The sequence below is a fragment of the Poecile atricapillus genome, chromosome 2 (assembly GCF_030490865.1).
Source record: "Poecile atricapillus isolate bPoeAtr1 chromosome 2, bPoeAtr1.hap1, whole genome shotgun sequence".
NCBI classification, from domain to species: domain Eukaryota; kingdom Metazoa; phylum Chordata; class Aves; order Passeriformes; family Paridae; genus Poecile; species Poecile atricapillus.
Genome location: NC_081250.1, coordinates 41622842 through 41756533, shown reverse-complemented (window position 1 = coordinate 41756533; position 133692 = coordinate 41622842). Strand labels below are relative to the sequence as shown.

The 133692-nt window shown below is 38.3% G+C and overlaps 1 protein-coding gene across 1 annotated transcript; it reads left to right on the top strand.

Moving 5' to 3' along the window:
- Nucleotides 1–19432: 19432 nt before the first annotated feature.
- Nucleotides 19433–131911, top strand: OSBPL10 (oxysterol binding protein like 10). Its single transcript, XM_058830692.1, has 12 exons — nt 19433–19859; nt 50032–50213; nt 52001–52080; nt 62431–62622; nt 82722–82932; nt 91390–91544; nt 108964–109110; nt 115640–116123; nt 124726–124912; nt 126336–126518; nt 128306–128459; nt 129168–131911. Exons 1-12 carry the CDS (start codon nt 19570–19572, stop codon nt 129210–129212), a joined length of 2310 nt encoding a protein of 769 aa, XP_058686675.1. The 5' UTR covers nt 19433–19569; the 3' UTR covers nt 129213–131911.
- The last annotated feature ends 1781 nt before the right edge of the window (nt 131912–133692 follow it).

Below are 133692 nucleotides of genomic sequence, written 5' to 3'. Positions count from 1 at the left end.
AATGTATTATAAAAAAACCCTTTTCTTAGGATATAATTAAATGCATTAAATAGCAGTTTTCTTTTAGTTTATTCTTAGTGTTCTGCACAAAAGATAAGAATCTGAGTTATATGTAATTAGATAATTATTTCACGAGAACATATTAACATCTTGAAACACATTTTGAGTCATTCTAAATTCTGGTGATTTTCTAGGAATTTCTTTTATGTACATGCTGTTCTGAGACTGTGGGACTTATAAAATTCTGTGACTCCTTTAGTACAGTAAACTCCTGTCTATGGACATGGATTAGGCAGCATAGCTCAGCTTCTCTGAGTAGGTGACCTCAAGGGGAAGCAGATTAAGATATAATAATTAATACTTTCTTAAGACACCTCAGTTTCTAAAGCATCTCAAATACAGACTTGAGGATGAGGTCCTGCCTAAATTAAACATAGGCATAACTGAATAATAGAATTAACAAATGTCCCAGTCTTTGACTCTTTTGAAGGTGTACAGGATGAGAAGGAGTTAGGTTTGACTTTTTGGGATTTTATTCCCATTGCCTGCTGGGTAACTTTGAAATCCTGTGAAAAGAAATGTACATGAAGGCCAGGAAATGCTAAGAAGCACAAACATTTTACCTTCCCTCCCCTTCACATCCACTCCCTATTCATCCTTTCTTCACATAACCTGTTTTCCCACTTCTTATCTATGCTTACTTTGTCAGGTCTCCACAACTTCATTAAAAAGTTTCTCTTTCCAGTCCTGTTCTATTTTGACTGATAAATCTGCATATTTGAAGATAAAAAGTTAATAAGAAAAGAAAGGTGTTTTGTGGGTTAAAAGCCATTTTGCTTTTCCTTACATTGAGGGAAAGGTGCTTTATGTTTAGATAACTATCCAACTCCTGCAAGCACCTTCAAAATAAGTCTTCCAAACAGATTACACCTCTATTCTCAAAGAAGAAAGAATATCTGCAGCTCTATCATACTGCATTTTGTCAGACCTTACAAGATAAATACAATTTTAATCTAGCTGTCAACCTAGGTCAAGCACAGATTATAAAGCTTAATAAATAAGGAAAAATCTGGAAAAGAAATATCTGATTTTAGCTTCATAAAGACCTTCTGTCTCTGTCTTACATGTCTTACATGTCCTACATGTACTGGTACTGGTACTGTTTTTTCCTCTGTCTGCACAACTTCTTTCAGGTAATTTATTTCAAGTTATTCCATTAAACTTCTGTGTAACATCTTTATTAATTAAGGTCATAGCATGATAAATATTTTGTGTCAGTAAAAAGGCCATCCTCCCTCGATTGCCCATTCCCCTTTCTGCTCTTTTTTCCCCCACCTTGTGATAATACAAAAATTATAATTTGTGCTGTTCATGCAGAAAATCAGAAAGGAGAATCAGCTGTGTTTACCTGTTTTTCTAACTTAAACTGTTGAACGACCATCTCAGCCTATAGTAAGAAGTCAAATATCTGACTAAGCAATTTAGTGCTATTAGGTTTGTATTCTGGAATACAGAGTCTAAATATAAAATGGAGACAGAATTATGTGGGCTGAGGGCAATAAACAAAAATGATCTTTGCAAATGCAGGTGTCTGCCAGGAAAGTGTTTCTTGCCTATAATCATTGGGCGGTGGAGAACTATTTTTAGATTTGCTTGTCATTGCTCTGTACTATATATAAACAGCATTAAAGTCTATTCCTTACAAAACAAAAAATAAAGGCAAGTTTTGCTTCAGAGATGTGGATTTTTCCCTTGTTCTTTGAAGTGCAGATGACCTCAAATCATTCCTTTCTTTTCTGTCTTCCATTCCTCTTGAAATTGAACTAGCCCTCATCTTACCTTTCTCACTGAACCACTCGATGGCATGCAGAGAATGCTTTCTTTCTAACCTTTCTTCAGCAAAGCACACAATAACAAGCTTTGTCTTTGGAAGCTAGAAAAATGGTGTAAGAATGATGATGTAGGAATGTAGGTCTTGTTCCCTGCTGTTTAACTGTCAGCTTTAATAAATCCTTAAATTTGCAATGCATAGATCAGCATCTCTGATGTGACCCTTACAGCTGCTAGAGATTAACTAGTGCCACTACTCTGGTGCTTATTCCAGCTATGTCCTGCTCTCATCATCGGGTTCTGCTTTGTGGATAAGTCTTTCTCAGTAGTTTCACAGTCTTCCAGATAGTGCAGTGAGAGGATCTCTTAAAAAACTCTAAAATGAAAACTCTAGAACTCCCACTACTCTGCAGCCTCAGTCCATGCACAGAGCCATTATCAGGCACGTGTAGTATATATATATGAGGTTTAATATGAGTGAATTAAAATTATTTACTCTTTATCACTTTTATTAGTCAAAAAGCTTTTAATCATGAGGCTCTTTCCCCCCCCCCGTGTTGTCTGCTGACTGCAAAGGGATTACTGAGGGAGGAAAAAAGCCAAATTAATTAAAATCTGGTTCTTTAGGTAAACTGCACTGGCTAATGTCCATGTAGTATAATTGTTCTCATCTGTCTTCATGTGTCATTATCCATACAATGATGCAAATAGGGAAACTCTGCTTTAACTTGAGTGGAAGTTCTGTACTTCTTTGTTTATGACTATGATGCCACAGATGGCTGCAGATCTGCTGCACATTCACTGGCATCGCCTCCACATTTTAATGTAAGAGTTCTAAGTTGGCTTGCAAGCTCCTACAAGCAGTAGTCAAGATTAACTGCTACTTATTTCTTGGCTTGCTAAGTACAGTGCTGTGCCCTGTCATCATGCTGACTCTGGGCAGCTCTGGAGGGGCACTTGGCACCCGCATGTTGTTGCAATGAAGAATCTGAGAGTAAAGAAGTATCTGGACTTGAAGCAAAAACTGCTTCTAGATGGTCAAGATGTAAAGTGTCTGACTGGTCAATTGAATTATGGAGTCATAAGTTCAAATGTCAGCGACATTTGCAAGATGGGAAGCACAGCTAAATGACTGCACAGTTCTGTCAGCTGTAATGGAATCTGATGTGCTGTCCAATGATCTGGAATCAGAACAGACCACTTAGAATCTCCCTCTACTGCACTCCAGTGACTATTAATACATCTAGGATGAATTTTAACTGGTATGCAGCTAGACTTCCAGGTTTCTGAAAAGACAGTACCAGTTCTTCCCAATTTTTTAGCAAGTTTGGAACTTCCAGGATAAGTACTGAGACAGCAAAGGCATTTCCAATAACATAGGGAATGCTGACTTATATATGTATGTCCTCATTTTTCTTCGTATAGAAGATAGTCAGCCTTATGCAGCCTGAAGAAAACATTCAGATAAAGTTATTGTAGGAGGATGTATTGACTGATTTTTTAGAAGTAATTGTGCCCAGCAGTCCCTGCTAGTCAGTAATATGCTTAGCTGATGCTCTCAATAGCTGTCTCTAAAAGTCAGTTTGTTACTGCTTAACAGCTTTTATTGACATAGACTATGTGAAATTGTCTGCAGTTCCAAAATTGATTTTTTTTTTGTTGCATTCAAATTTGGTTACATACTATTGCCATTTTTTTTAGCAAATTAGTGAACTGTCATGTCTATCAAGAGAAACTGAACTGAGAACCACGGAATGTGTTTTTCATTATGTAAACACTATGCAACAATAAATAATAGGAATTCACTATGAAACAGTCAATGTAAAGTACTAAAATCAGAAAGTAACTTGGTTCATTTTAAGCAAAATGACAGCCTCAGTGTGCATTGACTGGTGAATATAGCAAGGAGAAAAATGTATTAGAGAGTACTCCATTTTTAAATGGAAATGAACAGCTAGAAAAGTCTTTACAGAACATTTCAACTCAACTGCTGTGGGGCAACTCTGCTGCCCTCAGTGGGCCCACAGGTTCTAGTAATCTTGACTAATCTGTAACCATCATTTTCCATGAGTCTTTTCTGGAACTTCTTCCCCATCTCCCAGGCTTTGGCTGCCTCTCTTCTCAGGTAACTATGGTGTGGCACAGCTGTGTAATGTTGGATCAGGCTGCTCTGTAAATAGCTAGGTCAGGAGAAACCTGTGAGAAGCCTCAGATGGGACTAGGATGCACATTTCCATCCATGCACATTCCACCCGTTGTCTCAGGGGCTGCATTTCAGCTCAGCCCTCACTGTTATGTGGATGCACCTGTGCTGATCCTGCATCGCTGAGAGTAGGAGACTAAAAACAGGACAAAGATCAACTGCACAGAAAAGCAGTTTATTTGTATTCCTAACTGACTTTGTTTAAGCAACCACAGAGCCGGTTTATTAAAGTAAAATTATGCAGGATTAGGGACTAGGGGCCATATGAAGTAATGAGTACATGACATTCATGCAAGGAAGGTACGTGAAAATCACAAATTATTCCTAATTACAAAACTATTTAAGCCTGGAAGGGAAAATACCTTCATATTCCCTTGTACTATAATTATGTGAGATTAAATTGAAAATAAATCAGGTAGAATAAACAAAATCTGTATCTATATTGTTATATATAGTATTTAGTAAAAAGCAGCTTACTAACTATTCGTGTAAAATGTAACATCTCCAGCTAGTGTACCAGCCAGTGTTTTGTTAGCCACAAAATACCTAATAGATATTGATATCTATTTTCAATAGCCTTAAGAGATTCTTGGGAGGATCTTAAGAGGATCTTGGGTGATCTTAAGAGGATCACCTTATCTCATGGCTCCACCTGGGCAGTCAGGCTGGTTACTTTGGTTAATTGGTTAAATCTCATTTCACCTTCTCATATATATATATATATATATATATATATATATATATATATTTCTTTAATGGCAGGAAAGAAGTTTGTGAGTCTTTGAGCTGACTACCAAGCCAAGATGTTTGATGAACATCAGATTGTGGACTATCAGTTGTGTAAACCCAAACAGTCTGCAGTAGTTCTACTATGTGGGACTCACAAGGTGTCAGTGATATCAGGGTAAAAAAAAAAGGCTGCAGGAGTAAGAAAGCCACATTGCACTCGGTACTTGCACTGGGATAGACATGTAATTTCTTGGCCCCATTGTCTGCATCCCTTCTATTTGCTCTGTATAGATCCTAATGCTCTGAATACTGGCTTTGTGCTATTTTAGCTGGTTCATTATACAGAACTCTGCCACACTGAAGCATACAAATACAGACCTTGCTGCTCTTGAGCTGTGCAGGGCATGGATATTTCCCTGTGCTTCTCTGTTTTGTAAGTGGCCACCACATACACTACAGGAGGGACAGCTTGTACCTCAGCTTCTGACCCAAAGACAGCTGGGAAACTTCTTGTTTCCTGGGTTCATCTTTTTCTGTATAGCAGATCAAAGTGATCCTGTAAAGGTTTTAAACTGCATCTTTTTGGACATTGGGTCATTATCTAATTTTGGACCATTGTAATGGGAGTTTCTAATGAGACCTTCTCTATAAACCCCATGTCCTATTCTTTTCCACCCATACAACTTAGCAAAGGATGGAGGACAGATCTTGCATTGCAGGCTAGTCCCCCCTCTGTGACGGAGACAGGACCTCTTCCCTGCTGCCTCTGGTCACCTTTAACAAGGTGTAACCTTATTTCTTCCCAGCACTGTGCTGGTTTTTTGCCTTTACCACTGAATTTTGAGCTGTCCCATTGCTGTGCATCAGAAAACAAAGCAAGCTGTGCAATCCTAATGTGCACAAAGCTTCTCTGCATTGAGTGTGACATCTCCAGTAACCTTTGTATCCAGGATGTGTGTTCTAACAGTACCAGCAGCATCCAAACCCACTTATCAGCACACCAAGCCAGCATGGGATGCCTGAGTGGAACTGATCTGCAGCAGCTAGCTTATAACTCAAGGGCATAGGACTTATATTTATCTTATCTTCAGAGGATAAAAACTCCCACAAGACCTGCAACTTTCTGCTTTATTATTCTGTGGTAGATTCTATGCATATTAACCTGCTGAGTATCAACACCTAGGACAAATTTAGCATCCAGAGTAACTGTGACTGATTTCAATGTTGTTGTTTGCTTGGAAATCAAACATTTGCCATAAATTGTAAAAGCCATGGGGTTCTGAAACAGTTTTCAAAGATGGCATAGAGCCAGATTTTAGTGCCAGTCTGATGGGGTTCGAGTATGTAACACCAAAGCTTCTCAGTGTGCTTAACATCATGTGTTTCAAGAAAAAAATCATCAATGTCTAAGTGTGTCCTAATTTGCAGACATAGAATTTGTTTTTGTTTCTATTAAATTTAGTTCCCCTTAACACTTGTGTTGGCAGATACCACAAAACACACTAACAGGAAAAAGACTCTTGAATGCTACTTTATAACAAGATCACAACATTAATTAGCAATGAATGACTTTCACAGGAGATTAATTTAGTGTGCTGTAAGGGAGGAAGCGCCTTTGGCACTAGAGGGAGTTGCTGTTTTCTGGCAGTAAACCTGTCCCATGCAGCTGAAGTTCAAACATATGGTGACTTATTGGTTTACAGAGTTTGTATGCAAACTGACAGAGCAAAAGACAAGATAGAGACAAAAGAAGCATTAGACCAAATGTTTCTGAACATGATGTGCTACAAAGGGAAGTTTACAACTAGTAAATATGTCACCTTTTATTGAGATTCTTAAAGTTAATGAATGAGTTGAATTAATATCCCACTTTGGACTCAATTTGAGTCTCCAAATTTTATGTCTAAGAAAGACTGCGGCGTTCTTCATTAGCAAAATCTAAAATCTAAAAATCTGTAGTTTATGGGTAGCTTTACAGGTTTTAGCAGCCAACTTAGGTCGCTGCTCAACAGAGATGTTTCCAAAAGAACTCTGAATTCCAAATTCCTAAGTGATGTCTTAGTTGGCCACTTGTGTGTGGAAGAAACAACAGAAAAAAATACCTAAAAGTGTTTAGAAAAACAACAATAAACTATGATGATGTTAACAATTTCATCACTAGTTTTGATTTTTGTAGAATCATAGAATCATTTAGGTTGGAAAAAACCTCTAAGATCACCAAGTCCAACCATTAACTCAGTACTGCCAAGACCATTACTTAACCATGTTCCTAAGCACCACATCTATATGCTTTTTATGTAACTGCAGGGAAGGTGGCTCAGCCACTCACCTGGGCAGCCTGCTCTTTAATTTTGGATAGGAAAACTTCATTATTTGTAATGTTTATGTGTACTAATGTGATTTTCAGATTAAAATAATGTTCTTGAACTTGAAGTATTGATCTCCAAAACTTGTGCAGGCATAAATGATGGGCTTATAAGATACAATCATGTTGATTAATAAATAGGGTGAGGAAGGGCTGAGTTTTGGCACTACTGATGGGAAATAAAGCCAGTAAATATCAGTAGATAGATATCAATAGGTAACACCAGATATCAAAAAATATCAGTGGATGTCTTCAGTAGAAGATAAAGGATAAATCCACTTTAATTTACATAAATCCACTTTGTGAATCAATAGCATGCCAGGAAGTAATGTCTAAAAGAATACAGCTATGATTTTATGTAGAGGAGAGGCTTTAGCACTGTTTGATAGACTAATTTGTATCCATTTGTTTAAAATGGAAAATTCTTTTCAGTTATTAGCACAAAGCAATTATCCTCACTATAGTTATCCTCATCTCTGAAAACTTGTCTCCTCTGCTTTGATATTGTAGTTTATACCTAATACGTTAGAATGGAAAGCAGGGTGGTGTAGAAAACATTTGTATTGAAAAATAACTCACGAGATAATGAAACCTCTTGTTATTTCTATTTATTTTCTTAACAGCCATATAACTTGCTGCATCTTTTAGAAGAAATGTTACCAGTCCTAGACATTCAGATCCTTGTATTTGCTGCTAGTAGAGATGATGCATTGTCATTTTTTTTTTGTTTGTGCACCCATAAACTCCATGGTATGACTAATTAATCTGCTGTAATAACAGTAAACTTAGTATATGGCTTAGCTTTCAAGTTTGCAAGAGTATTTGAATGTTTTAAACTGTTTAGTATGTTGGCCTTGAGGGCAGTAAAATATGCACAACACACACAAGCTTTGACCATTCAACATTTATCATCAGTAACACTATTAGAACTCTTCTGAAGTGTGTGAGCTGTCCAAATTACAATGTAATGGAAAGCTGGCTTTTTAGTCATTAATTACCACATTAACTAGGCATTTTCTTTTACCTTTAAACCTTGGAAATTTAATTAGAATATTGGATTAAAGAAATATATGATTTAGCCTCTACTCACAGGTAAAAGTGAAATATATTAGCTTTGTAGGATAGGCTATTGCAGGTGTATATGGGCAATTTTGAGAATGCATTCAGTGAAGAAAAATCTTTGGTATCATTCCCTGAGTATTCTTCCCTTCTGAAGAAATGGAACATGTTTCTTTTTAAAATATTTGCTGAATTCTTTAGAATCCATGCCTAAGTGGAATATTTTTTTTCTATGATGCTGAAATGTTTTTGGTTCTTCTGTTTGCTCTGTGGCTCCCAAAATAAAGCATTCAGGTTCTTTTCTCATGCTGTGGTAGGTCAATGGGAACTTTTCTGGAGGGATGAAATCTGAAGTTCTTGAACTTGTTTACAGTGCTCTGTGAGGACTTTTATACTTGTGCAGGAAGAAGTCTTCATAATAATCTGAATTATTTTGCTTTCCCTTTTGTATCTGAGTGTGGCCTCCTTAGTAAGACCAAGCCTATTAATTACTTTAAATCCAAAAGTTGTGGCTTTTCTTTCCTTTTATAATTTATAGAAATTTATAATTTTATAATTTATAGAAATTAGATGCTTTTATAATTTATAGAAATATAACCTAATTAATGTGTTATGTCTGTGGGGAAAGCTAACCACCTATTGCTTAACTTCTATGACTAGTGGCTTTTTATTAAAAGCTCTCACAGTTCTGGCAATACATTTGTTTTAAGCTGGACACTAGTGCACAATTTCCCATTTGCTTTCTAGCTGGCAGTCCATTCATCTCCTGGTAAAATTCCTGTGAGGAATTAATTAGATTTAATGAGGCCCTCATTGTCTTCTTTTTGATGTTATGCACTCTGCTGGAAGACCCTTGCAAAATGACAAAATGTATTAGATGTTTTGCTTCTTCCTACATACATTTTGTGACACGTTTTCCTAGATTGTGCTGGCTATCACAGAATGTAAGGCTTCATGTGGTATTTTGCTTGACTTTGATTTTGAGCTTTGTAAGCATATTTCTTAGTTCCCTGTGGAGTTGAGCTTCACACCTGACTCATCCTTTTTACTGACATCTTGAATTTTCAGTCATGTCTGCTGAGTTAGATTGCCATCCATCTGCCAGAAGCTTTGCTCTGGACTGAGTAGATCTTGAGCTCTGTCTAAATAATGTGCCCAAATTTAATTTTAAATCTGCCAGTCTTTTAAGCCCTTTCTGAAGCTTTTTAGTTGTGCCCTGCATTTCAATATTCTTTTCCTTCATGAAAAAACAAATTTGATTCTCCTGTTTTCATTCAGCCACAGATAATGTAATGTACCTTGGACCATAGATAAAACTACAGTTTTGCTTCTTACATTTCTATGCTGCAATTTCACTGCCTCCTTTGATCTGTATTAACAAGAGATGCCTAAATGTACCATGTATTTCAGCACCAGCCACCCTTAAAAGATGACCTTCTCAATGTCATTTTTACTTTCAACAATACCTATTGCTTTTGTGTAAACTGTGTAACAGTGTTTGAACTTCCTGCCATTGTCTGCTGGATTTCTGGAGAGTAAGAGCTGTGATTAAACCTTTAAAATACGTACTTTGAATTTATTTCTGATGCTACGTGACTTTAGGTAGACTCTGGGAAACAGGATGCATAGCAGAGATCAACTACATTAAGTACTTTGATTCTGGTTGGATTTGAATTTCTTCATCTTTTACATTATGTAACACAATTTTTTCAGAGGCCCAGCTCTTCCCAAAGGGTGCCACTAACAGTACAGGGAATGCACAGGAAGTTCAGTAACCAGTAAAACAGGAAGCTGTGTTCTTCCTGATCAGTCCCTCCATGAGTGTATTCCTGGATAGCTAAGGACAGAGGAAAAAAACCCCTTTATTCTATTTATTTCTAGGGAGAAACATTAATTGCAGTGTGTTACAGATTGTAAATGAAAAATGTAGTGCCTTGGTTCTATGTTACAAGTGGAGATTCATCCCTTTTCTGTAAACTTGAACTGTTTTTGAGTCTTGTTTGAAGCAAACTGCTCTTGGCCAAATAAGAAGTTGGTAACCTTGACTTGAACAAAAGTGGAGAATTTTCTTGAGAAAGAGGCTGATACAAGAATATTTTTCTACCTTTCCTTAATTTTTATTTTTTTCTTTTATCAAGATGCAAGCCTGAAGGACATGTACTGCATTTAATCAGCTTCATAGAGTTATGCCTGTTTTATGCTAGGGACATGCTAGGAAAAAGAAAGTGGAAAGAAATTGTTTCATAGATTTTTTCCAATATTTATTAATTTATAAGGCCATAGTACTTCTGAATGCACAAATACTCTTCCTATCCTCTGTGAAGAAAATTTACTTGGGAACAAGGAATGTGTCAGAATTGTTACACATAAAATTTGTGTTGATAGGTGTGTTATTTTCCTTCAAAACTACTAAACTGAAGAAAAATAATCTTAAAACCTGTGGCATCAGCTCATCAGTTTACTTTCATGCAGAGAATACACTTTTTTCCCTTAAAACCTTCTCTTTCTTGTGTGATGGCTTATGTTGGCTTGCTTACGTATGTTTCCCTTTGTAATATTTTCCTAAGATTCAAATTACCCTGAAACTCTTGCCCGTGGGTGATGGCCTCTGACTTATTTCTGATGCACTGCATCATCAAACAACATCAGTTTATCTTCTGAAACTCTATGAAAGTGAGAAAATGCTGTGGTTATGTCAGGAGACTTGTCTTCTCTCTCCCCCGGGTTATAAACTTCCTGGCAGTTAACTGCCAGGATTTTGACACATTTGGTTTGTGTGTAGCCTCTGAAGACTTCATCTAACCTAGCCTTTTTTGGCAAACTCCCCATTACACTCTTAGGCTGACACTGGAGCAGCTCCATCTCCACTGGGATTTCTAAAGCAGACCAGCCGCTTTTGTTGCTGTCTGAAGTGTTGTCTAAACTTGGTTAGAACAGAACTTGCTGGCAAAAATAAGGCAATAGCAACTGCCAAAGACCTTGCTGGTAGTCTGAATGTGGTGTGGCAGACCTCAGTGCTGTTAGCAAAAGTATATGAATATCTAAACCTCTTCCAAACGGACTGATTCTTGTCTTTGTTTCTGCCCATAAAACCCATTTTTCCTGGTCAGAAATACAAATCTATGCCCTTCCCTACTAAAAGCAGTACGATTTTTATTTCTGACATGAAGGAATCTGGGAACAGATTAAATTAGTATGGGCTGTTTTTTCCCATAATAAGACCCTATTCTAGTTTATGAAGCACATGCTGTGTATGAGCTTATTTATAGCTTTTAGATGATGATTTTGTTCAAGAAGTTTTCTTTAAAACAAAACAAAACAAAAAAAAAAACCCACTGCATGATCTTTTGAAGACCTTTCCTGTTCCATTTGATATTTATACTAAAACCTCAGATCCTTTCTACTTGTTTTTCATTAAGCATTTTGAATTGAAAAGTCTATGGAGAGCATATTTAGACAGGGAAAGTTTTTTTGAGACCATTAAAAGCTTCGTTCTACGGTTTGTTTAAATTTTTATTTCTGATGACAGTTTCAAATATTTGTGAGATTATTTTTGAGATCCAATGCCCATCTTGTCAGTTAGGAGTTGACCTCTCCTGATCAGGATTTCAAGGTCCCCCAGAATTGTTTCCTATTTTCCCCAACAGGATAGTGAGATTAAATAATTGTCCTTTATTTCATACAAATGGGATGTCAGAAAAATAAAACAAATTTCTCCAGCCTCCTGTGTAGCTTATAAAGTAAAAAAAAGGGAGAAAATTGTGTGTACAAACCCTTAGATTCTTCCTCTCATTGTCATTTCAGATTGCTAGCATCTGGAATCTGTTTTACCAACTTTCATAGCTTTAATGCTGCCTCATTTTCTGAAAGTATAGCCCTATTTTCAGGCTGTAGCACAGTATAGTAGGAAGAAGTTTATGATTGATTGAAGCTGGCAGAGCTCAGAGTTTAGAATGTCTGGATTTGTGGAACTGCAGCTAAGGAGTGCATGTTCCAGGAATCCTCTATGGAAAAGGCCAAGGTCAGGAAAAGTTAAACTGAAAAATGGCTGCTTCCTGAACTTATACTGTGCTTATTCTAAAAATTTAGCATTTGTTTCTACCTTTGAAATCATGGCAAATAGTCTTATATCAAGCCATATATGAATGCATGTTCTATTTTGCAGAACAGGCTCTCAAAAGTCAAAGATCAAAGCTGACAGCTGAGTTTTAGAAACCAGAGGGACAGAATTATAATTCAGTTCTTTGCATATATGAGTTATCTCCACTGGATACTTCTGTCAAGGCTGAGTATGATATCAGAGAGTAAGCATTACAAACAAATTCACCAGAGAAGAGGGAGAAAAAAATATGCCTGTCTTTTTCTGTCCAGTAACCAGGAAAGGATTTTCCAATCCTTTTGGAGGGAAGATTACAGTGTGTGCTGTGGGACCCTGTTGAACATAATGTTGCTTATCTGTTATATCAGCTTTAAACCTAAAGACTACATTTGCATGAGGTGGGCAATATGCAGCACATCCCTTTTTTGTTTTGTTTTGTATTTTTAAAACTAATCTTGGTTATTGTAATATGTAAGAAAATTTTAGTTCATGTGTTTTTTACAAGCTATTATAATTTGTCTGTCATCAGCCAAACTTAAAATCACTCAGTGATGAACCCTGGCAAAAAAATGTCATCCACAGTTTGGAATAATTACACACCTCACATATTCTAGAGTTTTATTAAAGTATGACCTACAAAACTATAAACCCCCAAACTGTAACAAAACCCCAAGCTTTACTGCCTTTTACTCCCTTTTACATGCTCATTGACTGGTTTTTATTGGTCAGAGCTAAAATTTAGAACTGAGTGGTAAAATTTATTTCCGTAATTTATTGAATTTACAAAAGATTTATTTTGATAGTAAAAAGCAGATAAAATATAGGTCTCATGACTTGCTCTAAAGGTCTTGCTTTTTTTGTGTACTTACAATACTCATAAAGTACTAGGAAATCTGTATAGTCTGTGCAGCTTCCAAAACATTGTTATGAAAAATGAAGTGAACATTATGCATGTTTTAATATGAGGTTCTGCAGCTTCAGGAAGTGTTTCAAACAGACTCTGCATTTGTCATGTCTATATATTTTAATCCCACATATTAAAATATCTACGAGTGCTCTTAATGCAGATTTGTAGGTAAAAAAAGGAGGCAGTCATGTTGCATTAGAAACTTGTATTTGTTTCAATTAGGTTTAGGTAGATGAATCTGCTTGCAGAATGTAGACTGAAATTAGTAATCAAAAGCAGTTTCTGCATAAGTAGTTGGAAAATTTTATTGACTGAATTTTTCCTCCTTTTCTCAGTGCCAAAAAATTTTAAATATTTGTGTTTTGATTTTGATTTCTAGTGCATAGTTCTTTCCTTTTATTTTTTTTAAACTGTCATCCTATTATGTGGTAGATTCTAACATTACCTAAAAAGTATTTTTAAAGATGATGTGAGTAAAATAGAGCTCTGTTGTAGGTGAATAACTGGCTTAGAGACCAGTACAATTTGAAAGAGTCTTGTTTTTAATCTGTAAGATGCTGCTTGCTGATATCAAACAACTACACAAATTGCTGTTGGTGGAGTGTGAGACCAGAGACCAATGGCATAAACTAGCATTATTTTATCAATAAATATACACTTGGCAGCATAAATGCTCTATAGAAATACTTTTTAGATGTGCAAATGGTTTTGCAGTTTAGGCATAAGATTACAGGTGCATAGATGTCTCATTGAGAAAGCTGGGTGTTATTATACTAATCTATGGCCTCATGCCTTATGAATAATAAATTTGAAATATGGCATATTCCACTGGAACCACTCAGCTCTCCAAAAAAGTGGGATAAAAGAGAGCTTTAGCACTGGTTTGAGATATGAGAGCAACACTGAGTAACCTCAGTTTGGTCTTGGATCTGAATTTGAGCTTTAGTGGGCTAGTATACTTTCCAAATCCCTAAATGTTTAACCACAGAGCTAGAAAAACAGGCAGTAAAAATGCCTGCAGACTGTTAAGATTTGGTATATCGATATTTACCTGTAATTCCACATCAAACCAAAAAGAGTTTCTGTTATCCATCTGGTTATGCTGGATAATCACAGTGTTTTCTTCTGGGCTTAGTGTATGAATGAATTTATTTTGAAGAACTGTATTTGTGACTGCCTATAAAAACTGTTCAAAGATGAGCTGGCACAGAATAAAGCTGTTCTCACTAGCTAAAATACACAATAGATAGTGTAAGTCATATTTTTGCTCACTTAGTTTTTTATGCTCACTTAGTTTCTTTATGTACTAGCTTCCTATTTGTTTCCCCTAGCAGTTCAAAGGGTTGATTCTCGCCATGCAGAAAATAGCTTTTGTCATGGTTGTCATACACATCACTTCCTCATGCACATCTAATGACATCCAATGCAAATATATACATAACGTGCACAATATAAACTAGTATTTTCTCCGGCTAACCATCCCAAAGTTTGTATTCCAGAGGATCAGCCGTTTTGATCAAGTTTTGTTTCAACTGGTCTAACCTGCAAATTACAGAGCAGTGCACTGTAGCTGAGTAAACAAGCTGTGAGAGTCTAGCTGTGACAGCAGAAGCCTCAGCCCACGTGCAGTGCCTTGTGGTTGAGTATATAAACCTGCAGGCAAGTGCCTGTCTCCTGGGCTCAATTGTTCCTGGGGTAAAGGTAGGTTGGGTGCTCCTTGCCATATGCCAAGTCTCTCTTGGCTGGTTCCAAAGGTGTCACCAGCTTTGAGTTAAGTGAGGTTTGGATGGGCAGTTATGCTGGTGGATGAAAAGCTGCTGACAGCAGGATGAAGTGTGGCAAAGCAGCATGTTTGGCACACATTGCAGGCTTACGTGCACCACGGAGGGAGGATAAGATGGATACTGGCTCAGCAAAGCTAATGCTAAAGTAGGTAGATTGCAGAGTTAGTGGCTGTTTCTCTGTGTTCTTGAAATCCTCGGGTCAGAAGCCTGCTACTCATGGATGATGTGCTGCTTAATTCTAAGTAAAACAATTATATAAGAGAGAATATTACAACTCTTGTACTGTGTTATTTAAAAGGCCAGATTAGAGAGTCCCTGCTTCCTTTAAACCTTTAAGCCTAGGAACCTATGACACTGAGTCTAAGGAAAGACTGGAGTCCAACAGGCTGCTCACTGTTTGTTCTACCTGCTGCACTCACTCTGTTCCAGTTGCTGTGGAGCAGTGGGAAGCCTTAGTGACAGTAGGCTTGGTGCAGGTGTTACCATGTCATGAGATGAACTTTAGGGTTCATGTCCCAGTCATTCTGGTGCTGACACCTATAGACAGTGGGGAAAGAAGTACACAGGGGTATGTTTTTGCCATAAGTATTGCCTACAGTTTGGCGACAGATGGACTTAGGCTCCAAAGCTCATGGGAAATGAGCAGTGTCTCAGAAGGACTCTGTAGGGCAAGAAGGAAGAGATAGCAAAGCTGAGCAAGCCGTGGGGCAATTCCATGGAATATGTTCAATATTTGAATGTAGGCTGGGCAGAAATAGTTTCTGTAGACCATATAGCTAAATTCCTCCGTACAATTATGATGGTGAGAAGTTGTGTGGAAATCTGGTGGTGGAAGGAGATAAAAAGAAATTGGAAAGTAATTTGAGAAAACTGTTTACTAGAAGAGTGTTAAAAGGGTAGAGAAACCCAAACCAACATGTCCAGGAAGCATAAGTTTGCAAATGGATTATGAGCTGACCTTGTTCAAGAAGCTAGAACTGTGTAGTTTAGCAAAGGACAGAGAAAGGTCTCTGTTTCCTGATAAGAGCAAGGAGTATTGAATTTGTTATCTTACCAGATGTTTTGCTTTCTAAGAGGTGGGGTAAGTAATGAGTTTTTTAGATGCTTTTGGATTCTTAATAAAAGAAGCAACATTTTGGTTTGGTCAGAGAGGGAAAGTAACATTCTAAATGAAGACTGTAACATAGCAGCTGTGTTACCGTGGAAACACTGTGAACCTTCATCATGCAGGTTGCATTAATACAGAGGTAATTAAGAATACTTGTAACAAAGCATACATCATGTGGTATTGCATTAGACTAGGGCAATGTGTATTACCCTGAACTCTAGCTATACTGGGACAAACCATTAGCTAGTAAAGTAAATAGACGTTCAGTCATTTTAAAGAACATTAATAACTTAAAACAAATGATGTTAGGAGATCACTCATATCAAGATTGCTATGTTGTCCAGCTCTGCTAGGCTGCAATATGCACAAACTAGGGAGGGAAAGGGGATGAGAAGAATGACACATTCCTTCCACAAGTAGGTCTTTAGGGAAAGATTAAAAACAGGGCAGGGATTAATTAATGAATGAAGTAAAAATAGTCTTTGAGGAGTCAGAACTCCAGAGCCTTCCTGAACTTCAAATACACCCAAAATACTTTGGTCAACTTTGTTTAAAGGTTCTTCAAGAATAATTACTTTTTAAATCCTTCTAGATATCTAGAATCCAAAACCTTCTCCATAAGAATGAGTTTCAGGAGTGCAAATCATGTGAGAATTTAGTTTCTTGTGCTTGTTTTAAACCAGTTGCCCCATAGTTCTTGTTTCATGAGAAACAGTGAAGAATATCTCCTATTCACCTGAATATCATTTTATACATTGGTTGTTTCTTTTTCAACTGAAAACTCTACTCAGTGAGTTCTCTTCATATAAAAGCCAGGATTTACACTTTTTCTACTCTGTCCTTTTTGAAGGAATATAATAAATGCAAGGTTGTATAGATACTGGCTGTACCATGGACTTATATAGCAGCAAGCTGTTATTTCCGTTTTTCCTAATGAGTTTATCACAGCTGTTTGTTTGATTACCCTTGAACACTGACTGAGATGGAGTTTTCAGAGGACTATATAAAATGTCTCCAAGATCTCTTGCCTGAGAGGCTATAGCTAATTTATAGATCATCATGCCTGCATAATAAAAGGTATTTTCTCCCCATGTGCTTTACTTTGGTTTTTAGCAAGATTAAATTTCAGGTGCCATTTTATCAGTGATTTAGTCACTACTGTGATATCCTTCTGCTATTTTTTTCACATTTTATTCTAGTTTTAACTATAAGCAAATGAAAAGATTCTGATTTAAGAAGGTACTGAACAACACAGAACCCAACTCATAGTGTTTTTCCTCTAGTGGAGAATTGTCCATTTATTCCAGTGCTTCATTTCCCATCTATTAACTAGTTTATAACCTACAAGAGGACTTTTTATGTTACCACATCACAGAAATCTTCTAGCAGCAATGAAGCATGTTTTATCATTTGCAAAATTCTCCGGGGGCACAATATACTTATAGCCTGTTATACCTTTTATTTCAGAAACTTCCTGATAAGTGGACCACTGTTACTTGAGTTTTCTTGTACAGAAATGTATGGAGAGGTTTTCCTATTCTTGTGTAAGGTCACTTCTTTTCCTGACAAATTCCTGAAGAATTATCTTTCAGTGAGTTCTGTGGAAGGCAGAAAATATTATATTCATTAACTATAACGTAGAACATACACATGTAATGTGTTGAAGTGGCTGATGTGGTGACACAGTTCATTAAAAAATATTGTTCCACAATTTTGGCCTGTCATTGTAATGTTATGAAGACAGATGAAAGGGTCTCATCTCCACCAAGTAGGATCTGAGCTTCCCAAAGGAGCATTCCTTGTTCATTCAAATGTTTCCTGAAAACTGTGGTCATCAAAAGTAGAGTTGAGCCTAAGAATGAGAATTTTCAGGTTGTGGTAAAGGAATTTCTTTCCATAGTAAACAATGATTTGGGAATTTTACATGAGCATCTCAAATAACAGACGTGGAAAAATAGTTACTTTAAAATATTTTATTTTTAAAAATAATCGTGTCCTTAATCTTTGTCTGTACCACAAGAGTTGAGTGTTATATGTCCCACCCATGAAATATTAAAATTCAGGTTTCCAGACTGCAGTGCCTTAGTATTTAACTACAACATGAGAAGTTAACCACCCAAAATTCAGGATCGGGTTGCCCAACATTTCAGCTACTCAACCACAACACATATGGTAAGATTTTCCCGAGAGAAAACTGGGAGAATCTAAGTTAGGATCCCTCCTCTCTGTGCTGATTTATATGGGGAATGTACATATCTAACTTTGTGTGGATTTGGATAGTTTGAGTATCTTCTGAGGTGCAGAACAGAAAGCACATGTGACAGTCTACACTCAAAAAATCTCTAGTACAAAGGCTTGTTAAAACTTTCCACAGGGTTAAATCACAAAAGTTAAGGCTCAGTTTATACTTTTTCAAAGACTCTTGAGTCTCCTCTGCATTTCAGAGGATTGTAGACCTCTGCATTTCAGGTCTACAATTATAAAATGACAAGAAGAATAGTTACATCTCTGGTATGTTGGGAAGATACACATTGTATGACATAGCTGAGGCACTTGTCTAAGGATGGCCATAGAAGTGATTCGTGGATCTGGGCAGACTGTACAGGATCTGCTTAGCTTGCTATGGTGATCTTGAGGTTACATCCTCTCCTCTGAGGAGGTGTGGACTTACAGAAGTTTTTGGTAAATTCTGGATAAACGACATGACTGATGTGGTATGTAGATACCACCTGCTGCGGGTTGAGCAAAAATATTGTGTTCCTGAGTGCTGGGCACACCACCCAGCTCACGAGTGCGGATACAGCTGTGCTGCCGGTGTAGCGTACCACGGACAGTCACCTCCTCGGTGGCGACGGGGCACAGCTTGTCACGCACACGCGTCATGCACAGGCTTTGCGGCTCGGGCAGCCCGCTGTCCGCCGCTGTCCCGCCGCTGCCCGGGCGAGTGCCTGCCTGTCATGTGGCGGGCGCGTCACGGGGGGCGCGGTGCGGCCGCCGGGGCCGGAGGCGGTCCCGGTGTGCGCTCTGCCCCCGCCACACGCGTGGGTCTGCACGCCCGCCCCACGCCCGGCCACCGTGGCCTTTGGGGTCGCTCCCCGCGTCGCACGGCGTGTGCGCCGGCCGCGGGCACCATGCAGTCCGCCTGCGTGCTGTGCCTCTCCCCGTTCGCCCTCTGCCTCCGCGTGTGTGTGTGCGGCCCCCGCCCCTGCGCGGCCCCCGCCGCGGCAGCGCCCTGCCCCTGGCTGGGGCGGGCGGGGCGCCCGGGGGGACGGCGGGCGGGACCCCGCCAAACCGCGGGGCACCGACCGCCGCCCAACTCCCCGCAACGCCTGGCTCGGAGGAGGCGGTGCGGTGCTTCCCGCCGCGGCCCGGCCCCTTCTCCCCCGGGCGCCGCCCCTCTCCGCGCCGCCTGTGAGTCAGGGCTTTGCCGGGCACGGGCGGCAGCCGCGGCCGGAGCGGACGGGCAGCCTCCGCCGCGGGGCTCCATGGAGAAAGCGGCGGGCGAAGGCGGCGGCAGCAACAGCAGCAGCCGCAGCAGCAGCCGCCCCACGTCGGCGGGTTCGTCCCCCTCGTCCTCCTCCGCCAGCCGCGGGCTCCCGGGCCGGGCGGCGGCCGCGGGCAGGCTGGATGGAGGCGGGGGCGGCGGCAGCAGCCCCGGCTCGGCGGCGGCCAGCCCGGGGGGCGCGCAGGCGCCCGGCAGCGGCAGGCGGCGGGAGCCGGTGCTGGAAGGGACGCTCAGCAAATACACCAACCTCCTGCAGGGCTGGCAGAGCAGGTAAAGCGCCGGGCCGGCCCCCGGCGGCGCTGCGGGGCCGCGTCCTCGCCCCCGGCCGCCCCCAAGATGGTGCCCGGGCAACCGGCGCTGCCGCCCGAGCCGACCCCGACCCTCCCCTGCCAGCGCGTCCCGAGGCCGGGCTCCATCCTCCTCTGCGCCCGCTCTCCTTCCTTTTGTTTGACTTGTTTATTTTCCCAGCCGAGTTCGGCATAAGGGCGGGCGGGGAGGTGGCCCGGCGCAGGGTCGGAGCGGTGTCCCCCAGCGCGGCCGCCGCAGGTGCGGGCGGGGACAGAGGAGGGCTGAGGCTGCACATGCTGCTGTCCCTGCATGACAGGGTTCCGTTTTAAAGCTCCTTTTTCGATCACGTTAGTCACCGTTTCCTGTGAAGTTAGCTTGGATAAGTTAAGAATGAAAACCTGAGAGCCTCCCAAAATAAATGGGGGAAAATGTCATGCTTGTGATTACTACTGTCATTTTTTTCGCTATGAGGTGGGACAGTGGAAACAGTTACCTTTGTGTTCAATAAAATAACTTATGTTGCTATGTCCTACCTGTTTGACAAGCCCTAATTTATGCTGATAATGGTGACAGGCCCAGGTCCTGCAATTTGTTGGGTGTGGACAGGCTGACTTGCATCTGTGGAAGTCCCGAGGAAGGTCTGGTTTTGGTCTAGTTGTAGTGCAAAATTTTTATGGACTTGGAGCCGGACTGTGGAGTTAATAGTGCTGTATTGGGATCTGTTGAAGCAAAAGAGATTTCCTGTTTTACTTTTTGTTACTCAATTTTGTTGTCTTAGCGGATGGATGAAGATGTATGTCCAAAACTCAACTTTTCAATATAAAGCAACACTGTGGTGATTTTAAAGAGAAGAAAACGCTATAGAAAGAACAAGTACAGGGCTAGTTATAAAGCTCTGTACAGACCTTTAAAAAAAAACAATCAAAAAGACCAAAACCTGCTGTCACTTATATTAGGTGATCACAACCGATAAGAACACGGGAATGTCTGGGAGCTTGATGTTCTGACAGTAAAATTAAAGCATTTATAAGTGACAGAGTTGCATAAATGCCAGTGATGCTCTGGTGCTGAGTCGTGTGTGGCTAAATCAGTGCTAGGACTACTGTGGCAGTACTTCCTGAAGAATTTCAGGAGCTGGTCTAATTCCATACACTGGAGGCCATGCGTAGGTGTACCAGCTATAAATTACAGTGAACAAGTTTGGTATGAACTGGAGACACACTCATCTCCATTAAGCTTGACTGCTTCAGCATAGACATAGAGAAGGCCCTTTGCTGTCATTTGGTTATCTGTGTTCTAGATACACATTAGACTTTTATCTATTTGTTGGTTTATTTAGTCCTCCTGTAGTTTTGTTTAAGAAACAAACACATTTTGGTACCTGAAATGTAGGGCTGAAATCCATGACTAAACATTAAAAGCCCCCTTCCTCTCCTTTTTCCCCCTGATACCTCCATCTCTTTTTGTAGAGGCAGTAGCTCCTTTTACTATGTGTGATTTTAAGGGTTGTAATCTGAAATTACAAAAGTAATTGCTTATAAATCCTTGGGTCTAAAGCTGCTTGTTTTTTGTATTTGGAAACATTAAATTTGATAAAGCCAACAGCTGGAAATGGCATGCATAATATGTGCATGTCCAAGAAATTTTACCTGAAAACATCATGGGAAAAAGACAAATGTCACTTAAGCAGTTCTACCACAGCACTTGGAAATTAATGTTGGTTTAATTTCAGCAGTCTTTTTAAATACTACTTTATTGTGCTTTGTCAATTGCTGATTTCATTTTCTGTAAGTCTGACTTTCTGAGCAAGTGGTTTATCATGAGACAGCTTTTAGGATAAGTAACTTTTTAAGTTTGCTCACTTTGTTCTGTTGATGTGTGTAGCTGTGGTTTGGGATGTGGAATCTGATACACGTTCTAAACAGATCAGTTGAAACTTGAGGCTCACAGAAGTTAATCTTACTATATAATGTTCAATAAATGAGTAGTGATTCATGGGTTTGAGTATGGTTGTCCATTTGGCCTTCTGGATATTTGTTTTGGAATGTGTTTACTTTGAATTGGAGCTCATTCTGTAACAGTCTGTAAGTGACTTTGTAGCTGGCACCTGCAGCATATTTGTTAGCAGACAAATTAGTTTTGCATTTACTTCATTTGAAAAAACACAAGATTGTTTAACTGCATGATCAATACAACCAGATGGCATGAATATAAATAAAATGGAAAAATAAAGCAAAAACTGACAGAGTTCACTTATCACGGATTTGGAATATTCTTCTTTAAAGCTCCTTATCCATTAGCCTAAATAATTTAAATGTAGTTAATGTTAGCTCTTGCCATGTGGTATTGAAGTTGAAAGGCTTTCCTAGGTTATTCATACTTAGTGTGCAGAGTAGCCTTTACAAGTCTGAAGCAATTACTGTAATTTGAATTATAATAAAGTAGTGTCACTTCTGAATAAATATTTCTTTAGCAGGCGTATGCAAGATAGTCTGATTTTGGATGAGGCAACTGAATATGATTACAGAAGCATAAAACTTCATTTATAAGTATTAACTGAAGTAAATGAAGGCCTCAAAATCAGTCAATCCAGATAGCTGCATTACTTCTTAGTTTGAGAATTTCCGAGGGTTTGTTGTTTGTTACTAAAGAAATCCATTTGTTCTACTCTTGCAGATCAGGAACAACCTGATCTGGAAATGAGTGAGGTGATTCCTCACCTTTATGTCAAGCAGAAGGAAACTGCAGTTTTTTGTTCAGTTGTTTTGAGGCAGTTTGTTGTGTGAGAAAGGTGTCAAGGGGCCTGGGCCTGTAACTTTCTGTGAATTTATTTGGGTATGGATACCAGAGAGTGGAGATCAATCTGAAACAGACTCTTTAACATAAGAACACTTCTGTTTGGTGTGAGACATCAGGGCATCTGGCTGAATTGACTATGAAATTGCAAGTAATTGTGTTCTCAATTGAAGTACTGTTACGAATAATTTCTATTGGGATTTACGTGTTATGTGTGTAGAGCTTGTACTTTAAGCAGGAGTTATGTGGATTTGACAGATCAATATGTCTCTGTAGTGTCATCTTATGTCACGCGAGACTTATTTTTCATTAATTAATTTGAAATTATTGAAATACTTATTCCCTGTGACGTTACTGCCCTGTCTTTTGACTAGACTGGCAAAATGTAAAAAATCTTAAAACCCCCATTTGCCCAAGGTAGTGGGAAATTTATGGTGTCTGCATCCCCCTCTCTGCTTTTCCCCTGAAAATACTTAGTACTTACACTTGTAGGGTTTTATCCTGCAAGTGTGTATAAAGTCCTGGTCATCTGTATTTGAGCTGGGACTTAAAATTAGGGTTTGTAACAACAATAAATGGAGCCCTGATGGATGTTGTTGCTTTTCTGAGCTGAACTGCTCTGTGTAAGTTTTTCTGTAGCCCAGGTGTTTTCTAAAGCATTATTTTGGCCTACTCCTGTTTCCTCTCTCAGTTGGGAAGTATATTGTGTTACCAGCCTGCATGGGTCATGCCTGACTTCTTGTGCTTGGGCACCACCAGACTTCTTTTGGGGATTAGCTGCAATCCCTCTAGGTCAACAAAAAATGTACTTCGGGGCAGTCTGGGGATTTTTCGCTCTCAGGATCTTTATCAGGCTCTCCAATGCTGTGGTGTAATCTCTTTTCTTGTGTAGTTGCACAGAACACTTGCAGTCTGACTCCTGCACAGCAGAAAGACCCTTTCTTTTTACCAGTGCACCAAGCAGCAGGTAGGATACTGCCAGAAGAGCAGCCATCAGATTTTAGTGCCACTTTAGGGGCTGATTTCACTGTCTTCCAGAGCTTTTGCTGCTCTGTCTGCAGCTGTTACGAGGGGGTTTTCTGTGTATGCTGACAAGATATGTCAACACTGTATTGTGCTGTAGCACAAAAATCTTTGTGTAACTTTTCTATTAATTTTTTAAAAAAGTTATATATATGTTTTCTGGAGAAAGCTCTTAGAAGGATTGACGATGGTATCTTCAAACACAGTAATAACTTCCCTCTCCCTCTTTCTGAATTAGCTAACTAGTATTTCACAGAATTTTGTGATTGACACATCTGCTTGTGGAGTTTTGGGGTAGTTAGCATCTCTAGTATTTGCCAGTTCTTCAATGGTACCAGTCAATTTGTTTGAACAATGAATCAGGGCATTTTTCCAGTATAAAAAATTAGTATATTGTTACTGAACACACTATATGAATATGGTTGTATGGGTATACCTGTATAGCTGCTGACAGTGAAATCTGTACTAGAGAAATAAACTAGGGTTTTTTAGTATAAAAATAAGCCACACTCCTAATAAGCCATATTAGCCATTTTAGATAGCCTAACAGCAGACAGTGTCTGAGAAGGAGAAAATAGCCACACACTTAATGTAATGTTTGCGAAGTTTGCTGAAATGGGAATTCTTTGTGTTCTTACTGGAATTAGATTAACACCAGCTCCTCCACTGCGTATATTTTCATCTTAGTGTGATTCTGTGCCATGTCTATCCAGGGCTTTGTCTAGTGTTGTAATAACCTCCAGGATTTATTTGCAGAGTCTGTGAACAGGGAGACTCCCTTTTAAGGAGCTGGAGATACAATATATTCTGTTTCTTCTGTTGTTCTACATCTCCTCCTTGAATTTTGGAACCTTGCTTATAATTTGTTAGGAATTGTGGAAACCTTAAAATTTCAAGCAGTTTTTTGTACTCTAAAATTCTATTCTAACATTCTATTAAAGATTCTACTTGCAAATAGATTTTACTGGAGACTGTGTTGTCCCTTCACTTGTAACCTCTTTTTGTAGTAGGACGCAATGTGAAAAGGAAGAAATCTACTTAAACCAAATTTACTTTAGTTCTCTGGAGCAAATGATGTTTCCTGTGCTGAACTCTCAGTAGCTGCATATTTTACATTATTTAAATCAAGAGGTATGTCATTAGTCTTAAATAAACTTGGAATTTAAAATGCCAAAAAGCCAGTTATTAGTAAATTCTGTTTTCTTAATCCTAAAATCTGTGTAGCAAAAATAGTTACATTGAAATGTAAGCTTTCTTTTTTCTTCTCTTTCCTTCACTTTTTGCTGTTGAAACTTTTCACCCTTAAGTATCATTAATACTCACTTAAAAAACAAAGTGAAAATAAAAATAAATAAATCAATCTTTTTAAATGTATACCCCTAGTTTCTCTGTAGGAAAATTTAAGTTAAGGTGTACTTTTTCTTTGTTTAGTAAGTGGCTGATTAAACCTAACTGGTTTAATGACAGACTGGTTGATCAGTTTGAATAGCTTTTGCTTTTGCCTCTAAACCAGCTCTCTTGGGAGAAGGTGTTTCAAACAGCTAAGTCAGAGAAAGAATTTTAACAAGGTAAGAGAGGCTGAGAAATCCATCATTCTCTGCCCTTCAGTAATGCTTGCAGGGAACATTTGGAAGAAGACAACTTTGAACCTCAGGCTAAAATTTAAAAGGATGGTCATGCAGTTAAGGAATTGGTTTGCACTGTGGGGTTGTGGATTCTGGTCGAACTGCCATGGATGGACACTTCTCTTGTCCCCAGGCAGGTAACCCAAGCTCTTTGTTCCTCAGCTACTTATGTCACATGGTGTTGGGGCTGCTTATGTCTATGCAGGGGATAAATTCACATAATGGATAATAACCTACTGCAGAAGATGCTTGATAATGTAGGAAAAATCTGTTTGGAACAGATGAGACTCAGGCATTTTCACTCAGGCAGTATATTTGGGGTTTGTTAGTGCTCTTCAGAGCTGAGCAGCAGTCTTGTACCAGGGAATGAAGTGACAGTCAAAATAGAGTGTGGTCTTCCTTTTCACCCAGATGTCACACTTAGCTCTCAGGCAGTGCAAAGAAGTGTCACTTGGCACTAGTGGTGAAACAGGCACTTGCCTTTCTCTGGCTTTTGTTATTACTGGCTCATTTTGCTGCTGGCTTTTTCAGTGGTGATTTCTATGCTTAGCAAGGCAGTGATAAATGTGGTTAAAGAGAGCACACATGTGCTTGCTGGCTCATTTAAAATGCCCCACCAATTTATGAATATGGATTTTGTTCATGTAGGAGAAGTGACAGTAGGTTGTTAAACTAAGTAATGTGCCTGGAGTAATTTTATGAGTATATAAGTATTCAAAAGTTTTCCCCAGTCATTTTATTTAAAACCAATTGTTCAATGAGTATCTCTTTGGTCTTTAGCTTCACCTAATACTCTTTGTTCTTTATGATATATTTAAAAGACTGTACTTTCTAAGTGAAAAGGTTTCTGAAAATTGCCATAACAATGGTATTTTAATGTACAGCTATATTTATTAAATATATACTAGAGTGAATGATGGAAAAAAAAAAGTAGTGAATTTGGTTCATTGAAAAATGCAGTTTGTTTCTATATAATAAACTAATGCAACTTTATTTACAAGTATCTTGCCATTGTGCTTTAGATCTTGGAGGCTTTTGTGGATATCTTCCTGAGATGTTTGATTACTTTTCGGAATGTAATCCAGAGAGACAAAGTTTGCTTAGTACTTAACTGTTGCATATAAAATTGTTGCTGTAAATGCTGTCTAAATGCTGCTGCACTTCACTTTCCAAGATGGCATTTAATTAGTAGGTAATTTAAAGCTGAAGGGTGGAGAGATTCTTAACTACTCAATTGTATAGCACAAACTATAGTATTTGCTGTGGTTTCTGTTCTGTCTAGACTTGTGTTTCTCTTTGGATATTGATCTGAGAATTTATCTTCTGGTGATAGGGGATTCTTCATCATAGCCATGGGAACAATTTGCCCAGAGTTAATTACTACTTAAAAAACTGCCTGTTTTACTTAGTGTGTATCAGCCTTTAACTCTTCACTGAATCTCATTATGCTGAAGATATCTCTTATCACATTTGGGCTCTACATTCATTATTTTTGGGCAGGCTAAGTGGTATCTTTTGTCTGTGGAGTATCTAGACCAATGGAGTTTTCCTGCTGTGAGTCAACTCTCCCAGTAACTTTAGTAATTTATGGTAGTGCTGATGGTTATTCAGTGTTTCAGAGTTTTTATTTGCATGGGACACCAGAACTGTGTACACATTCAGTTGTAGTTGCACTTGGGATCAAATACAAGGATAACACATTCTGTTTGCTCCAATTCAGTATTTATCCCCTGCTTAAAACGTTTAAAGACTGTTAACTTTTTAGGTCTTTGTTGGTTATTTTTTAAAAATTAGGTTGTTGGTTTTGCCTCTTAAGTTTGTTAGTCTGATTACAGACAGCACTGAGACCTCAAGTTCTGTGGTACCGCTTGGGTTCTCCAGACAGGTATCTCCATACCCGCACTTATTATTTTCTATTTACTTACGCTGCAACATCCTGGTGCTCGTTATGCCATTTTCTCCTGGTATCCAGTATACTGCTTGATCCAGGAACATATGGTATAGTACTACCCAAGTGGTTGCCAGAAGTGTCAAAATGAAGGGTAGCACTTCACTACCCTTTTTTTTTTTTTTTTTTTTTTTTTGTCTGGGAAGGTGTTGGAAAGGATTGCTGTGGTAGCTATCAACCTGCAGACTGCTATCTCCACAGTTAGCATGTTTTTGCATTTCCCCAGTGATCTTTCTTGGGTTTTCTTATGGTGTGTGCAGGCCCTGGTTTTTGAGGGGGTAAAAATAGGTATTAGGAAGACAATAATTTTGAAATATAGTTGAGGAAAGTTAGTATTAGTTGGAAGAATTATTTGACCATAATAATCAGTAGGTTTTCCTTACCCTGAATTTTTGTGAGTCAGTTCTTTTCCAGGTGGATCCTGTATCTTGTAATTATGACTTTTTTGTCACTAGATATATAATTTTATTTTGACAGTATTGGAAAGCATAATGTTGGCTGATGATAGCCTATTTTCATATCATCAGCAATCTTTATGGAAATTTTTCCTCCCATATAGATCATTGCTAAGCACTCCAAAGTCAAGTACTGATTGCCAAAAAATCCTATTAGAAATAGATTCACTCAAATAACTTCATTTAGTTATATTTTGAGGCTAGCTGCATCTTTTAACTGTTTTTCAGTGCATTTAATGTGTAATTTTCTGTGGTTTGGGTGCTTGCCCAGTGTTTTTGATGAAGAGGAGCTGGATGCACCAAGTATTGATGAACCTTAACCTTTTTTTGTCATTCACTATATGTGTGGTGTAACCTAACAATTTTGTTGGTGGTATTTTTTTGTTAAAATGGCAGTTTGAAATTTGGAGTAGGAGTCTTCAAAATAAAAGACAGGGATACACTGAAGTGTAGTACTAATTGCTTTATGCTTGGTGCTTGTTTAGGACCCTCCTGCAGGCTAAATGTGTTGGCTGTTGGGTATCAATTGGTTAGTCACTGCTGCAAGCATCAAACATTTGGTATTTTTGGTTGGTTGGTTTGGTTTTGGTTATTTTTTAGCTGAAAGGTTGGCCTTCCACACCTTAAAGTGTAGTGTGGGTTTTGTCTCTACTTTCTTCACTTCTCTGGTTTTCTCCTGTTTTATCTTACCAGCTTAGTGAGCTTTGTTCTATGATCACTGTGTTTGTGTATCGGAATTCATCCTATTTTTATTATGCAAGTACAAGGAAGGGGCAGTTTGGTAATGAAACAAGGGAGGAAAGAAAGGCGTAGAATGGCTGGAGAGTTTTAGAAAAGGGAATAAAGCATCTGGAGGATGGACTGATGAACGCAAAACACGTGTAGTGGCAGGACAAGAGGGAATAATTTCTCACAAAAAGAGAGTAGGTTTAGGTGAGGTGTTGGGAAGAAATTCTTTACTGTGAGAGTGACAAGGCACTGGCACAGGTTACCCAGGAAAGTTGTGGATGTCCCATCCCTGGAAGTGTTAAATGCCAAGTTGGATGGGGCTTTGAACAACCTGCTCTAGTGAGAGGTGTTCCTGCTCATAGCAGGAGGGTTGGAACTGGATGATCTTAAAGGTCCCTTCCAACCCAAACCATTCTGTGATTCTGTGAAAGGGAAGAAGCAGGAGTGAGACACAGATGCTCAACTGAGGACAGCACAAGGGAAGACCGTTACTTCTTAAAAAACAAAAGTCTGGAAGTTGTATAACATGGATTCAGAATGAAATCTTGAAAACCCAAGTTGAGAGAATTTGTTCTTATTTATACATTTTAATACTTCCATTAAGAACGGCACACAAGAAGTAGTGAGGAAAGTAGTATTTTTTAAATTGCAGAATGCATAGTGAAGGTTTTTCTGGTTTTGGTTTCTTCCTTTTGCCACCTTCTGTAGCAGAGCTAATTTCAGGCAAGTAGAGGACTGATGTGAATAGCAGCCAGAAGAAGCTACTGACAGTGTCCACCTGGATATTAATAATATTAATGTGCTAGACTTACCTTTGCCCTTTTAAACACAGTATTTTTTATATGGGAATTCAAGCATCTGTAATGATGAAACTGTTTTCTTGTTCAAGTTTATAAGTATTGTTTCTTCATTTTCAATTAGAACAGTGATGATCTGAATTTTTGTAGAACAGTGTTTCTAGAAATACATATATGTACAAAGCAGCAGTCTAATGTGTAAACATCTTCAGAAGTTATGGTTGCTCATAAATCTAAATACTCTTTCTTCAGAAGGATCAAGGCTAATGCTCTGCATATCTCACAACATGTTGATGAAACCACTGTCATGGATTCCGTGGACACTATACATACGTTTCTAAGAGACAGTGTTGAGAAGATAGTTGGTAAAGATGGCTGCATATCAGCTGTCAGGATAAAGACTAAACATAGAAACTTCTCATTTCAGTCAATGAATTAATAGTCCTAAGAGTAAAGGCAAGGGAAACACTATTGGATTGTGAAGTATTGGCACAGAAAGTTGAAAAGTTCCAGCTCTTCTGAGATGATGTAAGATCTGTTTTCTGCAAAGCTTTGTTTGAACAAGCTGGGTGCAGAAGAGCTGGAAGGAAACCAGCATGCTGATCTGGTAATCAAAATTCTTACTTTGTATATCATATTTTCTCCCATATGATGTGTAAAGAAAATACTACATTGGAAATGTTCATTCTTCCCAACTGGGAACATTTTAGACTGGATAACAAGAAAAATTTCAAATGCTGGGAAGAAAAAACAGAAGGGTAGATATAAAATTGAGAACTTCAGAAATTGCCAAAGTAAGACCTTAACTTGCCTTTTGCTTCTTTTTCTTTAATTTCTGTGTGTTTCTCTATAAATAAGAAGTATATGGATATACATAATTTGTGTGTAGTACAAAAAAATGGCATTAGTATAACATAGATGAGTTCTCAGCCCCTTGTATATGAGAGCGAAATAAATATTTCTTGTCCAACAGGTTTTGCCAGTGAAATAATATTTTAAATGAAACTTACAGTTGGGAGAAATGCCAACATTCATGTGGTTCAAGTTTGAGAATCTAGATGATAAATTATCTGCATTTTGAAAGTGAAAATAACAGCTCCTATAACCACTGCAGTAAAAAAACACAGAACAAATTTAAAACCAGATGTTTTATTCCATCAACTTGCACAAAAATTATTGTTGAAATAGATGTGTTCAGAAGGCATTTGCCTGCTAGAAAGTATCTGGCATTTCATGTATTCACTTCAAATATATCATAATACTTTGTGTCTAAAACAGCTATAGAGAATATTCCCTTGATTGTGTAAGAAGTACAGAGTGGAATGGAGGAATGAAGAATTGGCTTGGGGACTGGTGTCTCCTGGCATCATGTATGTATCTTTTTCTCCTGGAAATGACCTTTAAAATGTTTGTTTTCCTTTCGCTGGTGGCAATCACATTTCATTATTATGAGTTCCTTCCACATGAATTACGTGAGTAATGTGGAAAGCATAAAGTTGTCCACAAGCCAAAAATAGCTAAATGAATGTGAGGCAGGTGTTAGAAAGCCAGATTCTTGAATACAGAAGCTTTGTATAGGCATTGTAACTCTGACCTAGATTGAAGATAAGCACACTTCTGATAAAAGATGTTTCACTTTGTTTTGTTAGAAATGGTAAAGGAAAAAAACAAATATGCACCTATGAGCTTATGTCTTTGTCAGTATTGCAATGCATTACTCAATAAAAATAAAATACTTACTAAAATCGGTTTGTAGCACAACTGCTCTATTGTTTAAACTTTTAACACCATATTTCATGGTGATAGCGTCTTCTTAAAACACCCAAAGGTTTTTTTTTTTTGGAAAAAAATGTTTTTACTTTTCATCTGAAAGCACCACAGGTACTTCACAAAATTTGAAGCATCAGATGTGATGCTTAACATTCCTGAGGTTAGAGATGCTGGATCTCTAACTGACCACATCTTTCCTCATTAAATGATTGCTAGATTAAATATACATATATATATATATTTTCTTTGTTTGGTGTAACAGTGAGATCTACAAATGACTCATTGATTGATTACAAGATGGTTTTCAAATTGAAGCGTTCATTTTTCAGTTTACAGGAAGTTTATTTCTTCCTGAGGTTTTTTATTCCTTGATGTTTTTAGCTGCAGACTGGAAGGTAACAGTGAAGAGTTTCTATCTCCTGGCTATGATTCTTGCTGAGGACAGGGCAATGCAAAACAAGGATGAACTCTGAAGGTCTGGCAAAGAAGTCAGTGAACTGTGATACAACCTCAGTAGAACTCTGCTGACTCAAGGCAGCTAATTGAAAATTTATGCAATAACATCCATTGAAGGGATGTGGTTATGCTTTGAACCTCATTGGATTGCATTACTGTAATGCAGTAGGGTCAGTATCTTTCTTTGACAGGTTCTTGTTTTTAAAAAGTTGACTTCAACAAAGTAGCTTCTGAATATTGAAAAGATGTCAACTTGAAATCTAATGGATCTAAGATCAAACAAAGAGTAGTCTTGAATACACTTGAAACTTTTTTGTCATTTTAAAATCATAAATGCTTACCAGTCCTTAACATGTACTGAGAAAAAAAAATCTTGCATATTATGACAGTCTTTATTAATACAGTTACTTCCTTTTGTAGAAGATCACTGTGTGAAATACAGTTTAAAAAAAATTAATGGTGTAATCATGCTATACTTCCCTGTCCACCCCTCTGTTGCCAGTACCTCTGTTCTCTTTTGTTTTTTCAAGCTATTTTTGATTGAGAAAAATCAATTTCTGTGATTGTGTATTCTGTTTGTAAAAACTACTGTTATAATTGATGCTGATGCAAGTCCTGTCCAGTTAAGTCTATGTATACATTTAATACTTACCAGGTGTCATACAGTATATCTGCAATTGTTCCACACCCAATAAGGAATGCAGTTTACTGTGCCAAGTAAAGTCATCACCAGGGAGGTAGTACAAGGGGTCTGGAGGCTGCTGATAAAATGTGTTGTTCCTATTTTTCTTTTCTCTTCCTTCTTTTCTCTCTGGGAGGCCACTTTAATCCAAACATGCTGTTGAGGCTTATTTCAGAATTATCTCTTTTCCTCCCAAGTCCCAAATTGCACTGGTTAGGGGAAAGCTGATAATTTTCCCCAGAAGTGAAAGCTAGGGCACCTGATCTGGGAGTAGTTCTGTCTAGCTGGGACTTTGCTCTGGGATGAGAAAAACACAGCCAGAGACTGGAACACCAGGAACTTCTAATTCCTTGCTTTTCTCCTGTCATTAAATACCTTGTAACAGGACTGCTAGTTTTCTCTCCAATCATTATGTTTTGATAGTAAAAACCCTAGTGAAAATGTAATTATGCTGAGAAAAGCACTGGTACTCTTATCCTTCTTTTCTAATTAAGATACTAATTTAGACTTGATAGTCATTAGAAGCTGTGAGAACAGCCAGAATCTTAAGGCAGAGCTCTCTGATGTGAGCAGAGCTCACAAATGTGAGAAGGGGTTGCAGCGAGCACTTGATAACCTGTAGGTTGTGACAGCCACATTCAGCTGCTCTGTCCTTGCCAGGGGTTCAGGGGTTCAAACTGCTTGTTTGCTTCTGCAGCTTTCTGGTAATCCAGTGCTTTTCTAGCCTTTATGTCCTCGCATGCCCTGTGCTGCTTATGGTGTGTAGGCAGGTGATGCTCTGCTCAGGAGCGTTCTGCTGCTGTGGTTTGTGCTGGCTGCCCACAGCATTGCATGGCCTGAGGTTCAGCTGTGCTGGGAGCTCACTGGTGAGAGCAATCAGCTGTACTGAGCTGATGATCCATAGCCTCTGGGCCCAGAGGTCGCAGGCATGGCACAGTTTGTTTCATTCAGTGGTTTAAATGCTGTTGGCCAAAGGAAATCCTGTGACAGATACTCTAATTTTGCTGTGCTGTGAACCAAAAGACTGGCAGATTATTCAAATATATCTCAGGGCTTCCTGTAGCACAGTGTGCTCCTGTCTGTGAGGAAGAAGTATTGGAGGTGTCTCCCTCCAATAGTGTAGAGGGGTCAGATGACTGAAAACTGGTGGGAGGCTTGTTCCTTGGGCATGGGTTTTCTATTGGGAATCCCCAAATTGAGGGATGAGCTGCAGAAAATAGTTGGACCATCGAAGCAGTCTGGAGCAGCTTTCAACCGCCCATTGCTTAGGTTCTTATCTTTTCTCAATGCTAGTTTTAAATGGAAGAACTAAAGCCTTGAAGGAGAAAAGCTGAGCAGCTGCCAGCTGTAGTCTTGCTCCTTGAGCTGAACAAACAGGTTGGCAGTGGAATATTAAGCTTTTCTGCAGGATCAGATAAATGATATGAGTCTGCCTGTCCACCTTTCCATGTGCTAAGGATCTCTCTCCCATTTATTTGATCTTGTTTTTGATACTGTGGCAGCGGGTGTAGGGGAGAGTGGTGCTATAGGAGATGGACTGAGGAGAAGAAAATGTTTGCAAGTAAGGAGATCAAATATGAAAATATTACAGGTGCTAAAAATTAGAGGTAGAGGAACTATGACCTCAGGTTCCAGAGAGGAGGCTAATGACGTGATGCTTTTTGTAGATTTTATTCCCGTTGAGCTTAAAAATTGATTTTTCAAAAGTGGCACTTGAACAGATTGAGCACAAGAGGTGGAAATAGGTGTCTCAACTGAGGGAGCTGGAAAGCTGAGTGGAGCTGTCACTAGTAATAGAGAAAGCAGCTGGTATAGGCAAAAATATAGTGCAGTTTCTCACAGATATTTTTTACTTAAGATGGTGCCAGGACATCAGGAACAGATGTCTGAGACGCTGAAAATGCCTACTCTGAGCTCTCAGGTTGAATTTTAACTTTCATTAAATAATTTCCTCAACTGAATATAATTACCAGAATGCTGAATTGCCTTCTTCTGAACAGAAAAATAATAGAATTATGAAATTAACTTGGTTCTGGAAATGTGAAAAATATTTCTGCTCTGGCAATTTATTTATTTATTGCCTCCATTTGTTTCGTGCTTGGTTTGTCGGTGGTATTGTCTTTTGTTAGGTACTTGGACTCCTGGATGGATCTCTTGTATTTAAGGAGTATTTTACACTTGTGGGTTGGTTTATTCCACTCTCCTATCACCTTCTTTCTGTACACATTTGCCAGCAGAGGGTTCAAAGGTTCACTTTAATTGCATGTTTATACTGCTGAAGGAAAAAACCGAAACTACCTTTTGTGTTTCCCTTTACAGGAAAAAGGTTCTGTTTCTCGAAATTCCTGCTATCATTTTTTTTCCTGAAATACTTCTTGTGCATTGTTATCTGCTCTTTCATTCTTTCAGAGACTGCCTAGTGGGCAAGCTGGCTACTGTAGTTTTAACAGCAAGCATGAAGTTTACTCTTAGAGGAGTCTAAGGATACACCACATTTATTGCTGGTGTTTTTGTCTGTTATTAAGAAGTTTCTTCTCCAACTAATTTTTTAAATTTTTTTGTTTTTACTGTTCTTTTATCATGCTGTCTCCTTCTCAGTGCTCAAAATGAAATGAAAAGCAGAGAAGGGTGCCTTGTCAAATGCTGCAGTGCAGGATCAGTGTGAGTACTGAGGAGTGTGGTGAAGGCAGGTAGTAGGGTACCTAAGAGCACTGCAGAGCAGGAGAGACCTTCAAATGTCAAATCTCTGTTTGGAAAGAGACTTAACAATTTGTGCTGCATAAAGTGAATTAATAATACTGCTTTACAATGTTTTATTTTGAGAAATAGTAAGTTTTCTGAAATGACTGTTAAAATAAAATGCATTTCTCTATAGTTCAAATTTTCAGTTGGGATATTTCTTTCTGGACTTTTCCCTACCCACTGTTTTTTGGCTTGAGCATTTCTGATTATAATCTGGATATCTCAAATACAGTGAGCGAGAGGAGTTATTTTTTGGGGGACAGAAGAAGTAGAAATAAATATGTTGTCTATTTGTGGTGTCAGGTAAGAGAAACTATCATCTAAGGAGCAGCATCTATTAACACTGATTACAAGCAGTTGATAACATTTAGTAAACTAAAAAAAGACTACAAATAAATAGAGAAGTAAAGAAGTACTTAACACACAATTGATTTTTTAATCATAATTAGGGACAAGGAAAGAAGCTAAGTGGAAGAAGTCTTTAAACTACACTTGCAGGAAAGACATTGAAATAAATTCTAGGTCATTACTGGAAAGAAATTAGTGTGGTTGAGTAATTTTACTTCTGTTTTTTAAAGCTGTGGACTTCTAGTAACTGAAGGAGAGCACCTGTTATATCTGCTAATTGAGGAAATGGTTAAGCTGTAACAACTTTCCTTCTTCCAAATCTCCCTGTAGCATTTCATTATTATGTCTGTGGAGTTTCATGAAGAAGTTTAAAATGTAGCCTAAGTGTTAGGGCACTAAAAGTAAGATTTGGGGTTTCAGCTGTTACTAGAACCATTAAACTTCAAGTCTAATAGATATCTCACAACTTAATGCTACTTCCTGTCATGTGGAAAAAAGCCTGCTGTTTTTGATATATTTAATATTGGTTTTTACCTTTACCTAGAGGGGAGAGCACCAGCCTGACCCGAGAGGCTATAAAAATCTGAAGTTGAACTAGAAGCAGACTCTAAGAGATGTTTTATTTGTCTCATTAAGTAATTTCATTGTTCCATAGTTTTATCTTTTCGTGGCAGGTCATTCTGCTTTATGCCATTGATAAGCAGAGACATTGTCAGCATATTTAAATAATTTGGTTTTGCTATAATATTGTCATTATTGGACTAATTTCTTTAATACCCATGTACTAGTTTATTTCAAAAGGGAGGAATTTAAACTTTCATTTGAAGCTGTTGGTTCATAGCTATTCTTAGCTCAAAAGTTCATAGTTTCGGTTATGGCAAAGGAGTTATTTTTGTGTGGGAGGGTGGATTAGATCAGCAATTCTCAAATTGTTTTTAATAGTAGTGTGATTGTAACTATGGAAATGACAGCAGAAATTGTTAAGCTTTAAAAAGTTACTAGTGAGTTTGATTTTTGTAGAGCAGACTGATTGCTTTTGTATTAAGAATGACATCAAATTTTGTTTGAAAGTAGTTACCTGCAGCTGATCAGCCACTCTTCTCAGTCATTCAGTAAGATGTGACAGTGAATTTGACAGAAATACACGTCATGCAATGTAGGAGGCTCCTGAAGAAAGGAGTGTTGTCATTTTAAAATGTGAGCACAGCAGAAACTAATTTGGCAGGACTGCTGGTGCTGAGTGGTGCAAATTGTTCTTACTATAGTGGGGTTTTTTTTGACTGTCTAAGATTCTTATTAGTAAAGTAGTTGTTGTTATTTTGGGCTATTTTCTCCCAGGCTGTGTTTTCAGCATGGGAGAAAACAGTTGCACCTAATTGAGTTAGAGCTTACTTGCCAGGAATTTGGGGTAGTTGAAAATTGTTAATGGGGTAACAAGTGAGCTCCTCTGTGGTGTCAAGTCAGGACTACTATATACAATCACAAATGCATGTGACCTTGTTGTGGATGAGTAGATTATGCACCTCACTCAAAAGAGAGAAGCAGCAATACATTTTACAGAGGCAGAATAATAAATTGATGGAATTAAATAAATTTGATGGAATTAAAGAAAGGTTTAGCAATGGTCTAACAAGGTTCAATAAGCTTGATGGCAAGGTTCACCTTATTAATTATTGAATGGAAGAAATAAACACAGGAAAGTTGAAATAGAATCAAGCTAGAATGATTCAGATGTAGACCAGGGATGAGAAGAGAAAGGAGGGCCCTCATGTTAAGTCACAATGTTCAGAGAGGGCCTCCTTGCTTTCTTAACTCGTTGTGGATATATGTGGAGTTGGATTCAGTCTTAGTCTCAGACTTGGAGGAAAGTTAATCTGTAATGGAATTATCTGTACAATATCTGTAATAATGTTAAGCAGCTATGTGGATTGGCAGTGTTTCATTAGAGATAACTCAGCATGCTATCAGTCTGTCTCCCAGAATCTGTCACACATAAGGGATCTCTCTGCTTTGCGTGAGGAAGGATCTCTTGGTCAAGTAAGGAATCTTAAACCTTGAGAGGCATCCCTGTTCAGGGGGAGAGACACCTGGCAGTTCAGCTGCAGTTCAGGGGGAGCTCCAGATGGATCCATCCTGATAGGAATACTTATGAAATAGTTGAAGAAGTGAACTTTGTTGGCAGTTGGCTGCTTGGCAATAGTGTAAACCAGATGGGTGTCTTCATTTGAGCTGTTATCTTGTTATGTACTTTGGTTACTTGCATTTTTGGGTTTTTAAGCCACCTTTTGAAATATTTTTCCTGAGGCAATTTCACTCCATTGTACCTGAGTCAGGAGCTTTCCAGCTCACAGGTTCACCACAGGGCATGAGACCTGTGGCTTCTTAGTCAGCCTGTATTAAATTATGGCCTGGGGTCAAGTGTATCCACACAGACCTACAGCTGAAAATACTGACCATGCAGTGGTTTCCATGTGATGTTTGTAGTTGCAGAGGAATTATTTTATTTTTTTCTTGCCATATGCATGACTCTGCAAAGTTTCCCTTCTACCCAAAGACTGACCAGGCTGTGTTATTCTGACTCCAGCTCGCATTCCTGGATGGGCTGTACTGGGATGTGTTGGTGCTACTGGGCAGTGATGGGGACAGAGGAGGGAAGGCGACAGAGCAGGAGCTCTGTGTGACATTAAACAGGGGAAGGCCAGTTCAGCTGAACTAGGTTTTAAAGAGCGAGTCAGTAATTCTTCCTTTAGGAGGGAGAGAGAGAATTTACAACTGATTTCACTTGTGCTTTTTAAGGGCTGCTTTTTTCACTTTGCCCAATTATGTGATGTAATACTTTATTGAGATTTTGTTTATTTTGCACCATTGCTGTGGACTGTGGTGTAAACATGTTTCAGCCTAAGTCAAATGATTGGAGTTTGGAGATATAAGTTGGACTCATACCGTAAGTTTAACTTTCTTTTTCACCCTTTATTTAACTGATTTGAAAGGATATATATACTGAGAAATACCAAAGCTATTTCATGTATTTTCTTCAGTAAAGTAGTTTTGAAATGGAATTGTTCATACAGAATGGAAGCAATGATAAGAGGATGTCTGTGCTGATTTCCTAAGTCTTCATCCACGGATATTACATAAAATGTAAATAAGATTAAACAAAGTTTTTCAAAGGGTTTTAGTTTCCAGAAGTGTGTCACATTCTTTAGAATTTCATATCAGTAATTTGAACAGAATTAAATATCTCTGAAATTGATGAGAAGTACCAAAACCCCTCAATTTTCACTAACTTAATTATTAGCCCAATGTACATATAATCTGGTGCAGGAGAGTGTTTTGCTCTGGATTGTGGTTGGAAGTGTAGATATTGAAGTGCTTTTTTAGACTAAAGTATCAAATGATTCTTCAGACTTCTGTTTATTTAGTTTTAGGGAGATTTAATGAAAACCTTTTGGCACATCCCATTGCCAAACTGTTCCACTTGTCTGCTTCTTCAACCCTCCACTTCATTTCCTCTCTAGATTGTCTCTTGCTTTTTGGCAGCAGAGTGGTTGTAGTAAAACTGATGTTCTGTCTCAATAAATCACGATGTGACTGTTCTGATTAATTTTCAGCAACATGTTTCTATTGAGAACTTTTAGGTTGGTGACATCTTTTTACTAAGACAGTTTATGAATCCTATCTAAACTTTTATGTTTCATGTTCAAAAATAAAAAATGAGGGAAGAGAGAAGTAATAGTAAAGATAGTTCAGTGATTTAGCTATTTAGTTCAATAATTACTATATACAAAATGATGCAGGTGTTAGAATAGAATTTTTGATAGAGTTGCATGTCTTTCCTTTGAGGTTTTTACAGTGTGTCTTAAAGCAACCTTGGTTTCCAGTAAGCAGTAAAAATGAATTTGAATGAACTCCAATGGCCATTTTGCTTGCATTGACATTTACTCCTTTTTATTTATGTGCAGGTCAACTCCCTGAAGATTCCTGACTTACCTCTATGGGCTATTATTGTTGAATATGGGACTGTATTCACCCATGAGGAACATTAGAGTTTACCTACATAGATAATTTCTGTGGCATTTGATGTGGAGACACTGGTGCCAAATAGGGCCAGTTGGGCTGAGATAACAGACTCCTTTTGTCTCTGTAATTGGCTTAAGATATTACTTGAATGATACTCCTAATTTCTGTACTCTCATTGTTATATTGAGCAAAAAGCAGTACTTGAAAGTAGCTGAACTACTCTACAGCTACTCTAATTGAAGCTAGTCTTGTAATTTGAGCTACTTCTATTTGCAGTCTTTGCTGTCTGTTTTGTGGTCTGATTACCTGAATAGTTTGCCTAATATTTGTGCCTGGAAGTGTTAGGCCAACTCTTGGTTGGTCATCCAGTGCTTGTCTCCTTCTCAGTGTCAGTGTTTGTGCTGTTGTCTAGGGTCACTCCCTGTGCCTTTGTTGTTTGTTTCATTAATATTTCAGTCCCTGAAAGTATTTTATCTCCAGGTGAAATCCTAACTAACATCAGGTCTGGCATAAAAACTTGGGGTCATATTGGTTTTCTCATAGCTGAGTGCTTTTCTCTATTTGATCTGTAATTCTTGGCAGCAAAAGAGAGCTCCAAAATCTACAGATGTCTGAAGGTGCTTCTCCTAGATGGGACATAATATTCAATAACAGTAGGGCTGGGTTAATTCTTACCAGTGAGGAATGCAAGTTGTTGGGGAAGAGAGGGGAAGAGTTGGGAGGTACAAGTCAGGGAAACATAAACCAACTTTACCTCTGTGAATAAGGGTTCAATTCATCACTGGTACACCAGTGTGAAAGTAAGAGGTGTGAAAAACGAGGTTCACATATTTTTTATAGAATTTAGAAGTTTAATAGAAAGATAATTAGGAGATAAAAATAAAGTGTACAAATATGGCCAGGTGTCTCTGCATTCAGCCAAGAGAGCACACTTTACTAACAAAGGATTGTCCCTTAAAAACAGAATCTTACTACATATTCATAAATTCTCATACATGATTCAAACATTCTTCTTAAGTTTTGGATGTTTAGTTTTTGACTCGCCCCCTTGTCAATAAATCAATCTTCTTGGCTCCACTGAGTTTTACATTCCCTGATAACAGAAATGCAGTAAATTCCTCCCCCAGAGCTCTGGTCACTGCTGTCCTCATCTGGACAAGATAATCTAAGAATGGAGGGGTGGTCTCTGACCATCTTTTTCAGTCTTTGGGTTATACAAACAAAAGTAGTTTTTGTTTTAATACTATGCCATAGCTCAACATATATGTATATTATACTACTATTTCTAAGTTTTATCAATAACAGAAATAGAAGAAACTATATTAATATAACAAAGTTTTCTAACCTTATACATATAACATTCATTTTAATATTTGTGAAAAGCCAACAATATAATATATATAATAATATATATGTTATATATTATATAACATATATAATATATATGGCTTAGGATGCAGCCAATGGAAGATAGTGTTTTTTAGACACAGGGTGTTTGACTCTGTGAGGGTTTACTGCTTCCTTCATACATTTTATGACCTTCTAGCAATGTAGGTCAGAGGGCAAGCTCTAGTTGCTGAGGTGAAGGAGAGGGTTGTGGGGATATTTCAACTGAATGTCAGTTTTTTGTTCAACAGCCTTTTTCAGGGGTGTTTGTGTTTGGGATTGCCAAAATCTAGTAGATGCAAATTGTTGAGAATTTGGATTACAGATGATAGTATTTTGAGATAAAACTGTGATTTAGATCTGGCTGACTCACTAATTTAGTGGGGTATGATTTTCTTTAAATTGTGTTGCATGGTAATGCTGATACAAAACCAGCAATTCCAGGCTCTGAGACTGTGTGTTGTGGGAGCATTATGTTAGGTGACTGAATTTTCTGTGAGTCTCTCATTATGTTTCATGAGAACCAGGCTGTCAAATGAATATATTTGATTCATTGGTGGACGTTGTAATAGCAAGTAGCAGAAAGACCAAACAAAGGTCACATTTTCTCTAGTTAATCCATGAAGTTCTCCTGCAGGATGAGACAAGTAGCAGAAAGAAATCTCCATAAAATAACTTCCCTTGGTCAAATCTCACTTCATTATTGATTTATCTTCATATGTTACCATCTTGGAAGTGTGTTCTGTGTGTGTGCACATCTCCACTTAAAGGAGAGGCTTTTGAAAGAGTAATACATGGTAGTGTCAGTCATTGTTGGACTCATTAGTGCTCTGAGCAGCTGCCTTCCCAGTGGCTGCCTGCAGTGCTGCCTTCTTTTTGATTACTTTCCTTCAGATTTGGTATTTAGTTTGCTGGAGAGTTGTATTTTTTGGTATGTTAGGCCCACCGTCTAAGCTGTTTATTTAATTCTATTTATTTTATAAGTATTTAGTGGAAGATGAATGGATGCTAGGCACTTGGCAATTTTTGATGTGAAGTGTGCTTGCCAAACCTGTCAGATTTTTTGAAATGTATTACAGAAAGTGTCAAGCAAAAAAGTGACATGTTTTCAGAAGGTTGAATATTTCTTTATCACTTTCAATTTTGGTGGGGCTTTGTGTTACAGAAAAGAATAGGCAGTATGATTCCTGGCATAGCTGGTGTAATTTTGGGAGATATTTAAAGCTATGTAATAATGCAGCTGTTTGCTCAGCAGCAGTTTTAATAACTGCTAATGTGAGTAGAGGGATTTACAAATATTAGTGTGTAAAAGCTTTCACAAGCTAGGTATGATTGATTGTCTCATTACATAAATATGTGTTTTCTTTATTTTGGGGAAGAAACTCAGATTTTTTCCAATTTTGAGTGTGTGTCCCCCTCCCCCCCCATATTTAGGTTTGGGAGTTTTTTCCTGTGTTTTTGCTTTTGGATTTTCTTGGTAGGTGATTTGTTATGAAAATGAAAACAAATTAGTTTTTGTCATTTACTAACTGACTCTCACCAAGTTTGGTAATAAATTCTTCTAGCAGTTCTTTCTCTGAATATTCTTAAGGTACTTTGCAACTAGAATATTCTTTGACTAACTTCATGTGTTCTACTTCTTCGCATCTTCTTAAGGATGACTAGGTGAAAGCTAAACATCTGAGTGTAAAGCCCAGATAGCTTTACACTAGCTAGATATAGGGGTAACATAAGAAAGAGAAGCACTTGATTTCTGATAGCTGGCTTGTTTATTGGTGGGATTTTTATTGCTAGTTGGGACAGAACAATATTGCACATAGACTTGGAGCAGGGAAGCAGTTGTCCATACAGACTGCAAAGTAGCTCTCTGTAATTTTACTTTCTCAAAGGAGCAAAGCCTTGCTTCTGGATAAAAGTGGAAAGGTGGGACTAGGAGAAGATGAACCAGACATCTTCCTTCTTTTTATTGTCCAGATGATTGCAAACAACTCCTGTGGACTTGCTTTGGTGAGAATTAATTTACCTACTAAGCCTTGTTACGCAGAGCATTGCCTTCGCCTCCGATGGGGAATGAGGTTGGTGTGTGTACAACTAGTTTTCTAGATCTTGTGTGTTTCCTTGATCTTGCTTTATAATCTCATAGAACTGTGTCTTTCACTACATGCAGTTCATTAGAAGTGACATGTAAGGACTCGGTTCTTGTTTTGTTTTAGGTCATCGTTGCTTTTCTTATGCAGAAAAGCATGTTTTCCTGCCTGGAAGCTCTGTTTTTAATCTGTGACCTGATCGAGCTGGGTAATAACATTTCCAGAATTAAAATTACAGCAGCTCGTTTATTCCCCCAGTTATGTCCTTTTCCTCTTGACCTGCAGTACAAAAATTTAAGTCTGCTTAATTGCTAAGTAGTAATGAATTCAGAACAAGGAAAAGGAAGGTGGCAAGGATTACTAAATGGCACAAAGTAGCATTGGATAGCCAGCCAGTGTGATGGGCTGTAGGTGCTGTTAATGGTGTCAAACTCAACTGTGTACTTTTTGTTTATGTTTGCCCCTAAATTGCAATTGCTAGCCCTCAGCATGGCCATGTTGTATTGAAGCATAGATGAATGTACTTCTCCACAAGTCTCTGTAAATTCAAAGCCTGATGGATACAAATGGATACGTTATTTTTAGGCCTATTCTTCCTCCCTCTTTCCTAAAAAGCAGGCCCTAAGCAGTTTTTAATGTTTGTCCTTACTGTAGTCTCTCTTCCATAAAATCTGGGCAACATATGCACTCGTCACTGCAGAGGTGTTCAGACAGTTGAAAATAATTGTCATTGTAAGCAGAGGTTGATAACCTGATGAGCTGGTCAGTAGGAATTGTTTCTTCACTGGGAAAGAAGTGACACTGGTTTCTAAAGAGAGCTTGGTGGGACTTGACAAGACAGGAAAGGAGATTTCTCTTAATATTTTATTTGTGTGAGAATACTGCGGATGTTAAAATCATGAAGTGCCTGATCAGCAAAAACAAGCTGTTCATCTATTAGCTGTGGATACTTCCTCTGTTCCTTAACCGCATTTTAGATGCAGAGCACATTTAAAAATATCCAGCAAATTGTAGTTCATCTTGACTGAATTCCAGTAATGCTGAAAAATTAGTGTTCTAAAAATCCAGTTTTCATACAGGGATGCTCAAAGTCAGTAAAGCTTTTAATGAATTCTGTGGTTCTTAATGCTTTCTTATGTTAGAAAATGATAAATTGAGAACCTCGGTGCAGAAAGGATGGTAGAGTTACTGAAATGTGAGCATGTTCTCCTGATCATCATTCTTTAAATGACAACTTTGGAGATAATTTTTAATAATAAAGTCCTTGGCTGTTGAATGTGTGCGTGCTATGCTTTATCTTTGTTGGCTTGAATAATTCCATTAATTTTATGGATCAAGGTAAAAGGGGAAAAAAAAGAAGCAATTGTATAAATGTGGTGTTCAGGATGTCCTAATAAGATACAGTTTCCTAAAAATGAAATATTTCTATGTGACATCTCATTCAGTTCCTGGAGCCATAAATTTTGCTTTTCTTTGACACAGTAATTTACTTTCTATCCTACAGTTCTCACCTAGTTTAAAACTACTCCTAAAAAAAAAAAAATAAAAAAGGAAGAAAATTACAGACTAGTTTGATTCCTTATTCTTGAAAATCTTCCCTTAGAGGGTTGTGGAATCAGTGAAGAATATCTGCTGGCAGTGACTGGGGGGAGAAATGGAGCAAAAGGAAAATGTGTTTGGAGACTCAAAAGTGTTGAGAACAGTGGTTGAAGAAGGTAGTGAAATTCTTCTGCTGTGAACTGCTTCTGTTCTTGAGTTAATTTGGTGCTGAAGTATGGAGTAGAGCATTGTATTTGTCACATTGTCTGGAATGATGAATTCAGCAGTCTGAGACGGGAAAAAACATGAATTGTTACTATTCCAATGTGATAGGGAAGGTGATGCTGCCTATCAAGGTTTTAAATCTGAGCGAATAGTGTTCTGCTTCAAATAAATGTATTTTATATAATTAATTTGCATTTTTATGGATAAAGCAGAATAAAAAGCAGATCATAAAGTATGTATTGTGAGACTGGCTTAGGAGAAAAGATGTCTAGAAGACCTAAAGTGGTGTTTCAAAAAGAAAAGTTCCTCTGTGCACCAGTGAGTTAAGTAACTGGGGAAAAAAATCTCCAAAAAGGTGGAACAGAGCTAGCCTGCTGTGGAAACAACCCAGCATCCCTCTCCATCCAGAAGTACTTGCTGTGTTAGATCACAATATAATGAAAACAATTTTATTGTTTGGAAATTATGGAAAATTGGAAGATTTTTGTCTTCAGGAAGAAGGATTTGTCTGTGCTAGTGTGCAGTATTCGGACATACATACCAATTTTAATCCTAAAGTCTAGGATTAGACAGAGTCCAACTGTGAAGCATGGACTCCAGTGTAGGCTGTCCATCTAAGGACATAATTAATACAATGCTGCTTTCAAAAAGAGTTGAGGTTGTCCTAGAAGATGGAAAGAGTAATGGAAGATTTTATTGGGACTATAATTGTCCAGTTGCAAATGTCTATTAAAAACCTCTGTCATGTTTTGGATTCAGACTGGAAGCTAACAAAATCTGGTCCAGAAAACTGACTGAAATGGGAAAGAAGGGTGTGAGGAGTACTCAAATTGCTAGGAATGCATTACACAATGGAAAGATTTAGCAATCCTACATTGAAAATTTCTTGGGATTACGGAGTAGTGAAAACATGGGTTCAGATGGTTGGTTTCTGAGATGTGTTCAGAATAAGGGAAGAAAAGGAGAAACTTGTTTTGAGGTGTTTTTCTGTTGGGGGCATAATTTTGGGTTGCAGATTTGTATCCAAGTGACAGCTTCAAGGAGCAGTGCATCGTGTTATGATGTGTAATTGAGTGATGAAATACATAGAAATGTGTAAAGTATTAATTTTCACTGGAGAATATGAAAATAATTATTTTGACTGGAAATGGGAAAATTAAAATTCTTAGATCCAGTGAGGTGAGTGAATTACATGGGATGTGATTGTATCATGCTTCTGATACTTATGTGTGGCGTTAAAATTTTTTTTTTAAAAAATTCTTTATTGCCTTAAATCTGTTACACTGGTGAAATGTCAGTTTTTCTTATGGAAGAGCTGTTAAGCTGCTGTTCTTTGTTGACAGGCCCTAGTGGTAGAGCACTTTCATCTCCTGCTATACTACCAGAATTTTATTACTCTTTAAAGCATAGTCATTGCTTTTTTTTAAAGTCTTCTTGAACAAGGAACTAATGATAAATTATTATAATATTATATAATTATATGCACATGTTATAATTATTACTCGAATAAATGCTCATCTTAATGGAAGCAAACCCAGTTAAAATACATCATTAGTAGTGTTTGACCCTTTGCTTCTAAGAATTCAGAAGGCAACATGTTACACTTCCTGGCAAAACATGCCTGTTCTGCTTGACATTTTAAATTTTTTTTTTAAATGGCTATGAATGAATGAGTGAATAGATGAAGGACATGGTGAAACACAAGTGTTTAATTAAGATAGTTGTAGAATTTATAAGACTTAGGATTTATGCAGAGAGGACATTAAGTTGGAAATGTGAGAAGTAAAAGAGAATTAAACTACTGCCAGGCCATATAGACAAACTCCTGGGTGACTTAAAAGGTATCAGTTCTGGTAGTGTCAGACTTCAGCTTTGCAGAGTGTGGTGAATGTTTTTGTTTGTAATTGATGTCAGTTGGTAATGGCTCTGCATTCAGTTGGAATGGCAGAGGGGGAGTATCCTGATGGATCTCAGGGAAGCTGGGCCAGAGGATCAGGAAGCTTTTAGTGTCTGAATGGATCTGTATCTGAAGTGAGAAATCCATTGGCTTTTCTTTTGTGAAGTAGCCTGGATTCTCTTGCCTGTAATTTTGCATGTCTATTTTGGACTGTGCTTAAGTAGTTAAAACTGTTTAAAATATGCTTAAGTGGTGATTTTCTACCTTACCTTTAGATAAACTTTTTTAGAGATTATTAATTAAAAGAAAAAAGTTGTTATTCTGGTTTTGGAATAACAGAAAAATTCAGCTGTCTTTTGGAAGTGCTTTTCAGTAACAGTTGTTACACAGTTTCTTTATAGCACTAATTTTTTGTATGAGAAGTATGATGTAACTGGGCTCTGCTACCTTCTGCCTGACTGTTCTCTAAACAGTATGTTTTCATCACTGGTATCTGAGATTTAATTACAGAAATATGACGTCATGGGTGAATGTGAGCAAGGCCAGTAGAGAAATGGATGAGTATGAGGTGGCAAGATTAATCAGCTGTAAAGAGGTTAGTGCTGTTATTTCCCTGCTAGGCAGAACAAATGACTTTTTGAAGTTAAAAGAGATCTCTGTCCTTTTGATTCAGTTGCACAGCGCTTCTAAAATGGGACACGTACACTTTTCTTCTGTCCTGCTTTATATGTGTAATGCTTTTCCATCCTCAGTTAATGAAAGACTCTGGTCTCCATTTCTTCTGTGTTTTTGTGATGGTCGGAACTGGGTCATCATTTGGTCTGTGATGCGAGAAAATGTTTTTGAAAGCTGCTCCTGTTTTTCCTATCTCTTTGTGTTCCTCCTTCCTCTACCTCCTTTGTATGAAGCCTTGCACTGCTTGATTTGACATTTAATTCCTTATTCCTTCTCCTGGCTTTTTCTATCCTTTTAGCAGTTTTCAAAGTGTGTTATCTCCCTGCTTCTTTTGTGAGGCTGTAGTTGTCTGTGCAGTTTATTCTTGTCTTTTTCTGTGATACCACTGTGTGAAAGGTGAAGAGGGGAGTTGCACATCAAACCATAACCTTTGAAAAGGAAATGCTTGATTCTGTGTAATGTGAACAGTGTAATGGCCAAGATGCTTGTGAAAAGTTCCTGGTCCTTTTGGGACAAGAACGAAGGCAGAATACTTAAGGGTGATGCGAGGGCTTGTGAGAAATAGTTACCTTTTTTCTTTCCTAAAATTACTGCTTGATTTCTACTGGAAACATTGCTTGCTTTTACAGGCTTCTAAGACATCATCACAAAAAACCTAAGGTACAAGGTACAGTGATGATGTTCTGTTTCTCTGAGACTACGTAAAATAGGTATTGGTTGGCTAGAAATGCAGTTAACACTAGTGCTGTAGCAGTGACAACAAGGATGCGGAAGGATGCAACCTCTCTTTGGGAATTTGCAGAAGTTGCTGCTGTCTGATGTCATTATGCTGCTAAAGGTATATTCTATACTCAAATGGCTGATTTCCTTCCCTGGTGTAGCTTTAAGCCAATGCGAAGCTCATTTTTGTGGAGCTTACAGTCATTTTGGGAGTGCTTTGCTGGTCTAGCATGCAGAAGTTTCTGAGCTGAAGTGCTCAGCGTTTATGTAACTTAATAGATTCTGTTCTAATAGAGGAACTTTTTCCCCCAAATCCTTTGGTCTCAATAGGAGAAGAAAAGACTTTTTCTTGCCTCTCTTTTTTCTTCCCCTTTTTTTCTCCTCTAGCTGTTGTTCCTCCTTTTGTTAATTGTAGAGCTGTACTTTAGTAACCACAACAGTGATTTCCAAAGTAGTAATCGATTAAAAATGGCTAAATAACAAAGGCTGAAATAAATTATTTGTATCTGAACAATAAAAGGACAATGAAATTATAATGAGGATGGCACAGGCTCGGAATGAACATCACTGCATGTAAAGTCTAGACTTGTCTGCTGAGCTCAGAGATGATGGGGAGAAGCTACTCTAGGGCCAAGCTACAGTGTAGTTTTCTCAGGGACATGGCATCACTTTTGTCTAGTGCTCTGCTTTTTCTCTTGAGTATGTAACAGATATTCCCAGAATATCTGGAAAAATGAGAATGAGCAAAATTAAAATTTGCTGTGAAATATGCAAGCTTGACTTTTAAAAGAAATGTTTTCCAGTTCTGCTGTTTTTCCCTGCAGTTAAGCACTTTGTTTTCTCCTACTAAGCAACCTGAAGAGAAAAAAATGCTTTTTAAGAGGAAGAGTAGTATTGCAAAATCATTTAGAAGTGAAACACAACAGGAAGGTTATGAACTGGTACAATACAAGTCAGTAAGGTAAAATGCAATTTTGTCAGTTTCCTTTTAGGGTATCCTTATTTTTAACACTACTATTGAAAATGTGGTAGCCATTCCTCTAGTCCTTGTTTTGGAGATAACCTGTTGAGGCAAGGTGATGTGCTATCTGATTGTAAAAGGGAGGGTTTCCATTTGTTTCTTGAGGGAAAGGATGCAGAAGTACTTGTGGGAGGTTGAGTCAGGGCACAAGTGAAGGGTATAGTGATACACTCTTTGGGACAGGGTTGTTCATCTGTAACAATTGAAAGAGAATTTGATCTTTGTTCTGATGTGAAGGCAGTGGCCGTAGAGAGATAAGCATAACTGCAGCAAAAGAAGGTGTGCTAAACAAAATGTCTGAAACTCTGTAAATCTTAGGCAATAACTGCTTGCATCATGTCCAGGCTTATTTAGCATGAATAAAGAGAGGAGCAGACCACCACCAATAACTGCAGACTGTGAAGAGAATCCTGGAAATGTTCTGTGATGGGAAAGGTTAGAGATGTTCTGCATATGGGGATATTGTGAAAGAGCTAAGACAGAATGTGGTAACTTGAGCAAATTTGGGATATACAAAGCTACAGAAGTCTGAATAATCAGTTTCTGAAATATTGTACACAAATTCATATGACCTGTGGTAATCTTGTCATAGAGGAACAGTCAAAAATAGTTTTTATTATAAATGCCCATGTTAGTGGATTACCCAGATTGTTAGGGCTGGTTTTTTAGAAGCAGCTAAGGGCAGGTAACCTGTATTTGTGTAATCTTTGCTCTAGTCTTTTGAGGGTTGTAGTAGACTGACCTTCAGGTGAGCCAAGATGTTGCTGTCTGTTCCTTCTTGGTCAAGGGTTACTGTTAAATAATTGTTCTTTGTAATAGCATAGAAGATTTGCAGAGGGAAATGGAATTTAGGATCTGTGCTGTTGTGAAGGATGGGTTTATTTGTGGAAAAAATAAATGTTTTCAACTCTTGAGGCTGACACACCAACTTTGAAATACCTTCACTTTCATTTAGAGCACTTGGGCAACCTAGTTAGTTTTTTGTTTGTCTGACCTTTCAGTGTTGGTTTATTGTGAAATGGCTTGTGTTATGAATAAAGGAATCAATTGCCTACCCCTGAAAAACCAAACCAAATAACAATGCCTTATGAAGTTGTAATAACAAAAATTACTTTAACCATAATCTTGATTTAAGATCAATCTGTGCTCTTTGTTGGGTAAATGTATGAAAACGTCTGTGGATATACTATATGCTTATAATTTCTTTCAACAGGTACTTTGTGTTGGACTTTGAGACGGGAGTTCTGCAGTATTTCATGAATGAACAAACTAAAAACCAGAGCCCAAAGCCACGAGGAGCCTTGTCTTTAGCTGGAGCTATAATATCACCTAGTGATGAAGTGCCACACATGTTAGTGGTCTACTCTGCTAATGGAGAGATGTACAAGTTAAGAGGTACAGTGTTGCTCACAGTGTCAGCTGAATTATTGCGCTCTGACACTCCCACTTCTGCATCTTGTCTCTCATGTCTCATTTCTCTTACTTCCCTGTGCTGTCAGAAAGTAGTAGCAATACAGCTCTGTTATTACATAGTATATTTTAATACAGGGTGGAGGAGTGGTCTGGAGTTAAGTACATGTGACTTTACAATGTATAGACTTTCTGGGCTGGAAGGAACCTCAAGGTGGCTTCTGTAATCTGTTACTGTGGCATTTTGATTGAATGCTGCATCTTATTTGCTTCCAAATGAGCAAAAAGCTGCTTTCATTGCTGTCATAAAACAGCATAACATTTGTTTTCTAGTACTTTTCTTCCTTGCCACCATCCTGTAGATAATGTGCAGTAATGAATCTGATGATGGGTCAGAGAAAGGAAAAATGCCAGTGAAAGGCTGCTAAGATATTATGTTATTATCAGTCTTGGAGTAATTGAATGCACCTCTAATGTAAAATTTTCCCTTCCCTTGTTCCCAAGTGTAAGATAGACAATATAGGGTTATATAGGAGTTACTTTGGAATATTTACAAAAAAAAAAAAAAAAAAAAAAAAAAAGGCAGTGTTCTGATTTTAAGGTGTTTTCAGTATGGTTGATTGAGCATGATGCTTCCAAATCAAACTAATTTATAAAAAATAAATTGTTATTTAAAAAAAAATTGCATAATGCAGTGTAACAGAAGTATTCTTAGTTTTATTCTGATCAGTTTATCAGTTGTCCAACAAGACTGAGCATGCAGGAGTCCCCTGTGGTATAGTGTGTTGCTCTTTCATATACAGAACTGAATTCAGAAACAACCAGGGAGAATTTCTGTCAAAATGCTTTGGAAGTTGCACAGCTAGAAATCATGAACACTTGTTGTTTCATTATGCTTTTCCAATCACTTGAAATTATCAAATGCTTATAATATGCTCCTTTTAATTGAATGATGTCTGTGAATTTGATTAAAATCAGTAAACAATTTTTATTCTGAGTCAATAACCATTAAGGTACTCAATAGCAGAAGAAGTAAGAGAAAATATTTACTTAAATTATCAACTCTGTATTGCAATTCTTAATGAGGATTCCTGTAGTAGTTAAGAAAAAAAGCAGCCTCTCTCCTAAACAGACTTACTATATTACACAGGAGCCATCTGAGAGCAGACAAACTCTTCAATAATTTTTAAAGCTGGCTTTTAAAGATGTGTGTGGGAAATTGTGACTTTTATTCCTGTGTCTTTAATTTGCATGTGAATGACATGGGTTTAGAGAGAGATTCGGTTGAACTCTGTTAGAAGCACTTAAGTATCTGGGGAACTGGTAGCTTGTCTGGTAGCTGATTGACGACCTGAGTGTAGAGCTTTTATGGATTTAAATGCTGTGGTGTGGCCCTTGTCCTTCACAAACGTAGACAAGTAAAACAAAAGTGGATGAAAAATTTAGAACAAAAATACCTTCTTGAGGTAGGTAGTTCTGCTTTTGCTAACTTGTGGAGGAGATAGCTATGAAGAAGACTCAAGCTTATTTCTTCCAGCGGGTCTCTTAAGTACAGAGTTAGATGTGTTGCACTGAAAAACTTAAGTGTTTCAGTGCAACACATCTAACTTATTAGGATTAAGGATTTAACTTATAAGTTAAAACTTATTAGGATTTATACTGCATCCTAATAAATAATTAACCTTTCCCTCTCTGTCCTGCTCTGTCACCTCTTGTGCAAAATAAGTATTGATGAATGTGTGATCACCTGCATTTTCTTGTTTCTGTTCTAGCTGCTGATGCAAAGGAGAAACAATACTGGATAACTCAGCTTCGATCCTGTGCCAAACATCACAAGGAAAGTGATTCTAAGGTAAATAATTAAGAGTGAGAAGTAACTATTATGTTTTAAGTGGAGTAGGTGGAGAACAGCATAGTCTGGATGATTGGCTGCTGTAATTAGTGGGTTGATGTTTAGAGGGTTTTGAGTAAAAGCAGCAAGTTGTCATTTGTCACTAACTGGAGCAGGCTTAAGTCAGTTTGAGTGATCTTAATAAACATTTTCCTGTTTATAATAAATTAGCGAAGTGCATGGTTAATAGAGTGGCTGAATTAACAGTTTATTAATAAATACAATATGATGTCCTGATTAGTATTTAAAAGTATTAACTAATGTAGTTTTATTTAATTTTATACAATTTCATGACTTTTATTATAGGAAGCTTCAGATAGATGTTAGCAGCAGTCATTCTTCATCATCTTTACTAAAACGGAAAGAGCTCATCATATGAAAATTTATGTTACATCTCTTTGGAACTAGTGGTCCACGATTTTTGTCCTCAAACAGCTAAATATTTTGGGCAGGTAAAAAGACCAACTGTGTAGATTTGAAAGATAGCAAAATGATGGGTTGAGGCTGTCTCTGACTTCCAAGCGAAAATGGCATGAATTGTGGTACAAATAAAACCCTTTCTGAAGGAGAATTAAGTAGCTTGATTATTTTGGTACTTTTAAAATTCTTGTGCATTGGAATTCAATGTAGTTTTTTTATATGGATGTGTCCCAGTACTACTCAGAGGGGTGCAACTCTACTTGATTAGGTAGTCTTACAGTTGCTGTTGATTTGCAGCTCCTGTGCCAGATAGTGATGCCATCTTTTTATACTCAATTCCATCAAGGACTTATTCCTCAGTATGTTTTCTGGTCACTTCTTAAATGCATTTAAATGTTTAGCATCTATAATTTAACTGTGATGAGGTGGTAAAACTGCTGTTCAGTATATATGATATCAGAGACTTGTGAAATGGCACACTAATTCTTACACTTCTACACTATTAATTTTCATAATATTTTTTAATACTGGCTTTATTTTTATTTTTTTCTTGCTTGTAATAAATTATTCTATTTCAATAGCAAAATCTCGTTTAGAATGGCAGCAATTTAGTTGAAGCTGGTCTTTGTGGAACTGAAGTTGGGATGATATTTCCTCCTTAGGTAAAAACTGTTGCATTCAGTAATAATTTCTGTTCAGACTACCTTTCCATGTTTAGCTCCTTCAACAGGAGTAGTATCTATATATTTTGTTCTGAATTAATTAGTGTGTCAAGAGAAAAATCTTGGTTACAACAGTGAAAATAAACAGCAGTTAGTAGTGGTCCAAAGAAAGCAAGCAAAATTTTAGAAATTATCAGGAAAAAAAAAAGGATAGTACTTAGATTGCTCTAACTATGTTAAATACTTGTAGTAAATAATTTGTCAGTCCCCTTCCATTTCTGAAATGTAAAATTTGAGTGGGGAAAATTAAGTACTCTTAATTGTATTTGCTGTTCTTCTGTACAGGAGGACCTCTGTGTGATGAAATTTGGCTTCATCGTAGCCTTTTTTTTTCTGGTGATGATAATGGAAAGAGGAAATCAGTATAGTAAGTGCTCTGCAGTGGCTGAAAAGCAAGTATTTGCTAGCTGTTAATAATAATATTGGTATGGGGAGCCTCAAAGAAAAGGATTTGAAAACAGGCAAAACAAAAAAACCCCAAAAAGGGCCCCAAAAAGACATGACTAGAAAGTGGAGAATATTTTGGGATGCTTTGGACACCAAAAGTGTTTATAGATTTCAAAAATATTTGTAAAGCAAAGCTTTATTTGAAAGTCTTGACTAAAGGAGTGGAAGGCTAATAAGTACGAAACAGTTTCTGTCACAGAAGATCTAAGGTACAGCTTTTGGAAGCAGGAAGGCTTTAGAATGAGGAGCATGTCACTGGATTGCTTGTATTCTTGCATAGTGACCAACAATGCTGTGGTTTGCTGCTGGTTCTTATGCTCATTGTGCAAGAAAATAAAAGGATTTCCTTAGTAGAGGGATACTGGACAATTGTAGCAGAGGAACTAAACGAAAAAATATTTCAGGTAGTAGGAAGAGGGTTCTTGCATTTTTCTTAAAGACTGATGAGTTATGGAAATTTGGAATAGGAAGTTGGAGTATAGATGTATTTTGGAATAGATATGTTTTGATTAGCTTGAATCTGTTGAGTATAAAATATAATGCTGAAGAAAGCTACTTTCCTTAGTTCTGTGTTACAAATCAGGCCAGGTCACTTTTCACTTGAAATGGTTTTAGTAAAGCACTTTTAATTCTCTGCTTTTGTAAGACACAGCGCAAATTGAGAGTATCTATCTTCTGTATTTTTAAACTAAACAGTCCAGAAAATAAAATGTTGGGAATTTATGTGCTTCAGATGAGACCACTGGTGACTCTACTTCTTACTCCTGAAGTGGACTGTACTTGAAGCAGTTTTGTGCTTACCTGTTCCTAGAAACATTTTTTGTGTCAAGAATTCTCTCTTGTTTTTAATATGCTTTTTTTTCTTTTCTCCCCTCCTAAGTATTAGAATATTAACTGAGAAGACTATTTTACCTGGCTTTAGCATTGCATATAGTGCTAACTTTATTTTATCTACAAGTAGATTTTAAAACTTCTCCCTGCTTTTCTTTACAAAAGGAAGTGATCAAAAGCCTGAATGCTACAGTAATTAGACTTTGGAGATGGGTTATTGTTTACAAGGTAGCAATCCTTCACAGAAATTCCATAACGTAGAAAAAAAAGAAGCATTTCTATTCTTTTTCTTTTCTTTTTTCTTTCTTTTTTCCTTTTCTTTTCCTCAAAGTGTCTTACTTCATATCTGCTGCCTGCTAGGAGGTAAGAGAAGCAAGAACTGCTTCATTTCCTTATGATGTTTTTTTTCTTTCTCTTGTAGAGGAGGGTACTTTATACTAAATGATTATCAGCATGGGAATGGAAACATGCTCTTTAAAATATTTTAAATTTACATAAAATAGCATTCTGCTATTTTTAGCCACCTTACTCTTTCTTTTGTGTTTAGCTTAGGGTCTGTAATGACACAGAGATGGGTATATGTTTGACTTACTTTTGCATAATCAAGGACTTCACAAAAATCTGTGGTTTTGGGTTTTGTTAAAAGAGCTCCACCATTGATAGGACTGTCATGATGTGATTTGTTATTATGCTGGTAGCAGGGCTGGATCTCTTCATTCCTCCCTCTCTGTATACTTTAAGGGCTGTAGTAAGTGAAAACTGCAAGTTATCTGTCTCTCATTGTGCTGTTATGAACAGAAAGATACTCGTGTTCTGAGCTTCTGGAGTTTGAACAGAATCCAAGCTCTGTCTCTGCTGGGAACAGCATCTGGAAAGTTGGAATCTGAGTGTTTGCTCCTAGCTTCTTCTGCAGCTTAAATTCACCTTTTTCACAGGAATACTGAGATGCAGAAATTTCTAGCTGTTCTTTAGGAGTCATACACTTGAAAGAGGTAGAATGGGAAGTGAAAAATATGCAGTGAGAGGTATATTTTATGTTATGCAAGTGGGATATAGTTTAAATGTGAAAAAAAATAATAATGGGATAACCAGGCAAGCAGTGGGAAGGTTCCCAAGAATACCAGTGAAGTAACTCCTAGCAACAGGTCATTCATACTGCAGAGAGAACACATTTTTAAAATCTTGAATAGATATTACTGGAAGGGAATTAGTAGAAAAACATCATAATTTGGAGGATGTTTTTCAAAGCTGAAGCTGTGTTACTGTTTTTTTGAAATACTCAGAGAAGAGCATTCCTTCTTGCTGCAGCAAGATCTAAATCAGCATTAGTTTCCTTTCTTTTTTGCAGCTACTGCCTGCTTCAAAATGCTGCTGAATGACTTGCTGTCGTGACTGATTTTAAAGCTTCAGCTGGGGATTGGAGTGGTGAAGGAAATTAAATAGAGAAGTGGTTGAAAAAAGAAAAAGTTGTATATTAAACACTAAATTTAGTTGCATGCTAATGAATGGTCTGAAGGTGAGCGGTATACAGTTAATGAGTGGATGTAACACAAGCTAAGTCTCTGACTTTTTTTTAATTAAATTTTACAAGGTATTTTACATAGATAAAAAGCAGTAAAAGAAAAACGTTCTCTGGCAAATAATTCCCATGCTGTCAGATAGTCTTAATGTTCTTGGTATTTCCATACAAGTCTCATTTCACTTAATTACAGATTGCTCAACCTCCATAAGTGCCAAATCAACTGTATTGGAAGAAATCTTCTATGTCTGGATAGGATTGCTGGTTCTTTTAGACTATTCTAAGTGAATATTTTGTACAAGCTTTAATTAAAACGTTAGTCAGATTTGAATTCAGTGGTATAAAATGCTTTCAAGAAGGAGTAGGCATATGCATAATTTCTGTGGTAACTTCCAAGAATAATTTTGTATCCAGAAATTGTCACAATCTTTTTAGTTCTTCTGTTTCATACTAATTTTTTCTTGACTGTTTAATGATGGTGGCTGTAAAAGCTGAAAACAAACACAGGTTTTTTAACCAGCTCTTAATGCCAGTGTGTGGATTGGTTGCTGGATTTCCATATAGCCCTTGTATATCTCAGTGTATCTGTATTAGCAATGTGACAGGGAGCAGAACCTTTATCTTGTGAAGTCACTTCTGTGCTCAGATGGTAAATTTTCAGATGGTCTGTGTTGGAATAAGGAGATAGACTCTGTTGCTTCAGCTTTTGGTTTGGAGCTGCACAGTGAGCTAGCTGCTTAAAATTGCATGGTGTGGATTCATCTTTAAGCCGAACTCATTTGCTGATTCTTTGCAATCCAGTTCCCTTCCTTCTGCTGCCTTCTGCTTTTGTGTGGATTTTGTCGTGTTTTCAGTTCTGTGTTAACTTGGGCATCAGAAGTAGAAAAAATGTCATCTTACTAAAAAAAATGTAGCTCTCTGACCAGCTCTCTGACGAATGTGTGTCTCTGGTTCTCTATTTGCTCTATTTGGGAAAAAAAAGTCCAAACCTGCCCCTTTCATTGTCAACTGCAGTAGCAGTTTGGCTATAATGTGAAACAGCACCTGCAGTAATGCCTCAAACTTCACATTTACGAGGCAGATGTGTAATTTTCCTCCACAGCTGGAAGAATGACTAACATAGATCTTTGGTTTTATCAGGTTTCTTTTTGCCTTAATAATGAATGGCCACAGAGACCTTTGCATTTTTAAGTGGATCATTGGCTGGGTATTTTTAACATCTGCATGGTAACTTTTCATAAAGCCAAATTAGTGAAAATTTCAAGTCCTTCTCAGTGTTGTTTTGGTTCTTCTGTGCATTTCAAATTGCTTTGCCTTTTGAGCTTCACTGTTCCTCCATTGGTATTCTTGTCTGCTTCTTCTTCTCATCCCTGACCTATAGAAGTCAACTAAAGAATGACACTTCTAGTTAAAACATGCACTGAAATCCTTCCAGTAGTGAGGCTGAGAGGAAAGCAGTGCTTGGCTGTTGACAAGTGTCTGTTTGACATATTTATTCCTCCTGTTAGAAGCTTCATGAAAATAAGTTGCTCACTGCTTCTAAAATCTTTCTACAGAAATGTAAGAAAACCAATTTAGAATTGAACATGCTCAAAGGATTCTTGATGAAGGAAAGATTTTATGATAGAATGATTATCATTGTCTCTTGCTTAAAAAAAAGACATATATTGCCTTACTGAAGATGATGAAGCACTATGATACTCTGTCAGAAAAGTTAGTACCATAGATGGTGCTTGTCAGAAATGTGCAAAACATTGTAAGCTGGTCTCTTTGCAGTGCTGAAGTTTGGATATTATGTAGATTCCATCATTTGCATTTTAATATTTGTGAATGATTATAATGTAAATGAAGCAGAACTGTGTCTACGTTTATCTTTTATCAGTGTTTGTTTACTTAGGGTGCATTGGAAAAGAAGTAGATGGGAATTAAAACACTGAATGGTGGTGTCTCAAAATTTTTATTACTTTCTGATAGCATGTGACTTCCCATAACTCTAAAGCTGCATGAAGGGATTGGTTTTCTGTGCTGTATATATGCAGAGGAGTAAAGGAGTGTCATTTTAGTAATTATTATTCTGAGAAAAACATCTGTGGCACAGTGCCTGTGAAAATTATGATTATCAACCATAAGCAGATATAACAATTCACCTCAGAAATTTTTTTATTGATATCTGGGACATTGCTTTTACTTTCCAAAATAAAAAAAATAAAAAAAAAATTGTTTGCTTCTGGTAAGTGGTGAAAAACACTTCAGCTTCTTTGCGAACAGGGCAATCTCCTGGGAGAATGAGTCATGAAAACATTAGTATAGCTTGAACTTACTGTTCTGCAATTCCATTATTTTAATTGTTAGGATTTTTGATATCCAAATGGAAGCATTCATTATACTGCTTTTTTATCTTGGGGATGGACAGGCTACTAAAACAAAAATCTTAACCTTAATCTGGTTTAGCTAAGCATACTTTAGCTAGCTTTAGGTCACAAAACCCATGTGAATGCAAGTTACAAATTAATCTTTTATTAGCTTCTTTATTATTCTTTTATTGGCTTCATTTTATTAGCAGGCAAAATGTTGGTGCAATGGTAAAGTATAGCCTCAGGAAAGAAAATCTGCAGTCCTTTTGGGATGCTTCAGCCTGTGGATTTCTGGACTCATTATTGGCACTATGCATTACTAATTGTTGAAGAGATTACGTCTTCCTTTCATCAGACTTTTCGCTGTCTTTTTATTTATTTAGTTGTGAGCCTGAAAGCGGCGAGACCAAAGAAAATGATATGTGATAATAATTACAAGAGCAGATCAGTCATACGAGCAGTGCTGGGGAAAGAGCAGGGGGTGAGGCATAAAGGCCCATCAGTTACTGTCATTGCTTTGATTTCCTGTGAGAGTGACTTTAATGGCTGTTGTAGTATGATTTATAGTTGGAGTGCTTTTAGCAGGGAAAAACTTCACATGGGTTTTCATATTTTAGCAGAAATGGAAAATTCTCATTTTTGCACATCTGTGTGTCAATGCAAAAGGGATGCTTGTCATTCCCAGTGTATAATCTCAAGAAATTCTGCAAAAGACGAGCCAAGTATTTGGCTGAGACATAGGTGTTGACAATGTGCTGTAAAATTCAAAAGTGCCTGAGGGGCTGAGTGTGCAGTTCCTGGAGAGTCCTCTTCTGGCAGTGACAGGAAGAAGCTGTCAGAAGGAATTGGATGCTTCTCCCATTTTCTTGGATGCAGCAGGCACAGGGCTCTGCTGCTGTTCTCTGTGGCAGTGGAGAAGTGGAGTCCAACTTGAAAAGGTTTTGAGTGGTTGTAAAAACTGAAAAACTGCCTTCTGCAGACATTCCCATGCATACTGACTGTGATTTTTCCAAGTTTTAAATTGCAAATTTTTGTTTGTCATGGGGCCTTGTCTAGAGATAGCTTAATGGGTAGCCAGGGGTCCTGGTGCTGAGCTCATATAAAGTCTGGGTGTTACAGATGCCCTCTAAAGAATAGTACCAAATTTAGGTGCTGGAGCATTTGTGTCGTGGGCTGGTGGAATTTTCTGGCACATTGTTTGGAAATGTTGGGTCACTACAGATGGATGAAGGGTATAAAGGGACAGAAAACAAAGAGGTGAGGAGAGCTTTCTTACAGACCTGTAGGAGCTGATCATGAACCAATGTATTTAACTTGATACTTGGCATGGACCATGTATGTGCAAATTCCAGATTGCCAGTCTCCCTGACTGTATGAGCTCCATAGCATTGGTGACTCTTCTGTGCTACAAGGGAAAGCAGAGGTCTCTAGGAGACTCACTGGCAGAGGTGATTCTCCCTGGAAATCACAAAGCTCCATGCCTTGCCCTGCAACACAGCTGAGTGTCAGAAACAGCCAGGCAGGGGATCATGGGCAGCCCTTGCCAGGCTGTGTATGTAGAGATTTGGGTTTACAATGTTCCTGTAGCAGACAACCTTCTTGAGCACCACCCACTACTGAAACTAGAGATGGACTCTTTTTTTCTTATTTTGCTGTCCTGCTCCACTGATCCCCAAACTCCATGCCCTGACTGTTCACCAGAAGTTGCTGTGAGCTGCCGCATACCTTGGCAAAACTTAGGAAGAGCCATCTTAAATGCACTGTGGTCCCACAGTCTGAACCACTACATGGATTTTTCCATTTATGTTTTGTGTTAACTTTCGTTATGTGCAGAGCTCTCCCTCAAGAAAATCAAAACATAGTAAAACTTTACCTCTCACAGAATATTGCTTTCTTTTAAGTGAAACTAATGGTAAAACTCACTGTTTTACATTGCTGCTGTTTATCTGAATCTTAGGATCTGTTTAGCTATATAAAAGTAGCAGCTCTGTATTTTTATTATTGTGATAGTATGATACTAAAATGTCAGTGAATCTCAAAAGATTTCATTCTAAAACAAAAACGACTTTTATTAACCTAAAAGAGAAGTTGATTTTTCAATTAAAAATATAAATTCCTGTTGTTCTTCTTCTACACACTAAATTTAGTTTAGAAGTATTCTGATACTAGTCAGTTTGAAAAACAAACATGAGTGATGTATATTCTGCTCTTATATACTAGGAATACCCTCTTTCTGTGGAATATATGTTTGAAAAAGGAAATTCAGTTTTCTTCATCCCCTTCTTTCTCTCAAATATCTTTTCCTCTGGCTCTTATTATAATTGTAGTTATGTCTAAGCCATGCTCTTTCAAATGGAAGATGAATTACAAACCTGGCAACCTTCTGTGCCCTTCTGACAAATTACACCTCATGCTGCTTTTTTGCCTTAGAGTCAAATCCAGTTTTAATGCAATTGTGATTTATCAGCCAGGGTGGATAATTTTTGAACAGATGCTTATTATTGTAATCATATTGGCCATGGTAGCAAAGAATATATTCATTTAAAAAACAGTCAGACCATCATTCTTGGAAGCATTTGTAAATGTTAAGTCTAGACCAATGGAATAATAATTATTTCTATGAGATTAGTAGCTCTTTGCACACTGGCAATGTGATAACCCATTTTTTAAACCTTCAAAAAGTCTAAAGTCTAGTTTTCTGTGGCGGTGTCAGAGGGATTGTATTACTTGTTTCACTCTTCTTCCTTGGCAGTCCCAAATAATCTGCCTTGTCCTTTACAGTCAGTGTGGTGGTAACATGAGGCCTGACTTTAATTGCAGTGCTAGTTGGAACCTGTTCACCTTGGTTCGAAGATTACCACGGAATTGCAAAAAGTGACCTGTAAGGTGCAAGAAAAGAGATTATACCCAGTGAATACTTTTGTGTACTCACTAGCAGGCTCAGCAGAAGTACTTTGTGTGGATGGTGACTGTCTTGGCAATGTTGTAGGTTGCCATTGTTATTTGTGAAGGGTTTGGAGGAGAGGTGGAAAGGTGATTTACTCATTGGGCTGTGTATTTTCTTCCCTGTCCTAAAGTGCTACTCTGTTACTCTCTGAATTGGTTTATGTTTTGTAAGGTAAAAGTTACTCTGTTTCAGTTTTAACCTTAGACATGCAATCAACAGTTCAAATAAAAGGGAGAAACCTTTTTGTGTTGCGCTTTATAGGTGATGGCCCATGGTGATCTGGTGCCCATCTAAGCTTGTTTGAGAATTGGTGTCCTATAGACCTCCAGGATAACTTGTGTTTGAGGTCTGCAGAGAGCAAACTGAAATAGCAGCACTGACAGACAAAAACTGAATGTGCTGACTGATTTTATAGATTGTATGTTAAAAGTGTTCATACTGCAGATACCGTTGGAGATTTATTTCTGACCTTTATTGTATATATATTTTGTATATTAGGTTCATCCCAAGCTTACTCCAAAATGTGTTGATTTCTTTAAGCCATGTTTTGTTTCAAGTGTTTAATTGGTGTGTGGGTAGGCCTTCCCCAAATTGCACTTCCTCTGATACTGAAAACAATACTACACTGTTTCAGATGTTCATTGAATGAAAGCGTTAAGATTTTTTTTCTTCCTTGCTGTTCACACCAGTTTGGTGAATTGTAGGTCAGTGGTTTCATAAGAAATATTTGTGTTGGCATTGTTGTTACTCTGCAAAATCTTTCCTAAGCTTTCCTAAAAAGTGGGATTGTAAGAACTAAGTAGCATATTATTATGTAAGAATTTGTGAAGATGTTTTGCAAAAACCAATTTCAGGCAAGCCAAGAAAAAAAGGCAATAGCTCTAATGTTTCCAAGAACATTTCTGCTGAGCCTGCTGAGCCTGTGATGCATATGGTTCAGAAGGAATAAATTAGTTACACCTCCAGATTTAGGTTTGTGAGAAAAGTAGAACAATACAAATGTATAGCTTGAATTGTCGATTTTTACTTATGTAAAGGTTGCTAATATCACAGTCCTATTGCTTGTTCTAGAGCATCTCATCCTCACGAAGTAGAAGCTCATCTCTGCTGCCGCCTGGGACAGTTAATTCTGCATCTCCAAGTGGCCAGAAACACATGAATCAAAGTGGACCAACTGTTGTAACCATCACACATCACAAATCACCTGCAGCTGCTCGAAGAGCCAAGAGCCAGCGATCTGGTCAACTCAATGAAGTCAGAGAGGTAAGAGAGAAACATCTGCTGCTTTGCTATAGCTTGGAGGTGCTTATTTTGCTTTAGGATAAGCAGTTGAGTCTGACAAGTTAATGATTCTCTTGGTTTCCTACTTTGTGACTGCTTTGTTTTGATCCCCTTGCTGAGCAAGGGCTTTAGTTCTGGTTCAACTTCAGGTCAGGTGTATACAGATTTTTTTATGCTGATGTTAAAACTGGTGCATGCAGATGCTTAAAAGTAAAGTAGATTGGCAACAGCTCCCAGACTTTGCAGTGATGTTGCAATAGTTGAGGAAAACCTCTTTGAAGCTGCATGCAGCAATACCTTTCAGATTGAAAAGTGGCCCTGAATCATTTAAATAAAGCTGGAAGAAAACTACTTAAATAAGTCTGATGAACAGGTAAATGAAGGCGTTGCTCCCTGCACTAAGCAGTTTGTTGCTGTACTTCTGTAGTCTTAACTTTGTGTCAATTTTATATTCCTGACCTTGGAGAGGAAAAATGGTTTATCTGTATCAAATGCATGAAAACCGAAGAAGAAAGCTTGTTTCTTTTAAAGCCTGTTTGTACCAGTGTTTGAGAAATTTAACTCACACCGATTTAAGTCTGTCTTCCAGACAACAAAAATAGTACAGAGTTTTAAGCTTAAATAATATGGTAGATTTTCACAGAGTACACTTTCATCTTTCATCACATACTATTTTTTGGTTTGTCTTTCATGTTCAGAATTTGAATAAATTCTTGAAATGTGCTCTCAATGAAGGCTTAAATTGCACATCCTGAGGAGGAATGTGTGTTTTTCTTTTAGTTAACATTAGAAATTAGAACATTAGACATTAGAAATTAGACATTAGAAACCTCACTGTCTGTCACTCACTTTTTTTTTACATTATAGAAAACACACATCTGTTTATTTTTTATAAAAATATCCTGTCTTTGTCTACCAGTCATTTCCCCCAGGTTGTTTATAGTATGCTGAATGTATTTGCTCTCATAGGTTGAGTTCAGAGTGCACCTTAAACCTATTAATAAAATCAACAGTGGGAGGTGTTGCAATTTTGTCAAATGAAGCTGAATAAGACTGAAAGCAACTTAAAAGAGAGTATTAGTGTATATGCTGATCGTGATAGGTTGGGAAGGGAAAAAGCCATCAGTTGCAAAGAACTACACCTAGAAAAAATAAATACTAACCTATAGTAAAACTATAAGTAACAGGTCAGGTATCATGAGGAAAAGAACAGTGAATTGCTGTATCCCTACGGAAAAGAACAGTGAATTGCTGACTCACTTGTTTGTGGTGTATTGCAATGTGATGTCATTCCAAAAAGGAAACTATTACAGGACTTCAATCTGTAATGATGGAAGGTAATTATTTTGTTTTGTTTGATGTGAATTGTACTTCAGCTGCAGCACCAGTTTCTTTTAGAGGGCTGCAATAATAATGGAAAAAACCCCTCAGACACTGAAGATACAGTAATGGCTGAAAGAAATGAGTGCTTTTCAGGGAGAGAAAATGGTACTAAGATGAATGATGCACAAACAAATTTCATAAGATGATGTGTGAAGTTTACCTCTTTATGTGTTGGAAATACTGTGTTTGTGTGCTGCTTCCTCAGGAAGAGCTTAACAGTGGAGAAATCTGACCTTTTGCTATCTTTCCCAAACTTGTGTAAAAAGTGGCTGCTTAACTGATACTGTTTCCATCTTGTGAAGGATAAGTCTGTTTTTTCCAGATGAGGGAAGCAGATTTTATTTCAACAGCATGCTCTGTGCACTTCCTTCTCCCCTGTTTTCTAGAATGAATGCAATAGACTTGGATATATGATACTTGTGTTTTCAGGGAATGTCTTTGTTCTGTGTATGAGTGACTGTTAGATCCACCCTCCCTTGTTAAATTTATAAATAAAGAGGTACGTCCAGAGCCCCTCAAAAAAGTGCCCCTGAATCTGTTCTAGTCCTGTTTTTTAATCTGAAACAATGAAAAATAGGAGCTTAAAGTGCAGTGAGAGAGACAATTAATCCTTTCCTCAGTGTCCAAATCTTTGCTTTTTATTTGAAATTTGTTTAGTATGATCTGGATGAAGGGAAGAGACTGCAAAAGGATTATAGATCAATGTTAGTGTTTCTCTGATTGAATGATGCCATTGAAGCTTTGACCTGCAAATAAGTTTTTAAAAAAATATTCTATAAATAGGACTGCATTGGCTAATTTTGCACCTTATAAATACAGTAGTTGAGCCAATGGAAAAAGTTGATCTGCTTCTGGAAAATGAGAGGAAGCATGTGTGTTTTAAATTTCACAACAAGGTTATGATACGGTAGTGCTACTGTGTTATATATGAGATCTTTGGAAAACTGGTAGTACTGCAAAAAGGGGCATGCTTCACTTGGCACATGTGGTGTTGGCTAGCTTGGACAATGTTCCCAAGAAAGTGTTGAAGTTGAAATTGCAACTCAATTCTGAACTTTCTTGATGTGGCCATATTATTTGGAAAAAATAGACATGTATTTCCATGTTGCAAATAGTGCAGAATTTACTCCTATATTTTGTATAATGCAAGGTGTTTGGTAATACTTGATTGTTCTTTCCCCCTTTTTTCACTTCATAATAAGAATAAACAACACAGTAAGAATAAACAACAGCGTTTCCATCTGTGGTTTGTTCTGGTTGATTTAGTTTTATTTTTAAGAGGCTAGAAACTAATTGTAGCAAAGAAGTCTATTTAGCACCAAACTGACATGCAAAATCATATCAATGTAGTAAATACAACTGTTTAGTTGGCAAAATGACACATGTAATAAATGTTTCTGTTGTGCAATTGGAATTTCACCTTTTTTCAAATTTTAGTAAGTTAAAATTGAACATAAGTATGGAGCTTTTGACTGCTCTAAAAAATTTATGTTTTAGTATTTGACCTACTTTTGTATAGTGTTGAATTGAAAAGGAGCTCAGGAGTATTACTTTCCATCATAATGTAATTTTTTATGCTGTTTAATATTGTTCTCTTAAATCAGATTTTTGGTTATTAACTTGGTGTTAATAGCTTAGTCCACACTGATTTAAGGAATGTTACATCAAAACTAAAATTAACCATACATTAACTTGTGAGAAATTATCTGCATTGTGTTGCATTTTATGCAGAATTATTACAGATCCTAACTCTTTATTTGGACCATAACTTAGCATTAAAGTGGTACTTTGAACTAATTTTTTAGTAAGTGATTTTATGGCAACCCAAGTCTCTGTGGTCTTGAAATTTAATTCTGTTTTTTAAACTGTGCATATTATTATCCTGTTAGAAATTTATGATAAGAGTTATGCTTTCAGATTTCTTTACTGTAGGTGGTTAAAATCAACTAGAAGGTTAAGTCAAGTGGCCACATCACACTTCATATTAAATTTTAGCTGTCACTGAACTAAATAATAGAGACAGAATGGTAAGAATGGTGTTTATTTTGTCTGAGAGTGTCTGACTCTTGTACAACCTCTGCCATGGTTGTTAAAGAACCAAGTGTATGAAGATTTTGTAGTAATTTATATTATTTACAGAGTTTTAGAGAATGTCTAGAAAAGAAGTCTAGAGAAAAATTTCTTCCCCCAATTTAAAAAAGGATTATGAATTTAAAAAGGATAATGAAGGATTTTCTGGTCATTTTGAAATGTGTTTGTTACAACTTTTGATACCCTGACTAGTTATCAGCATGGGTTTCTGGACATTTGGTACAGGGAGATCCAGATTTCACGAGGCCTCTACCAGTGTCACATCTCTTTTATGTGCCAGAGGGCAGTCCTAGAACTTGGCAAGGACTGCTTTTTTGGTAAGATGACAGTCCTAATGCTTCTTGCACATCTTTTTCCATATATGATCAGTTACTATTTGATTCCTGCAGGAATTATGCAGCTAAGTGATAGTTCTTTGCCTCCTTCCTTACAGTATGGGGAAATCTAGGACTTGCACCTAGGGCTTCATGGAATGAGATTTAACAGCAATTTTGTGAGGCTGCAGTTGTCTGATTTTATGTGGTTGGGAGAAAGAGATGATTCTAGAACACTTCTGGGGATTTTTCAAGTGAGATGTGAATGTCCTCAGGTTGCTGTAATATTTGGATAGCAAAGTTAGGAACTGTGTCTCACTACTGCTGGCAAAAAGGGGATGCTGTTGTCTGTGGAGAACTGTTGTGTCACAGAATTACAGTGCTGTGCAGGCATCACTGTAGGTGACAAAGGAGTATGGTACTTAAACCACTTGTGGAAACATTCAGACTTGTAGGACTTTCACGTGTGAACTTTATGTGAAGACATACACCAAGCTGTGTGTTGATGTTAAAGCTTTGTACTAAATGTTTAAGCTGGTAGTGGGGGAAATCTTGATGGTTTTTGACCTATGCCAAATTTTACTTTGCAGCTTTGAAAAAGTCAGGCTTTGCTTTTTATTTCAATTTTTCTTATCCTTTTGTTTTTCTGAAAGTATGTACATGGAAAGGTCCATGGGTAAGGTCTAATGTGAGTCCTACCAAAAAGAATGCTGTAACTCCAGATATTTGGCATAGTGTTGAGGTTCTGTGGGATTGTGCAATAAGTGTGCTTGAAAAATAATGGATTCAGCTCCTTGAACAGAACATCATGCTTAGACAGTGTGAAATATGTACAAAGAACATTTAAAAATCCTGTTAGCAATTTAAGTGTTTTTGAAAGTATGTGTCTAATTTTGTGTAAAATTACTTCATGTAAGTGGGGAGAAATTCTATATATTAGATCATTGCTTTCATTGGCAGTTCTTACCTTGATTTTGGAGTGCAGGAAGATGAGAGCTAGCTTTGTAATGAAGATGACCTTTAAGTCTGCATGAGTAATAAATCAAATATTTGCTTTTAGGAGATGAAAATGATTTCATATTCACCTAAGGTATGGAGGTAGGATGGGCTGCTAAGCTGTGCTAACTTTAGTCTTTCTGGCCTGGTAATGCTGGTGCCTTATTGGGGAAGAGCTGATAACCATGGACTGCAGCTACAATAGTTGCTGTGTTGCTGTGCCTTTGCTAGTCAGGTATAAAACTAGTTACCTAAAATCATGTCCATTTTTCTTTCTAGATATATTTTAGTATAAAATGTTACTTTGTGATGTTTTCTTTGTGACAGCTTGTGGTTGATTCTTTTAACTAGAGTCTTCCTGCATTTCAAAACTAGTGCAGTAAATTCACTCTAGACAGATTTCTCAGCTGGGCTGACCACGACATTTCATCTCTCATAGATACTGCAGGAAGTGTTTATACTGTTTCAGTTTTGAATTTGAAGTGTCGTGTATTCTGTTCATTTGAGGAAATAATACAGTGGTACAGTGAGTGGTAATTTTGGAAAGGAAGAGAACACAGAGGAGTGGCCTTTGTTAATTACAGCTCTCCAGTTTTTCCTGGACTTGTATTTAAAATATCTTCCTCCAACCCCCCACTATACATACAGAATTAGTAAAGGCTGATCCTATTGATCATTTTCTATCAAGTACATCATAATATATACAAGATAAGTAGTCTTTAACTATAGGTGGATACTAATCAGAAAATGAGATGTGTTAATGAAGAGATTACATCCTCATAGCACTGCATCTGTACTTTATATGGATTGTATATGTTACACTTCCATTTGTCTGCAAAGTCACTGTCAGAAAATTTTCACTTTAATTATCTGGGTGTGGAAAACAGAAGAATGGCTCCACTCTAAAACAGGTAAGGTAGAACTGCTTGGAAAAAAACTCAAACCAAAACCGGCTGTTTCTCGGAAAGCAATTGATACTTCTTGGCTTGAAGAAAAGACAGCAGAAACCCTTTGTGTCAGTTTTGTGTCTGTTGAAGTGAATGCAAAGTGAATGAGGCCTTAATCCTTAATTCAGTAGTTGATATTTGTTTGGCACAGAACATGGTAGTGTAAGTTATACTACAGTTACTACTGTGTAACTGTGCTTAGACACACTTTTCGAATTGAGAAATGTTGTAATACAAATTTGTGTTACAGGTACATTTAACAGCTCAGTTGCAGCTGAGCTTGTTGATACCAAAAGGGTTGCTCCCAGCTGGGTTTTAACAGAAGCCATTATGATTTGTTTAGAGGCATTGAATCTGTAGCAGTATAAACCAGTTTCAAACCTAACATGAGGTCTAAGAGGGGCAGCTGCAGGTGTTACCTCTGCACTTTCTTCTGAATTGGGGTTGGCCCCTGTTCTAGAAACCCGTGATCCTTGAACAGTGTGAAAATACTAGTGTGAATACACAGAAATGTTCTTCTGGCTGTACAGCAGTGTTTGTGTGGTTGCCTGCCCTTCATCTCCTTAGAACGAAAAACAGAATTGAGAGCATGCAGAACAGATGCAGTTATTTGCTGCCTTCTGTGGCAGTTTCTTTGGAAGCTGTTTGTCTTGTCTATAGACATCTCCTGTATCTGCTCATTCTGTCTCAAGTTAGTCCCTCTAAGATCAATAGAAACATGTCTCCTAGGGGAGTACAAGGGATGCTTAAATCTCAGACAGTGTCAGTCTAGTACCTCCCAGAGTATTAAATGAACATGTGCTTATAAAAATTATTCACCAAGTAACATTAACTGTCTCACTTTGGGGATGAGGAGATGGAAATTATTCTAATACTATAAACCAGTTGTTATCATTACATAAACATGAGCTGAATACTTCTCTGATCTCTGAACCTTCACCTTGTGTTTGCAGTATGTTTGAGGTCACTAAGAGTGCATATAAGTAGCATCTTCCTAAACTACACTTTGTTCTGTGCCTTTGATTTTGTATTCATGTGAAGGTTGAGTCATCCTGGGTTCCAGATACCCAGGCAGGGAGAATTAAGGTTGCTATGGGAATCATAGAGCAAATGTTCTATTGAAATTACACTGTTTGTCCATATGGGTTATGTCAAGAATGAACCTGGCTCATTATTTCTGATATTTCCTTCTACTGCCCCCCCTTCAAACCTGAAAAATATGAGTTATACAAACATGGCTTCTTTTCATGTTTTTTTTTCAGCCTGTGATTTAGCAGTAATTGAACATGTGCAAAGATGATAATTTTCCATCATTTAATAAATGGCAATTTATAAATTAGGGATAATACAGTATGTACGATAACTACATTCAGAGATTGGCACAGCATTCATTTTCTTAACCAATTGCAGAGAAACTAAGATTATTTTTTACAGTTATTAAAACATTTAATTACATTTCAAGTAAATGGTAGGCTCCCAAGGGATCCTGAGAGAAGTTATATTTGAAGGGAATTCAGTCTCCAGTTTGCCTTCAAAACTGCCACTTAATTCTGCTTTATGTACAAAATTCAACTGTTTTTTTTTATGTCCACATATAAAACAACATAGTATGTCATACACATACCTGCATTTTTTGAAAACTACAGGGTTGTTTTCTTTCACAATTATAGCACAAATACTGCAGTAGTTTAAAATCAGAGTTCTCAGTTTGCAAATGAAGCTTTAAAGAAACCATACTTCAGTAAATCTTTACTTGGATAAGGGAATCACATCTCATGGTCTTGTTTTCAGTGCAGCTTTCTGGGTGGCTAGCTGGTGCAGTGATTTTCACAGCAAACCCTGAACAAGGGTGACAAGGGGCACCTTCTGTAACTCTGTAATGCAAATTACTGCTTCCAAGATACATGGGCCATTTTCTTAACCCACACTTATATGCTATTTTTATTAAATTAAGTATAAGGTATTTTTTAATGTTCTCAGTGGTAATACATGACAATGTAATATTAGGTGGCTAGCCAAGTTTCAGATACTAAGTAGAGAAAGTACTAATATAAATGCCCTCAAGTAGAAAGTAACCATAGAAATGGTTCATATATTTTAAGCATAGCATTAAGTTTACAGTATTATACACTTTTACTGAGGGCTTACTATCATCTTCAGCTCCTTGTGTAACACCTAAAGTACTGAATGCTACTCTAAGACACACAGGAAACATTTTGAGTTTACAACAAATGTGAATAGTAAGCACTGTAGCTCTTCGTTATAACAAGGACCTGATTTCTTACAGCTTTTGCTACATGTTCTTACTGTAGTGCTTGTCTTGCAGGTGTTGAATGCTTTGGAAACTGTGCTGCATAGGTGCTGTTCAGCAGCTGCTGCTTACCTGCTTCTTGGTTGTGATTCTGATTTCTGACAGTATGCTTTTAAAAAATGGCTAATTAAGATGATGGCTAGCATCCAACAAACAAACCTGAACTACATCTGCCCAAATCTGATATATGCTTTAAAGAATTTTATTATAGGTACTAGATGTATACCTGTCATTGATGAATTATTTTTAATTTTCATTATGGTTCATGCATTTGTCCCTTCCCTGTGCCACTTTCTAGGAAGCACGGTCATATGTTCTTACTCATATTTAGTATAGTTTTCTGGTGTTACCTCCTGTGTTTTGGGATTACTGCTTACAGTTTTTCTCCAAGAGCCCCAATTATCCAATTGCAGTTTTATTGATAGGTCTAGGCTGACAGACACAAACCAGATGGATTTGTGGAGAAGTTGCTGTATAAATGTGCTTCAGCCACATTCCAGTGTGTCACAAAATGGCTACTCAAAATTATGGTAGTGTAGGTTGAGGCTACTCAGAATTATGGTAGTGTATGTTGAATCACTTTAGTGTGGTAAAGTTAATTATGTCAACTTAAACCAGCTGACAGTCAGGTTTTTTACATGGGGAGAAGTCAAATGGATGGATTTGGAATGCTTTGCCACAACCTATAGAGGTATGCTTTATGGAATTCCAACTCAGGAATGGTAAGATTAAATACTAACAGCTCACTGACATCTCAGAAAATGTGAGGTGAATTTTACTGCAACATGAACATGACTGCAAGATGGGGAAGTAATATCTATGCACACTTCAGAGTTTTTTAAATGACAGAAGCAAAATTCAGTTTTACGCTTGGACACTACAAATTATGTGGCTAATTGGGAGGAGGGGTGAAAGGATCTATAAGAAGTCTTGGGAAAGGGAAGAAGCTCTGGGACTTTACATCAGAAGTTTGCATACTGTATGGGATATTGGACTTCTCTGAGTGGCAGTATGTATGTTTGTATATTCCAGGTAGAATGGAATAATAATAATAATAAAATTTTTAAAAGATTCAAAGTTGCTTTTCCCAGCACCACATGTTCTCACAGAAGCTTCATGCATCCTTGAAGCTACTCATGTAGAAATGTGTAATTTATGTTCAATATGGCCTTTTCTCTTCTGAAGACTAATTTCACTCAAAGTCCAAACCCTACCTTTTATCAGTTGTCTCCTATGTTGCAGTAAGCTGATAAAATTTTCCTGCTGATGTTTCCCTAATGGCTAGCAGTAACATTTTAGGAGCTCTTTGGAATGCTTGAAATTCACAAATGAGCCTAAATTCCTGATAATCAAAATACGCTTTCCAGATCAGGGCTATAGCTGTCAACTTCAGCAAAATGATCCTTCTGAAGTGTAAGAAAAACTGCTACTCAGAAGAGCCCACAGAATAACATCTGCTCATGAGTAACGTTTAATGACTAAAAATAATGACTTTGCGAGGCAATTTTTATAGTAAAATTGCATAAGAATAATTTCCCACAAAGTTCTTTTTATAAATGGCTCTTAGTGCTGTATTCTGTGGTTTAAAATAGAACATTGTGCTCCCTGCTTGGCTAGATGGCAGCCAGCTGCCAACGAAGATTTACTTGAATTTGTGGACTCCTTCCTTTTGCTTCTCTAATTTTTTGGTTTTGGATCACTGAAAGTTACTTGAGGTGGGGAAAACAACCTTGGGAGCTGCTTTTTCTCTTCCCCGTGATTTTTTTCCTCAACATCCTGACTCTCTGCTTCCATTGAGTTCTGTTTGACAGTAAATGCAAAATCTTAATAGATGGCTATTAGTAGGATATGGTTAATAGAAAATAGTCAGGAGAAGGGATCAGAGTGAGGGAACCCAGCACTTACTAGTTGTTTTTGTACAAAATGTCATGTGTTAACCAGATACATGGAGTATTCACAGGGAGTTCGAACACAACAGGCGAAAGAGGAAACCTGTCACATCCCCTGCAAGAGGCCCTGATTCCCCAACACCTCCCTCCAGTGGCAAAGTGACTAGTTTGATACTGATCATTTTGCAGAAAAATAGCTAACTCATTCTGATTTGTGGGAAAATGCAGTGCTCATTCATACAATTTGTCTGAATCACATACTTTTCACTTGTGCATTTCTTATGGCAGCCAGCTCTTTCTAAAAAGATTTTACTTCTCACCTAAGGACCTGTGGAGTGGCTCTATGAAACACTCTTAGACAGCTGTCACTATCAGAAGAATTTTATTTTTCTCTACTGTTTAGTACTTTGGTTTGTTTGTAAATCTTCTTCCACAGGGAAAACAACATGAAGTTGATGTCTCTTTGTGAGAGAGACGTGTTCTTCAGATTTAGGCAGCAAGAAAGTATTCTCAGTTAAAAGATTTTGGGAGCATGACAAGAAAAGCTTCTTTCCCCTCCCATTTTTCTCCCTCCTGTATAATAGGAAGCCACTCACGGAAAGCTGAATATATATTAGAGTATTGATTAAGACTAAAAGCATCCTCTAGTGTAGAAAATCCAAGATTGTCTGTATGCTTAAATATTCTCTGGCAAAATCTGAACTTTTTGTCCCAGTCTTGTCTGCACGGACACAAGGTCTTTTCCTCACCCCTGCCCTCAGTTGCCTTTCTGTCATCCACTAGTTCATTTCTCAGGTGAGGAGGACAAATTGAGTACAGAAAGTTTGCATTTAACCTTATGTCTGGGGTTTTTATGTGTGGTAAGGAGGTAGCAAAGGAAAGCATTTGCTTTGTTTTGGCCTGATGTTGGTGGGCTGTTTTGCTGAGATTTCTGGAGGTATTCTCAGGGATCCTGCCAGAGGTGCTTTTACCCTCTTGACTAACCATTTGTACTGCAAGGGCTGTGGAGCTCTCTCTGCTGCCTCTCTGCTTCCCAGATGAAAAAAGCAGACTTCTTTAGAAACTCAGAACACTCAGATTGTCTTTGGGAGTGTTTTGCATCCAAATAAAGCATTTACGTGAAGTCCCAAAGAACACTGACAATCACAGATATCATATAATTTTTGGTGCTTGGAGATAGATCTGTTAAATTTATCCTGTCTTTCATTCTTCTGAACAGGATGATGCTTTTGTAAAACAGGTGAGTTAGGTCAGCTCACTTTTTTGCTGAGCTTATGCCTATTTTAAAGGGAGGAAGGGAGGAGCTGCTTCTCATAAACTGGAGCTGCAACCAACTGAGAATTTCTTGGGAGGTTAGATTAGTTTTCCTCCTCTGCCACTGCGTGGAGTGTTTAAGGCTTCCAGACCATTCCACTAAAAAATACCTGTGTCTCCCTTTTCCTCTCTCCCCCAAATCTGGTAACTTTATTGACTGAAGCAATAGTATTCAGACCTACAAAATATGAAGTCTTACTATTGTAGCTGTGCAACTAATAACAAGGGAGCTTGCAGGCATGATTGATAAGCTACTGGATATTAGGCCAAAGAGAAGTCTGTAGTTCATCAAATGATTAATGAATGTTGTCTGTGAAAAACAGAATTATATTATATTGAAAAGATATGCAGTAAGTGTCCAAGTTGCAAAGTCCAATTTGAAGATACAAAATAGGAATCAAAGGCTTAAAAAAAGGAGCATAGTTTCATTTTTAGTATATGAAAAATTTAACTAGACAATTCAAAATTTTCATGACAGAAATAGGTAAATAGGTGCTGTTCTTTGGAGGGTAAACCCTGTGCTGGTGTTCGTTGAGAGCTCATAGCCCCAGGAGGTGCTGATGATGACCAGTGGGACAGCAGCAGATTGGTAAGAGTAGCAGAGAACAGGAAACAATTGAGCCAGCCTGCCTTCTCTACTCCCTGATTTTCTGGTTGTCTTAGACATGGCTTTTAGACCCAGTTTTGATGACATTTGATGTTTGCTCTGTAAGGTTTTCCTCACAAGCAACCACCCTGTGGAGCCCATGGTGAGAAGGCTGAGCACAAAAAGCCAAAACAAAACCCCAAAGGAAATAATGTTTTGTTAGCTGAGACAATGAAGATATGTAGCAACTGCCTTTTCAGATTTTCCCGTAACAGAGATTGTGGTGGATGGGAGGTGGAGAAATCTTGTTTTTCATTCTCCTCTGATGAAAAAAAAATTAATTGTGAAAGCAGAGGCAAGGACTGAAGAGAGAAGAAATGTGCCCTGGTGATTAGCTTCCATCCTGATTGTCAGAGGTATAGTTCTGTTTGTTCCATCACTTTTTGTGTCTCTGTCTGCAAATTACATGCCAAATGAAAATTAACTTTCTCCTTTGAAGCTTTGTTGATAGGATTTATGTGTCTGAGCCTTAATAACTATTATATAACAAGTCATTCCAATTTTAATGTTCATTGTTTGCTTCATTAAAATAATTAAGGTCAAGCTGGCTGCTATCCTGAGGTGATGATAATGGAGAATTTCGTGCTTTTTCCTGGTAATGGGAGGGAAGCAGTAAACGGGAAAGGACAGCTGATGTGGATGTCATTATCTGGTTCCATCTTTCCAAGATGCTCTCAAAGTATCTTATTGTTCTAGGATCCTTCCTTAAAACATATTTTGTCATTAGCATAGTAATGTTCACAGAGGCTGCTGTGGGTCTTACTCCAGATTGAAGCTTTGTGGGTAGAACTCTTTCCCGTTTACAGTTTAAGGAGGTTCTTTTTGGTCTGAAGGTCAGGTTTTATTACAAGCAAAGTGTACAGATATGTTACTGGTGGTCATCTAGTCTTGTATGTGCTTTTACACTGGACTAAAAAATGAAGTGCAAAATCATCTTGATAAGAGATTTCTGCTAGCTATTGGAGTACTTCCAGCAGCAGCCTCTGTTCTTAGTTACCTGCCTTAGTTATATATTCAGCTGTAATTTTGTCTTCCTGGATTGCATGCTATAGATGAAATCCCATTGAAAGATCTGTTACGTGACTTTACTGAAGAGTGAAGTCTGTAAATCCTTGTCAGAAAATTTTTGTCAAGTAGTAAGATGAACATAGCAATTAATCTTGAGTAGTCCGAGAATGCTCTTCAGTAGTTAAGTGAAGGCAAAAGTTCAGTTGCTCTGCAGTGGTTGTGTCTAACACATAACAACAGTGCATTAAATTTGAAAAATAAATAAATTCACTTTTACTGCATTTGTACAAGTTACCTTCATTTGCTAGACATCTCAGTTGATGAGATATACTTTCTGAACTGATGTTTAATAGTATTTACACTAGTCTCCTTGCATGTGTGTTGACGCTCTTTCCTTTTTCAGAATAAATAATGGAAAGTGGGTAAGTTTAATGGAAGTGGTGGTGCATTTGTGAATATGAGCTGAACTGGTAGCTAGTGTGTCCATTTAGTGACTGATGTGATTGCTTTAGTGACACTGGAGTTCCAGGTATCAGTATCTTACATTTTGTTATATTCTTGGTAGATACGTGTGTGTATATATATATGTATATATATATATATATATATATATATATATATAGACACATACACATATTCTACTACTTACACTGGCTGTTTTAACTTTCAATTTTTGCAATATGACAGTTTGTGGTGTTGATGAAATATAGGTCAAGATTGCAAGAGGAGCTCAAGGTCAGAATTGATGACTGTATTAGCAGCGTGTTCATGTGGCAACACAATATCACATTTACAGTGACTTAGAAGGTTTTTATTTCTTTTATGTGTTCTTAATTTGCTTTTAAGAAAAGAGGTATTTTCTATGAAATGAAAGAAAAAAATCCAAACTCCCTGTGAAATATGAATGCTTAACAATGGTTAAATGTCCTGACTCAAGTATCACTTGTGACTTACTCTAGAGCAGTTTGAAAAGCTGGTCTCACCTCCTGTCCATTCCCAGTGTTTTCTGAAAAGTTATTTTTCTGGTACAATTTTCTAAAAAGCAAAAAAACTGTATTTTCAGAAAGTGTGTGTGTATGTGTGTGCATGTGTCAGAGACTGTGTTTTCATATTAGAAAAACTCACCACAAATGATGCGCAAACCACAATCAAATCCTGCCATAAAGAGAGTGCAGCAGCAAACTGGCTATTACCCAGTCTTTAAAAGCAGTAAACTTCACAAGGACAGCTTGACTTTAAGGAAGTGATGCACCTTGCATTTCTATTACTATTTGTCTAAAGATTTTTCCACACAACTGTTTATTTTTACAGATGCTCTATTTTTCATATAAGTACTTTTTATTGTGTTGTTTATTTTCCCATGTTTTAATAACTGTTTTCAACTTGAATGCAGTCAATAATGGAAAGGATTTAAAAATAAAAATCCCTGCATTAAGTCTTTCAGAGAAATTGCCTACAGATAAGTTATCAGACCACGTGCTGCTGGTGATGGTGCACAAAGATTACTATGGTAAAGAAAGAGAGTTATTAACTGATTGAGCAGAATGTCTCTTTCATGAATGATTTCTACCCATGTCACAGAGGAGCTTGATGATACAGAATTTCTGTGGGCTTTCAGTGCTGAGAAAACATTATTTTTTTCTCTGGAGTGTTTTGGATTTTTCTTCATGCATGGGTAGGCATATCTTAATACTGACTATAAAAGGATTCAATTATATTATCAACACTGTTTAAAGTACATTTATACAACATTTAAACTAAATTTGAACTAAAATTGAAATTGCTCATATGTGTATTGGACGGTGGCTGGCATGGTCTGAGGAATCTCTCTCATGTTTTATATTATATAAGGAAGGTAGGATGATCTGAAGTGTTTAAATCATTATGTAGAAAGACAGGATCGGTGATGCTACTTGTTTTCTTGGCCAGATCCACGTGGTCCCTCTGAAAAAGGGAGAGTGTCTGCTTGCCCTGTGAGGTAATATGGCTGATGTCATTCTTCCTTTGCTTTGGCCTGAAGTCACTGTCTTGGGAGGTGCCCCGCTGGCAGCTGAGGATTGAGAAGTTTTACAGATGGCATAAAGCTAGTGTTTGCTTTAGGTTGTTGTGATGCACTGTGTTGATTGGGGAAAATCCTGTAGGATCAATAATTCTAGAAAGAAAGATGCTCTGATGATGCATGTCTGTCCTAGACAAACAGACTTACGCCTGTTAGTCTTGGAGTCCGCATAACAAAAGCATTTTAAATAAAATCATGTCAAAAGTAATCATATGCTCTTAAATTCAGGTGTGGCTATTCAGTTTTCTTCCTTTGAAGTTTCTATTTATTTTTGTTGTCGGATGGGAGGAAAAATCTGAATAGAGATTATTTATTATTATACTTAATAATTTGTAATCTCTCCCTTTCTTATTCTAGTTTCAGAAGCAAATTGAAGCCTTAAATCAACACTGGCATTCAGATTTTTTAAGATGATTTCTCTGTGTGGGAAAGATTAATGTATCATCTAGTATATTAACAAAATGTCGAATTCCTGTATTTTTTCTTTTAGCATGGAAAATACACTTCAATTCTTCATTTTTACTTCCTAAATTAATTTTTAATAACTAATTTTAACTTATTTACCGCATGAAAGGATCTTATCTTTCATCTTATTATATCTGAAATGAATTTCTTTGCAAACCTAGGTTATCTCATGGCTTTTTCTGCTTATCTTCCACATACTGTGGAAATAACCCTGAGAATTGGTTATTTCTTCTTACCATTTGTATTCTTGTCACATAAGTGTTTGGTCTCTTGCATCCTGATTGGCTATGTGCTCACAACAGGAGGTGCAGTTCCAGCTGAGAAGGAGTAGGTAGCAGTTGCTGTGGTTGGGGTAAGTATGGAAGGCAATCACAAAGGATGTTAACTTCCTTCTGAGAGGAGGAAGCAGGCAGCAACAAAAGCTGTGGATTGTCTGTTTTGGAGCAAGTGGTAGGGTGGGGATGACCTAGAGAGGAAGATCATCACAGATGTTTGCTGTTGCATTCTGCCATTCATGAGATGGTCACTGGACGGCAGGTTTCTTTGAGTGTAGTGTTCTTCAGGAGAATTGTATTGGCTTCGGTATGAGAAGGGCCACAGGCATGGCTTCTGTGAGAAGCTGCCAGAAGCTTCCCCATGTGTGACAGAGCCAAGGCCAGCTGGCTCCAAGGTGGACAAAGAGTTGGCCAAGCCCATCGGCCACAGTGTTTGAGCCTCTGGGATAACATTTAAGAAGGGGGAAAAAGCTGCTGCTCAACAGCAGCCAGAGAAGAGAGGAGTAAGAATATGTGAGAGAAGCAACTGTAGACACCAAAGCCAGTGATGAAGGAGAGGGAAGGCAGTGTCCCAGGTACTGGAGCAGGGATTTCCCTGCAACCTGTGGTGCAGCCCATGGTAAAGCAGGACGTCCTTCTACAGCCCATGGAGTTCCGTGGTGAGCAGAGATCCACCTGCATCCTGTGGAGGACCCTGCCAGAGCAGATGGATGCCTGAAAGAGGCTGTGACTCTGTGGGAAGCTCAGGGTGAAGCATTTGCTGACAGGACTTGTGACCCTGTGAAAGACCTGTGCTGGAGCAGTTCGTACAGTTCTGTTTCCCATGCTAGACCAGGGGAAGAGAGCAAGGAGGATGGAGTGACAATGTGTCATGAACAGGCTGTAACTCCCCCTCTGCTGCTCTGGGGATGGAGGTAGTGAAACTGGGAATGAAGTTAAGCCTGGGAAAAGGAAGGGGTGGGAGGAAAGTAAGATTTGGTTTTATTTTCTTGTTACCTTCCTCTGATTGGTACTAATTACACTGATTTCTGTGAGTAGAGTCTGTTTTACCTGTGATGGCAATTGGGTGATCTCCCTGTCCTTATCCTGACCCCCAAACTTTCTGTTGTTCAGCCAAGGAGGGGAAGTGGTGGGCACTGGGTAACCAGCCAAAGTCAATCCACTACAAGAACACAGACAAGAGTTTCTGACAGGCTAAAAGGTCTGAATCTCCTTCATGCTTCTGGAGCAGCTGTTAATAGGGAACACAGGTCATCTGCTTGTTCACCTGCATCAGGCAGAAGATGGAGAAAGAAGCATGCAGTTGAGCTGGTGTCTTCATAGGATGAGTCTTCCTCTTACTGAACATTTTGCAATTAAGAGTATGCAAACCTAATAATGCCTAATATTTGCACACATATAATTCCTTTTAATACATGTAGTCCTTCTGATGGTTCTTTCAGTTTTTTTACTGTACATCTATCATAAAGTTGTATTCTTGAAATTTCAGTGCATTTCTGAGAATGTGCAGTTGTTTTGTGATAGTATGAGAAGAATATATAGGTGAAGAGGAGGTGTCAAATCCAAAGCAAGAGTGGAAAGAGAAATGGATTAGTATTTGATGAGGAGGCAGGGGCAAATTGCCTTTGTTGTTGTTACAAGTAGAGAGCCACTACTTTGAGCTGTCTGTATTTGCAAATGGGAAGGATGGAGAATTGTAAGGTGCTAAAATAACCCCAAGTAAGAGCAAAGTCATTCAAAATTAGGCAAGTTATTTCACTTTGGAAGAGTTAAAAACTTCCCTTTCTCAAAGTCAAAGCTTTTCATTCTGGTTTTGAAACAAGCTTAGAGTGCTAGTAAATCAAGCATTTTGCCTCTCCTCTCCTGGGAGAAAGCAAAAAACAGACCCACCAGTAAGACAGAGGATGATGCTATAGCTGCACGACTTAGTGGCTCTCCTGTTAAGGGTTAATGTGTTTAATGAGTTTCATCTGGTATGGTTTGGTGTTTTTGTCGTAGCTTCTCCTTGATTTACTCTCTGTAGAACAACTACACTTCAGCTCTTCTGAAACCTTTTGTCAAAGTCTTTAAAAAAAATTGGCAAATGTAAAAAAAGTTCCGTTATTTCAATAATATGTGTAATTTACTTATCCTTTTTGCCACAGAGTTGATCTGTCACTTTAGAATAGAGGGGGTTCTTAATCTTTGTTCTGGATATTCAGCACCTTAAACAGTGTGGTTTTGATCAGTGCTTGAGCAGTAAATGTTCAGCAAGTTCTAATACTTTAAAACCTATACAGATGTTGCAGTTCCAGATGTCTTCTGCTGTGTCAGTTCGGTAGACCAGCTGCTGGTATCACAGCTGTAGCATGAAACTAGGTAGCAGGGAAAAGGTGAATCAAAAGGCTGCTTTAAAGCTATCTTAGGGCATCTAGAAAACAGTAAGACTTGGACCAACACCTAGTTTTGGATAAAGGTAGAATAAATAATTGATTTTATTGAAGTTTGTCCTCATCTAAGAAGAATACAGCTGACAAAAGCCTGTAAAGTTTTAGGCTGGGTGATAGCTGCAAACGGTCAGTTAATTTTCCAAACGTTTTCTAAACTCCCTGACAAATTTATCTTATGCTCCTGTCTTACCTGCAGAAGAATATAGTGCTTTATCAAGGGAGAGGGGAAAGTGGAAATGTTTGAAGTTTTCAAAGTTTTGCTTTTGGTTTTATTTTTATTTTTTATGGAAGAAAATCTTAGATAAAAAAGAAAAAAAAGTAGGAAAACTAGTCACTTGGAAATTAAAATAGAACATTTCTGTCACTTTGAAGTATGAGAAAGTCAGGTTTTCAATTTCACACTCTTATGCAGAATGGGAAAAGGAGAGAAGCAGTTTCCCATACAATTATACTGTTTAGTCTTCCAGGAAGACGGTCATCTTTTTTCTCCTGGCTGTTCCCTCTGTTTGCCTCCTTGTGCTCTTACCATGAAGGAGGAATACTAGCATAGGTGTGTGTCCGTGGTATTTTTGTTTTATCTTTGAAGCCTTGTCCATCTGTGGAGCTGAGGTTCATGCTGTGTGACTTCTGGAAGTAGAGCATTGCCTGGGATTGATTCTGTGGGTCCCTAAAGCTGCATATTGGAGCTGTGTCACCTTCTGACAGGTCTTATTTTCTGCCAAAGGGAATTTTCTGTAGCTTTTACTGAAGTTTTTGGCCTCTGTTTTAAGTGTTGATTATTAAAATGTCATGTTAACCTTCAGCAAGGCATTTGGCTAAATTTATGAACTGCAACAACAGTTTCTTGTGTAATTCTAGTCTTTTTTTGCAACAGTGGCTATTTGCATATCTGAGCTCAGTTTCCATTTTAGCTTTTCAGTTCACTCAACATATATTTTTTAATCAGTCAATTTACAGTAGCATAGGATGGCTGCAGGAAGCACACAGTACTTGAAAATATAATAATGATAATAAAAAAATCATGAAGTTCATAATGCATTTTTATAGTATGGTAGTGTGGACAAATGGAGCTTGAATATTTGTTTATTATGATGTCTTCAGATAGATTTTTCTGAAAGCTCTGGAAACCTCAAGTGGTAGACCTGTAAGTTTTTGCACTAAGTTTTTTGCAAGGTAAGTGTGAGAGGCTTGTTGTGTACATAGATGATTTCCTATGGGCTGTAAAAACAGAGAGAGAAATTTTGAACATCTCCTTTTTATTTTGGCTTTAGGATTTTCAAAGCTTACCAATTTGCTTAAAGAACAGCCTGCTTAAATACTGTTTTTACCTGCTATACAAGCACTCCTTTTGTATTCATCTGGATGGTCCAAATCTAGAAAGAGGTTAACTTTCTGCCTGACAGCTGGTATTCATATTGAATATGAAATAAGTACTCTAAGTTGCTTCCTATGCTAATGTCTGTATAAACTTAAAAATTACTGCATTTTGTGAAAACATGTCCTCAATGAAGTTTGAGAAGGGAATAATGCCTGTTCTTAAACTGTGATGAGATACTTTATGTAGGAAAGGAGGAGGGACAGTGTAACTTCTTTGGGCGTCTCAGATCACGTACAAAGGCAAGAAAATCTAAGCCTAAATTAATAATGGAGAAGGAAGTAGAATTTTCATACTTTTCCTTACAAAGACTTTCAGAAAGTATGAGTCACTAATAAACCTACTGTGAACCTACTATTTTAAGAGACTGTTTTCTCTAACATAGTCTTGACATTTTTACAGGCCTTTGGTAGTCTCAAGCCCTTCGTTTTTGTAGGTGAGTATATGGTATGTTTGGATCAGAACATTAACATCCATTTGTGGTAGTTCTTCACATTTAGTCACTATTTCAATCCATAAGAATTTAACAGCTACCTGGTGATGTTTCCTATGACAGCAGATGTTTTTTGACCTTTACAGATCATGAGCCAAGCTGAAGGACAACAGAAGAATCTTGTACAAGCCATTGAAGCTCTCCCAAATTCTGGACCCCTTACTGCCTTGGATCAGGACTTGCTACTTTTAAAAGCTACCTCTGCTGCCACCCTGAGCTGCCTTGGAGAATGCCTGAGTCTACTACAGCAAAGCATGCATCAAGTGGGCCAACAGCATAACAGGACACTGTCCTCAGGTGAGCACAAGCTCCTTTGGGTATTGTTTCATATGCCTTGGGGTATTTTATTATGATACAAAGCAGGCAAAATTAACCATTCTCAGAGAGGCAAGTTGGGATGAACAGCTTGTGAGCTTCTGCAGCCTCAAGCACTGTAGTTCTTTGCCTAAAAAAAGGGTGTAAAATGTATTGAAATCAGAAGAGAGGAGGATAAGAGGTGGTCCTGACTCTTCTCAGAAAAATCCAGTCCTGAAGACAGCAATACCAAAAAATGGCACATGCAGAAGAGGTACATATAAACCTACATTTTTGAGGTATTGTGTATATATACATAGTTAATGACAGTGCAGAACTAGCTTGCTGGTTTTGGTTTGCTCCCCCTCCTTTTTTTTTTAAATAGATTTCAATCTCAATACAGATTTGTTCGATAAAAATAATGCTATGCAGTGCTATGGTGAAAGTAATTTTTATCCAGTTTTCTGCATGGAAGGATGCTGTTGAGGTGGATTATTTGGGTCTGTGGTTTTCTTTGAGTCTAGAAAGAGTTCTCCATGCTTCTAAAAAAAAAAACCAAAAAAAATCAGTGGCAAATTTTATGAGCCCAAAATGCCAGTGTGATACTCCACAGAGGTCTGCAGGCATGAGCCTCTCAGTCCCCATGTGCCTTGGTTTTGTCAGTTCACCCAATTTTGTATCTGTCCATAATATTGGAAGATGGACCCTGAGCTTTCTGGAAGAGTGGTTAGTGTTTTCTCATGCATAGACTGCACTGCCAAGTCTTAAGAACAACAGCAAGTGTTGGTGTAAGAGAAACAGCAGCAGCAGAGTTCTGGATAAGAAGTGTCTTTTTGTGTTTTCTTTGGGTGCTTTCACAACAGTCCTCCCCAAGCTGCCCTCACTTGCAGTAGGTTCACTATGGGTCAGGATATGTCCTCAGGCTGCTGAGAGATGGCACAGTGGGACAGCCTCTGAAACATTCCCATAGTGAGGAGAGTAGAAATGTTGAGAGGGTTACTTGAGAAGCAGGAAATGATGTGAAAGTAGTTCTTGGACAAAACAATTTTAAACCTTTTGACATCTGTCCTATGGTATGTGCTGACTTTCCCATATCCAGATTCTGCTTGGTTTCATAGAGGAACTTGATTTAAAAAAAATTGCCACTTTCTTGTACAAAATGAAACCCCTCCCTTTACTTATCTAAGTAGTAATGATAAAGCGCATTGAATTAAATTATTTGATATAACTTTATTTCAGAAAAAATGGTTTGAAACAGAGATGAAAAGCATCCTTCAAAGTTACTTTCTAGTTTCAAGGTCCCTGAAGGTTGTTTTTCATCTTGATGTGTTCTAAGTGAACTGTCAAGAGATGGATGACTTGAGGTATACTTGTCCTTGAATTTGTGTCCACGTAATCTTCTGTTAAATCAGTGTCTTTGTTTTGACTTGATAATGGTTTTTGAGGATCTTTGGTCAAGAAGAGAAAAAAGCAAGCAAAACATTAGTAATTGCTTAAAGGGAATCCCCCCCCCCCTTTTTTTTTAAAAAAAAAAAAAAAGGGAAGCCATGACTATGAAATAGTGAACTATAAAATCTAATAAGTGTTTTTGTTTGTTCTTCCTAAGACTGTAAACTTGCATGTGAATCCTTTCAGGAATCCAAATTCTGTAGCACTGGTTCACACCACCATCTTTGGTGTAACTGTGACAACTTGAATGCAAGCAGTTAATTATTCAGTGTGTGCGTGGGCTTATTCTTTGGTATGGAAGTAAAAAAAAAAAAAAAAAAGAACTAAGAAGGGAACTAAAAGCTGCTGAAATATTTAGTCTCTTCTCCCTGACTGAAATGATTTTTTTCCCTAGGCCTTATTATGCAACACAGTTGCCTGAAAGAACCTGGCCTACAAGTCTTGATTACTGATTTTCTTACACACTTAATCTTTGCCAGGCATACTTTGATAGACTTAACGTTTCTGCTGAGTCGGTAGAGTTTCAGAGTCATCAAAGCTGCGTAAGCTCATACCTATTCAGACTAAAGCCTTTAAGTAATCCCCTAGCAAACTCTAATTCCGAGAGATGATCTAGTTCTTTTTGATTGTGTCCTCCAGGTGAATTCTTTTAATTTTATACCCAGCAGATACAACAGAATATGACCTTTACTGTCACTGTCAGGTGAAAATTACTCTTGTTAGTTTAGAAAGCATGTGCTCCTGTGATAGGGATTCTCAAACACCTTTCTTGTGAGATGTCATGGCCCTGTGCAATTTATTGCTGAATGCTTCCATCCCAGTGCTGTCATATTACCTCTTGTGTGGTGTACATGTGCTAGTAGGCATTGTGGGGCAGAATGCATAGATCAACACAAGATAGGAATGTGATAATTTATTTTCTGGCTTCTAGCCTACAGTTTGTGAAAGCAATCCAGTCCAGCCAGGCAAGTATCTTCTTGTGCTGAGTGTGAGAAATACTCAATTGCTTAGCTTGGGTGACTTGAGTTTGCTTTCCTTCAGCATCCAAAGCTCTCACAGTTATGCCATAAAGAGAGAGAACTGCCTTAGAAGTAGATATATATCTACTTAAACTGCTTTCTCTATACCTTTCCTTCTGTCTTTGGAGCCTTCACCCGATTGTGTAAGTTTTGCCGACTTCCCTGGGCGCTGGAGGCCTTGCAGTCTTTACTGCCTCTAAAGCAAGGACTTAAAGGTGGCTGTGAGTTTCTGATCTAGTACTTATGGAAAGCTCTCATCAAGTTTATAATTAATTAGTAGCTATTTTAAACAGATTTACTGACATTTGTTGTTTTAAACAGAAAAAAAAAAAGGTGTCTTCTTTATTTTGATGTAAAAATTTTTGTTGCTTTGTTTTCCAGTAATTAGAATAGAAAGAAAGCAGCTTGGCATTGACTTTAGTGGAATCTTGTCCAGAATCTACAATTATGTGGGTCATGACTTAAAATATTTTTATGGCATCCTTTCTAATGGAATAGTTTAAGGATGATGTGATTTTTCCATTTCATGTTTCTCACGAATTGTCAGTCTTAGACCTCAAGCCTACAAGCAGACATGAAGATTAAAATTAAGTCTTCAATCTTGTCTTGAGGGCTAGTCAATAAATTTTTTATTTCCACTCTGAAGCTTCATGGAAGGGTCTTTGTGGAAGTACATCAACAAGAACAGTCAGTGAAGCAAAAATCCTGTGTTTCTACTTTTGAGTAAAAATAATGTCAAATAATGTCAAAAGTAATTTCTAGCTGTCATTATTAAAGGTATGTGCATTGATCACTGGCTAAATTTTTGTAATTTTTTTTTTCATTGAAAATATGCTGGAGAAGAGTATTACTAGCTAAAAGTGTTGGTTACATATAGTGTGAGTACAGGATGAGGGATTGCATCTCTACAAGCTTCTTTGGACTGGGAATTTTGTTTTGGTTTTTTTTTTTTTTTGGTAGTATGGAGGAAAATGTCAAGGCCTTTCTTTTTGGCTGGGAATGTCACCACTTGGGTGTCAGAAGGTACATCTAAAGTACCTTCTGACAAGCTTGAGTTGATCTAGCATGCAGACGAGGAGTGGACACCTTTGGAAATAAAAATGTGGAGAAGAAACTTTTGTCTTCATTTCTAACTTCAGAAGTTCTAGTGTTATTTTTTTCCAGCTCTGTATACAGCTTTTGGCAGAAGAGTATCTCCAGAGCCTGTTGACTGCAACTGTTAACATTCTTCCCTCCCAGACTGGGAACAGAGCAAACTTGTATGTTTGTTTTAATGTAGCTCTGCGTATGTTGTGTTTTAGGTCTGGGTTTTTTTTTTTTCATTTTAGTATTTTGGCAGACAGAATCCTCTCTTGTAGTAGCAGCCTGTACAGATCACAATCCATTCTTTTAATCTGCATTTCAGGTTAGCCATTACTTTACTGAATAAAGCATCTTCCCAATAGGAGTTCCCTCCTATATTTTTCTGTCTCTCCTTTGCCCGCTTTTCCAAACTGTAGAACATTTCGTTTTCCTTAAGATTTTTAGAAACAAAAACCAAACTCATCCTTACTATGGATTTTTTGAAGTTCGCTTTAGTATGCAAGTGCTGCTGATTTTGGCTCCCATGGAAACAAATGGATTGGAGATGATTCTGAGTTGAGGATGGGGTATACTTGAGCTTTTTATTCTCTATTGCCTCCTTTTTTGGAGAAAATAAATGGACAGGAAAGACAAAAATCTAGATGCTTTCAATTTGTTGACAAATGACAGCTATGCATTCTCTTGCAGCTGAGATGACAAGAGAGAAAAACGGGCAGGGAAGAGTGAGGAGAGAAGACAGGGGAGTACATACTCTTTGTTACTGGTATACTATAATAAAGTTGGCTTGGTCAGTCAGTTCTCCCTTAATTGCACCATCACCACTTTTGCTTCTGTCAAGAATAACCAGAACAATTTGCTGTTTTATCTAAAGGCTAATACATTATTCCTTACATGTTCTTCTTTCACTGGAAGATAACATTGTTTTCTATTCCCCACACAACATTAGCAAATACAATCTCATGTGAAAAGCAGAGATGCAGCTGCCATTTGCTGTTGCTGGTTCAGTGTGCTGTAGGGATTAAACAAACTCTCGCATCCATCCCTGGCAGGGGAAGGAATCCAGATCTAATATTGGTTTCTCCTCAAGGCCTACCACTGCACTGTTAGGGGATATTTGTTATAGTACATTTAAAATACGTCATCAAAGTGTTATCAACAGATGTTAGTTTACGATTGTGCCAGGGAAAAAAAGTAAGTTGTTTTGTTGGTTGTTTTTTTTTTTTTTTGGTAGTCTCCTAGGCAAGACAAGAGGACTTAAAATTAGAAAGGCTTTTGTTATGGAATTGCGATAGGTATTAAGCATATTTCATGCATTAATTATCATGCAAAAGTGAGTTTGAAGATATATCAAGTACCCAGAAAATTGAAACCAACAAAAGGAAATTATCAACATTGCTTAACTGAAAAATCTCCTGTAAACCTTCTCTTTGGAGAGAACTCCCCCCACTCCTGCACTGTGCACCTGTAGAAGGGAAAGATGTTTCTCCTGAGGGCATTTTTGTGGGATACAACCTATTGTGGACTCTAAAATAGATGTTTTTGAGCTGTAGCATTGCTATATGGAAAGGACAAATAGGTTGTGTCTGGATGCTGTACCTTGCTTAGGTACAAGTGTTCTCATGTGCCTTGGTGTACTTGTCTGCTGCGTGTTCATCACAGTGGAAGCTGGTGTTGAGGGGAAGAGGGAAAGAAGCTAACTTTTGGGTACGTTCTATAAGTACTCTTGTTTTGTATATACATATGCCCTGAACTTTCAGTTCAGTCAGACTTGGCTTTTCACTCTAGAACTACAGAACTAACGCTGTGCAGGTAGAAGAGATCTGGCTTATTTTACTAGTTGTGTATTTGGTACATAGTTTCTAATTTTTGCATAGTTGACTGCAGAAATAGATGTTTTGTTTGAATTAGTGTAGTGCTTTGCGTAGTCTTAAAGCAAGTAGTAAAGTAGTTATGCAGTTGTCAATACTTTTATATAATTTGTGAATGCCTTTCTGGAGAATCTCTTTAGAGTCCTGAAATGTATCAAAATAGATTAAAATTTACCTTTCTGTCAGCTGTCTTTGGCTATGACTGAGAACAGAGAAAAAAACCTGGCTTAAAAAAACCCCAAACCAATGACAGAAGTTTCTTCCTATTCTTATCCAACTCAGAAGGTCAACTTTTTCATATTGCGTTTAATTTATATATATATGTAAATTTTTTAAAAGTCTGTATAAGAATAGGGAATGAACTAGTGATAGAAATTTTCACGGCAAAGATGGCAACTCCTTAGAGTGAATCAAATGACATACATATGTCAGCTCAGTCTGTGGAAAGTAAATTCCAGTAAAACAGCTGGATTAGATATGCCACAGACAACAGCGATACCTGTACTATTTTGTGATAAGAGTATTTTGTACTAGTGCAAATAAGAACATTTTGGTTGTGCTGAAAAACTGAAAAAAAAAAGCCTGAAAAACTGTCCTGAAAATTTTTGGGAAACTGATAATATGAGTAAAGTAGGAGCCATATTGTTACAGCCTTTCACTTTCTACACAGATAATGTATTCTAGTCTTAGTTGATTTTAAGATAATTTCTGATGAGTTCTCTCATCAGAGATTGCTTTTGCCTGAAACGTGAGCTGCTGTATTAGATATATGGCAAGTCCCTTGGGATGGTGTGAGAATGCTGACATCTCAGAATGATACTTGTAGATTGAAGATCATAACCGGTTCCCTGATGGCACTTTGAAACTAAGTGGGAATTTTTTTCAACTTGTTCAGAGAGATACTCATTATTTGTTTAGATTTTTGTGGTGTGTGGCTTCGTGTCTTTCCCTGCATTTTTCTCTTCTGCAAAGTAGTCACATTCCAGATGCGCAGTTTAACAAATCAATTTTTCTCATATGCAGAAGTGTTTAGAAAATGAATGTGCTTTGATATAATTTGGATCTTAACTCTTGGCATCCTGTTGGTGTTGGTTAGGTCATAATGTGTTTCTAAGATCTGTTTAAAATTTGATTAGAATGACAAGATTTGTTGTTTTGTGAGGGTAGCATTGCCCTTGGTACAGGAGAGAAAACACGCTTGCCTAGTTCTAACAGTTTCTATGTCTCTTAGAGACTCTAAAATGTGCAGAGAAATACAAAGGTCTTTTTACAATGTGTTTGCACTGAAGAGAATAACTAGTATAGTGTTTTTAAAAATATGTTTGTGATGTTGAAGTAAATGTTCACCCTTAAAAATTTCCCCTGAAGTTAGGTTCTTCTTCAGCAGGAGCTTTTTATTGTGCTTATTTACATAAACGAGATTAAAAAATAATCAAAAATAACTGTTTACAGTGAAGCCCAAATAGATTGTGCAGAGAGAAAATGGATAGCCCAAGGAAATGATGGGATGACATATTTTTAAAGATTAGCATAAAGAGAAGTCAGTTCAATTTTTTTTTTAGTGCCTCTGTAATAGGAAAATAGCAGCAGTAATCCATTATTCAGTTTTTTTTAAATGGAGAGAAACAGAAAAATAGATTGAGATCTGTTATTGCAAAATACTGAAGAGTGAGAAATTTGACAGCAGAGCCACAGAAATGTTCTTCCTTTGGCAAGGAGAATTTTGTGTAATTGTATGAAATACACATTTTAAAAAGGAAAAAAAAGCTGTATTTTTTTCCCCCCTGCTATTTACTCAGATCTTTGAAAATAATTTTATTCTTAAGTATTTGCTTTTGCTTTCCTTATGTTTTCTTCAGCAAAAGATGGCGCCGAAAAAGCACCCTAAGCAAAGTAGATCTGAACTTCTGCCGTGTCTTCATAACTTGGTGCCATTTTCGATGAGAGGAATGCTCTGTAACTGTTTTGTCAGTTTGTGTCAATGGGATTTGTGGCCCATTTTTTAATAATGGAAATGTTAATGTAACGCTATGCAGCATGACCTCTCCAGATCTGACCATTTACTTCACTCAGGAGGCAATCTCTGGTAACCCTGGTGATACAGAGAGGAGAAATTGCACGTTCTTTGTGTTGCTCTGCGTCGTCTTAAAAATTTGTTATTGATGAGAGGAGGTCCTCCCTGTGGCACTAATTGTATATTCATATATAAATTATGGTAATGACTGAAGAACTGTGATTCTCTTATCCATATCTCTACATTTTATAGCAGCATGTAATTAACAACTGAAATTTTAAGTCCTGTGCTGAGGGCTGCTGATTTGACTGTTGAGACTATGTTTAAGAGCAGCTGGGGAGGAAGAACTGTGCATTTGCCTTAGCTGATCATCCTTTCTGTCATGGAATCCTTAAATACAGACCCATCCAGGAAATCAAGTGCCCCCAGAAATAATGTTTTTTTCTGATGCCAAGTTCTGTTTGATTCATATTTAATAGGTATCTTTCTAACGAGATCTCTTTTAAACTGGTCTTGGTACCAGTAAAGCATTTTAGTGCTTATCTAGAAAAATACTTTTAACAGTGCAGACAGAAATAAAATGCAGCTGCTAGGCTTAAAGCTTTAATTCCAGGCAGAGGAAATGGAGGGTTTACTTGGATAGCTTGGAAACTACTATAACCATAACCATGAAAATAATGGGTAGAGAATTCTTGCTTAATTTCCAAGGTATGCCAGATTATACATAAGGATTATACAGTCTCGTGGTAGGACTAACATTCACTGACTTAAAAAAAATCATAGATAAGTTGGCCTGTAAGGTGCTTACTTTGGTTATTTAGGGTGTTTCTTGCTTCCAAAGGCAGGGGTATCATTTGAGATACTGCATAATCTAGTTCAGAAAGTACAAGATCATTTTTTGCTAAAGTAAAGCTGCACATGGAAACAGAGAGGAGATACAACTCATTTAGATCAGCAGAATGGTGAGGTGAATGGAGGAAATCTGTAATCTTTCTCTTGTAAATTGATACCTGTTTTTCTGCTTCAGAAGGTATCCTGGGATGGCCTGGGCCCAAGTCATATTCCACAGAGCAGCTGAAGAATGGTGCCCTCAGCTCTTTATCATCTGCTAGTGCCAACATTACATGGGCAATAGTACCATCTGCAGCTCAGGATGCACAGACACTGCAGCCAAACACTGAGGTAAGCGTGCTTGGTCTCTGTAGGGCGTTGGTGAGACACAGACCGTGTGTGATGGTGGATGTTTTCATTGATAAATTATTGTATTTTGCCTTTATAGTGTACTCTTTGTTTGAAGTTACTTGTGAATATGCTAAGTTTCATGCAAAAGTGCACTCCAGAAACTTGAAGCATAAGTTGATGATACTGTTCTGTGCTTTTACTTCTCTGAGCTACTTGGGTCAGCAAACTTTGGCAAGTGTACAGTTTCTTTCCTAATCTTAAAAGCAGTCAAAAGATTGTCAGTACACATTTCTATCCTCTGATTCAAGTAAATGTGTTTTATTTATTTTTCATAGTGGTTTGAGGTAGACAGGAGATACTGCTTGCTTGCTACTTGTTCTTCTATGTTGCTGTTTGTTCTTGGGCATCTCTTGAGTACAGCTGAGCGTTCTTTGAGTTGAAAAATGATGTTATTTCCTGATCCCTTTTCCTGTTAAGTCATTATGGGAAGAACTTGTTCACATCATCCTGCATCAACCAGCTGATTTGTGCTTTTGTGGCATTTACTTGGTAAAGGGCAGTTCTGAAGCATCCACTCTTTGAGGAGACTCACAGCTGCGTATCAGACATCTCACACACTGAAAATCTCTCATCATGACAAAACATCTCCAGCTTCTGCTGTCTGCTTCAGTAACCAGACCTGCCCACAAGGAAAACACTTCACTCTGAGACCCTAGAGATTATAGGGCACCTGGAGCACGTGAGACCTGCAGAACTGGAACAGTTTTCAAAAGAGCTGAAGAAACTAGTGAATGCTCTGGGCAATTGGAATGGTGTAAATTAACTTACATGGCCTTTAACAAAATCTGTAATGGCTGGAGACATCAATAAAGCTGTTTTCCCAGTTCTTTTGTAGTATGTTGAATTGAATATAGTTCAAAAAAATTCACAGATAAACCATTTTTTTTTAAACATGTTCCTTTGGTCCTCTGTCCTTGGAAAGTAATTTTGAATTGTTACTCCTAGTGTCCATTTACTAAAATGTTTAAATTACCTGTAATTACTTTTTATTAGGAAGTTGTGTAATTTCTTTTTTTGTATAATCCAAGTGTACTTTCTACAGTGTGTTTTAAGACAAGGTGCTATTTGAGATTATTGTTTAGGGAGTTACTACTTGCTGAACCACTGAAATCTGTTTCTTTAGGTTTTTTTAGTTTTGTTGGTATTCTTTTTTATTCTTGATCATCCACTAAAGCCAAATGGGATGGGGAAACATGAACTTTACAGCAAGAACATAAAGAGCAGCAGCTGATTTTACTCATATTAAGGTATCATTTTGCAGTCGAGTTGAGCCATTTATGACATGTTTTAAATGCCAATATATTTTTATTAGTCCAATCCCTTCCTGTTCATGTGCTGATGAGAGACACTGAGTTGTGTGTGTGGCTTTGGTTACTGCTTTGCTTGTGGCATTTACTTGGTGAAGGCAAATAAATCATAGTAAACTCATGATTTATTGAGAAGGGAGTGCCCTTGAAGGGGTGAATAGAACAAGGAAGTGTAGCACTGTTTCTAGTACAGATTCCTCAGAGCTTTGTGAGCAGTCTTCCTGAAGTCAGCAGCCTGCGTTTGGAGGCCCTGAGGCATTAGCCATTAAAAATGAACAAAAAGAGGTGGGGGCAGAAAGAGGGTAAGATTTTTAAGCTACAAAAAGGTCAGTTTAAGACAGTGTTTTCGATAGAAGTATTAAGTGGAAGTTTGTGGATTGGTGGAGCAACAAGAAGCAGCTGGAATCAGGCATGCAATTTTTTGTTATGTCGTAGTACAGTTTAATGAGCAGAAATTTGGTTTTGCCCCAAGGACGTGGCTTAAACCAGGATTCATTCCCAGAAGTTCTTCACAAACCTGCATCTTCCCCCAGACAACACAGAGTCTGTGAGTGTGATGCTGATATTGATACTGCTGGCTCTGAGTTTGCAGTGTTTTTTAAATGTAGCTGATACACTTTTCAGTTTTGATCATTCTGATGAACTTTTTCCTGAGAAACTTAACAGTTACCCTGGTAAGAATGCTGTCTGAGCCAGGTAGTCACCCAGGAGATGATGTCTGACATGCTCAAATTTATCAAAGATGCTTGATTTGTCACAATTTAACAGTCCTGTGTGCAGGATGTAATAATACTTTTAAATATATTGTGGCCTTGTGTGTGCAAGGCAAGAGCCTAGATCTGGCACTGAGTAGGCACTTTATTTTCAAAGATATAAAAGCACTGACTGTGCTAATTACTTACCATGTATAATAATATGTAAAAGCAAATGCAGATCATAACTTGTTTGTAGTCCAGATATTTTGCTGTTAGTAACATTGGTGACATTAGCAGAGAATGAGAAAATGCTTCTAGCTATCATTAGTTGACATTTCGTTGACACTGGCTGTCCTGATTTTTTATTTTTTATTTATCTGATAGCTTATTTTAGAAGAAAAGAGGAATCCACAAGTGTCATTCCAATGAAGCTTATTTCTCTTAATGATACTCTTTTTAAGAAAATTCAAATAGGCACTAGATAACCTTGGTTTCTTGAAGAAGCTGCTGGGGTATTAATGGGACTCAACTTTCTAAATATACCTGCCAGAAGAAATAAGCCTTGCTTTTACAGAAGTTATGAGATGGGAGTGCTAGTTCGTGTAACAGTGCTATCAGAATGAATTCCAATCTTTTCTTTGACTGGTCTAGATTTTTATTTTAAAAAAATCTGTGATTTTGTGGTATAACCTCTATCTCTTAGTCAGAAGCTGTACCCCAAAGGAATGGGGGAGAGCTTTTTGGCTAACTGTGTAATATAGTCCATGTACCAACCAAACAAATTGTGAATTGAACTCTAGTCTGAAATAGAAAATGCCATTAAGTGGCTAACCTTGAGGAGCAGCAGACTCAACTGTTTATTTATGGAGTGTTATTTATAAGGAAAAGCTAATTTTAGGAATGTGGATCAGCAATGATTTTAAGAGGAGAACAGAGATGTTCTGTTGGGGCACAGGGGGTTGTGGGTGACTGCTGAGGAATCTTTCCCATACAGCTGCCTGTCTGCCAGTGGCAGCAGTTTCCTGGCAGCATGACCAAGTGTGTTCAGTGATAGCTGTGCTAATTCTCAGCACAACATTCAGACACTTTGCAACTGTGCATCAGGTAGCATCATTAACAAACAAGTGACGGGTTTTTACGTATTTATGAAGAAGTGTGTGCATCTTTACAATTCTCTGGAATAACAAGGTTCATCTAATGCAATCCTCTTTGAATAGTTAAGCATTCTTGAGGGATGTAGAAAGTTCTGGATCTGAGTTTTGACACCACAGGTAACTCAAGTAAAACTCTTCTTTTTGGTCTGTTGTACTGTCAGGGTTTCAGGAATGCAGCCTTTCTTCTCTGGTGAAATAAGGTAGAAGCTAAAGATTATCCTCTTTAGATAATATGTTGGTGTTTACTTGTTTTGGTTTATTTAGGGCATTTCCTGCTTCCAAATGCAGGGATATCATTTGAGATACTGCTTAAACTAGTTCAGAGAAGACAAGATTTTGTGACAGAGATTATTTCCTTGTGTGTTCCTCACCTATAATTCTTTTAGAGTTGTTATATAGGACAGCATGAAGTTAAAGTCTATTATCTTTACTAGAAGAAATAACCTCTGAAAGTGAATTACCAGATAAAGCAGTTAAGCAGTTTTTTCTCCTATTTTTCCATATTTTTTTTAATGTTTTGTGAGTCTCTAAATTTTAAGTAGGTTTTTATTTTGGGTTTTTTTTTTGTTTTGTTTTTGTTTTTTTTTTGTCTGTCCACCTGAAACATCAGATGGAGGGGATAAAGGCTGACCTGCACAAAACTATTCTCGATCTAATGATAGTTGATATAAAATGCTCCTGTGCACCCCCTAGTGAACCACTTTGGACTTTCTGGCATAAGCTGTATTATAATTTCAAGGTAAATTTTAGGGTTTTTCCTTAAAGAAGAGCAGAGCAAATCTGGTGTGAAATATGCCAGAGGTTCACTCCTCAGACCTGTGATGTGAACTTGGTCTCTGTCCAGTCTGCTATAAAGGGGACCTTCTTTCTCCATTTAAGGTTTAATAATTCTGAAATTCTTTTAAACAAATACTGAAATTAATTAGCTTGAATCTTATAGTAGATTCAGTTGCAATAAACTCGGTGCCAAAGTAGAATAAAGGTGTGAATTACTTTAATGGGTGAACTACTATTCCAGCTCAACTAATTGTCATTTTGGGTGTCAGAATTTCCCCTCTGAGCTGGCAAAGAGCGACTGTAGGCCAAATGCTTCCCCTGACAGCCAAATACAAACAGGTAACAGGCTGTTTTTGTGGGAGTCTGAAAGGGAAGAAATAATTTTCTTTGGATCTAATAGTTTAGTTAAGAATTATTAAAAAAATTATTCTGTAACTAGATCTGCAATATAGCCCTCCTCATGTGATTTTTATGCCTTAAAATGCCATGCCAGTTCATTCTTCTCATCCTGTGGATCTGGTATTTGTGCAGTCTCTGCTTTCCTGTCCCCAGCTTCCCCTTGCCTGTGAGCATGAGCAGCTGTACGCATGCTCCAAATCCAAGTGTCTTTTTAATAGGATTGAAGTTTGAGCTCTGTAGGATTGAGCCTTTAGCTCTGATTATCTAACTGCTAAACCAGGTTTTAATTGTGATAGTGATTGCAAGGGCAGTCAAGTCCAGGTTATTAAAGATATTTTTGTCCCCTAGATGATCTGAACCTTGATTTTTTTCAACTGTAACAAGGAACTGTTCTATTTAGAGGAGGTACTGAATTGTTTCATTTTATAAGTTTATGTATTTTTTTTTTCCGTTTCTTCAGGTAATAGTTTCTTTCAAGCTGTAATTTGTTTTTTATCTGTGTGTAAGTATATATCCTAGTATGACTTTAGAGCTATTACAGAATGTATTAGAGATGCTAAAAAATCATTTTAAAAATGCTCATGCAATTTTAGACACTCAGCTGTATAAAAGAAATGATTTCTAATTCAATATTACCTTTATTTATCTGTGTCTCAGCAGATGTGCCCAGGTCTGTGGATTGTTTCCTACTATAATTTGTTTCTAGTGTTTCCTAATTCCTTTTTGTACTTGACAGAAATGTGTATAATTGAAGTTGGGAGATGAGCTTAGCCATGAACATACAGTGCTAGCCACAAATGCAGTAATGGAAGAACAACAGATCAGGATGGGAAAGTAATGTTTGCAGTATTGCAGACAGTCCCTTTTCGCTGTTTATTACAGACATAACAGGGTTTCTCAATTTGCTCTGCCTTTTGTCCTCTGCATGATTAAGTACTTTTCAGGCCGAAGAGCACAGTGAATGGCCTGTAATGATTTAGCTAAATTAATCTCTAGGCAAAGATGGTACCAGTTAATCCAATGACTATGAAGACCATCTAAAAAATGAAATCTGAGGTAATCAACTGAAGGTATATTTAAGGATAATCAAGGGAATGTATATTTAAGGATTAAATGTACAATTAGACTAAAAGTAGAATTAAATATCCCTAAGCCTGCTACAGCAGCACTGACAATGGCTAAGATAATCTAGCTAATTTTGATTTGATTTTTTTGCTAGCTTTCTGGAACAGCTACTGTGTCAGCAAACAGTCCTCTGGTAAAACTGTTTATGCAAATAATTAATAAAAATTTTATCACTAGACAAACCCAATGCATATTATTGAATAACTTCCACCTCCAAAATGCATGTGTTCCAGCTGCTATCTATATAATTGAGAATAATACTCTGTGTAAAAAAACCAAACCCCTTTATTCCAAGTCTGCTTCTAATTTGAATAAACATGAGGTTCTGATTCATGTGGCATTCCATAATTACTAGTGAAAAGTCAGTGAAATCTAATCATTGGAGTATAAAGAACTTGGGTTCCCTTGCAGTAAGGCTTAAAATTAACTTTAAGTGGATCAATTGCATACTCTATTCAGTATAAAAGTTGCACCCCTTGCTAAAGGAGCTCTGAAGTCAATGCAAATTTTATTTCAGGATTCTGTGCCAATTTGTTATCTGCCAGTTAATTTGCTTTGTGCTATCAGTTTTATTTCCTAGTATGTGTATATATGTGGGCTTGCTGATACTGCCCATTAGAAATCTCACCCATCTCATTAAGGCTGTCAGTTACTTAACTAGATCTTACTAAGTTGGGCTCAACTCTCTTACAGAGAGAGTTTGTCTTGGGTTGGCATTACTTTATCTTGCTCAGTGAATCATCCAAACTGGCTTCAGTTGTTCTGTCTAGTCTTGCTAGAAAAAAAACTGGGGTTTTCAGCTTGTGGTGGTGAACTGTAGTGGTTCTTTATTTGAAAAGCCCAGAATGTGGAAATAAATCCCAGCTGTGATAACAGAATTTAATTCTAAAATTTGACCCAGAGGAGGAGTGGAAGGAGCAGGTGAAAAAGGCAGAACTCTTCTTCATTAATAGAGAGTTTTCAGTTTGAGATGGACCAAGTGATGGATTTATCAGACTTAGAATAATTTTTAGAAGCTTTTCAAGCAGAGAGTTCCACTGACCTCAAGAAGTTGGACATATAATAGAAGACAATCTTCTAGGCCTAATTTGTTACACATACACATTGAATGTTCTCCTTCTATGATTTATAATGATTGTTTTCTTCTGAAAGACTTAAGGATTTTTGTTCGGGTTTTTTGAGTTTTATGTGTTTATCAGCAATGTGAATGTGTATAGTGGATGAGCAATGAAATTGCAGGAAGAGTCAGGGTGGTTTAATTAACGTGTTGTCTTGGGGCAAGACTGTTAATACTGCTTGGATTAACATGTCTTTACCATTTCTGTCCTCTTACAAATATGCTGCATACAAGAAATAGCACTGTGAGAACTGGATTTACATATAGATTGGTATTGCAAGACCAGATGACTGTAAAGGTTAAATTTGTAGTTGTCCATCTTGTTGTGCCCTCTTTGCATATGTGAGTGGTGTATTATTTACTAATGTGGCAGTATTTTTCTCCCCTAAATTTGCTTAGCTAACACACAAAGCGACATAAAAGAGAATTACAGCTGGCTAAATGACTTCAGTTCTGTTACTTCCGAACTTTTTCGTTGCTGGGCATTGCAGGCGCAATCATGATGGAATCACAGAGTACTCTGGCTTGAAAGGGACTTCCAGAGGTCCTGCAGCTCAGCACTGTGAGAGCAGCGCTAATCAGGTCAGCTTGTCCAATCCTGAACGCCTCCCACAGTGGAGGTGCCACAGCCTCTCTGCACAAAATCTTGCAATTTCTCTAGGGATTTTGTCAGTGGGAGAAAAGGGTTTTTTGATAAGGAAAGGCATCATACTCAATGTGCTGTACTGTCTGGTGAGCAGCTGAAACGGACCTACCTTCTGGGACCCTTACCAGAAAGTATTTGTCCTCCCTTTCCTCACAGGAATATAAGGCCTGAAGAATCTACTACTTCAGGTTTCTTCCCAAGGATCTCATTCTGAAGTGTAGCTTCCTGCCAGCCTTTCCCCCATGCTACTCTCCTGCACCAACCTGCAGCTCAGTGCAGTCTTTTGTCTTCAGCTCCCCAAAAGTTACAACCATGTGACTTTCAGACCCCTTGTAGAGTCTGAAGTGCTGCCTGGCAGTGATTGGAATCTGTCCTGCTGCATTCTGTGGTTTGTAAGCTTGTACACCTATTTTGGGTAGTGTCAGATACTCTTGTTTGTTGCCATTTTTTTCTAAAAAATTTAATTGGTAAAATAAAACTGAATATGTTTCAGGAAGTTGTTCTTCGCTAGTATCTGTATTGCATTCGGTATAGGTTTTGTTAAATTTGTTTATAATGTGATACTCTCTATCTTATGGTTGTGATTTATGCCAGCCTTCAATGTTTTTTTGCTTTAATTTAGGACAAGTCTGTGGGGCTTTTCGCGCATTTTGTTTTACAGTCTCATGTTACTATTTCTTTCTGATGATACCAGTGATGAAATATATTTATTCCCAGTTCTTACTGAATTTATGCAATACTGCAAACTCCTCTTGTATTTTAGGATTCAGATTAATCAGTTCTGTACTTCAGTACCCCTTATTTCATGAAAGGTGCTCGCAAGCATGTACGGACTGGTATGGATACTTAATTTTTCCCTGTGGAGTCTGTGCTTGGGAATTAGCTGCTTTTCAGCCTATTCCCAGAACTGACTACCTTAGGTTTATGAAAATCGATTTTTGCAAGAGGAACTGTCTTTTGAAGAAAATATGAACATGTTGGGAAAAAGTTGTCCAACAAACATTATTTGGTGCATAACAGGATTACAGTGCTGTAGGTAACCCAAATGAGAAACTCTGTTTAACAGGATGTTTAGTCACAGATTCTTTATTTTTAAACATAATCACTTTCAGAGTTAGCTTTGATTATTTTTTCTGAATGCTTGCACAAGCTATATTTTAATGTAAATATAGATGTTCTTTGTTTCATGTTGTATGTGTTTGTTCTTACTCTTTAAACAAGAAACCAGACCTTTTTCTTCTGAAATCACTTATTGTCTGGTCCTCATCACTGCTACATTGTTATGTTCAGCCCTAAATATAGTCAGAGGTCAGAGTAAAACACATCTGCAGTGTAGGAAAAGGAAGCTTTCTGAGCTTATTCTTTAATGATGAAAAGACTTTTGTTCACAGAGATACTTCTGCAAAACATTAACAAAAAGGCATTAGTACAGTTCTCTAAATGGTTAGTATCTGGATAATGTGCTTGTCTCCAAATGCCTGGCAGATTGTTTTTGTTGAGAAGGAAAAAGATTGCAGAGCTATTTGTCACCTAAGGTAGAGGTTTTGTAATCATTTTCTTTGCTTGCATTGTCTGTGTGTCAGCCTGTCTATGCAGTGTTAGTGTCAAGATTCATTTCTGCTTTGCTTGCTTTGCAGGCATATCTCTTGAAGAAGGATAGGTATTTCTTGGTTCAGTAGATGTCTCTGCTATTGCATGTTGTATCCAATTAATCTTGTGTGATAGACAGATTGCCACACTTTGATCCTTGCACTTGTCCCTAGCTGAGAGATTTTCTGAACATCAAGTGTGTTTAGCATATTCAATGATAAACAACCCCAAGCAACAAACCACAAAATATATATCCATACACACAGAAAACATATGTTTTAATCATTGATGGTCCTAGTTTGAAGAATTTTATTTTCTCTGGAGACCTGAATTACCAAACACAAATAACAGATTTGGCAAGAAGTTAATTTCTGGGCACTCTGTAGACATTCTTTCCTGATGTAAGCTTTTTCTACCAAATAATGCCTGGTTTGACCTATTAGTGCTGAGTGGTGTATCCACAGTTACATAAATGCTTTGACCCCATGCTGTCATAACACAAACTCAGATACTGCAGTTACTTACCTATTCAGGTAGATATACCTGGATTATTTTCCTTGGAATACATAGCTTAAGGTAAGTAGAAAATTTGCCTATTATACCATTTTTCCTTGTATGAATGGAGAAAGTAACTGTCTTGCTGATTGGTTCTGTACGTACATGACAAAAAGAAAGTTCCTATTTTGTTTTTTAACTGTTCTTGAAGAGTGGAAACCTTACATAAAGAGATACAGGAGTTTGTTAGATATTAAAAAAGTTTTACTGCCTTACAGTTAAGATTAGGTTTGATAATCTGTAAATGACAATGCATTTGGAAGTTAGAGAACAAGTGAGTGGATGAGGATGATTTCAGGAATCAGACTTCACAGTGGGTAGTAAATGTATTTCAGATTTTGTTTTATTTCAAGATTTAACTTGCAGTAAACACAGTTTATATTTAGTTTCCATTAATTTCAGTTTTCTGTATGGAAATGATTTCTCCTTTCAAAGCCTATAGTGGGTTTTTGTGGCAAGATTTTGGTAGTGTGAGGGCTTACAGGGCTGGTTTCTGTGAGAAGCTGCTGCTGGCTCCAGGATGGACCTGCTGCTGGCTGAGGCTGAGCCCATCAGTGATGGTCATAGTCCCTCTGGGATAGCAGACTTAAGAAGGGAGAAAAAAAGGAACCCTGCAGAGCAGCAGTAGAGAGAGGAGTGAGAATGTGAGGGAAGCAGCTGTAGACACTGAGGTCAGTGAAGGAGGGGAAGGACATGAAATTGTCCAGCTGCCAGTGCAGACATTCTTCTGCAGCCCGTGGTGCAGACCATGGTGAGTCAGGCTCTTCCTCTGCAGCCCATGGAGGACCACAGTGAAGGAGATGCCTACCCACAGCCCCTGGAGGACCCTGTGCTGGAGCAGGTACCCTGTGGAAACTTACACTGGAATAGGTTCCTTGTAGGATCTGGATCTATGGATCTGTGCACAGAGAAGCCCATGCTGGAGCAGGTTGGTGGGATTTGTGACCCTATGGGGGACCCATGCTAGAGCAGGCTGTGCCTGAAGGACTGTACCCTATGGAAAAGACCCATGGAAGTGCAGTTTGTGAAGAACTGCAGCTCATGGGAAGGACTCATTTTGGTGAAGTTTGTGGATGACTGTGCCCACTGGGAGGGAGTCTGTGCTGGAGCAGAGGAGGAGTCTGAATCATAGTTCCCCTCAGGCAAGATGTGAAGTACTGGCTGCAACTCCCATTCTCTGTCCCCCTGCACCACTGTGGGGGAGCTGGTAGGAAGTAGTAAAGTTAAGCCTAGGAAGAAGTGGGAGGATGGTGTTAAAGATTTGTTTTTACTTTTTCATTACCCTACTCTTATTTGATTGGTAATAAATTGAACTAATTTCCTCAAGTCAACTCTGTGTTAGCCATGAGGTAATGGGTGAGTGATTTCTCCCTGTCCTTAACCCATGAGCCTTCCATTGTATTTTCTCTCTCCTGCACAGCTGAGAAAGGGAGTGAAAGTGCTTTTGGTGGGCACCTGGCTCCTAGCCAAAGACTGCCCACCACAACCAGTAGCATGATCATATGCTGGTCTGTATTTAAAATAATAAGTACAACTAACTGCACAAGCTACATTTGATCACCGCTAATGAGGGATGGGTACAGTACGCTTGCATGCTTTTCTGTCAGGTGCATGCTACAGTAAGTTCAATTAAATGTGTGGTGCCAAGTGGAAGAAGAGAAGTGGCACATGCAGGTTAGTGCAGTTTTGTCATTTCTGATCCAGTTAGCACTGCAAGAAGCTAACAGCTTCTACTGCTACTACTTTGGGGTATTCTTACTGTATGTGCTTTACAAAAAGGATTCTAACTTTAGTATTGAAACTGGTGAAAATCTTACAGGGCCAATTTCTCATGTTAGCGTATATGTGCTAAAGCTCCTTGACCTTGCAGAGTTATATTTAATCTTACACCCACGGAAAACCTGCTTGCAAGCTCTCAAGTTACACAAATGCAAGTATAAATGATGCTTGCAAACCTATGCCATTATTGAAGGGAATCGAAAAATCAAAATGAGGCTTTTGACTTTAATATGCACTAGTAGGGACCAAAGATAATTAGAGGACTCTGCAGAAAATATGACAATCCTTGTCTAATCTGAAAAGGCTAACTCTGTTTAATACTGCTTCTAACTTATTCCATCTTTCTCTTGATGCAGACATGTTTCTTAAATTTTTATTTTTTTTTTACAATCTTTTGCATTTTTTTGAGCATAGAAGGACTTAAAGAGTACTTTCCTTGGAATATTACAAAATGGTATATTTTTATCTGGATGTTTTAAGTTCCTAAAATTCATCCACTTGCTCCTGACTACAGTCCTTTTTATACTACATAAAAATGTTTTTATGCCTAAATGAAGATTCTTAGGGTATTATTTTGTAATTATATGAGGAGTATGAGGTCCTCAATGTGTCCCTGATACAGATGGATATACATGTCCCTGATACTCCATGGTATACATGGTCTCTGCTTACTACTGTGGTGGAGAAAAGGCTGAGTTACTCTGTGCCTTCTTTGCCTTGGCCTTTACTGGTAACAGGCTTTGAGATGAGAATGAACATCTGGAGGTAGACTGACCCTTGGTGGAGGGAGGACAGGTTGGGCAACACTTAAGCTCCATATACAGCTCCAGGGTCTCTAATGGAATTTGGGAAAGGTTTGTGTAGACTAAAGGAAAGTTAATGTCATTGATTTTTTAAAAAAGGGCAAGAAGGAACTCTGGGTGTTCTGGTAGCGTTTGAAGAGGTGCAGGTTTATCAGCTTCTCCTCAGTCCCTGGGGAGGTGGTGGAGCAACTAACCCTGGGAGTATCTCCAAACACATAAAGGACAAGAAGGCAATTAGAAGTAGTCATAATGGACTTACAAAGGGAAAATCATGCTTAACCAACGTGATACCTCTCTACAGTGGAAGTAACCAGCTTGGTGCTTATGGGGAGACCAGTGGATGTTGTTTGCTTTAATGTTGGTAAGGTTTTTGACCTTGTCTTCCCTTACATCCTCACAGACAAGCTGACAGGGTATGGATTAGATAAGTGGGCAATGAGCTGGATTTAAAACTGAACAACCTGGCCTAGAGGGTTGTGATCAGTGGTACAAGGTCCAGCTGGAGGCCAGTCACTAGTGGTGTACCCCAGGGGTCCATAATGGGGCTGGCACTGTTCCACATCATCATCAGTGACCTGGGTGATGATGCAGAGTGCACTCCTGAAAAGTTTGTAGATGATGGAAAACCTGGGAGGAGTGGCTAATGAGCCAGGGGATTGTGTGCTGCCATGGAGAGAGAGAGATCTTGGCAGTCTGGACAGAGAGGAGCCTCTTAAAGATAAGCTCAGGACGTGCCAAGTCCCGTATCTGAAGATACTTGAGGGCAAACTCTTGTACCAATACAGGCTGGAGGCCATCTGGTTGGAAAGCAGTTCTGCAGAGGTCTTGGGGGACAACAGGCTGACCATGAACCAACAAAATGTTTTTGTGACCAGCAGTTTCCTGGGATGCTTTAGGAAGAGTGTTGCCAGCAGGTTGAGATCCTTTCCCTCTACTTGGCGGAGCTGAGGCCGCATCTGCAGTGTTGTGTGCAGTTCCAGGATCCCCAGTGCAAGAGGGGCGTGGACTTACTGGGGTAAGTCCAGCACAGGCCCACAAAGATGATGAAGGTCCTGGAGATCCTTCCCATAAGGAGGGTCTGAGAGAGCTGGGGCTGTCCAGCCTGGAAAAGAGAAGGCTCAAGGGTATCTTACCAATGTAAAAATACCTCATGGGAGTGAAGAACAGGGAGACTGATCTTTTTCAGTGGTGCCCAGTGACAAGCCAAGAGGCAGTGGGCACTTGCAAGTGAATTTGAACACCAGAAAATGCACTTCTGCTATAGAGGGCATTAAACACTGGCATGGGCCGCCTAGAGAAGTTGTGGAGTCTCCATCAAAACTTAGCTGAACATGATCCTGGGCAATTGGTTCTACATGCACCTGCTTGAGCAGGGTATGGGACAAGAAGACCAAGTCTGTTCCAACCTAAATGAGACTCTGATTCTGTATTTTCCTTTCTTCCCCTCAAAAAACTAAGCAAGATTAGACCCAGGTCATTCTTGACAGTGTTGTTGCATTGTATGGTTTGTGAAATATGTTGGAAAATGAAGCTCTGAGCTGTATATCTGTATTAATTACCTAACAGGTAATTTCCAGCACAGCAGTTAATTTGAAAAGTTAACTTGTGGAAGAAGATGTAGAAGGACAGAGGCACATTTGCCCTTTCACAGAAGTATAGCTTTTGACTCTGTAATTCTATTCCAGGCTTGTCAAAGTCTCTTTTTCCTAAAAGCATTTTTTAAAATGCGGAATGTTTCCTTCAGAAGCAATTTCTTACCCTTACAGGTTTCATCTGTTAAAAAAAAATCAGCATGTTTTCTGATGGGAGACTGCTGACTAGAACATCTGTTTTGTATCCTAGCAGATGACCTCTCTAAATTAATCGATCCCAGTTCTAATGGGGTGACCTGTTTAAAATAGCTCTCTGCCGGTGTGTATTTTCATGTCTTTGGCGTTTAAACTTTAAAGTACATCTCTTCCTGGGATTTTTAGAAATTGTATTCTATTTTCTCTTCATTTTTTTCTGAAAAATACTGGTGCTTCAGCCCAGTATTGGAAACTGATTTTGATTAAAATGATTTTAAATATAAGCCTCTTTTTTCTGGATGTTTGTAACTGGTTCAGTATTGGATTTCTCAGGGTCAGCACCTAAGCCAGGCTGTACTGTTTGTTCCCAGGCTGGGCAGTGCACAGCTCAATAGCTTTTACATTATGCTGTGACCACACTGGGTGGAGCAGAACGCTGCTTTCCTAGGTCAGTTTTGCAGTTATGTTTTACAGAATGAGGTAAAAAATAGTCTGTGTCTGATAATTCAGAAAAGCTGCCGTTAAAGGATAATCACTCCACATAATCCTTTGCGTTCTACTGAATGCTTACGCATTGGATACTACTAAACTGCATGCTGTTTTCATGGAAAGAAAAAGAATTAAAGAATGGTTGGACTTTTATGACACTTTAAAGATGAACTCGGTTTGTATTTTGTGACTCTGTGTCCACTCCCATGGTGTGGTGCTGTGGTTTAAGAAAATGTGTTACTTAAAGAAATATGTATTAATTATTAGTTTATGTGCTCCTAAAAACCTATTTAATAGTTACATAGAACTGCTAATGAGGAGAGAGGGAAATATAGAAGGTATATTGCTTTCTGAAGATGACTGCTCAGTTCCTGTAGCATAAATTGTAAACTGCTTCCTTAAATTCTTTGCCTTGGAAAGTGAGACAAGAGCAGTTGTCTGCATGGCATTCACTGAAGGTCACTAGTGTGTTGATGACTATAATAGCGGAGTTGTGGTTGTTTTGGGTGACCTTGCACAAGTCCTTATATAGGGTTAGTTAAGGTAATTAAAATTTTTGTCTTTACAGTGTGCTTATTAAACACGATTGATCCTAATGTTACATTGTGCTCCTCCTCCCTGATGAGCAGAAAGGCTTTCATTTACAACAGTGCAAATGCTACTTTCCTGGGCACCTCAAGTGTTGTCCATAGGGTGGCTTGCTCTGACCATGGATGTTTTGCAGGGTAGCAGAGATGTAATTTCACAGAATATTCTGAGTTGGTTGCTGCTTTGTTAGTAACAATTAAGAGGCAAGGAAAACCTAACACCTATTTCATCAAGAAAGAAAGAAGGTTTTCTGGCCCTTGGTGAATGTACAATCTTTGGGAGAAAAAAAGAAAATTCTTAGAATATAATTTAGTCTGCAGTCTGGTAATGGGTAATTTATTTGTTTTCTGATGCTGTTAGCAATTTAAGGCTACACAGCTGTTATGTGTTTGTGTAAAAGGACATTACCTGCTAGCATGTTCTCTTTCTGTCTCACTCTTGTGCACACGCACACAAATTTGTGCCCCTTCCCCTCCCTCCTGGAGAACCGCCGATCAGGATATCCTCTGGGAACAGCAGCACCATTTCCCAGTTGGAGCTGCGTGCATTTAAGCTCACTGATCTCAATGCCATGTGACTGGAAAGGCAAGGAGCAGATTGCCATCCAGTGCACACTCTCCAACCCCTCAGATAGCTAAAAAAAAAAAAAAAAAAAAAAAAAAAAAAAAAAAGACGAAAAAAAGAAAAGAGGGGGTGGGAGTGAGGAGGGGAGGTTCCCTTGCTTTTTTTGTAGCGCTCTTAATTCCTGCTGGAGCTTGTTTGCCGCAAGCTCAGTTCATGGCAGTAACAGAAGCAGCAGAGCCTATTTGGTAGCTCAGTGCTCTCAATGAGGTCAAGCTGGATCAAAGGGAAGCCTCCTGTGGAAGCGTCTACTGTAAGTTCTGATACTGCTTTTTCCGTGCTGCCTCCAAATGAATCGTAGCCTGTATGACTGAGCCAGGCTTCGGTGCTTTATTCCTCCCTGACTGATAATTTTGCATGAGGCTGTCAGGTTTTATGTTAATTGAACTTGTCAGTAGGGTATCAGTTGGGTAATAATGCTGTGCATTTTGGGAGAAAAGGGCTTATCGTTCTCTCCTTTTATTTTCTGAGGGAGCAGGAAGAAGAAAGTGTGGTTTTGTCCTTTTGAAAAGCTCCAAGCTGCTGAGGTTACAGCTCACCAGATTCTGTTTTATGTAATCTACATATTCTACTTTCTAAATAAAGCAACTGTAAAGTGGCTTGCAGATGTCCTTGGGTTTCACCAAATAGCTATTCTTTTAGGAATAGCTACCTAAATATTTAAGTAATTAAAAAAAGAAAAAAAAAGAGAGTACTTTATTCAATGGAAGCCTCTGTAGTAACTAAATTTCAAAGAAACTCCCCTTACACAAGCTGCAGTTCACCTGAGGGGTCTCTAACGTGATCATTCAGAAATATTCCTTTGAAACCTAATTCTGGGTATCAGCTGGTTTTAGTGAAACTTTTCAGTTGCGTAGGCTCCCACAGTGAGATAAAAAATTTCTTGTTTTATGTTATGAACTAGCTGTTTCTGCAGAAATGCAATTTAGCATGAAAGAAGGCTAACTTTTGCAGGCAGTGTTGTCTCATTTACAGCATGGAGTTGTTTGGGCAATAATGACATGCTGGGCTGTAATTTTTTATCTACAACTCAGATAATTTTTTATCTATAACCCAGGTTTTGGTTTTTTTTCCCTTGAAGTACAAAAAGCTTACCTGAATACATATCTGGTAAGCTTGCCGAGTGGTTTCAATGGATTGAACAAAGTAACTACCACCTGTTTGGATTATTGTTAGTTATACATTGTAAACCCTGAGGAAAAATAAAATATCACAAGTCATTATGCCTTTTGCCATAAAGTTTCTCTTGAAGGGACTGGCATGGTACCTGTCTATTGATATTCAGCTTGTATTTTTGGATACTCAGCAGCACTGGCATTGTGCTGTGAGGTGATGAAGTGTTGTAATAGTTATAAAGAGTTATGGCAGTGCTCTATTCCCAAAATCTAATGTCTTTGGGTTTTTTTCCAGAGGTGTGTTGTTTGATTATAGTTATCTTTTTATCTTCTTTAGTTCATACCTTGATTTCCTTAAATATCTACCTTTGAAATTGGATAGAGAAAGGAAAAAAAACCTGTGAAATCGGGTCATGCAGCATGTATGTATGACATGAATATTTTCTGGGGAGATTTATGAAACAAACTTGAAGACTCATTTTGAACTGCATAATTCTATTTAATGAAAAGATGACTTGTTACTTAAGTATGCTATGAGTTTTATCTGACAGGACTGCAGTATAAATATGAGAAGAGAATGTGTAAATTAGCATTTCATCCTTAGTATTCTCATTCTGAGGAAAGGATCAAAATCCTTTATGAACCCATCACTGGATTTTTTTAATTTATTTTGACTTTATATCTTTTCTTGGTTTTAACAGAGGCTGTCTTCAGTTTCATTGAAGACAGATCCATTTTTAAACATATATAGTGGGGAAAAATACCCATTCTGTATCTTTTTGTCCAGATGGTGACGTTTCTTTTTATTTCAGCATTCAGCTTCTGAGTTGATCCTAGTTGAAGATGAAATGACAGATACTGAAGATAATGAAGAGGAGGATTTAGGAGTCATGGATGATCAACGTAGTGTAATTCTCCATCTCATCTCTCAGCTCAAACTTGGCATGGACCTTACCAGGGTATGAGCACCATATCTCTTTTATATTTATTCACTATTGTTTCTTCTCATCTTTCTGTGTGTTTGTGTGCACAGCTGGTTCTTTAGAGTGTGTTTTTCCCCTGTGGACAGTGAAGTTTTCCTCTTTACAAAAGTGTGGTGGTCCCAGAGAGCTGTGGAGTGCTGTCTCTTGCTAGGCAGGCTTTCACATGACATGGCCACATCATCAGGTATTTTAGAGATGGAGGGGCAGGGAAAGAAAACAAGAAGAATAAAAAATCCTCCAGAACTCTTGCTTATTTTTTGGCAAGTCTTTCAGAGTAACCATATGTTGTGTATGTAATCCACAAGTATGTCAGGGTGCACTGGAGGTTTGAGGAACAGTAATGGCAATTGTTTGGATGAAGGATATGCATGTTCACATAACTGCTTTGTGGATTGGATTCCATTTAATTGCAAGTCAGCTTCAAAAAAAAACAAAACATGATGATAAAGAAATTACAGTCTTCAGTGTTGAATTACAAGAATTACAGTTCTTGTCAGTGTTGAGCAGCTCACCAGTTTAACTTTCTGTGCATTCTTCTGGTCCCAGAACCGGGGTTGTCACAAGCTTATCCATACTGATACAAGCAAAGAAAAGACAGTGTCTGAGAAATTTTCCCTTAAGCCCTTAGAGTTTTGGAAATATTAAGGAAGCAAAGAATGCTTCTTTTTGAGCAGTCTTGTATTCCAGTGAAAACTTCTTATGGAGCTTAATAAATAATCAAGCAGATTTTTGTAAATATAAGGAATATCCTTTCCTTGCACTAAGGTTTTCTACTTAAAAAATCCCCCAAATAGAACTCTTATAATCCACTTTTCACAAGTAAGAGCTCATTCTGGCACTCTCCACAAGTAACACAAAGTTTGGAAGGAACAAAGAACCAGAGAATTTCTCTGTCACATGAAATAGTTTTGCAGGAAATTGTTCTCATGTGCATTTTCATATTCTGAAGAGTTCATCTGCTTTTCTTTTTTTTTTTAATGTATTGATCAAAAACGATAACTTTCTTACAAAATAAAGTTTTCTCAATATAGTTTTTTTTTCCTGCTTGATCTGGATCTATTGTCAGTGTTTTAAAATAATTACATTTTTAAGACTGAGCAATCCTGTGTTCTGTAGCTGAGTAGCTGCACAGAAATGAATGCTTGATTCTAAATAAAACAAAAGTTTCAACATTTAATTTTGAATAATTTATACCTGTCACTTTTTAGTATGTCTGGGGTTATATACAGTTCATTTTTGGTTTTGTTTTTCTTACATTCTTGCTTTTTCTTAACTCTTCTTCTTTTCTGTGTTGGTTTTCTAAGGCTGTCTGAGTCTATAATGTTCAAACTAGGCTAAGATTTCTTATCCATGGTCCTTGTGTCTTCAAAACATTTTGTCTTTGGCAACAAACAAGGTTTTTCTTTTCTGATTTTCACTGTCATCTTTTTGTCATGGAGGATTAGGCAAAACCCAAAGACACACAGTTAATGTAGATAAGAGAAATTCCTGTAAATAAGAGAAGTGTAGACTTTTATAAGAAAAATACAAAGGTAAATACATATATGACACCCTGTTTCTTACATGGTGTTCTCAGAGCACAGTTTTTAAAGATAATGATAAATGTTGAAATGAGAAACAGGCATATGGCAGAGTTAGATCTGTCTGTAGGTTTCTGTATGATGCATGAATACACATATGATAAGTATTAATGAGACGTGCCACATGTGCACATCACTTTTCTGCCCATTTTGAGGATTAAAAAAAAAATACCGGACAGCTGGCTGCTTTTTTTTATCAACTTTGCTTGCTGACATGAGGCCCTTAGGGCCACTGACATGTGACTGTAAAGCTGGGTTTGTTGGCTGCGCTTCTTCCCATTTTTTATTATTCCTCTGAAAGTCAGAGGAGCACCTTGATGCTCATCACCTTCTGCTGGAAGTGGTTGTGGCACAGTAGTTGGTAATATCAGAGGCTGTTTTTACATGTTTCCATTTTCCTGTGCCTTCTTCCCTAGGGCTGTGTCTTGGGTTCATTCTGGGAGCTGTGGATTGCTGTATGAGACTCACATGAGCAAACAGCTTTTTCTGAGCCCTTGGTGGTTTTGGGTTCTGGATGCATGAGCATTACCTTCACATTCCATATCACAGGAAACAGCATCTTTTCCTTATGTTAGCCAAGGCCTTGCCTGTGCTGACAGCAGTTTCCCACAGTGAAGATAGCCACATTTCATGTTGTGGAGGCGCTTCACTTCTGGAATGTGTCATACTGCTGTGCCTTTTAGCGAGGAGTTAAAGAGTAAAAACTGCTGTGAAGGAGAACACCTGCAGTGAAGTATCAAATCAGTGTGGGGATTTGCTAGAATGGGCTAGACTCTGTGATGGCCAAATAGACTTGAGCAGCTGCTAGAGAGAGTTGGGTGGGGAGCAGGTCACAGCAGCAGAATGTGGTACACAACTGGTGCTTCGGACTGGGATGGGACTTTCAACCTCATTTACAACTAGAATTGCTGGGGAAAAATCCAAGTTTCTAAATTGTTTGTTCTTCAAAAAGATGAAAAACAGTGCCAAAACCCACTGACAGCCTTTGTTGGCAAATGGCATCTAATGGGTTGGAGTTAATGCTAACAGTTTGTACAGATGGGTAATCACTCCCCTTCATTCCCTCACCTTCCTTACACAGTTAATATGTGCTAAAAATAAAGGGTTTCCATTCTGTGTAAAAGGGCTGTCAGTAATTCTGCAGAATGTCAACCTGTTGTAAATTGGCATTGTGGTGTGTTCACGATGTCATAAGCTTTTACTTTGCTTGCTAATATTCTTTTACCTTGCAATTTTAAAATGTAAGTGGCATGAAAATAGCTTGTTTTAGTCCCACAATGGCACAGATGACAGTGAAAAGAAAGCTTTTACACCTCTAAGAGAAGGATATCTCAGTATGAGGTACCTTGGCTGGATTTCTGAAAAAATGATGAAAAATTATGAGAGTTGAAAAAATTAGGGATTGGTGCTGACACCCCTGTTTTTTCTCTCAGTAAATAATAGTGGGGATAAATATCTCTGTTCTTAAGATGTGGTGCTCATTTTTCTCAGTTACATTCAGATCTAGTTAAGTGAATTCAAACCTAGGAAGTTATAGGCAAGTTTTGAGCCAGTATTGTCTTTTTAACCTCAATGAAAATGGAAGAATGCCTCTTAAACTGCTTTCTTTTCATCTGAAGATTAAGAATGAGTAATAATATATTATTCTAACATTTTAGAATGCAGTGAGATGACTTTTTTGCTTCAGACTTCAGAAACTTGGTATTTATTCTAATGAGTTTCTTTTGTCCAATTGGTTGTCGTGCTGGCATTTTCTCAAAGTCAAAAATTAGTCAGTTTTGACTTCCTATGCAATTTACAAAAAATAAAAATAAATCATAGTCCTGTCCAAAGCCAGTATAAAGAACTTAGGTCTGAAGTGTATTTTTCTTGTTACTTCATTCTGTCTGGCTGAAGAAGAGTTGAAAACCACATTCCTTTGAGAGCTGGAGTGCTGGCACAAGTGCACAACAGCCCATTGCTGGCAAGAAGAATGCTGTACACTTGCAAATTTGTTTATTTCTATTTTTCTTATTTCTGTAGAAATCAAGATAGGGCCAATTAAAAACAAATAAATTATTGATGTGATTTTTATTATTTTGCTATGTTAGTGTGTGGTGGTGTTGCATATTGAAACTTTGAGGCTATGAGATTATTTAGTAAAAGGCAATGCTTTGTAGGCATATTTTGTAATACTGCAGTTGTGTAAGCTTTAAAACTCAAGTATTTGCCTCCTTGTATGGAAACAATTCAGTTATTCACTGGATCCTTTCCTGCCACAATTAAGGATGTCATTTCCAGCTTAGTTGGGCTTTTAAAGCAAGATTGAGCTGGAGTTCAGGCCTTATTCAGATTTTAAATTGATTGTTGAAACTCAATAATAAGAATCCAGTGATTGATCACATCTCATTTAGTGCTGGTGTAGCTGTGTTAAGCAAAGCACGCATCTAGGACTTAAGGGAGGAGATACCAAGACTCTGTGACCACATCAGTGGGATGAAACCACAGTAGTCTCAGTGTTGTACCATAAAATCTGCATCATCTGAAGTATGGTCTGCAGTTTTCTTCTCCTCTATGCTAATAAAGGTCACTGTCTTTAGAGAGAGGCTCTTGGACATAGCGATATGGAGAGTGCTGTTTATTCAAATGGGTTTGCCCTTTCAAGTCTCTGCAGTGAACTCACAAAGGCACTACTGGTGTTTCCAGACAGAAGTTATGGGAAATTTTTTTATATGTTTTGCTGTCACTTTCCCCTCTGGTAACCTGATCTTTTAGTGTACAATTTATATTTAAATGAGATCCTGAATTGAGGATCTTAACTGCTGAATTGCATTTTTTTAAAGATTATATTGGATAATGGATATTTGGTCAGAATGAGAATGCTGCAAGTAAGATGGAATTGTTTAAAGAGCTGAAAATAAGAAAAATTTACTAGCTTTCCACTTCACCCTCAAAATTTTGGATTTCACTTTTGGCAACCAATCTCCTCAGCCTGTCACTGTCACACCACCAGGACTGTTGGCTGTCTTTAGTTCTCAATCCGCCACACATGATGTAAAATTAAGGTTGTCTGTCATTCAGGGCCTCAAATAGGTTGATAGCAGAAATCATGTGGAGTTTTCAAGGCTTAGGGAGTAGAGTCAGAGGAATATTACAGTTGGAACTTTGCTTGATTTATATCTAAACTTGTAAAAATTATTAGCCTGTAAAGGGCTGTATGTGTGTAAATATAAAATACAGAAGGAGAGAGCCAACAAGCAGATAAGGTACCAGACACAGCAGTTCTCTCTCTTTGCAGGGAGGTACTGTGACTTGCTGTGTAGCTGTAAGGACTGTTCGAGCTGCAGTGACTTGAATTCTTGTTCCTGTTTACAAGTTCTCTTTGAGAAGGTCTGAATGATTAATAAAAGTTTGTTGATAGCTTCTATTTCATTATCCATGGGATCCAAAAGGGCTGATCTGTGCTCTGGTCCCATTTAGAATAGCAAGCTGGGCCAGCAGGGGGAAAGCTAATGTGTTTGTGACAAACAGTGGCTCCCTGCCTGCTGTAAATAACCCTTGCTTTTGGGAAAGGGAAAAAGCAAATGCAATAAAGAATTTAAAAGCAAAGCAGAAGAATTGCTGTAATAGAGGACAGCTGTTGGTTTGCATCTGGCATCATTGAGCCACTTTTGGATTCACACAAGATTGTGTGTGCCAGAAGTTCCTTTTACGAGAGCAACCCTTGAGCTCCCCTGCAACAGACCTGCACAATGAGGCGAGCGTGGGGGAGAAGGAAGGGAGAGAAATAAATTATGCCCTGTAGCTCTTGTTTGCCTTGCAGCGCCCACCAGGATGTTTCACTGGAAACTTCTAACGAAGTGTTGTGAAGTGAGTGACTCTGGCAACATCTGCCTTGCTAGAGAAGGCCCTTGAGACTGTATCCAAATCCCTTGGGGCTGGCTCCCTTCAGGGAAGACTGCCTAGTGATCAGCCCCAGGCTTTTTTCTGGGCCCATGGGAGCCTCTCTATTGCCATGATATGAATGTAATGGTTTGTGCAGTTTTTGTTTCAACTTGCCTGAAATAAAGCGAAGGGGCCCAGCGCAGTGACGTGGTACCATCTGAAACTGAGGGGCTGTGCCATGGGCCTGGGGGAGACAGGAGAGCTTAGGCATGGCAAGGGATTTGATTTGGGAGCTGTGGGGGGACATGACATAAGCTGACACTCTAGGGCAGATGGGAAGTGCTTCCTTGCCTATAGCTCTTGGGAAGGCTCCTTGGAATGGTTTTGTATTTGGAAATAGACTTGAGATTTGGTTACGATTTGGTTGTGGTTGGATCTCCTTGGGTTGGCTTGTTAGAGGCTGGAAGGGACCTAATCCATGTATAGTGGGTAGTCAGCAGCCCAGGAGTGAAATATAAAACACAGATGTTTGACAGGAGGGATAGATGTACCCCTTACATTCTCCACCCTTTAGAGGTTGGTGGTCTGTACATTCATATAAAATACTCATCTTCTGGTGGTTTGGGAGGGTGTGCCCCTCCCATTTTGGAGGCTTATGATAAGATTGGTTAGTTGATGTTTGATGTAAATTAGTTTATATCAAAGTATGTGTTTGTGTCCTGTAAACAAGGAAAACAATGGCTGGTTTATTAACTGACAGGAGAGGAAAAGGTGGATTTCCATGTGCATGGAACAGCCCATCCTTGTTGTGTGAGCTGCTCTTGAAAGTCATCATGAAATAGGAAGCAGCCTGCATGGCTATCAAGGCCACGGCTTTTTCCTTCACTCATTATTTACACTGCAAAGAAAATTAAATTGTTGTGGTATGGGAGGGAAATAAGCTATCCCAAAATTTGGCAGGGTCAGAATTACAGCTTTCCTAAACTGTTCTCTCTCCCCCTTTCCCCTCGGTAGTGTGATCACAGGGAAATCATACATGCCTTTGTCTGCTTTGCATACAGGTAGTGCTTCCAACATTTATTTTGGAGAAAAGATCCCTGCTGGAGATGTATGCAAATTTCATGGCCCATCCAGACCTGTTTTTGTCAATTGCAGCTGGAGCCACTCCCGAGGAAAGAATTATCTGCTTTGTGGAGTATTATCTAACAGCTTTTCATGAAGGCCGAAAGGGAGCAGTTGCCAAGAAGCCCTATAACCCTATAATTGGTGAAACGTTTCATTGCTCGTGGGATGTGCCTAAAGATAAAGTGAAAGCATTCAGAACTAACGGTGCCTCCACGGTTTCTAAGGACTCAACCAAGGAGCTTGGCCAGGACCAGTCCACGTGCTACAAGCTGAGGTTTGTAGCTGAACAAGTGTCTCATCATCCACCAGTATCGTGCTTTTACTGTGAGTGCAAAGAGAAGAAAATGTGTGTGAACGCTCACGTATGGACCAAAAGCAAGTTCATGGGCATGTCAATAGGTGTTTCTATGGTAGGTGAAGGTAAGAAAAGTGCTTTTATTCTGCTTTTTTTGAGCTAATATTTCTGGGTGCCAGCAGAAATCCAAATGTTTTCCTGTTTGCTCTCCCTCTGACCTTTCATTTGAACCTTATGACTGTTTGCTTTTGAGAAGTTTGGAATTAAAACTGTCGGGTTTGTATAACCTTTTGCTGTCCAGATAGAATATGAAATGCACATTATATATATAAATGTGTGCTTATATTGATGAGACTCTGTTAATATATGGCCAGACTTCAGAAATAATTGTTACAATAGCAAATGACAAATTATAGCATAGTCTGTAAGAATATTTTTGTCTTGTTCACTTTTAAAGTAATATGAGATTTGGTGTTCACAATAGGAACAAAACAACGAGAAAAAAAAACATTTTTGCATAAGCCTAACATTTGTTTTTCATAGTTGCTGCAAAGAATCATGATTTCTGTAGTGTTTACAAAGTTAATGCATTTTCATACTCTTTCTAGAAAGTCTCATGGTAGAAGTGTGAGTCCTCATTTTCTATATCATACATATGCAGTCTGCATTCTGATAAGTCATTGCTCTCAACTTGAGTTCAGAAATACAGTGAGTCACAACAAATCCTTGATGGATGATCCGAACTGATACAGACACTTTTGCCAGTATTGTTACTGACTGTTAATGCATTGAGATAAGTGTGTTTCTAAGCAATTTACTCCCTTTGACCATTTGAGAGTAAGATGCTATGTATGGATTTTAGTGTTTTGCCTTAACTAATTTTTAGACTGTAGTCTCAGAAGTATGAGGTACACTTGCTTTTTTTTGTCACCATTATGTGAAATACTATGGTATTAGAAGCAGTAAAAAACTGGAGTGGGAAATGCAATGGTTTGGTTTTGCTTATTAATAGCAACAAAATAATTATGGTGAAAAAATACAGGTATATTCTGCTATTTCCTCTATCTAAAACTAAAGATCAGTGTAAAGGACACAGTAGCTCCTTCCCTGATGGCAATAGATTCCCTTTTTTTAATAGAGGAGACATGAAACCTCCTTACTACTGGTTTTGATATCCTTGAGATAAAGTCTGTGTTAGCACGTGTGTTTCCTTCCTGTGACTTAGGTATTTTGCTTTGAATGCGGAGTTAAGGAAGTTGGGAAGGGAGTGTCAAAGGGAAGCTGGTCTGTCTGTCTCCTGCCTGTACTACTGCCAGCCTGAGTCATTGGCTTAACATTCTGCATTTTTCTGGTACATGCTCATTTCTAGTACTCTTTTGCTCACTGAAGGGAACTATTTAATGGAAATAAAATTAAACACAAAGTCACTTATGATTATGTAGGAGTAGGGAAATTTCTTTCTCTTGCTGCTAGCGCACACAGTTCCCTGGGATTGGGGGTGTCTACTGTGGGGATTATTTAAGACTTCAAAGCCCTGATGTGTCCCAGTTTTGAGAGAGAAAGGGTCTAAGAATTAACTGCTTACTCACCCCAAGGATTGTTTAATGTGTGCTTGTGAGAATAAGTTCTTCCCTGTATGCTTTCTTTTTTTCATGATCCTGGAGATATCCCAGGAGTGGAGGCGGGCTTTGGGGAACATCTGCTGTAGCAAACTCTTTTATTCCAAGGTTTGCTGCTGTCTTTGTGATGTGCATTCTGGGAGGAGGTCTGGGTTCACCAGTTTATAGTTACTATTCATCTTTTTGTTCATGTAAGCAGTGCAAAAGTAGGGACTTTCACAGTGGCAGCATTTCTGGGAAGCGATGGAGACACTTTAGTGCAGCTCAAGCATTTCTATTGCATGTTGAGAAGTGGCAATGGGCAGCAAGAAGTTGTACTTGAGGCTTTTCTATCATCTGAAAACAACAAGCCTAAGCCTGACAGCCTCAGTTTAAAATGCCAGCTTTGCAGTGCAGTTCCTTTGCTTGAAACTGCACTTTCTTTAATTTTTTTTGTTTATTTATTTTAGGTCTAGAGAAATCTTCCTGATTGAGTTGGTGTGTGGATTTGTCAAGCTGTGCAAAAATTAGAGTCTGCTGCAGATGCTTCTTTCTTATGTGCTGCATAAGTATAAATTCTGTAGTAGATTGAGGTCAGCACGAGTACCAAGGAATACATTGCTGAACCGACAAAAAGGAGCTGCTGGACTAAAAGCGGGGAAAACCTAAGCCTGTATTTACTGCCTAGTAATGCAGGGCTTGGTCATTTTTTTAATGTGAAATATAATTTGGAGATTTTCTTTCTCTGTGTTTAGGGACATGTTAGAGTTGCAGCATTTCATATGGGCTGAATTAGTCTAGCAAAGGAAGTGAGTTGGGCTGTGGAAAGGTGCTGTTAGTCAGAAGGCATATGAAGCTGCTTACGGTAGGTAGAAGCTAAAGTTAGCTCCTTGGAGAAACTTTGGCAAACCAAGGTTGGCCAGTAAGGTTGTAGAATCTTAAACTGTTAAAAGCAGATGAAATGAGTTTCAGGGGAATGAAATATCACTGATCCTGCTTTTGATGAGAGACTAACCATCTCATGGATCATCAAAATCTCTGGGTTTTGATTGTTGTGAGGTTTTTTTGCTACTGTACATTGGATGACTAAACTAATCATGTGCTGTTGTTGGGATTTTGTCTCGTCCCTTTCTCCTTTTTTTTTTTCTAATTTCCCCTCATTATGAGCATTCAGGCCTTTTTTTTTGCCTGTTGCTGGAGTTAAATTATGTACAATGTTAAATTATGAACCTTTTGACTTTTTCTAAGACCAGTAAAGATTTAAGATGTGGCATCATGTTACTTGAAAGACAGTTTCCTTGATACCTCTAATATCACTATCAATAATGGACTTGTGTCCATTTTGAGAGTTGGGTTAGATAATCCTGCTGTTGGTTTGATAATAGTTTATTATACTACAGATTAAATCAGTACTAATCAATATATGAGAGGGGAAAAAGGTCCTTCCAAACAAGTGTTAGAGAACTGTAATTAATATTTTGGATGATTTAGTGGTAGTGAGTGACCATCTTGTTCCGTTCAGATATGTATCAGGACAGTTTTGTTTGACCAGGTTGCCCAGAGAAGCTGAGGATGCCCCATCCTTAGAGGTTTCCAAGACCAGGTTGGATGGGGGTGTAAACAACCTGGTTTAGTGGAAGATGTCCCTGCCCACAGCAGAGGGTTTGGAACAAGATGATTTTTAAGGTCCCTTCCAACACAGGCCATTCTGTGATGATTCTGTGACAATGACCAGAAACTTCATTGTAGCCTAATGTTGAATACGGGCAACTTTGGTGTGTTTTGAAACCTTGCTCTATACTGAACAATACTGTCTGTGTCCCTCCAACAGTTCAGTGAAGCTTTTTCTGCTGCAGTTGGCTGTTTGCAGAAATAAAGTAGTACCAAATTTTTGGACCTATAGGGTGTAAGGAATATAGTAATGGTAATGTGTCTATGGAGGCTTTGAATCATATTTTTATAGAAAGTCCTTAGATGTATAGAGCACATTGCTTTTTATGTGTTTTATTAGAACCTGACCTAGAATGTCATGGAAGTATAAAGGTTTATAAAGGAATTCAAAGAATTAGAGTATTTAAGGATGGTATGGTCTTGGCACACAAAGGGTACAGCTCAGTGTCTCAGTGGTGTGATTTTTTTTTTGTGTATATCATACCTCAAAGTGACTGAGATTTTTATTTTTTTTCTGTCTGTGGTTTTTGTTTGTTGATTCAAAGTAAGTATCAGTTGCAGAGATGCAGAACAAGTGGGAGAGTACTGCTGGAAATCCATGTGGGGAGCTGTTTTATATACTACCCTTTCTTCATCTCGGGTCATGATGGCTTGCTAATGAAATGTCGCAACTTTTCTTTACTGTATGACAAAATCCTCATTTTTCAGAGTAGTCAAGCACTGAGTTTCCTCAGGTGAAAGCCACCCTGAATAAAAAAGAGGGTATTTTGCATGAAAGAACTTACACTACATGTGCAGTCCCTAATTCTGGTTAATGTTAATTATGTACTAATGAAAGAGTGAGGGAGGAGATGAGGCTGTAATGAACAGGGTCACATTAAGATTTAAATTAGCAAAGGATGAGAAAGTCAGTATAAATATTTAATGGTTTTTACGTGGTCCATAGGATGTTTAAACGATACTGGTTGTAGGGTAAGGATGCTGTGGTGAGCACAACTCAGTGTCAACTGTGCCTGTTCCTTTTCTGGTCCAGAGCAGCACAATCCAACAAAAAGTTATCTTTGATAACTTTTTTTGTTATCTTTGATTTATGGGTTAATTTTGCAGAGAGAATAAAGTGCATTTAAATGGATTGCTCTGTATTGTCAAGTGGCTAGTTACACCTGGTATTTTCACTTCTGCTGTTTTAAATGCTCTAAAAAAGCGGTGAGTTACAGGCTTCCAAAAATTATTTTTCTAAATTGAAAATCAGGTTGAAAAGATCTGATAGGTGGTTAAAAGGTTCAGTGCTCTTTCCAGGATAAATTTAAAGGAAAGCAATGAATGTTTTTAACTCTTCTTTTTCTCTTCTGTTTAAATACATGTATGTGTATGTATTAATAGATAATTAATTTCTAGATTATAATTTTTAGTACTGAGAAATGAGTGACTTTTTAATTTACCAGTCACAAAGTTTGATAGCTACATGCAATTAGAACTACCTAAATATTTCCCTAAGAACTCCTTTTTGTGTTAATATTTTTATCCCAGTGTTTTAAGACCTGTTTTCATATAGCATGGCACTGATTACCTAATTTAGCAAATGGTTCCAGTCTTTGAAAAATGAGCAGTGCTCAACACAGCTGCTTGGAAGGTTTGAGACAGTAAGAGCGCAGTTCTGGCATCTCCTGTTTCTCTGTGGGCATCTGGGCAGTTGGTCATGCACAACACCCTGAGTGTGACGCTCATCCCACGTGTAACTTGTTCCTCTTTGTGTGTTATGAGAAACACAGACAGGGTGAAGAGCTTCTTAACCAAGGAAACTGTCCCAGGCCCCTGGTGTCCCACGTGCCATTTGTTGTTCAGATTGATCCATGCAGGCAGTGGGAAGCATTAAATCCCACATGTCTCTTCTGCAGTTTATGGATCCAGAGCCTCCTCTGGGGTTTTTTGTCAATATGTGTTACTGGGAAATCAATTCACAGAGCTGCAGCATCAGTGAGGGACGTGCAAGAGTCAAACTGGGAAAATGATATGCCAGGACCTGTAATGCAGACTGAGGAGTCATGGATGGGGGTGTGACTCTGAATACATTGCTGCAGTCAAAAGGAGGAGTAAATGGTGTCGAGGACATTTCAAGGGGGAATTTCAATATTCTGCAATGTTTTATAACAAATTCACCCTTTTCTGTAGCATTTTTTTTCCTAACAAACTAGGTTACTAAATCCACTGTTCCTCCCAGAGTGCTGGTCTGGTGCAGTTGTCCGTGTGTAATTGTTGCCTATAAATACTTTAGATTTTTTTTAAAGGAATTGGAAGTTTTTGAACAAACTCTTTGATGTGAGAGGAAAAAAGTAAAAATGGGAGAATATTCTACCACTTTTCATGTGTATTTACTTACAGCCATTTTCAAACTAAACATGAATCATCCCTTACAGCAGGGAAGCAAGGGAAGAAAAATAGCCTGTGTATTTTCCAGCAGTTGTTTTTAAAGATCAGTTGCAATGTAATGATTATCAGCAGATGTTAAAATTACACTTTGTGAAGTAACTGTTAGCTTTCAGTTAATTGGCTTTTAATTTCTTGAGATTGACACTTATAGCTGGGTAGGGAGTTAATTCAAATTGTGGTACCTATTACAAATGTTAAATCTCAGTGTAATTTTTGTCTTCCTCTCCCCTAAGGGAGCACAGGTCTCTGTTCAGATGTGGTGGTGCAGCCACAGTGTTTGGGGTGCTTCACTCAAACGAGGCTTTGCATGTGGGCTCTGCAAACAGTGGAATGCAAAACAGGTTAATACTAAAAGTATTATCAAGGCATGGTTATTTCAGATCTCCCCTTTAATCTCTTTTAGACTGTAATTATGGAGCTGGAGTCATATTTCAAGTGAGATAGCACTTCATTTAAAAATGTATTTATTCAGGTGTTTAAGGAATTCAGAAAATATGCTACCGGGTGCTAAAAATACTGCCAAGAGAGCTGGGTTCAGATTTTAATATCTAACCTGCTGTGGTGGTTAAATATTTACATTGAAGGTCACTGCTGCTGTTTGCTCTCCACTTTAAATGTGCTTGGCAGCACTGCAGCTCTGAGTCCCTTCCACCTGAGTAGGGAGAAAAAAGCTCTTGATCCCATCAGGGGGACAGAAGCAAACCTATACCCACCCATAAGGAAATTGGATTTATCATGCCAGTTTCCTCTGACATCAGAAAACATCACATACAGTGATAGTCAGAGGAGGATGGGAGACTTTTTACAAGGGCATGTGGTAACAGAAAAAGCAGGGGGAGTGGCTTTAAAATGAAAGAAAGTAGGTTTAGGTTAGATATTAGGAAAAAATTCTTTACTGTAGGGCTGTTGAGGTGCTGAAACAGGCTTCCCAAAGAAATTGTGGATGCCCCATCCCTGGAAGTGTTCAAGGCCAGGTTGGATGGGGCTCTGAGCAGCCTGGTCTGGTGGAAGGTGTCCCTGTCCGTGGCAGGGGAGTTGGAACTCTAAGATCTTTAAGGTCCTTTCCAATACAGGCCTTTCTGTGATTTTGCGATTGTTCTTTATTAACTTAATGCTATTATTGCATCCATTTGATGAGTTTGATAACCAGAATAGTTTTTTTTTTTAGTAAAAGTTCTTCCTGGCTGCATGTCCAGGATGAGTTGGGTAGTTCAGCCTTCCTGCAGTGTGTTCAGCTTGGATGTCTCTGCAGGTGTGAAGCCGAGGAAGCTTGAGGCAAAATGTGTGTGTGTGTTCTGGCTGTGTCCTCCTGGCCTTTCCCTGCTGGTTAAGGGTTCAGCTCATGACACGAGGAAGTTGTAACCTGCCAAGACTAAATGATTAAAGGTCCTTTTAAGACATGCTTTTTCCATGTGCTTTTGCACTCCCAGCTCCTTGTGTCAGACCTGCTGGAGTGGACATGCTGGCTGTGTCGCTGCTGGGAGGCTGAGGTTGCAGAGGTTCTGAGAACAACTGCATGACTCTGTTCTGGTTTGCAAATGTTTTCCTGTGAAATAGTTTCAGAAGGCAGAAGTGAAAAATTGCAGAGTTTCCTGTGCCTGTATTTAGTTTTGTTAGCTGGAGACAATATTCAAGATCAGGGCTCTCTTACAGCTCTGTGCTTTTAATTTTGAGTGTGTTTTTGTGTTTCCATGCAGCGTTAAAGGCATATTTTCATATTGGCAGCAGTAGTGTTGTGTTTCTCTTTAATGCTTTTTCATCATTAAATGTGAGATCACTTTGAAAAAGTAGTGTCAGTATTCCCTTAAACAGATAGATTAATCAATACCACTAACAGTGTGTTCTTCCCCTGCCTGCCCCAGGGTGAAGGCAAATGGGCTCAAGCTCATCTTGTTTCTAAACAGATCCTATTACTGTGTCAAAATAACTTTCCTGCTCTTTTTTTTCAATATTTCTGGGTTCTGAGTTCTTCCTGTGATGGGTTATTTTCAGGCCCTGTTGTGAAAAAATATTTTCAAAGCTGTCATTTTTGCCTTTAGGCAGTTAGTAAATGGGACACAAAAGACTGTAAAACTCTAATAAAAAATACACTGCAGACATTTGGCATGATCTAATTCTGCGTGCAGGGTTTATGGTGCTCTTTTCCTGGTCTTATGTCCTGCTATCCTGAAGATCAAACTACAGTTTTTATGGGGCTAGAGTTGTATCCTTAGCCCCAGGGGAAGCTGCAAAGGTCTGATCAGGAAAGCAACTTTCTTTGTGCAGCTTCCAAGTAATGTTGAAAAACTGCTGCTGTTGTGTGTTGTTTTTAGTTACCGCCTGATAGTGCTGAGGGTGGAGGAACCTTTACAGAATGAGATGGAATTACCAGCAATTTTCTCTGGCTGGTAGAGACACTGGACTTGGTGCTTGTAGAGCAGTGGCCCTGCTGCACCTCTCTTTGATTATGCAAGATTTTTTCAAAGCCCGTGTGGGAAACCAGGCATTTGGAAATTAAGGAGCAAAGTTAATGGGAAGTTTGTAGATGCCATGTTTCCATGTTGTACCCACAGAGACTTAGAGCCTTTCACAGCATCAAGAGGAAATTAGTGGAGGACATGGCTGTTTCTAACTGAATGGAGAAGTGAAGAGTCCTTTGGCCATGCCCGTATTTTTTCCTGGAGGGAGATTATGATATGACACTGAGAGACCATCTGAATTTTCAGTATGGCTTTTTAGGTAGACATTCTATGCTTTTCCAGCTTTTAACAGTAATGCAAAGTAAGGAACCCAGTCAGATTTTCTGAAAAGTCGTTTGGTACTAGGCAGGACCACAGGGTACACAGTCAAATTGGATGCTTTTGAAAATGCTTGTTGGAAAAAACTTTTTCCAGAGAGCAGAGTTTCTTAGCAGACAGTGCCCTCCTTCAGGGGGAGCTGCACCTTGTGCTCTCCATGGATGTGCATTTTGATGGTGGTAATTGATTAGTGACCATCAGGTCTTGTCAGTGAACCTTTTATCACCTTGCTTTCTCCTCTTCCCGAGCAGGTGTTCTTCACTTGCTGGAACACGAAGAAGAGTATGTCTTCACCCTGCCCAGTGCCTACGCTCGCTCAATCCTCACCATCCCGTGGGTGGAGCTTGGAGGGAAAGTCAACATCAATTGTGCCAGAACGGGCTATTCTGCCACCGTCACGTTCCACACCAAGCCCTTCTATGGAGGGAAGGTCCACAGGTACGGGAATTACTGTCTGACTCTTGTTTACCTGCTGCAGGATTTCAGGGGAAAGGCTCTTAGGCATCTGTTCAGTTCTTCTGTTGCAATATTTTGCAGACATATAGCTGAAATTCTTTTCCTAGTAGTGCTGGAGATGACTTAAAGCTTTAGGGCAGTTTATTGTAGCAATACATATTATGTTGTCTGACTGATTTGGATGTATTTCTCTCATTAAAATATAGTGAATGTATCTCTCCAGGCTTTGTTGCTTGTAAAAGTTGCTGTAAGTGCAGGATCAGAAAAGTATGTGTGGAAAAGGTGATATTTTTGTTACCCTCTGCTGTTTCTGTGTGAGTCTTGTAGATGAACTGGTGTTCTAGGTGGAGCTCCTGAAAAGAGGAAAGAAGCAAAAGTGTCACTGCCCATAGTGGTAGCTCCCTGCTGGGGACTCCCACCTCTGCACTGAAATTACAGATGTGGAAATGTTATTCACCTTCTTTGGTTCCCCTTTTACTCAGGGTGTGAAGAGGTGCTGTGCAAGACAGCCTCTTCTCTTGCTTTCATGCTCAAGTTGATGTCCCAGTCATTAACAGCAGACCCCTTTCTTGTTCTGCTGTGGACTGTTGCATTGTCCAGAGGAGAGTGTGCTTTGCATGGTTACCTCTGTTTCATTTCAGATGCTATAACTATTCTTCCGTATGTGTGTCAACCATTTCAATGTTGTGTTCAGGTAAATGTCTACATGGGGCTGTTTTGACAGGGTTTTTCTTTAAAAGTTATAGATTAATAATTGGTGCCATCAGGGTGAGTGAAAATTTGGGGACACTGTGCTGTATTACTTTAGTAATTAAAATTGAGTTTACAGGAGACTTTCCATGGCTTTCTAAAGCACAGGTGTGCATGTTCATGGGCACACACACACAGAACTTCTCCCTGCATTTTGGTTTTCCTGTCCTGTCTATTTTGCTCACTCTCAGACCAGTTCTTTGGTGAGGTGGCTTTAATCATTGCCTGTGAGCAGCTGAGAAGTGAACTTGCGGAACTAAAGAAGAAAACAAAGAGACCCAAAGTTTTTGACATGGGTCTCTGACAGCATTATGTTCAGATGTGAAAGCATCATGTATTGAAAATGTCACATGAATGTCAGGGATTGTTTTTCAGGCTGCTGAGGTAACCATTTGGCTCTGGCCTTGAGCCAAGTATCAGAATTTTAAGTTGGGTTGCTGCTGAACTTAGCTAGAATGTCATCCCAAAGCTGTTGATGTGTTACAAGAGCTTTTCTGGGATGAGTCTTTCTTTTTGGAGGCAGCATCACTACTTTGAATAATCGATTTGTGGAGGTAGGAAGCTGCTTGAACCTTTAGCAAGGCAGTGCTTTCATGTGCTGATAATAAATTGTACCAGTTATTTTTGTGGTCTTTTTCCTCCCCCCTTGAATCAGGGTTACAGCCGAAGTGAAGCACAATCCAACGAACACCATTGTGTGCAAGGCGCAGGGAGAATGGAATGGCACCCTGGAATTCACTTACAGCAACGGAGACACCAAAGTGATTGACACCACCAAACTGCCTGTTATCAGGAAAAAGATCAGGCCCATAGCAAACCAAGGGCCGCTGGAATCGAGGTAAGGGCAGAGGCTTTGCAGTGCTGTCCTGAACTTTGGGTGGGAACAGAGCAGGGAAGCCAACTGCAGGTCTGACTGCTGTGGTTCAAAAATTCCTTGCTTCCTACAGCACAGAAATCTGGGCACAGAGAGCTGAGGCTGTGTATTGGTTCCTTGGAGCATAAATTATGCTGTAGTGACAAGTGAATCAATTTTGTAGATGGGGAAAATGCCTGTATTTGTTTTAATCAGCATCTGGAAAATGGTAATGCAGTGTTTCCACCTGCTTCTTGGAGTGATTGCAACATGGTAGGCAAATCAGTCAGTTTGTTGCAAGTAATTCAAACTGGTATATATATGTTGCATATCATTGAAACTGGTACTTAATGTTTTATGTATTTTAGAATATGTATTTGTATAAATATGTGTAAAATATGAGGCAGTATGAGATATAAAGACACAGGTACTGGTGGTTTTGAGGCTCTTGATATCTACATCATGTGCCTAACTCTGACTAGGTACATTAGAAAAAAAACCTGTTCTGTATCCACTTCAATAACTGTTGATGTTTATCTTCACAAAAATCAATACTTTATTGAATTTAGGAGCATTTTATTGGAGGATTTAAAAATATGAGTTAAACTACATTTTATTATCTGTAAATGTCTTTTTATTTTACAAGGGTGTCTTGAGTCATTGTGCAGGGTCAGATACAATTTGTCTGCTTTCTAGACCACTTGCTTATCCACAAACTCATTTTTGCCCTGTAGTGTGGAACATAAAGATTATAGTAAATAAGGAAACCAGTAGCTTTTCGGTGTATTTATTTTGTTTTTTAGATACTAGTAAGCAAATTACATCCATCCAGTGTCTCTGCAGGATCCGCAGTTTATCACATTGTAAACACAAACTCATTTAAACAGCCCTGGACATATGTGAAAGCTATGGTTGGTTTCAGACAGAGAGCAGTTTGGATTAGATATTAGGAAGAAATTCTTTACTGTGAGGCTGGTGAGGCACTGGAACAGGCTGCCCATTGAAGCTGTGGATGATGCCTCATCCCTGGCAATGTTCAAGGCCAGGTCGGATGGGGCTCTGAGCAGCCTGGTCCTGTGGGAGGTGTCCCTGTCCATGGCAGGGATGGTGGAACTAGAGGATCTTTAAGGTCTTTTCCAACCCAAACCATTCTATGAGGGCTTTTCTCAGTGGTTTTCTGGGCAAAGTTTGTGCTAGGCTGATATAAGGCACTGTATCGGAGTGTGGTCAGCTGTCTGAGAAACGTGTAGCTGTGCTGGTAAATACTGTAACTGGGAATACAGAGCACAGACCTAGAGGGGCTCCCTAGAATCAGTTCCTCAGTTGGTGACCATGTAGGACCAGTCAGTGTCCCAGTTCAGTGCACTCCTGGGTTTTGGCTCCCTTATAATTCAAAAATTTAACTGCAGAAAAATGCAGAATTAATCGCCTGTCATTTGGGAGCCAGAGGAACATCAGTAAGGAATGTGAAGTGGAAATGGTAAAAATAAATCCACCTGCTTTGAGAAAAAAAGCTCAGGTGGTGAAGAGTCAGGAACATAATCTGCTGAGAAAACTGCATGGCAAAATACTGGGAGTTGAGTGAACCTGAAAATCTCTTCCACAGACATGATGACTATCCTAGGAGAGTGATGGTTCCCAAGCTGTGGGACTTGGAAATCTTGGTATGGATAGTGTGGCCTCAGCCTGCTGCTCACCAGACTGGTGTCCAGCAGCACTGGGCTGTGGCAGAGCTGTTCTCACCCTCCCTTGTGCTCCTTCTTCCTGGGCAGGCGTCTGTGGCAGCATGTCACCAACTCTCTGAAGGAGGGGAACATTGATGCCGCCACGGAGCACAAGCACCGCCTGGAAGAGAGACAGCGAGCAGAGGAGAGGCAGCGCGCGGCACTCACAACTCCCTGGAAACCCAAATACTTTGCCAAAGAGGTACTTGGAGTCTCTTGGTTTAGAGACCCTTTAGCAAGTTCCTGCTCAGGGGACAAGTGAATGTCTGTGGATTTTGTCATGGGCTGCTGTTGTTATGTACCACTGATTGCTTAAATTTTCTTTTTGACAGTCTGGCTCTTGAAGGAGGGCAGTGGACTTTTCCATGTCTATGTTGTGAACTTGTTCACTTTTCTTCAGTTAGATTTTTATCTGAATTTTTGGTGCCTAATGTTAGGCACATAAAGTGATGTGTTCTTCTGTAAAATTCAGCCCTTTTCAAATTCTGCATACTCATATCCCCTATAATCTTAGAATACTGAAATGAGCATGGTCTAGGGAGATTTATCCAGCTTAAGTAAGCATTGACATCCTAAACACAGTCTTGGGTTTCATCTGTGTGAAAGGAAATAGATTTTACCAAGTTCATCTTTCTCTTGGAGGAAAGGTGGAGGGATGAGACTGACTGAGGAGATTGTTACATTAGCTGCTATTTAAACCAGAATCTCTTGCATCTATCTTCTCATTACATCTCTTCCCTCCCTTGTAATTTTTTCCCTCCTGCCCGCATTACTTGTCAATTCATTAAACACAGAATTTTCAGGTGACAGGGATGGCTTCTTGTTTAGTCTTATTTTAGCTTTTGTGTGGACATACACATATCTGGTATTTATAAATCTTGTTTGTAAACTCTGCTTAATTTTCTTACAGGGTGATGGTTGGCTGTATGTGAATCCTCTCTGGAAGACCCATTGACAGGAGAGAGCAGTTGCCTCGTAACTTTACCTGAAAGGCATTAAAATGATACAGTATGTAACTTCAGGATAGGTCCTGCTCCCAGAAGATCCCCATGGGAAGCTATGTACTGTGAATGATGCATCTCAAAATAACCACGAGCTCGAAGTTTATTCAGGAGCCATTTTGTGTGTGCAGATCCACAGACACACAGGCACACGTCTGTCCCTAAGTACCCACGGTGTGCATGTGTTGTGTGTGCTATTTACACTACATGTAAACAGTACCAACACCAATAGCGACTCAAAGACCTTTTCCTCCAAGTGTTAGGGCACAGAACCCTGGCTGCACTCAGCCAGGGCTCCCTGAGTTGTGTGCTTGCAGGATCAGGCCCTATGCTAGTATTTAAGAAAATACTTTTTTATTAGTACTGGTTAATGTTTTTCTATTTTTCACTTTTGCCAAAAATGTTTTGCACTTAAAACGTGATATGTCTCTTAATGGCAGTCGTTCTGTCTGAACAGTCACCAAGTAACTCACTTTGACATAAGAATGATCCACTGGCTGTGCCCGCTCTGGGGTACTGAGTTCAGGGCGTGTTTCCTGTCACCAAGGAGTGTGAATTTCCTGCCACCCTAAAAGAAGTAGCAATACCTTCTCCAGAACGTTGTTCTTCACACTAACCCATTGTGTCCTCGCTGCTTTGTCTATTCATGCTCCAGCTGTTCAGTCAATCTCTGGTCACCACCCCTGAGCCAGCTGCTCTGGTATCTTTGGTCTTGCTGTGTAATGTTCTCTGACTGTTGTCATGCCAACACTTCTGGCTTACATTTTCCACTAAATGGGATTGCTTCTGGTAAAACATTTGGATGAGTAGAGATGATACAACTACCCTTCACCCATAAATCATTCCTTGATGTAAAAGTAACAATTTAGTAAATTATTCCACGGAGAGAATAACTTTATGAATGAAACAAATGGAATGGGATACAATTTGTTTTGTAGTGTTATAAAAAAATAATTAAAAAATCCTGTTGCTTGATCTTACTTTGTGAGGTACCCCCTGTGACACTGACAATGTGGATTCTAGAAGTATGTTAAGGTTTTGTTGCTTTATAGTTTGTATTTGTTGGAAGTGAAGATGCTTCTGAGAGAGCAGCAAAAGGAACATGTAAAATGTGCTCAGTGCTTCTTTCCACAGTGCCCCATAACAAAACCACTGTATTTCTATCACACAGTAGCATGGATGCCTGTCTGTAGAGCTGAGTAATTTTGTGCCTTTTGTCTGCTTTGTTCATACACTGACTTATGCTTGATAGATGCTACACGAAGATATCTAGGTCAAAGCACTGCTCACATCTGTCCTTGTGTGTCCTGCATTTTGTTTTTTCGGTAGATGTTAAAATCTCCTGAGCAGCCCAGAAGGCTCAGTGGAGGAGGTGTGTGCACAAGGAAACATTCCATTAGCTGTTCCTTTGGATTTGAACTAAAGATCTCTATTTAATGAAGGTGTGGCTACTTTTTCCTTCTGAATGCTATTTTGTCTTCTTGTCTGTCCTTTTTTTTTTTTTTGCACATTAGAAAGATTCATGTTCTAAATGATTTAAATCCTATTTTTTAAAAAAAAAGTGGATTGTATGAGCTTGGTTTTGTAACTGACACTTTTTTTTTAAGAGAAAAAAAAAATCTTATTTTTTAGGAATAGTTAATGTAATAGTTTTCTGTAAGAAAACCAAAATGATGCTCTTGTAGTAATCACTGAACTGCTACTGAGTATCATCAGGAACACTTGTACTTTATCACCTGCAAGAATTCACTTTATAATGGATCCACTCTTGTTCTAGAGATAAGTCTGATAAGTACCTAAAAGTATTCCTACAGTTTGTAGTATCATCACAAAGAGCAATGGAAAAAGCAGAGTAAAACCCCTGGAACACCCTCCCAGACCTCTCTCACACACCAAAGAACAAGACACATACTCACTAGATAGCCATTGCAAACCTCTGTGTGTCAGGCATGCAGGCCTGGGCCCCTGAAGGAGTAGACCTCTTTCAGCTGGGATGGTGTGACTGTCAAGGCTACAGAGATGCTGTAGCTGTTCTTTTAAGGAGAAATTTGAACAATTTTCTGCTTGTAATTTATTGAAGATTTTCTCTGTCTGCATGGTTGGTTGTTTCTGCATGCCAAGGACATTCCACATGTGCTCTGATCAATGTTTTGTTCCAATGCTATGAAGAATCCCCTAATGCCATTACCACTGTTTCTTTCCCAAATTAATGTGGGAGACACAAACGTAAGAAGTCCTTTCAGAAAAGATCCCATCAGCGAGAGATTTCAGAACAAGATTCACAAGTGTCATTTTATTTTTCTGATAGTATGTGTTCAGTATATTTTGCAGGACTGAAAAGTAAATATTCATAAGCCTTATTCTGTAGGTTGTTCCAATTGCTGTCTTGGAATTGCAAGTAAATACTTTCCTTTTCAAGTAGCCGATGTACACTGAATTGTAATGTAAAAACTTCCATGTACTTTTTTGTGCACACCTGTAGAAAGCCTATGCAACCTTTTTCTTTCTTAAATTAGAAATGTTCAGAAAGGAAATTTATACCTTTATCATTTAAAAGATGCTCTGGCAGTCTCTTCTGATTTGCCTTCCTTTCATAATTTGTGAATTTAAAATGAGAATGCTCATGAATAAAAGATTTGTTTCATTTAGTAGCGGGATGCCATTTCTCTTTCCATGGAAGCCTTAGTTCAGTGGTGTCAGTCACTGACTGTCCAGGAGCTGTGTATGACACCTGAGTGTGGTTCCCATGGAAGTGATTTGCCAGGTTAATCCAGGTTTGGTGTGGGGTTTTCCCACCCTGCTTATTCTCCCAGACACTCTGGAGGTAAGTTTTTTGTTTAAATTGGATAGCTCTACCCAGGGAAAATGGGGCTGGGCAGCAATAACAGCTTTAGGAAAGGCTGGGAAACATTTGCTTCATTTTGGCAAGTAAAAAGGAAATAGGTAAAGGTGCTTGCTTCTGAAAATCCTGTTTCATTTAATCTTTATCATCAACAGAAATTCCTGATTAGAACCTCTTAAAACACAAAACTCCGCATTATTGCAGCATTGGACACTTGCATGAGGAGTAAAAATGCTCTTAGAGGAATCACACAGATGGTGGTGAGCATTTTTCAAGTGTTAGGTAATGCCCTTCTGGTTTTCTTTAAACATTCCTCCACTGTGCTGGAAACAATCTTGCTGGAACACTGTTTTTATGCAAAACGGAAAAAGACACTGCCTGTAAACAGGGCAGGAGGCACTACCCAGTCCTGTTCCTTGCCTTCCATGGCATCGATTCAAGGCCTCGTCTTTGAGCAGTTTATCCACTTGGGTTAAAGATGTGAGGGTGTTTTAGTCACAGCCAGATAAGATTTTTTTTCAGTTTCTACTCATGATGAGACTGGTGTGTACCAAGGGCTCTGTCAAAGCATTCAGCTGCTTTTTTTAAGAGTGAATCTATCAAGATAATTAATGACTTTTCTCCTTGTTACGAAATTACTTGTGCAAGTCAAAATATTTCTTCTGTGATTACCAACAGCAGTGTCTGCCTCACTGCTTGCACCAGTAACAATTAAGAGATACAGAACCCATGAAGTACTGAGTTCTAGTCACTTGCAGCTTTAGTTCCTTAGTAACTGCTGTCCTGAGCCTGGTTCATGTGTCTTCTGTTTTGTTTGGTTTTAGTGGGGTTTTTTTGGTTTGGGTTTTTATTTTTTTTTTATACAGTTTTTTGGCAATTATGCTTCAAAATTTGACGTGGGTGAACAAAAGGAAAAAGGACGGCTGAAGCCAAGGAAATAAACTAGTCTGGGAGGTGTGTGATAAAGAGGGAAGATGCTGATAAGTCTTTGCTGGTAGAAGGGCTGTTCAGTTCTCCCAAAGAGGAGGCAGGAGTTATTTAGTTGTTTGATTCCAGGATCCAGCTATAAACCTACACGGTATGCAGATTCCTGAGGAACCAAGGAAGGTGAGACATTGCCAGTTCCTCTTAATGTAATGTTGCTTTTTCTAAGTTGATGCCTCAATGACTCTGAGCTTTTTATTTCATTTTAACTGCAGAACATTGGCAGAGTCCTTGAAGTCATGTTAGATTTAAGAAAAAAAACAAAACTCAGGTAAGTAGTAGGTAACTTTTAGGCCCAGGCTGGCTGGGATCCCTGCAGTTGGCTTATTTTTGTTTCACATGCCTCAGATTCACTTGTTTCTGCTGTTAAAGTGAACACCATCACCTAAGGCTGAAAACAGTCTGTCCAACTGTAAAAGTACCTGAAGAGGCGAGGGCAACCTTATATTTTCTCTTTTAAAAAAACAAGGCTGAGTTACTGCCAAGCCACAGACTGACTGGCAGCCTCTGTCCTGCTGCCTTTTCAGGTGTTCTTCCAAATGTTAGACCCCTTATTTCTTATCCATAGGCAGGATGCAGATTGGCTTGGAAGCAACATGACACTAGAA

Coding starts and splice junctions, on each gene's coding strand:
- OSBPL10 (XM_058830692.1), top strand. CDS start 19,570: ATGGAGAAAGCGGCGGGCGAAGGCGGCGGCAGCAACAGCAGCAGCCGC. Junction 62,623..82,721: donor AACTCAATGAAGTCAGAGAG/GTAAGAGAGAAA, acceptor TGACCTTTACAG/ATCATGAGCCAAGCTGAAGG. Junction 126,519..128,305: donor CAAGGGCCGCTGGAATCGAG/GTAAGGGCAGAG, acceptor CTTCCTGGGCAG/GCGTCTGTGGCAGCATGTCA.